This window comes from Telopea speciosissima, chromosome 6 (assembly GCF_018873765.1).
Source record: "Telopea speciosissima isolate NSW1024214 ecotype Mountain lineage chromosome 6, Tspe_v1, whole genome shotgun sequence".
NCBI classification, from domain to species: Eukaryota; Viridiplantae; Streptophyta; class Magnoliopsida; order Proteales; family Proteaceae; genus Telopea; species Telopea speciosissima.
This window is the reverse complement of record NC_057921.1, coordinates 47,078,929-47,212,955: the sequence shown is the minus strand read 5'-3', so window position 1 is coordinate 47,212,955 and position 134,027 is coordinate 47,078,929. Positions and strand designations below refer to the sequence as shown.

Genomic DNA, 134,027 nt, shown 5'->3' with positions numbered 1-134,027 from the left:
CAAAACTAAATCATGTGATTCTTGACTTCCTGGCCTGATCGTAAATGATATATTTGTTGTCAGTCTGCTTTCTAGAGTAGTTAAAGTAGAGTCCTAAAATACTATACAACATATTGCTTCCCTTTTCAATTAATTTATTTCCATATTTTCCTCTAGCTTATGCCATTGAAAGGAACTGTGGTCTTATTTTGTCTATGAGCCTAGAGTATGCTTTCTTTCAATTTGGGAGCAGAATGGAAAATTAGGATTCATTTAGCTGCCCCAATTAATGTGGATAAAGCTTTGTAAGTTGTGTTGTTGTTTGTAGTCTTGTACATCTTTGTTATTAGTTATTATTGTTATTGGACAATGTATCTCTTAATTGGCACCTGGTTATTTTAAACCCTAACTCACAAAACTTAATGCAGTGTTCTGTATTGCAAGTACACAATGCAGTAGTATATCTTGTTTTGTCTCTCCGATTCATTTAGGGCCAGTCCCCACAATTACATCACTTCTAATTCTCAGTCCGTTCCAGCAATCATCGCCTGCTATTTCTACAATCTATTGAATGCATCTCATAATGCTTGCAACTGCTACACAATCTCGCCTCCTACATAATGTGTCCGTCCTGTTTAAACCCAAGCGTTTGACATCCAAAGCTTCTAAGGTCATCTGCTTGAAGGTTTGTCTTGACAGAATTTAGTAGTTGTGAACCCAAAAGGCCCTTTTGCGTGGTATTTGACTTGTGTTTCAGCCAGTTGATTCATATTGAGTGTGAAAAGTTAAGGCTTGTGTTTCTATCCAGTTGGGTTTTCACTATCAGACAAAGGGTCACAGGAAGGGAATATCTAGAGATAGAGGGCTTTTATTTTCTGACCCATTATTCTGTTTTCTGATTTGAAATGCATCCAGTCAGCCTACTCGATTGGGCTTACCTTTTCCTTGTTTCATCATTGCAATCTTTTGACCTCATGATCTGGATGGATCATCACCTCCCTTTTTCTCCTATAATAAGTAGGGAAAAGGTTCTCTAAGCTGACCCCGGAGACTACATTAGTATCCTCTCTCTGGGAATATGGAATGACCTTTTTTCACCTTATATACAAAACTGTTGTGTCGCTCATAGTTCCCATGGCCACAGGTGTGCCTATTGATGTGGAAGCCAATTAACCATCTCCATCGAGTCTGTCTAAAGCTCTACTCTTTGTCTTCCCATTGATAGTGCACTAGTGATTCCTTCCCAGATTCTCCATGCCTCTGGCTTCTTGTGGTGAACTTGTATTACCATAATTTGTAATGCAAGAGAAGAAGTTATTAGCAATAGATACTGTCACCCAATCACTTTCTGGCTGATTAGAGGAATCAATTTTGAGAGAGAGAGTTAGTTTGGGTGGATATTGTCAAAGATGCAACGAAATTCCTAGAGAGCCAAAGCAAGTATGCAGTGATAGAGGCAATGCTGAGTATTAAACAATGTACAGATCTTCAGATTGGAGGTTGGTATAAAACTCAAGAGGTGGGGTGAGATGGGTTCTGGCTGATTAGAGAGAGAGAGAGAGCCAAAGCAAGTATGCAGTGATAGAGGCAATACTGAGTATTAAAGATTGAAAGAGACTATTGGCCTTGAGATATTCAGTACATAATCCAAGAGGGCCACTGGGCTAAATTCAAGTTGCAAGAGACAAAGAGATGTCAATCCAATTCTGTACAGGTATTGCAGAATTGCATTGACCAGCATCCTTGTTAAGGAAGTGGATTTTTGACAGTGTGGGTATACCTCCTTGGAGAATTTTCCACACAAAAAAGCTTGAATTTGGGTTGGATTCACAACTTCCAAATGGTTTTCCACACTTTGCTGGAGGCAACAGCTTTTGTTGTGAGGATTCATGATTTGTTGTACATGGTGAATAGGAAATCGTGGTGGTTGGGGGTGGGGGTGTTGGGTTTGCTAATCAGGATAGAAAGGATGGCCTTTGCAATATTTCAAGGGAAGAGGTTATTGACGAGGGGGTGGTTCCATGATTCCATTACCGATTTTGACGGTGATCTTCAACTTTTCAAATGGTGGGGTGTGGGTTGATAGGGGCTGGTAGTCTAAACTCATCTAAGCCTTCAAGCCAAATTCCAAATGCCAAATGTTGAAGAGTCAAAATTCTAAGATAAAATCTTGTTGCCACTTTAGCTATTAACTCAGAAACTTTACTAATAGCATTAGTATGATTAGTTAGTTCTTGATTGAGGTAAACCTGCGGCAAGTTTGGAACCAGGTTTCTTTCCATATATCAATTGAAGATCCAATACCAACTTTCCAACAAACTAATTTTCTTAGCAAGGAAATAATATGAGAAATATTATTCCACATCCACAGTCCCCTTTTTTTTTTTCATTAGCCAAGATACTCGAAAATGGAAAATAATTAGCTTTAAAACACAGCCGCATAATGAAGAAGGATTATTGAGAAATCTCCATCTTAGCCAAGTCAATAAAGCTTCAATATGAACTGCTTCAATATTAATGAAACCTTTTTACAAGACTTAGTTTTCCATTGCTAAAATTGAGCGTTGATCCTGTGTAAATACAAACATATCTTTTTAGGTAATAGAAAACATTGCATAAGATAAGTAGTTACCGAACTAAGAAAAGCTCTACCCGTCTGTGACAAAAGAGGAACCTCCGAATGTTTTGGGAGACAAATGGTTGACCAAGAGATCAGAGATAGGCTTTTGTTGGTCTCTAATTTCCCTCTCTAGAAAGTTGCATTTATGGAATCAATTTGTTTGTAGATATATTTTGGAAAGGGTAAGCAAGACATAAGATATGTTGGGATGGAATTAAGAACAGATTTGATCAGGATTAAACGGCCAACATTGGAAAGAATATTACATTTCCAATCAGAATGGCGATTCCTAATTCTACAGATGATGTGATTGAGACAATGTTTATTTTTGTTTTTTCCCTCCCTGGGAAAGGAAAGAGCCAAGGTATTTCAAGTTAGAATTGATCTAGAGGGCTTGTTTGATGGCAATTCTAGTAAAATTCAGGGGGGGGGGGGGTTACCACTAAAGAAAATTTACTTTTCGAGGAGTTGAAAGGTCTTTGAAAAGTGAGAGAATAGATTTTTTTATAGTGGTAACATCTTCAAGATTAGTCCTACACAAGAGGACGGTATCATCAACAAATTGAAAATGCATGATTTCTTGGGGCATGTCTTGCTATTTTGATACCCATGAAAAGATTGAGATCCCTATAGAAATTCAAAAGACACGAAAGACATTCCATTGCAGTAATGAATATATAGGGACTGAGGAGCCAACCTTGACGGATGTCACAAGATGATTCGAAACAATTAAATAAAGTTTGATAAAAAAAAAGTACATGCAACGAGTTTGTAAATCATATCACCCTAGTGGTCATCAAAATTGTGGAAATAAAAAATGGCTTGTATAAAGCCCCATTCAAAGCCTAACATAGGGCTTTGGACATGTCCATTTTAAGGTCAAGAAAACCGGTTTTTCTTTTTCTTCTTTCGAAGATAATAGAAGATAATTTAATTAAACCTTTTTACAAGACTTAGTTTTCTCACTGAACCCCATTCACTATGGAGCAAGATTCTTAAGCCCAAATATTTTCCTCACTCCTCCATCTTGCACCCCAGTGTCAAACCTAAGCTTGGTTCTTGGACCTGGAAAAGCATTTGTCATATTTTACCCTGTTTGAGGACCATGTCTCAATGGAGAATCGGTATTGCCTCCAATATTTCCCTTTGGAGGAATAACTGGATTCCGGGTCATGTTCCATCCTACTGGCCTGACCAAACTGTTGCTAGGCCACCTTACCAAATCGTGTCTGATATCCTGTGTGGCAGGACTTGGAACTTATCTCTCATTGGTTCTATCTTCCCTTCTCACTTGGCATCAATAATCCCCACCATTCCTCTCTCTCTTCACTCCCACAATGACTTTCTCTTCTGCCCTTTCTCCAAACATGGAAAGATTACCACCAAATTGGCAGCACGATTCCTCACTAACACATCACTTGAATTACCCAACACTCCACTCAACTCTTTCGCTGCAAAGCTCTGGAAAACCCTTTAGGCTCTCAAAATCCACCCCAAATTTAAATTATTCTGTTGGAAACTTTTTCAGAATGGCATTGGTACTCGCTCAGCCCTGTGCTAATTCTTCCATTTAGATGAATCTTGTGCGCTCTGTGGCACTGCTACTGAGATACCTTGGCATCTTTTTCTTTCTTGCAATATTTCCAAATATATTTGGGTAGCTGGACCCTTGGGGGTCAGAATCGAATTTCTACAAGCTGACTCCATCTTTCACCTTTGTACATCTATCCTTACTTATCCCCCTTGGCAGCACTTTGACTGTAAATATTTCCTCTCCCTGTTTGCAATAACCTGCATGCTACTTCATTTGAAATGAGAGGAATAGATGTTGGATTAATCAAGCTTCCCCAAAACCTTTGTTAGTAATACATAATATTAATAACTGGATTCAGGACCTTCACCTCTTTTCATCAACTATGCCTGATGTCATCCCTAGCCCTTCACCTCCTCACCTCAGTAACTTAGACCTCACCCGTTTACTCTCGCATGACTCACTTACTATTATTTGTGATGGCAGTTTTTGGGCAGAAACTAAAGAAGCAGGTTGGGCTGCCATACTGTTTCGCAATAACTCATTCTTTAGTGCATACTCTAATTTTGGTTCTACAGGAACAGCACAAGAGGCAGAAACTCAAGGTCTGCTACTCGGGCTGCAACATGCAAGGGAATCCCTAGACATACCTATCAACATCTGGACTGATTGCGAGGAACTTAGTCACTGGCTGCAACCTCCAACAACACAATGGCCGTGGGAGATTTTCACCATCCGATGGGATAGTAGACATATTTTGGGAGATTTTCGTGCCTTTTTGCTTTAAAAAAAAGACAGATCTGTTGTGTGCCTAGCACATAAGCTAGCAAATCAAGCAAGATGTACTAAAACTGTTGTCTGTATTTTAGATTTTAACTTAATCTAATTAGTTTCTTTCTATCAAAAAGAAAAAAGACTTAGTTTTCTATCGCCAAAATTAAGCATTGATCCAGTGTAAATACAAACATATCTTTTTAGGTAATAGAAAACATGACATAAGATAAGTAGCTACCAAACTAAGAAAAGCTCTACCAGTCTGTGACAAAAGAAGAACCTCCGAACAAGACAATTTATTTTGCACTCTATTAATAATATTAGTCTAATGCTTACACTTGAATATATTAACTAATAAAAGGGCCCCTAAATACATAGATTCTGATGACATCTCTTTCATACCTAAATTGTCAAATGGCAGCTTCATTAAAGCTCAAGCAAAAAAAAATTTAGAAGGAATTTGACATTACATCCACTTTGGGGCAATGTGGCCTAGGAGAAGAGATGGTGGAGGTGGTCCTTCTTTATGAGACTTGGTAATCATCAGGTCCTTACCAGTGTGCTAGGCTAGCAGTTTCAAGTGATCAGTTATCTCAGTCACCATCCTTTTGTGTGTTTTTTGTTAATTGAATCCGAGTTTGCCATATCAATAAAAGGATTGATGGTTTGAGCTCTGTTACTATGTGTGAGAACCAGGGCTCTCTGGGGTATTTGACGAAGGGGGTTGTCGAAAGTATTAATCTCGACATTCTTTGGTGTTATATTATATCAATATTGAGTTACCACTGTGAAATTAAAAAATGTTGCCGCTCCTCTCAAAAGAAAAGGGGATTCTAAGACGTTGTATCTTCAAATCCTTCTCCGGGTTATTGGTCATTTGTCCCTAATGCCTCTAACATCCAAGCTTTGGTCACCTCAACACACTCTGGTCAGCTCTCCTTTCTCATCTGCCTTGAGAGAACCGTGAAAGGGGGTGTTGCAGGAGGGTTGGGAGAGAGAGAGAGAGAGGTTGAAGGGTGGGGTGGATGAGAGAGGACATGGAGGGAGATGTAGTGGCGGCTAGCCTGGGATGTATTACAAGTGATGCAGTCACGGATTTTAATCCTCTCCAATTCCCTAAATTCTGCAGTGCAACAGTTCGGGGTGGAGATTTCGATAAATGGCAGCTTTGACATCTAGCGGTCCGAGCTCATTGACATTTATTTTCTTTCTTTATTTTTGTTGAGCTTGACACTGTTGGATGTCCGAGCTATCACGTGTCGACATCTCCACCCTGAACTATCGCACTGCACAATTTTAGGGAATTGGAGAGGATTATTTTCTTGCAATGACGGTAAATTGAACGATAGAGATGTAAGCTACCACATCCTACGGCTAAAAATGTACTTGCTTACAAGATTCTACTACAACTAGCAAATGTGTACATCATTTTCCCAATAATTAGTTAGAATCATAATGTTGCTACAATAGCAATGTAACTTCTTTAACCAAAAAAAACATAAATAGCAAAGTAACTTTGTAAATGTCAACCAAGACGAAAGCAATAGTAGATAATGGGATAAGGATGGCTTTTGTAGATTGATTCCCTTCCCCCTTCAACCGACACTCTTTTCTCCTTCCCTTTGGGATTTTAATCCTATCCAATTCCCTAAAACTATGCAGTGCGGCAATTTGGGGTGGAGATTTCGCCACATGGTAGCTCGGACATCCAACAGTCTGAGTTCATTGATTTCCATTTTTTTTTCTCGAGCTCGGCACTGTTGGATGTCCAAGCTGCCACAAGACGACATCTCCACCCCAAACTGTCGCACTGCACAGTTTTAGGGAATTGGAGAGGATTATTTTCCTTCCCTTTTCTCTTGGAAGTGTTGTACATTTGACTAGGATACTTTCATGATGCTTGTGTAACATTTTCTATTATAGTTACCGGTCTGGTATAGGATTTGGAGATTTGTGTAGCGTGGGGTTTGCTCTTTGACTTATTTTTATAGTTTGGGTTTGTATCAAGTTTTATGAAAAACAGAATTGAGTATTGATTGATCTCCAACTCTCCATCAATTCTGATTCAAAGCATCTTGAAATCAAATAGACTCGCTGGAGTTGGTCTAACACGGTCCTGACTCCATACCCATTGAATCATGTACCTTGGTAGATTCTTATCCTATTTCCACATTATGTATCTTTTTGGGAAGAACACAGCTCGGTTGCATGTCCCCTTCACCGTTTGGGGGGGGGGAATGAGGGGATACACAAGGGCATCTATTAGGGGATTTTTCATTTTGTATGGTTGCGGGGTGGTCATTTGGGGGGAGGGGGTGTTGAATCAACTTCCCCCTTTCTTTTTTTTTGGTAATTGGTTTCCAAATTGAAGTAAATAAAAATTAGGAAGAAGAACGTTGCTCAATTGCATGGCCCCTGCACCATCATTGGGCTAATGAGGACACATAGGGTATTGCACCCCCTTATATGTGGGTGGTGGAAACACTCTTTTTTTCATAACATTCCAACAGTTTTTGTTACGGGGAAAAAGAACTTTGTGGTGGAGTGTGCGTTGCACCAGATATAGAGGGGAGCGAAATGACTGCCCCACCCTTTGAAAATCAAAAATGCCATAACCCCCACCCCCCCCCCACACACACACACACACACACACACACACACACACACACACAACGACCATGCTACCTCAAAGGAAACTCTTTCCCTGTATTCCAAATAAGTGGTTTCTTTGTGTACGCCCGTACTGTTACTCCATGGCTCCATGCCAAAAAATGGAATTGATTTTTTTTTTAAAGAAAATGCTAACTGGTTATCTAGCCTTGCATGAACAGCCAATGAAATTACACACGTAGGCATTGATTTGGATGCGATTCAATCATTTTTACTGGAGGATTTTTACTGGAGGCTCATCCGTTCGTGCACAAAAGCGTAGGAGAGGCAAGCGGCAGTAGAGGATCTGGATCATGGATTTGTTTTTGATCTACGGTTACCGCTCCTGTGAAAATATGAATATTCCAATCCAACAATCTATATTCCTGCAATACTCCCTTGGTGGACCCCTTCACGTATACCTTCATCATTCTCCGGCAGAGCGGACTATTTGTTTTCCTCTAAAACCCTTGCAGAAAGGCCCTCTGTGGTTGTAGGCTTTACATGTTCTGATCACTTCGAAGACTCAATTTTTCCGAATTAAAACCAGCCAAGTTCTCATTTTCTTCTTCAATTCCGATCCACTTTTCCATAGAATCCTCGAAAAATCACATTCTTTGGTACCAGATTCGCCTACCATTTTGCAGATTCAATCACTTTTCCATGGATTTCCTGCAACTTTAATCGATTCTCGGAACACCTAGGGCTCCTACGTCTTTAAATTTAAGTCTTCTCTCCATGGGTGGAAAAACCGAATCTTTAAATGGTGTGAATTCGGGATCTGTTCAAACCTCAATGGAGACGGCTCAAATCGGTCTCAAACCCGATCTTTTCAACTTTTCTCTGAAATCTTTGAAACTGAAGACCAAGCAACAAGAGCTCCTGATTCGCGTCAGTGTTCTCGGCCTCATCTATGTCTTGGCGTTCATCACTAGGTTGTTCAGTGTTCTTCGTTATGAGAGTATGATCCATGAGTTTGATCCTTACTTCAATTATCGAACGACGGTTTTCCTTACTGAGAAGGGATTCTATGAGTTCTGGAACTGGTTTGATTCCGAGAGTTGGTATCCGTTAGGTCGGATCATAGGAGGGACGCTTTATCCCGGTCTCATGGTTACAGCTGCTTTTATTTACTGGGTTTTAAGGTTTTTGAGGTTTGCAGTCCATATTCGTGAGGTTTGTGTGTTAACTGCTCCGTTCTTTGCTTCAAACACAACTTTAGTAGCTTATTTCTTTGGGAAGGAGATTTGGGATTCCGGGGCTGGGCTTGTTGCAGCTGCATTGATTGCCATTTGCCCAGGTTACATCTCGAGATCTGTGGCTGGTTCATATGATAATGAAGGAGTTGCAATCTTTGCATTGCTGCTCACGTTTTATCTGTTTGTTAAGGCGGTAAATACAGGGTCCCTTGCTTGGGCTCTAGCTTCTGCTTTTGGGTACTTTTACATGGTTTCTGCATGGGGTGGCTATGTATTCATCATCAATTTAATCCCTCTTTACGTGTTAGTTCTTCTCATCACTGGGAGGTACTCGATGAGGTTGTATGTCGCATATAATTGCATGTATGTGCTTGGAATGCTGCTTGCAATGCAGATTAGGTTTGTTGGGTTTCAGCATGTACAGTCTGGGGAACATATGGCGGCAATGGGCGTGTTTTTCTTAATGCAGGTATTCTCTTTTTCCTATTTGTATTGGTTTTCTTGGACAGTTATACCATGTAGCTGATTGCATATGAAGCTTTCCCATCATGTATTTGGAATTTATTGACTTGTTTGAATTTCTTGATGTGGGATGTAATTTTAGTTGAACTTGCACTGCCAGTTTTGCTGTTACGGTGCAAATAATGCATATTGAATTTACATTTTAGTGATGCTTTATTTGGATTAAATGATTGGGAGCTCCTGTTGAGTTTTAAATGGGGTAATGGACTTTTTCTGCCATCGAGCCTTGATGTTGTGGAGTCTAGTGTGATTAGCTACTACGTGTTATTTTGCTTCTCCTTTATTCACTTTACATATGAGACGTCATATTATCTTTTATATATTTTTAGCTGGTACTGATGTTTTAATTCTTGGATAGTGGAATGTACCCATTATCGTTTTTTATTTTTTTATTTGTTTTGGGATGATTGAAATTCCACTTGTTTTAGCTGTAATACAATTATCTGTTTTAATTTGCTATTTCATGGAAGTTGTAAAGAGCAATCTTAAGGACCTCATTCCAAATTCTAATTCACTCACTGGCAGTGAGTCTGCAAAAAGAAAGCCTTTCTGTAGTCAACACCAACAGATTTGGGTGATTCTTCAAACTTTTGTGGAAATTTTTATGCGGTCAGTCATGTGACTTGGCTATTGGTTCTAGTGAGTGATATAGGAAGTGTGATTAATTGTTTCATATTTTCCTTTCTAGGCATGTCTGGACAGACATTTTTCTTCATGGACATACCTAAATACCTATTTGGCGAACTTAAGAAACACTTCATTTTTGCCATTAGATTAAACCTCCTAAATTAATGAAGTACAGTTTCAAATATGTATTCACATTTAGTATGTCATCTTCTGAGGTGCATTTACATTATATATTTTGGGAATTGTAATTTCCACTCCTTGGATTGGGTTTTCTAGATTTTGTTTCATGCGGGCATTGGTAAAACAGTTGTTTTCACTTTGAAATGAGATTAAAATGAGTTTGAAAAAAAGGTAACTGCAAGTTTATCCAATGGAAACAAAATAGGAAGAATATGTTATTGGAAACTTAGAACAAGGTGTAGAAGTATCATCACTAATTTCTGTGAAACTTCCTGTGATGGGGGTTAGGGATGGAGTTGGATGAAGCTCACCTTAGATCATCAAAAGGAATAGATAAAAAATAAGGGAGTCCTCCACTGCATATATTTAACTTTTAACCTTTGTTACTAAGGCGTTGCCTTAGGCCAGCACCTTGCTCCTCAGGTGAGAGGCACACCCGCTTGCATGGTTGCTATGTATTCCTGTCTTGATGCACTTCTGTACATCTTTTGTACATTTTCTTCTTGTGCAACTCTATGTTTGTTCAATAGTTGCAGCATTTAGGGTTTGATGTTGTTGAGTTGGTGAAGCATGCTCATGCTTTATGCTTTGTCTTCTATGGGGCCTATGGGTCATGGTTCTTTGGCAGGTCTATCCACTTTAGATTGGGTATTGTCGATATAGTCAAATTATCAATGACAAGGCAACTCTTAGCTGTTTATTTTGTCTATTGAGGATTAATGCAAATTTGGGGTCTAGGGTACATCAATTCTTGATGCCTAAAGGGCAGACAAATGTGATACATCGCTCATGTAAGTTTTAACTTGATAGAGGTGCAATTGAGATAGATTATGAGCTTTATATTCCTTCACAGGAGTGTGGGAAAACCAGAAATGTTTTTAAAGCTCATGGAGTTTTCAGAGAAAATTTTAAGAACTTGATGCTGGAAGTCAAGTGAGATTGCATGCCGCAATTGTCCATACTTCAGTGGATCGGAGAGGGTTATTCAAAATTACCTATTTGGTTTGGGTTTTGTTTTTGTTTAATGGTAAAGCTGTTCATTTGGGTAAACAGTTGCTTAGTTTAGTTCACTTTCGAATCAAAGATTCAATTCCTAGAAGTATTAGGAACTAGGAAGACTAGTATTTTTTTTTAAAGACTTGTTGGAAAGCTCTCAGATTGCTTAAATCTGATTTATATAAATAAAGTTATGTTTCGGTCAAACTTTATTTGGTGTGTGCGAATGTTGTTAAAATCACTCTAAATGAATATAAATTTTTTGACATCAAAACAGATGAATATTTTACAGCTTTTTTGGTTTTTAATTAAAAAAAAGCTCTCTTTTTTAGCAAGTTTTGTCTTATTAAGATTTATGGAATTTATAGATTTGAGAAAAACCTCAGCGTTTAAATGTTGAAAATTGCACCCACTGCTGAAAATCCAGTTTTTGTCCTTGAACTGGGGGGTTGACTTTTTATCCTTTTGGAATTTGATTTTTTAACTATTTTTATTGGATTCAAATAGGAGGTATTTGCTTATTTATGAATAATACTTTAAGTAAAAACATTTACTTAAATGATATTTGGCTTAGATAAGTGTTTGTCCTGGTTTCGAGCCCAGTTTTCCAAAAACAGTATACACTAATAACTTGGGTCAAACAGCGAGTACCATTTTGAGTGTTCTTTTTGCGAAACTAATGCATGGTTGTATTCAAAATGCCAAAACTAGGCAGCACAGCAAAAATCAGCGGAAAACCACAATTTCTGGACCTCAAAACCTTGGTTTCAAGTTGGCCTGGGATAAGTACCAGGTTTCGACTGAGATATGGTCGAAATCTGGTATATCTCGGTTTCTGGCTGATCGAAACTGGCCTCGGCACTGACACATATGGTATTCTAGACTCTGGAAAGGATATAAAAATGGAACACTAAGGAATTTGGAGATTGGTCTTGTATCAGACTGTATTTATCTGTCTTGATTGATATGACCCAATATGGTCAATACAGCTAGTTACATTACCATTTTAATGCAGAAGCTGGTGATAGGTACCTGCTAAAGTACCCCAAGAAGTAGAAAAGCCTGCTGCCAGATTCTGACTATTCCTGAAGCTTGCGGTTCTGGATTTTTCCAGATTTTCCAGAATTCCTATTTCCTAGTCTCTCTGGGAATCTTTGTCAGTCTGTTGTGGGGTCTGTTTTGGGTCCTATTTTACTTAATTGTTATTTGTTGTTTTAATCACACTGGATTAGGAACTTATAAGTCCTGTCCTGTTTTGGGTTCTGTTTTCTTTATTGTCATTAAGAAGTAAATCCGCAAGTGGGTATGTTTTTTTATGTTATTTTTTATTTCAGGGGCTTATGTGTAAAGACACATAAGCAGTTGTCAAACTTTAATTATTATATATATACTCTGTTGGCCGGTTAAATTAACTTCTCTTCCTACCAGTCTGCTCTTTTCTTCTTTTCTTCTTCTTCTTCTTCTTCTTCTTCTTGCACTCTTAAGTTGCTTGAATACTGGTTGTCATTGTGATTCTGTTACAATTATTTTAAGTTGTTTGATCAGATTAGCACTCTTTCTTGGCTCGTTGATTGGAAAATTTAAGAGTCAGTTTGGTTTATTTATTTTTCTTTTGTTTTCTTTTTTGAATAGGATTGACTTTACCACTCTCAATTCAATCATGATTCAGGCTTTACTCAATATAATAAATGTATGTAAGGGAATACAGCCTCCTTTTGATTTCAGCAATTAAAGACTTTAGTTTCTTCTGAAAAGTTGCTGCGGCTTCATTGGTGCTGCTGTGGTCAGTAGCAAGGCCTGGTCGATTCCTAATCTAGTTGGCTGTTACTGATAGATATTTAATCAATATTACTTTTTTTGATAGCCTAGGCAGTGGGCAATTCGTTTTTACATCTTGTATGTTCTTTGTATTTTTTCATTCATTTATTACATGTTTGATTTTTATTTATAACACGAAAGGCATTATGGTGGTTTTACTTAAGAGATTGCTTGTAAAAAGTTATATTTACTTAATAATGGGCATCTCATATTGACAATGATTTGATTACAGCCTGTTTGTACATAAGCATTAGAAAAGTAACGAAGATATATTGATATCAGTAATCATCTGCACCCATGGTTCTGTGGACAGAAAAAGCTAGTGTGTTTGTCCAGACATCACGATGTGGTTCAGGGTTCTACAAAGAATCTAGGAGCAACTTGAATGCTGGAACCACACTTAACGGACCAGGATCAGATTTAAAAGAATGAAGAAAATTGAGAAGTTTGACAAAATCCTGAATTTTAATGAGGTTTCAGAAAAATGGATTAATCTCAAACTTACCAAACACTAACCAAGCGGTGTATTTAAAAGTAAATAGTTTGGAAATTTCAGAAGTTAAAAGAGGAATTGGACAGTACAGTGAACAGGGTGTAAGAAAGGCTAAATTGCTACTGTAAAGATGCCAAAATCTGATCCAGATTGACTAATAGGTAAAACTGTAGGGAAGGTATATCACAGATCTATAGGCTCAATCTGAACCAGAGCTTGCACCCCAAAAAAAGAAAATCTGAACCAGAAAATAGTATTTTAATAAGGATACAAATGGTACAATGGGTCTGCTGTGTGAAAAAACCCTAAACAGGGTATAGAATCATCATCATCATCAGCAGCAGCAGCATAGCCTTGTCCCAACTAAATGGGGTCGACACAGAGTACAGAATCAAGTTCTATAATTCAAGGTTTAGAAATCTGGAAAGCAACCTCAGAATTCAATAGATATTGCCAACAGAATCTTAAATATCAAATCTGGGAAGAATCAGAACTAGAATGAGGAAGATATGTTCAAATCAAGCCAACTGAAACTTGAACCAAAACAGGGGATACACCTAGTGTCAGAATAAGAAGAAGAAGAAAGGATCACGCCTGGGAGGAATAATTCAGATCTTACATTAGCCCGGAAGGAGAGAGAAAAACCAGTTGGCCAGGTCTATCATCTTTCAAGCAACAAGGATATAAAATCAATAAAATTTCATTCAATAATTTAACTTGATCGCTTGATGGGGGTATCATAGCGAATTTTTATAGAGTAACTTTTCGGATCCTATAAGGACTCTCAATTGCCAAATCTAGACATACTATTACTTGGACTAACAGACTACTACTCAAAACTCTTCTGAATCTATCAACCGCTAATGGAACCCAAATAAATACATCTTAAATTTACAATTAGAACCCTCAAAATATTTCCTAATGACTAAACTAACCCTGCCCAAACAGATAGCCTCTTTTGGACTTGAATAATGCACCCCTGGATAGGTTCTTTGGCTGGACTGCCAAAGTGGCTCATACATGTCCAGCCAAGCCATTGCTGATGCATCACATCCACTTGGGGGTTTGCTGACATGCATGGAAGTGGGATTTAGCTTCCATTTAACTCATCACTGTTGCTGCTTCCATTTAACTCTTCTCTGTTCTTCAAAGTTCTTTGACCCAATTTGGTAATTCTATCGACATAATTGATCACATTCTTTGGTTATTGAAAAATGGTGGATCATTCAGAGATAGTTAATAGATGGGATGTAAATGTTTCAGTTCTTTTCTATTTAATGTACAATACCTTGTCAGCCAGCCTTGCTTATGGGTTCAAGCATCGTGGGCACTACTGTCCATGCAAAGGCTTCATAAGTTACATACATCCAGCTCAGGTTGTACTGTTATTAACTATAGTCTGGTGTCTTCCTGTAAAGATGAATAGCAGAATGGGTACTGTTTTTGTTGAAAAATTATAGTTGGCAATTTGGCATCTTGATCATCCTTTGATAGCTGAGTCAAGCATTTAATATTGACATGAGATCTAATTAATGATGAAATCTAATCAATGATTTTTTTTTGCAGGTGTTTTACTTCTTAGATTGGGTTAAGCACCTGCTAAGTGATAAGCAATTGTTCCAAGCCTTCTTAAGAATTACTGTGACTTGTGCAGTAGGAGTGGGTTCTCTTGCTCTTGGAGTTGGCATGGCATCTGGGTATATCTCTCCATGGACTGGCCGTTTTTACTCTCTACTTGATCCAACATATGCAAAGGATCACATTCCAATTATTGCATCCGTCTCCGAGCATCAGCCAACAGCGTGGTCATCTTTCATGTTTGACTTCCATATCCTTCTTTTCCTTTTTCCTGCGGGCCTGTACTTCTGTTTCAAGCGCTTGTCCGATGCTACAATATTTGTAGTAATGTATGGCCTCACAAGCATGTATTTTGCTGGTGTAATGGTTCGGCTTATTCTTGTTGCCACACCTGCAGTATGTCTTATCAGTGCTATTGCAGTATCTGCCACAATCAAGAATTTGACTTCTTTGATACGGACAAAGAGTAAGGTTCCGCATGGTGCTTCTGCCAAAGGAACCACTAGTTCGAAGGCTTCTTCTAAGGTGCCGACTTGCATATCTATTACTTGGAGTTATTTCTTCACACATGTCTTTCTTTATTTATGCCGTCTACTTATTCTTAAGTTGTCCTAATGAAAGCTATCTACTGTCAGAACTTCAGTAGTATTGTTCAAGTTCCTTATTATCTCTGTCCACTTAATTTTAATGTTCTTGCTAATATCCTTATGGTTTAAGAGCTTTCATTTTAGAGTGTCTTCCCCCCCCCCCCCCCTCTTTCATTTCTTGGCAGTTGATGCCTTTTGTCTGGGCAATAAGCTTATTTCTTGGTTGCATGCTTGTCAAAGAAACCCTAATAAGTATGCAACTTTTTATAATTTTTCGATACAATATAAAAATTAGACAAATTGTGAGCGATTGAAAATTAAATTTCATGCAAGAACCAAAATTAAACCTATTTTAAAAAATGTATGAATTCCTTGAAATCCAAAAAACCGAAATTTACAATATATATAATTTTCTAAGTTTCCATAATTAAAAAAAATATTAAATTTTTTAAAATTCGGTGCATTTCATCCAAAGCCATACATCTCATCCTCCACACAGTTTTCATTAAAATTTCAACCCATTTTCTTATAATTCCACATATTTCCGCTTCTTTTTTTTTCATTTCCCCTCCCCCCCCAAAAAAAGGAAAAAAATTAAAATACAAAAAAAGAAAAAAAAACTTAAAATTCGAATGGATCATAGATCTCATCTTCCTCATTAACATATAATTAATACAACAACAACAACAACCATAACCTTATCCCAACTAAATTGGGTCGGCTACATGGATCCGAAGAGGCCGTGACAGTAATAGAAATAAGAGAAGTAGAAGGGAGTAAAAAACAGAAAAAAAAAAAAGAAAAAAGGTAAAAAGGAGTCGGCGTGGTCATACTAGGATCGAGCCCTACCACATGTATATCCTTTCTTACTACTTCTTCAATAGTCATTTTAGCCTGCCCCTACCTCTTTTAGCTCCTTCAAACTAAATCTGATCACTCCTCCTTACCGATGCATCCATGGGTCTCCAGTGGACATGATCATAGCACCTCAAGCGGCTCTCACGGAACTTGTCCTGTATTGGTGCAACTCCCAATTTGGTTCTAATACAATCATTCCTTATTTTATCTCTCTTGGTCTTGCCACACATCCTCCTCAACATCCTCATCTCCCCTACACTCATCTTATCTATATTACTCGTCTTAACAGCCAACATTCTACCTCATATATCATCGCTAGTCTTATTATTGCCCTGTAGAATTTTCCCTTAAGCTTAATAGGCATGCGTTTGTCACATAAAACTCTTGATGCACCTCTCCACTTCATCCATCCCACTTTAATTCTATGGGAAACATCATCCTCCATATCACCCTCTTTGTTAATGGTTGACCCCAGGTATCTAAAGTATTCACTTGGTGGTATCTCTTGCTCCTCAAGTGTCACCACTTCATCACCTCTCCTGGTTTGGCTGAAGTTACACATCATATATTCTGTCTTTATTCTGCTTGACTTAAAACCTCTTGATTCCAAGCATGATCTCCATAACTCTAGCTTCGCGTTAATCCCTTCCACTGTTTTGTCTATCAAAACAATATTATCAGCGAAAAGCATACACCGAGGGACCTCATCTTGGATATGCCTGGTTAAATCATCCATAATGAGTGCAAACAGATAAGGGCTTAGAACTGATCCTTGATGTAACCCAATTGTAATTTGGAATTCACTACTTTGGCCCTCTGTAGTTCTGACATTTGTCACCACACCCTCATACATGTCCTTAATTATATCCACATAGTTACTTGAGCTCCTTCTCTTCCCTAGGACATGCCAAATGAGTTCTCTAGGAACTCTATCATAGGCCTTTTCTAGGTCGATGAAGACCATATAGAGGTTCCTTTTGTAAGCTCTAAAAATTTCCATAAGCCTCTTTAGAAGGTAAATAGCTTCTGTTGTGGATCTCCCTGGCATAAAACCAAATTGATTCTCTGATATATTTGTTTCTCTTCTTAAGTGGGCTTCAATGATTTTCTCCCAGAATTTCATGGTATGACTCTTTAGTTTAATGCCTTTATAGTTATTGCAGTTCTGGATATCACTTTTGTTCTTATAAATTAGAACTACAGTACTTCTCCTCCAATCATCTGGCATTTTCTTTGTACTCAAAATCTTGTTAAATAGCTTGGTTAGCCAAGACACCCCCGTACTCCTAAGCTCTTCCATACTTCAATTGGGATCTCATCCGATCCCGGGGTTTTGCCTACCTTCATCTTTTTTAGGGCCTCTTTAACTTCGGCCTCACCAACTTGTTGTAGAAGTCCATGACGTGTGTTGGCTTCAAAACTATTCCTCTCCACTTCCGAATCCATCCCATCAGTCAAGGTATCTCCATTTAGTAGATTGTAAAAATATTCACCTCATCTCTCCAAAATGTTTGCGTTCCGTATTAGTACTCTACCATCCTTGCTCTAATGCATCTAATATGGTCCAAATCTCTGCTCTTCCTTTCTCTTATTTTAGCTATTCGATAGATCGCATTTTTCCTTTCCTTTGTATTAAGTTTTTCATAAAAGTCATCATATTTCTTCGCTCTTGCTTTCCCCACAATCTTCCGAGCTTCTTTTCTGGATGTATAATATCTCATTTTATCCTTTGCCTTGTTAGTCCTTCGCCAGGTCTTAAAACAAACTTTCTTAGTCTTAATGGCTGCTTGGACTTCGTCATCCCACCACCAAGTCTCTCCAAAACTCAGACCTGAACCCTTGGAAACCCCTAGGACTTCCTTAGTAACCTTCTTAATACAATTTATCATCTCAATCCACAGCTCGTTGGTAGCGCTCTCAAAATCCCACCTTCCTTGTAAAGTCACTTTATCGGTAAATGACTCTAGGAGAGCTCCTTGTAGTCGCCCCCATCTTATCTTAGGGCAAACTTGTTCCACCTTCTTACGTTGCCTCGTATCGAGGTACATATCCAAGACCATCAGTCTATGTTGGGTGGTTAAGCTCTCTCCTGGTATAACCTTACAATCCTTACATAATAGTCTGTCAGACCTTCTAGTAAGGAAGAGATCTATTTGGCTTGCATGTTGCCCACTCTTGTAGGTAATTAAAGGTTCATCTTTCTTTTTAAAAGAGGTATTTGCAATGCATAGATCAAACTCTATCGCAAAGTCTAGCACTGAGATCCCCTCTTCATTCCTCTCCCCAACTACATATCCTCTGTGAACCTCATCATAGCCTCTACTATCTCTGCCCACATGTCCTTGTTAAGGTTCCCTCCAATAATAATTTTCTCTCCTTGACCAAAAGCTTGCACTAAACCATCCATGTGTTTCCAGAATTGTAATTTAACACTCTCATCTAATCCTGCCTGGGGCGCGTACGCGCTAACTATATCTATAACCTCGTTGTCTAGCACCAGCTTGATAGATAGGAACCTATCCCCAAATCTTTTAACGTCCACAACTTTGTTCTTGAGGTTTTTGTCCACAACTATGCCCACTCTACCTCTCCCGCTTTTGTTTCCCAAGTACCATAGTTTGAAGTCATCTAGTGCCTTGGCTTTTTGACCCTTCTTCTTCTCATAACATCATCAGCTCCAAACTCTTACCCATCAAAGATCTGATGTTCCAGGATGCAAATCCAATCTTACGCTTACAAACAAGATTAGTATTAAAGGACATGGTAAACGGAAAGGTAAGGGATAATCAAGACAAAATATAAAAATAATCAACACAAAATAATAGGATCCATGCAAGGGATTGGCTGGGTATAGTATAGTGCCAGCTGCCTACCTGACGCACCGATATAGGGTGAATACTATAGAATATATAGATGTAATATAAAAGTGTGTTAAGAGGTTACTTAATAAATTAGAACAAGAAGAGGTAATGCAATACAGAGGTATGATACTGTATTAGAAAATTAAGCAAGTAGAGATAATGCAATGCAAGGGTAATGCAATACAGAGGTAAAATACTGTAATAAAATTTAAGCAAGTAGAGATGATGCACTACAAGCATAGAGTTTTATTTTACTTTGCAAAAAGAAAGGCAAACTCCAAAAAGACCCAACCGCAATAAAACAGAGACTGTATACAAATCAAACTATAAAATAATAAACTTGCTACAATTCCAGAGGGGTTTGACCGTATGAGGGTTGAGAGTGGTGAGAGTTTGTGTAAAATTTTCACAAATTACAGATAGGGACAACTTTTTTTGTCCTCAGGTAAGAGATTTACAAAGGCAAGGTTAGTATTTGTGCAAAAACTGAGAGAGATAGAGAGAATTACCCAAACTGTGTGCTTCTCCAATTGAACTTAAGAAAAAATATGTAATAAAAAATAAAATAAAATTCCACCGACAGCAAGAATAGCAGCACAGTGAGAGCGTGAGCGGGATGGGAGGTGTAATCAATCAGAGCCTTCGTTAGGGCTGGAGAACTTCAACATTCTCGAGGTCGCTAGGTTGTGGAGATAAATTGTGGGTTTGGAGAAGAGGAAATCGAAGATATGGGGTAGTGAAAATCAGAGATAGTAGAAATAGTCGAGAGTAGGGGGAAGAAAGAAATTATCGGGTTATAGAGATCAGCGGGGGTAGAGAGATATAATCGGGGGTGGGTGAATTAATCTGCACAATAACAATGCATATATCACAGAAAAATCAAAATTTCGTAGAAAAAAAACCATTCTTGGTTTTGGGGAAAAATTAGAAAATTATTGCACAAATCCATGCAAAATTACGCATTTGATGCTTGCATATGGGTCATTTTTTGGCCTATGATCTGATCCTTAACAAAAAATAAAAAACCATGATTTCTGCAGAAAAAAAAAATCGATGGATTTGGAAACTTACGTCAAGTTGCTCAATGCCTCTTTAACCCCAGATTTCTCGCAGTTTGATCCCAGTAACTAAGATTTGATCCTTCTATTAGAGTCATTTTTCAACTGTGATTGGTTTTCCAAGCTGAGATCTAAGTAAATATGAGATTCAAAGACTCTTTCTGCTGTCTTGGTTTTTCCTTTCTAACGTTTTTTGTGTGTGTATGTTGAAGTTTTATCGTATCAGCTGTCTTGACTATTGATGCAGCTTTATCACCAAACTGGGCTTCTTTGCTTAGGAATAAGTCTAGGGTTGGGTTATATACATGTTGGGCCTTTGATCCCATAGATTTTCTATGTAATAGGCCACTTTTATGAGCCTAAAATATGGGTAATAAGGTTGCATACGAGATTAGCTGTTTTAGTTCCATACTTAGTTTTATTTTGGTGTTTTTGTTCTTAAATTAAACCGGTTCAATCAGTGGTTCAATTTAAGTGATTTTAATAGTTTTTCTTTTAAGTGTTTAGTTGGGCTGGATTAGGACTCTGTTTTGAGTCTATTTCAGTTTAGGTTAGTAGGTTACCTAATAGGTTAAGGATTGAGTTAGGCCTTTCCTTTTTAGTTTAGGAGTCTATTTTGGAGTCTGTTATATAAGGTTGTAAGGGGTGTAAGTATTGAACATGAATTTTGATATTAATGAAAAACTTTTTGCTGCTCTTCTTCTCCATTGAAGATTTTTGTCTTGTGTTTGATCAAGTCTGATGGGTTCAATGTTTGATCCGATCAACACCTTGCGGTGGGAAGCCCGGGTGGTTCGGATCAACACCTTGCGGGTGGTTCGTTTGAAGGTATCGCTGATTGACACCTTGCGGTGCAAAGCCCAGGTGGTTCTTTTGAAGTTCTCATTCAAGTTCTGGTTTTTATTCAAGATCTACAATCAAACAAGCTGCTGCCTAGAAAATTCTGCAACAACAGTGAGTTTAAATCATCCCAACCCCGACCATTTTTCTTCTAATCCTCTCACGGTCCAAACCATAACCCTAACCCTAACTTTGCTGCCGATTCATTCCAACCTACTTCCATCCATCAAAACTTAACGTAACCTTCACTTGAAGACTCCCCAACATCAACTTGACCTAACCCTACCTTCAAACCCTAGAATTTTGATCTATCCGATTTACTGTTCAGATCAGATCCTAGTTATTTGGCTCCTAGTTTGACTAGTTAAACCCAGGACTACATTAACTGTATTGGGTCGTATTGACCCACCTTGGGTCGTTTTGACCGATACAGGTTGAGATGGGGCAATATGCTGGATTTTTTTTTCCTGTACCGTTTTTGTGGGGTATCACATCGAGTACACATCAGTCTGATATGTCTTGAATCTTGATACTAAATACCATGCACGTGCCTAATCCAAACCATATACTATCTACCCAATGGTCAGAATTACCACATTATCATTCCACAAGAGATAAGATGCAGCTCATCAAAGCTGGCCATTCAAATTTGTCTTACCCTATTAATAAAAAGTAGACAATTGCAAATAGACCTTTAGGATTTTAGATTTCTTCAATTCCTTCTGCTAATCTAGCCCATTAACCCTTGTCAATCGGCTTCATTGGAAAAATTCTTGAGTTCTCTCAAGGAGGATAACTGTGGCTTAACTTCATCCTGTAACATTGGGAAAAAGATTATTCTGTCCTGGCTGTTTGATTTTTCCCTTGCTATGAGCAATCTTCTGATGCTTGTTTGAGTTTTGATATCCTCATGCTTATTTTCATGAATTTTTCCCCTTCACTGTCTTGAACTTCATTTTTTCTCTGAAGCCCACTCAAGCGGCCATGGCCATGCTTAGGTGATACTCATCTTGGCAAGGCTAACCAGGTGAGCAAATAGGCACCCTTAAGATGTCATCTTCGCCAGACAACCACCTAGCCCTAGAGAATTTCTTATGCTCCTGTGGCATTTCATTTATTCTGATGTACGTGTGTCTTACACTATTATTTTCTATTTGTCATGCATAAATGAAAAAGTATGTTAGATGTTCTTTCACAAGATTTTCTTTGTTCATCAAATGTGTGTTCTGTAGACATGTGTTACACCATATCAATTATCAAATATGTTAAAAACTTGAGACGAATCATTAGAACAAGGTTATTGTTTGAGTGATAAGATTGCCATGTATCAATCAACATATCGGGGAAGTGGCTGGGATCACCAGCCAAATTTGGCATGCCAAGCACTTTGGTGTCAGAGATACTTAAGCTTCACCAGGGTGACTACCTATGTAAACTAGGCTTCCAAGGCTTCCAAGGCTTTGACAACAGTGTCAAACATCACTATTTTCCTTCCATCTTTTCTAATCCTGTAACCCTAATTGATTTCACCCCTTTGACATCTATTTATGATGCTCTTTTATTTCAGTCTCGAATTCTTAAGTTAAAATCCTAATTGGTTTAACCCTTGACTTCTATACATGCTCCTTGCTTGTGTTATGTAATTGCTCCCCTCTGTTATAGCCATTACCCAATCCTTTATTTTATTTGGATCTGCTAATCAGAGGATGAGGTTTTCCCCTGCCTTTCTTACATCAGTACTTCGTCCACTTCTGTTATGCTAAGTTTTTTTGGCAAGAAATGAGGAGATCTTAACGGCTAACATACACACTGCCCTGAATCAAATAGGATGCTCCTAAGATATCTTAACTGCTATAAAGTTTTTTTCTGGGGAATGAATAAAAAAATCATTACCAAAGAAAGAGAAGAGGGGAGAGGGGAGAGGAGAGAGATAAACCAAACACCATACAACTTACAAGATCGTCGTCTATAAATATACACATTTGATAGGTGGTCTGAAACTTCCATAGACAAGCCTTTTACTACAATGCCCTATTACATTCTTTGCATGAGTTCAGGTAATGCTTCAACTTCTATGTTAAGGGGAGATGACAAGAGGGACCTTCCTGTTGACTACCTCTGCTTGCTGTTAGGGATAAAGGACCTGCTAAATGTTGATGAGAGGGTGTAGCAAATGATGAGAAAATTAGTTTAGTATTAAAAAATTGCTTAGTTGCTTGGATTCATAGTTAAGTTATTCTTATTTTAGAGAGATTTCTTTTTGTAACCCTCTACCTTAGAAATATACATGTTTGCTGAGAAATATTGCTATATAATTTTCCGTATAATCGCAAGCTGTATTCAAACCCAAAACTTCAAGGTTGCATGCATAACACCATCTGCTTGAATTTTGTTCTGGCATTGTGATTAATTACAAATGGAACTTGTTTACGTTTTTGTCTGGTGTCTTGTCTGATCATCTTGAATTTACAGAAATTATAAATAAATCCTGTCATTCTGTCATTTGTATAGTTCTACTGAAATTTCTGGGATAAGACTGTGTCTCACATTTCTTGAATGAACAGGCTTCACTTGATCAGTCATTGCCTTTCCAAAAAAATGGTGCTATTGCTCTACTTGTAGGAGCGTTTTATTTGCTCAGCAGATATGCAATCCATTGCACCTGGGTCACATCAGAGGCATACTCTTCTCCATCAATTGTCTTGGCTGCAAGAGGTGCCCATGGTGGAAGAGTTATTTTTGATGATTACCGTGAGGCATACTTTTGGCTCCGCCAGAATACTCCTCCAGATGCCAAAGTGATGTCCTGGTGGGATTATGGGTATCAGATCACTGCCATGGGAAACAGAACAGTTATTGTTGACAACAACACATGGAATAATACACACATTGCTACTGTAGGACGGGCAATGTCATCTTATGAAGACGAGGCTTATGAGATAATGAGATCCCTAGACGTGGATTATGTATTAGTAGTATTCGGAGGTGTTACTGGCTACTCTTCAGATGATATTAACAAGTAAGCATTGAAATTATTTTGACAATTGGAATGCAGCTACAGATTTACAGTCAAAGAATACCATTTGCTAACTGATATGATATTCTCAGTGGCTACTTCCACTTTTTGTTATCTCGTTAGTGATTCAGGTGCATCTTTATTATTGTTTTGTTTCTAGCTGCTTCTAGTTGTCAAGGCATCGTGACAACTATGATTTCTAGTTGACTGTGATTTAATCTTTATAGTAAGTATGACTGTATGAGATTCATATTAACAGTAAGTAAGATTGTTTACTAGTTTTAGTAAATCTGTGTTTCTTATTAGTTGTCACATATTGTAATTGGTTTTACTGTCTCGAGTCTGTTTCCTACTAGGAGTTCTATCCTAAATTGTTTTATTTTTACCCCTTTAAGAATTAGGATTTATTCATTTGGTGTTAAGTTTTTTTACCTTAAGTTTAAGTAGGTTTGATCAGTTAAACGGTTTAAGTCTATTTTCAATTGTGAACAGATTAACAAATTGAGTTTGAGTATACCAGGCCATGGGAATTGTAAAACAGTTTACATTTATGAAAATCAATATTTGAAGCCGGTGGGTATATGGTGTGGCCAGGGTTTTTTTATTAGTTCTTGCTGCTGTTTGGCTATTGCTTCGTGCTATTACTGCTAACATTGCTCTGTTAGTGCTTAGTCTGTCTATAGGTTATATTTTAAACTCAGGTGTTTCATACATATATTAACTGTTTTATTTATCTGAGTTGAATTACTAGCTGGTTAGCTTTGTTTGGTGAAACCTCATTGATTCTTTTTTTTAAGTTCTTGACCTTTGGTTTCTGATTCTTTAATTTTCAAGTTTTATTTAATTGTTGTATCACTTTTGTATTTTCATTTTGTTGTTGGCATTGTTTTATTGAATTTCATTAATTCATACTCATTCTTTTGCTGGCCGATTAAATGATCTGTTGAAGGCTTGGCTCCTCTCTTGTGAAAATTATCTCCAACCCAACTACCAATTTGGATCTTCTGCTGCCGGGCAGCCATGCGGCCTCACACAGGCAGGGCGTGGACCCCACCTGGGCAGGGTGCTCTGGCAGTGGGTGGGGTGGTCATTTCGCCCCTGCCTGTGTGAGACTGCACGCCGGCCACACTGCTGCCCGGCAGCAGAGGATCACGATCCCCCTATCACTCCAAGGCTTTGAGAAGATCTCTCTTGCCCTGTCCCCATGGTGTGGAACTCATTTTTTTTTACGCTTCAAATTTGGTTTGGCCTGGGGTTGATTTGTGTAGTTTTGCTTGTAATTATTCACCCGCGCCAGACGATTCGGATGCCCAGGGGGCCCTCTTTGAGAACTGGGTGTTCAACCCCTTCGATGAAGGAATCTCTCCAATCTGCTCCGAAAACGTCTGGGGAGCACCTCCACTGCCAAGGTCCCCCTCTCCCCCCTGCAATTCCAACGAACTGTTCGCAGCTTTTATTGCGCAGGGCCTGAGGGGCGCCTCTTCATCCAAAGCTGTGGCTGACCTGGCCCCAGTGGATAAGGGTCCGTCTTCTCAAACAGAGGACACAGACCGGCAGTTTGACAAGCCGCTGATTTCAGACCTCCAACGGAGGGAGGAGCTGGATTTGCGTCTATCTGCTCATGTGAATGCAGGGAATGCAGGAAAAACTACTTTCGCAAACAAGGAAGCCCTATTCTCTTTTCTCAACCCTATATTTTTCTCTCTAGAATTTACTCATTTTCTAATTTCTGTCTCAAGTCTTAACTCCACCTGGCATTTGAATCTCTTCTTAATATAATTATCTTGTTCGACCTTCTTTTATTGAGGATCTATTTATTTCCTGGCCCTACATCTCATAGAATTAGGGTGTTCCGTTCCTTGTCACAGAAATTAGTATTGATTATTATTTCAACTACGCTATAATTTCTGTATTTCACCTTAATTTTTTAAGAATTTCAAGTATTGTGTTTAAAGTGGTGAAAAATTCTTGGAAGATGACGTAGCCCCTTCTTATTGTTTGTCATTAATCCATTCTCCTCTGTCATTGATGCCTTTTTTGTTTCATCAGATTCTTATGGATGGTGCGGATTGGAGGTGGAGTTTTTCCTGTCATTAAAGAACCTGATTACCTTGTTAATGGCGAGTACCGTGTTGACAAAGGTGCAGCACCCAAGATGCTCAACTGTCTCATGTAAGTTTTTGGCTTAGAAGAATTTTCTCTTTTTAGTAATGAAAGGTGGTCTGCTCCCTTATGTTTTGGTATGGTGAGCATAGTCTTACTTCTTCTCTTGATAATTCTCATTGTTATTCAACCAAAAAAAAGAGAGAGGAAAAAGGTACTTGGTATTCTTTGCAGTTAAGTCCCACTGATTCAGACAATGAATCCTATGATTCAAAGTGAATCAGTGCCCCGGTAATTCAGACCCCTCGCCCCGGCTGACTCGTTTAGAAGAAACCTTTGAACCTGTATCAGTCTTTGAATTGGTCTGATTCAGTTGATTCTTACGATTCTTACAGATTACAATGAAGCCCCTCATTGAGTTGATTCATTTGAGACATGTCAAACTCAGTTGCAGAATGTCTTCTTTTTAGCTTCCTTCACCCTTCTTGAACTCATCTGACCATTCTCTAAGGGATCTGGAAACCCTTTTTGGTTCTTTGGTTTCCTATGAGCAAAACTTAAGGATTCTGGAGTTTTACTTGTTTACAAATCAATGAGAATTTCAAATAGTGTTGGTATAGATGGATTAGCTTCCAAATTGTCAGTACTTGATTTTGAGTTAGTTCTGATGCATTAATTTAGATGGCTAGTAACTTCCTTCTTTATTTTAGATTATTCTGTATTTTCCCTATTTTGGAGAATCCTTATTAATCCTTTCACAATGCGACTCCTAATTAAATTCAATTAGACCTCATTGAGAACTGAGATTCTATTATTAGATTCATTATTAACAACTATGATCATAGTATTACCAGGGGAGCAAAACTATCTATATTAGTAGGGGAAAAGGGGGAAAAAAACTATGTATATAGTGGTAGTGTGACAAAGTCACTGTTTCTCTTTTCAAAATAATCTTTCAATATTTGCAAATACTAGATTTGGTATGTGCTTGGCATATAATTATTCATAGGTTGTTAGAAACAAAAATTCTTTGGGAGGTAAGAAACCTATTTCCCATTGGACGAAAAAATATACGAAATCTTATACCTATAAATAGGCATTACAAACTTAGTACAGACCTGATCTTATTATTAAACATAGTTATCAATGCGGGAAGGCGACCATGGCGTTTTAGAGGGTAAAAAATCAAGGCGACACCACCATGGCGGCAAGGCGTCCAAGGCGACCAAGGAGCCCGCCAAGGCGACGCCTTGATAACTATGTTATTAAACAAGTACAAAATCTCCTAAACCCTACTAATTAATTGGGGTTGAGTTTATCATGCAATCAGGTAAGTAGGTATGAGCACCCTGAATGGGAAAGATAAGCTGTCTTATGAAAAGAAATTTTGAGTTATCTTTTGGCAAAAGGTTTCATGCACGGCTGTGCACCATTCACGGTCAAGCACTGACCTTTGCCATTGGACAAGAAGGGGTTCAAATTGACCAACCCCCCCTCCCCTTTTGACGCATCGTCATCTGACCTGCCCAATGTGGCAGTGCATGAAAACCCTCCCCATATTATATAAAAGAATTTATGCATAAAATAGATTCAACATTAATTATTATATTTCATATCCTAGGATCAACCACATGTAAACTCAATTTGTATTATAGATATATGATGTAAATAGTATCATAATTATAGAGTTTTGCTCGAACTTTAGCACTTATGTTGCAGGTTTGGGGTAATTTGGCCAATTCATAGTAATTGATAATCCCATTTGTAGCATAATAGTTACAGTGACTAGGCAACTCAAGGCATTGGAAGCCACCTAGGCCGTCAATATGTTATATAACAATGGTAATTTTATATAATTATGCTTATATGCAACATAGAAGCCATATCAATGCAATATGATATAATTATGTTTGTAATGACTTACTATGAGAAAACCAACATATAATAAACAATGCATAGGATATAATATAAGCATAATAAACATATATCAACGTAAACTTGTTAAGTGTTAACAAGGCGTGCTATTGCCTTAGACCCAGGACACCTAGGCACCGCCTTGACAACTATGATTTGTAAACATATTAGTGCTCAACGAAAATTTACCTAGAAGACCACAAATTTTGTTTTTCTTTTGAAAGTATATACTTGACAAAGTAGAAGTTTATGGATGATTTGGACATTTCAAAATGAGTGCCCATACCATGAATTCCCTGTTGATACAAGAGATAATGTCTATATGTTTATATTATTATTTTCCATTTCATTCTCAAAGCATTTATTATTTTGGGGAGCTGGCTTCCAGTATGACATACTCGAAACCCATCCCATTAGTTGTCACATCATTATTTATTCAATGGTCACTTTCAAACCATTCTAATGTTCCCTTCTGCATGGAAGTGAGTTCAACTTGTTCTCAACTGAGACCTTTGAAAAATAAAGGGGAAATGCCTATGCATGGCGAACCTTATGTCTGAGATAGGCCATCAAATTTTACAAGTCTGTCAAGGGGGGGTCTCAAATCTATCCAAAGGTCAAGTTGCCAAATCAACAGTCCACATGGCCTAAAGTGGCAGTCATGATGGAAAGGGTTCCTAATATAAGAGTGGTGGAACCTATTTCCCATACCATTTACCTTCATATAATATAAGTTTAGGTGATCTTTGTCATAAGCAGTAAATGACCAGATGCATTTTAAAACCTAATAATGGGGTAGACGAACTTTCATTAGAGGGTACTAAAGTTATAAATCTAAACTTAAAAAAATGGTGAAAAAATAACGACTGAAAGAGTAATTCAGTCACTTGGACATTTGTATTTGAATCTCAAGAGGAGACCACTATCAGATATATTCTCTCAGGGAAAAAAAACCTTTTGCTACAGTTTAATGAAAAAGGTTAAGGTCAAATTACTTTGTATTTGTTCGGGATGACCAAAAATCATTTAAAACAGAATAATGAGGTACATATAATTACTTGCATATGGGAGATGATTTTCTGGTCTTGCAGTCCACATAACCAAGCCATGGTCGGGTGCCTATTTTTGCCACATGGTAGATCGGATTGGGCTGAAATTTTGTGGACAGGTAGACCGCAAGGTCCCTGCTACATGTGTTTGAGCTCTAACAGAGTTGGAAATGTGGTAAAACCGATCATTAAAATTTTAGAAATTTGACATTGGTGCAAGGGACTACCTGGGGGTGCATAGACACACACGGGTAGCTATGGCATTACATGGGAGTAAATGACTGGATTTGCGTCTTAAATTTGACCTATGGTCTATCCAAACCTTCTCCTAGGTATCCAAAGGTCAGATTTTTCATTTGAATAATACGATGATAATAATAATGAGATACATTAAAGTATACTACAGCGATAGAAACGTTAAGGTTGTTCTATTGCAACTGATGATTGCGGGTTTGAACAAGGAAACAGCCTCTTCATAAAAAGTGAGGGTAAGGCAGCATACATATGCCCTTCCCCAGACCCTGCAGTAGCAGGAGCCTCATGCACTGGGTACACCCTTTTATACTTACAGTGATTGATATTCTTCCTTATACAATAAAATATTTGCTTGAAGATGAAGAAAAAAAAGGGAATATAGTAATTTCGTCCAGTTAGACCAATGCCTAAATGACCAATTTATTTGTAGTAGTAGTAGTAGTAGTAGTAGAATCCTCATTGTTTATTTTTTATCTAATATCTATGTTTTTTTTTTTTAATAACTATGATTCATGTATCTAGAGTATTCTTTAATTCTCCTGCCCTATTCTTGAACCATCAAGAACCATGTTCTTTCTAATGCAATCAATCTTTGGTGGTGATTAGGTACAAGCTTTGCTACTATCGATTTGGAGAGCTTATGACAGAGTATGGAAAACCTCCTGGGTAAGTTCTGTCATTTCTGTTTCCTGTACTTTTTTAACCTTTAATATAGGAGTAGGAAATCCTAGAAAGTCAATCATTGGGGCAAAATGAATAAAATAAAGTAGTTTCCCTTTAAGATGAGAAATATACAATACATCATAAAAGCATAGGAGGATAAAGCACAAAAAAATATGGAACAATTTGGATTATAGAAGTCAGGGAAATTGAAGATTAATTTTTAAAGAGCTAAGCTATTTTCCTTGGTTGTACCTTTGGCAAGCTCATCACTCCTGCTAGTGTGATTAGGATCAGTGAACTAGCTGGGCTATCGGGAAGCTATCTACGTTATCTAGATTTACCCATACCCTCGCCAATTCTGTCTCCACCGGCCAAATCGCCTGTCCATGTATGAACATGGATTTGCTCATTGGTACAGGATGGATTTGGGATTTTTTCACCTTCTGCTAAATCTCCCCTTCACCAGAGGGAGGAGGTGGAGGAATCTCTTCTCACACCCTTTCCTTTTGTAGTCCAAGACTCTATCTCTTCTCGCCCTCTTTCCTCTTGTATTCCACTGTTTGACAGCCCTGCCCTCCTTCTCTCTTCCCTCCATCCTATTAAATTACCATTGATGGTTTATGGATCTAGGCCCACAGCTGAAGCTATGGACCCTGTTTAAAAACACTTAATCTGGGTCTCGGGGAGTCTTTTATGGTTTACCAATGTGATATTAGTCCCAAGGTCCACAGCTGAAGCTACTGGTCCTATTTGAAAACCCTTATTCTGGAATCTTCTTTAACTCTCATTAAATAATTCTTATAATACAAAAATAGTTAATAATTGAAGAAAAAAAAACTCATTCTCACGGTCCCATTTTGGAGGCCTCCAAAATAGTCCACCATTTGGAGCCCCGTGTGGATAGTTAAGTTTGGCCAACTGACTATTGGATTAGTTTTACACCTTATTGCTTAGCCACGTGTCAAATTCAGACTCAAATTCAATCAACTACCCTCCCATGTATGTGCATCCTTGTATTTTGTAATTGTTCATATATGTCCATGCACCTTCTCATTATCCCTAGATTGTCAAAGGTTTATTTTGCCGCTTGACAAACTCTAGCAAAACATGACATGTAGGCAGGGGATCCAAGGGTCTACCCTATGTCCCTATCCACAAAATTTGTGTCCCATCTAAATTGCCATGTAAGGGTGTCAATCTGGAACCGTAACCGTATACCGAAACCGAAACCGCCCGTGTAAAACCGTACCAAACCGCACCGTTGCAAAAACGGTACGGTACGGTATGGTCAAACGGTATTGACCACGGTACGGTACGGTAACGGTTTTTACGGTCATACCGTCGGTATGTACCGAAACCATACCGTTTTACCGTAACCGTACCGTTTTTGAAACCGTACCATTTTCGTACCGTATGCATACCGTTTTTGCACCGTATATATACTGTTTTCATATTCATACCGTTTATAAGAATCAAATTTATACCGTTTTTTGTACCGTACATATACCATTTTCATACCGTACCAAAACTGTACCGTATATATACCGTTTTCATACTGTACCGTAGCGGTACGGTTGCGGTATTGAAAATAGGGTTCTTAAACGGTACAGTACGGTACGGTATTGGTATTGGGTACCTATTTTTGGTACCGTACCGTTTTACAAGCCTATTGCCATGTGGCAGATATTTGGGCCATTTTGAAAAGGGTTACAAAATGGGCCATGTTTTGCCCATTTAGAAATTTTAAAACTCGTTATATTCCCAAGCATAGTTGTCAAGGCACTAGGCGATCTAAGGCGTTCAAGGTCCTCCCTAAGAGCTTAGGCGCCTAGGCGGCCTAAATCGCGTTCCAGTATTATTTTTTTTAATATATCAGTTATATGTGTGAAACAATCAAAACACACATTTGGTTTATATGTTCTTGGAATTGGTCAGTTTTAGGTATACCTAGTCTCACATTTGGTTTATACTGTGCTTAGAAAATATGATGTTGTCAATAGGTAATTAACTTGCTCTCGATTTAGGGAAATGTTCTTGTTCTCCAAGAAAATTTATTGATCAAATGATTTTATTTTTACATGAGACTTTTTGTATTAGGTAGAGCACAAAACCAGCTTTCCAACAAATCCAAGATTGCTTAAATTTAATTTATATTGAAGGAGTTATGTTCTGGTCAAACCTTATTTGGTGTGCGTGAATGTTGTTGAAATCGCTCTAAATGAAAATATTTTTTTGATATCAAAACAAATGAATATTTTACCGCACTTTTAGTTTTTAGGAATGTTTTACCATTTTAAGATTTATAGAATTTTTAGATTTGAGAAAAAACCCCAGCATTAGAAAGTTGAAATTTTCACCTACCGCCAAAAATCCAGCTTTTGTTCTTGAACTGGAGGGTTGACTTTTTATCATTTTGGAAATTTATTTTTTTAACTATTCTTATTAGATTCAAATAGGGGGTATTTGCTTATTTATGAATAATATCTTAAGTAAATAAAATAATATTTAGTGTAAATAAGTGCCAGAACTTGGTTCAATACCAATTAAATCAATGCAAGGCACCCTACAATAAGGCGGCAGCCGCCTAGGCACCTAGAAATCCGCCTGGATGCCTAGGCGACTCCTTGACAACTATGTTCCCAAGACCCCGGAATCTCATCTTTTAGAATTTGCCAAGTCCAATAAGTCTAACACCCAGTGTCTTTCTCTGACTCCGGCACCCACACCCACATCCACATCCTGGTAATGTGAGCTTGTCATTTCCTGATCAATGTGGACAGTTGTTGCTTGCCAGCTGACACTCGGTTCATCCCTGGATAATCCATAATGTAGGTGTCTATCTTGCCAATGTATTTGTAAGTGTGAAGCAGCAGGAAATGTTTACAACTTCTCTATTGAGTGTTCAGTGTCTAGTTGGTTATGTTTATTATTCTGGTGTTTTATAACTTAGGTAATCCCTCAATGAGCCAAAGAATCGTTATCAAGTGTAATGCAAAAGTCGACCTCAAACCAGGGAGAAACCAGTGAGAGATCGATTGCAACCAGGATCAACACGATAAGGATCTATTAATGTTGTGCAATAGCAGCAAACCTTGAAGATGATTGGGAATTGAATTTGGTCTTCAAAGGGTATCTTCACAATAGTTTATTGCAGTCATAGAAACAGCACAACAGTGTATATCAAACAGGGAAGGGAGGAGAAGAGAAGATAGAAGAAGAAGGGGGTAGGAGGATGGGCTTTCTCAGCCCTGGGTAATGTAGTCCTAGGTAGGAGTAGTCCCACTAGGAGCCAGGGTAATGGGGTCACACACAAGGGCTGGCCTATTGGATTAGGGTTTACTAATTTAGGGCAAAAACTAGGGTTAGGGTTTCGGGTTTTAGGTTTAAGGATCTAGGCTGAAAACTAGGGTTTAGATGGTCAGATGGGACTCAAATTGGGATCGAGTATAGGAGGGAGAGGGAGGGATGTTTGCTGGAAGTTTGGCACAGATCTGATGGTTGGAAGGTGAATGCTTGGGGATCAGGCTAAAATTCGAAGGAATAGTTGCGGATTTAATGAAGGGGATGGAAGGCTGGCTGTAGTGATCTGATTGGGTCGATGGGAAAGGATGGATTAGGTTAGAGGATGAAGAGGGGAAGGATGTGTGCAGGAAACTAAAATTACTTACTAGTTTGATCTCCTTCAAAGGCGGCAGCAGCAGCAGCAGCTTGAAGAAGCTCGATTGAAGAAGAAGAAGAACCTTCCGGTACTGGACAGACACAAGGAGTCGTGAGAGTCCACTCACCCTAGCACCTTGAGATCCACAAGGCAACACTCACAGAAGGGAGCAATAGCAGCAACAAAGGCAGCAAGCATAAAGGTGAGTTTTTATTAATCAAAATTCGTATTCAATGTTGGCCTCCCTTACAAACTTATATAGAAGACTCAAAAATAGATTTAGACACTAAAAAGGAAAGGCCTAATCCTATCCCTAACCTATTAGGTAACTGAAACTTACTAGGAAACTAGAATACTAAAGGAAATAGACTCAGAACATGGTTGGACTTATAGAGTCCTAATCCAGCCCAACTTACATCACATGACCACTTAACCAAGTCACATGCTCACTTAAATTGAACCAATTTGAACCGATTCAATTAAAAAAACATAAAAATAAACTAAGTATTGTGCTAATCCCGTATGCAACCTATATACCCCTAGTTTAGGCTCTTTAAAGTGGCATATTACATAGAAAACCCTTGGGATCAAAGGCCCAACATATGTATATCCCAACCCTAGACTTATTCCTAATAAAATAAGCCCATTTGGGTGATGAATCTGCATCACTGGGTCTCTCACCCACAGCTATCCCAGCTGTTGAACAGGGGTTTTACTCCCATAATCGAGTGCAAGAATGCCTCAAATCTTCATTCATTAATTCTGTCTCAATCAATTACAATAGCTGCCTCTATATAGACCGAGGCTAGGCTACTAAAATAGAAAGTAAAACTTAGCAAATGTTTAAAAAATAGAAACTGGTGAAAATAATAACTAATGGAAATAGAAACTGAATGAAATTAGAAACTACTAAAGGCTTTATTATAATTCAGCCTTCTGAGCATGCAAAGATAACCTAATTAGAAACTAATATAAATTAGGAACTACCTAATATAAACTGAAAATAGAAACTAATCTATGGCAGCATTAGGATAGAATCTTCCTCCACTGGATAGGCCCACAAGATCTTCTAAAAATCAATCCCAAACAAGGTAAATTTTGGCTTTGACACCGTTCACGTGAATAGTGACGTGAACAGTGTTTTAGTCTTCAATTTGGGTCTTCTAGAAGGATTCCCATCAAGGTAATGTAGGCTGTGATACAAAATTCTAACTCCTCTCTTCTTCATGCTTTGATCTACATCAGAGTAGGGTTTTATGTTCCTTCTGGAAACAAGGATGATAAGGTCCAGAGTGCCATTTCAGTTTGTTTGAGGAATACTAAAAGCCTATCCCTTGTATAGAATTGCATGTTCACACACACATAGTTGTCAAGGCGTCGCCTAGGCGTCCAAGCGGGAATCCAAGGGCTAAGCTATGGTATGCTTAATTAGAGTCACGAAAGGCGTCCGCCTTGACCAACTAGGCGTCGCCAAGGCGGTTAAAGCGACGCCTTGGTGCGCCATGTGGTCAAGTCGGCCGCCTCTCTTGAGAGTGGTTTTTTTTTTTCATGCATTATTCCTTTATGCTGTTTCTTTGCTTTTTATTTGTTGATGTAAAAGTATTTCGTGTAATGCTGCTACATGGGATCATACAAAACTGAAATCCCTAAAAAGCTAAAAGTTAAAAACCTAAAACTTCTCAAAAAGTTAAAAAAAAGTGAAAGTCCTCGACCAGTTTTTTCTCTCTGCGAAACCTGCGCAAACGAAGGCGGCAAAGCTTCATCTTCCTCTATTCCGGCACTATTCCGGCAACTAGACTTAGATGAAGGCGGCAATGAAGGCGGCAAAGCTTCTTCCATCTGCGGCAAGGTAACCTTCTTCCAACTCCATAGTCGTCTTCTTCTTCTTCAACTCTTTTTTTTTTTTTTTTTTATCGTCTGCTGCTGCTTCTCTTTTTCTTTTTTGGCTTGGAATGCTTGGATAGCTGCTTTGCTTCTTCTGCTTCTTATTCTCGGTGTTTTTTTTTTGCTTGAATGCTTGGTTAACTTCTCTTCTTCTTCTCTGTAGTTTGTAGCGCATGCTGCTGCTTCTCTTTTTCTTTTTTGCTTGGATAGCTGCTCTGCTTCTTCTTCACTTTAACGCACTAACCTGCTGCTGCTTCTCTGTTTTTTTTTTTTTGCTTGAATGCTTGGTTAACTGCTCTTGTTCTTCTCTGTAGTTTGTAACGCATGCTGATGCTGCTGCAGCTTCTCTGTTTTTTTTCCTTTGCATAACTGCTGCTTCTTCTTCTCTGTTTTGTTTTATTTTTTTTCTTTGTTTAACTGCAGCTTCTTCTTCTCTGTAGTCTGTAACGCCTCCTGCTGCAGCTGCTTCTCTGTTTTTTTTTTTTTGCTTTGTTGAACTGCTGCTTCTTCTTCTTCTCTGTAGTACTAACACCTGCTGCAACTATGTCTTTTATGAAATGATGATAATAGTTAGTTTTTTATCTAAGACTTAGTGATTATTGATTAGTGATTAACTGATTAATAAATAAGAGAATGCTGATTATTCATTTTTTACTTTGTGTTATTTCTTTTAGATTTTTAATTAATTTATGATGTTTGATTATTCTGAATTTTAATATATCATGTATTATTTTTCATTTTGATGACTTGAGGTGGCTTAAATTTAATTTTTAATGATATAAGGTGCATCATGCCATCATGTATTGAGTGTTTGGGGGGAGGGGAAACTAACACTAGACCGCCTTTACCGCTTAGGCGCCACTTAGGCGGCCGCTTTACCGCTTAAGCGCTTAGACATGCCTGCACCGCCTTGGACTGCCATGCCGCCGTGACAACTATGCACACACACACATCGGGAGTGATGTGATTCCGATGGAAGGAGCTAAAAGAGCTAGGGGCAGGCCTAAAATAACCATAGAAGTGGTGAGGAAGGACATGCATAGTTTAGGTCTTGTTCCAAGTATGATTTCAGATAAAGCCTATTGGAGGGCAATGATCCATGTAGCAGACCCCATTTAGCTAAGACTCTCCTGACAAGCTAGGTTGTACCTCTTTCCTCCTACTATCTTTCATCTCTCACCTTTCATCTCCCATCTTACATTTTTCTATTTATTCTCATCTCTCATTTGTGATTTTTCATATCTCATCTCTCTCCCCATCCCTCTTTCCCCATCTTTTCTTTACCTTTTTTTGTTAGAACTCTGTTTTCTGTACTTTGTTTTGTTTGGATCCATGTAGCTGACCCCATTAAGTTGGGATAAGGTTGAGTTTGTTGTTGTTGTAATATTGGATAGTTGTTTGTTTTTTTTTTTTTTGGGTGAATAAGAATTCATTACCAAAGAGAAAGAGGACTACAACTGTCCCCTAGAAAGGGTGAGAGGAAAAACAAATGCACAAATACACAAGGCGGCCTTCAAGAAGAGGCCCGGAGGGAGGACAGAGGAAGACCCAAGGAGACAACAATATGCTTGTTCTTTGGAGTATCATTACAAGAGATGGACATAGCCGACAGCTTAACTTTAATGTTGAAAGAAATGGAATCCCAATTCTAGCGAAGAGTCCTAGAGTTGGAGGTCCATTTCTTGATATTTCACTCCATCCAAATATGATTAATAGCGGCACAGAAGGCTAACTTCCCTACAGTATCGCAAAAGGAAGATCCCGCAAACGACATGTCCACCCAAATTCACTCCCTTGCCCAAGGAAGAATTTTGCGTCTTCTGGGCCACCACTTATCTAGGATTCCTTTCCATACAGAGGAGGAGAAGGGACACTCAGAAATAGGTGGTTGATATCTTCGACTGCATTCTAGCAGAGGCAGCAAGAGGAGGAGAAAGCCATTTGCCGGTGTAGGATGAAGGACTGCGTTGGAAGGCTGTTAGTGAAGGCCCTCCAGGTTGTGAAACAATGCCTAGGAATGTGATGCTTGAAGCAAAGAAGTTTCCGCCATAGAGATAAGGTACCTCTGGAGCGAATGAAATCCTAAGCCGCCTTTGAGTTGAAAAAACCAGAGGAAGATGGGGACCAGGCTACTCGATCTCCCCTCCTAGAGGGTCTTTTAAGGGTCAAGGCATTCCAAATATTCGTAAGCGTCGAGAAATCTGAGCTTGGAGGGGCCCAATCATCAAGGCTAATGATATCTGCAACCAAACCCTGCTTAGAGAGACCGGAGTTATAGATGGCTCTAGGGGTGACAAGATGAAGAAGAATGCTCGTGGGGTGCCAGTGATCTAGCCAGAGCTTGGTAGATGCCCCATCATCAATATGGGACTATATGGCACAAATAACTCTAGGACGAAGAGCCAAGATCTTGCGCTACACCCAAGAAGCATCTGACGAGAGTAGACCCAATCCACCCAAATACTTTTCTCCTTATTTACAAGCTTCCATATAAACTTTGGGGTTCGAGGTGAATTAACATCTTTGATTCTTCTTAGGCCCAGCCCTCCCTCCTCCTTGGGAAGGCAAACAGAAGCCCAACTAATGGGGTTAAGGAATTTGGATGAGTTGTTTCCTTTCCAGAGGAATGCAGCCATGAGAGACTCAAGAGATTTGATAGTTGTAAGCGGAAGACCAAAAATGCCTAACCAATATATATAGGAGGATTGGATGACTGATTTGATGAGGACCAATCGACCCACATAAGATAGCAGTTTACCTTTCCAAAGTTGGAGCCTCTTATGGATGGCGTCAAGCACTGTGGTGCAATGGTGGGTAGAGAGGCTTGTTTGGATCAAGGGAAGGCCCAGATATTTCACAGGGAGCTGACCCATGGCAAAACCAGATTTCTCCGCCAGAGCTACTTTTTCAATCTCAGAAACCCTAGCTAGGAATAAAAGTGATTTCCTAGGATTGATGCGGAGGCCCGAAAGAGATTCAAACTGCTGGAGACAACTCATAATGGCCTCAACAGAAGACAAAGAAGCCTTGGGGAAAATCATGAGATCATCTACGAAAGCCAAGTGGGAGAGCTTAATAGCCTTGCATTTAGGGATGGGTTGGATGAGCTGCTCATCCATTCTACATTGGAGGTTTCGAGAGAGCACTTCAAGGGCCAAATTGAATATGTAGAGGGAAAGGGGGCACCCATGGCGGATTCTTGTCTTAAAAGAAAAGTAACTAGCTGGGCTGCCATTGACCAAAACCGAGAAACTAGGAATAAAAGTGATTTCCTAGGATTGATGCGGAGGCCCGAAAGAGATTCAAACTGCTGGAGACAACTCATAATGGCCTCAACAGAAGACAAAGAAGCCTTGGGGAAAATCATGAGATCATCTGCGAAAGCCAAGTGGGAGAGCTTAATAGCCTTGCATTTAGGGATGGGTTGGATGAGCTGCTGATCCATTCTACATTGGAGGTTTCGAGAGAGCACTTCAAGGGCCAAATTGAATATGTAGGGGGAAAGGGGGCACCCATGGCGGATTCTTGTCTTAAAAGAAAAGTAACTAGCTGGGCTGCCATTGACCAGAACCGAGAAACAAGGAGAGGATATGCATTGGTGGATCTTGACTGCAAGGTCACAAGCTGAGTTGCCCTTAAACTCCTCCTTCACCCATCTCCACTCTCCTTCAAACAAATGCAAAGGTAGGCAAGGAGACCAACATCTTTTAAGAATACCTTCCAAATATGAAGGGCGAAAGGACAGTTGAAAAAAAGATGATTAGTATCATCCACAGTATTCCAACAGAGGGAACAATTTGGAATACTAATATTTCTGTACCGAAGGAAACCTTGAGTCGGCAAGGTATTGGTCAAAGCAAACCACATAATAAAATTGTGTCTGGGAATATGATGTTTAAACCAAACAATTTTCCACCAAAGAGCAACGTTACCTTTGAACCAAACCAACCCCCAAGCACAAGCTGAAAAGAAATTCTTAGAAGGGGTAGCCGCCAGCCATTAAACCTTGTCCCCACTACCGGAAGGTCTTCTGGAGATCAATTGTAACTGATCCCAAACATAGGCGAGATTAGCAGAAGCAAGAGGCCTCACACTCCAGACTCCATCAGAAATTTTTGAGGACACTAAAGCCATTCTATCTAATCCAGCATCATACTTTATTCTCTCTAACCTCAAGGATAAGAACTCCACTGGGGTGCCAATGATCTAACCAAAGCCTCGTTAAAGAGCCATCACCAATCTTGCACTTGATTACACTCATGGCTTGAGATCTGATTTGAAGCAATTTCCTCCAAGTCCAATTGGCATCTGAGGCACAAGAGACGATCCAAATTGAGTCAGCCTTAAAGTACTTGGGAGTATATACACTTTACGCACAGGCTGTCCTTCTCAACTATGTTCCAAAGAAGGTTCATAAGACCAGCTTTGTTCACTTCCTTCACCCTCCTCAAGCCCAGCCCCCTTTCTTTCTTTGGGAGACAAACTGAAGTCCAGCTAGATGTATGTAAAAACCTATTGTTATTAGTACCTTTCCAGGGAAAAGCACTCATAATAGCCTCAATCTTCTTGCTGGTAGATCCTGGAATCCCAAAAACACTTAGTCCAATATATATAAGATGCCTGCATAACTGACCGAACCAACTCCAACCTCCTAGCATAAGAGAGAAGTCTACTCTTCCACAGTTGAAGCCTCTTCTTGAGCCTATCCAAAATTGGGACACAATGATGGGAGGATGACTAACTTCATCTTGTTGAACAACACCTTGGCAATGAACTTATAAAAGAGATTACCCAAAGAAATATGCCTGAAATCACTAACCTTAGAAGCTCCCTCATGTTTGGGAATGAGGCTGATGAAAGACTGATTAATACTTTCAATTTGGCTAGGATTATTGAAGAAGATGATCCAATGTCATTTAAACAAGCCACCGACAGTCATGATTTCAACTTAGGGCTTAATGCCATGAAAGATGAAATAGAATCAAGTTTTGGGAACTTGTTGAGTTACCAAAAGGAGTTACAATTGTAGGCTGTAAATGGGTTTACAAAACCAAGAGAGATTCCAACGGTAACATAGAGCGATACAAGGCCCAATTAATGGCAAAAGGTTATAGTCAAAAGGAAGACAGAGACTATAAAGAAACATTTTCTCCAGTATCTAGAAAGGATTTGATGCACATTATAATGGCATTGGTGGCTTGTTATGATCTTGAATTGCACCAGATGGATATCAAGACTAAATGGAGATCTTGATGAGGAGGTGTACATGAAACAACCTAAAGGTTTTTCGTCGGATGAAGGAAATCTTGTCTGTAAGCTAAAGATATCTATATACGGATTGAAACAAGCTTCCCGACAATGGTTTGATCATACGATCATTTCATTTGGTTTTGTAGAGAATCATGTAGATCAATGTATTTATATCAAGACTAAGGTAAGTGGTTTCATTATTTTAGTTCTGTATGTAGATGATATTTTCTTAGCAAATAGCTATCTCGCACTGCTACATGAAACTAAGGAATTTCTAACACAAAATTTTGATATGAAGGATATGGGTGAAGCCTTCTATGTCTTAGGCATAGAAAAACACCGGGATAGGTCAAAAAAGACCTTAGGATTATCCCAAAGAGGTTATATCGATAAAATTTTGGATCGGTTCAAGATGAAGGATTCCAAACCAAGTATTGCGCCAATTCTTAAAGGTGACAAACTTAGTTAGGAGCAGTGCCCGATGAACGATTTAGAGCTGAAAGAAATGGAGAACATCCCCTATGCATCTGCAATGGGCAGTCTTATGTATGCTCAGGTGTGTAAAAGACCTGACATTGCTTTTGCAGTGGGAGTTTTAGGTATATTCCAAAAGAATCCTAGAATGTCACATTGGACAGCAACAAAGAAAGTGCTAAGATGCCTTAAAGGCACCAGAGACTACATGCTTACTTGCAGGCATGTTGAGGAATTGGTGCTGAAGGGATACACAGAATCAGATTATGCTGGATGTGAAGATACAAGACAATCTACATCAGGCTTTATTTTTCTACTGGTTGGAGGAGCAGTATCTTGGAGAAGCATAAAACAACCAAAGACTGCTTCATCTACTATGGAAGCTGAAGTGGTGGCATGCTATGAGGCTATCTCTCAAGCATCATGGTTGAGACAATTTATCACAGACATTAAAGTTGTACCCTCCATTGAGAAGCCGATTTGTGTCTACTGTGATAATACGACAGCAGTTAGATTTTCTAGCAACACTTGCTTAGTTAATCGATGCAGACACATCAAGATCAAGTATTTTGTCATTAAGGAAGATGTTCGGGATCACAAGGTTTCGATCGAACATGTAGGTACCAATGATATAATTATTGACTCATTTATCAAAGGGCTTACACCTAAGGTTTTTGTAGATCATGTGAGGAACATGGGCTTATGCAAATCATTGTGTGTTTAAATGTAATTTTAGATATTACAATATATAAAGTTCGATTCCGATTAAAGTATCAATAAAGTTACTGCCAATTTGATTTTCCTATTATTCATTATGGTTGTACACAATTGTTTAAAATAATAGATGCCTATATAGTTATTAGGCAATAAAGTTAGGACTTAAGTAGACCATTGAGTTAATTCAGAATTAATCATGGGATTAATTCTATAAAACTTAAACTTTATTACTAATGAATTAATTTTAGTTTTAATTTTAAAATTAAGCAAGTAATGAATTTATGTAACTAATGAGTTCATGTAACTACTTCCTTAATGTGAGAAGTTCACACTAGGGGTAGAGAAAGAAGGACCGGAATGTCTGTTCCAAGCGGATCTCACCAAATCTGAGAAGTCCTCACTAGAAGCCCACATGTCGAAAATTTTGAATGGCTTAGGCCCAAACTAGTAATATGAAGAAAGTCTACCCAATGTAGGTACTAATGATATAATTATTGACTCATTTACCAAAGGGCTTACACCTAAGGTTTTTGTAGATCATGTGAGGAACATGGGCTTATGCAAATCATTGTGTGTTTAAATGTAATTTTAGATATTACAATATATAAAGTTCGATTCCGATTAAAGTATCAATAAAGTTACTGCCAATTTGATTTTCCTATTATTCATTATGGTTGTACACATTTGTTTAAAATAATAGATGCCTATATAGTTATTAGGCAATAAAGTTTGGACTTAAGTAGACCATTGAGTTAATTCAGAATTAATCATGGGATTAATTCTATAAAACTTAAACTTTATTACTAATGAATTAATTTTAGTTTTAATTTTAAAATTAAGCAAGTAATGAATTTATGTAATTAATGAATTCATGTAACCACTTCCTTAATGTGAGAAGTTCACAATAGGGGTAGAGAAAGAAGGACCGGAATGTCTGTTCCAAGCGAATCTCACCAAATCTGAGAAGTCCTCACTAGAAGCCCACATGTCGAAAAATTTGAATGGCTTAGGCCCAAACTAGTAATATGAAGAAAGTCTACCCAATGCAGGAAAGTGATCCGAAATCCCCGGAGAATCAAAATAAACAGTAGATGGTGCAAAACTAGTGAGCCACCTCAGATTAATGAGAACCCGGTCCAATTTACAAATAACCCTGCTGTCACTACTCCTTTTGATTGACCAATTATACTTTTTCTGTCCATTGAGATCAGCCATATTGATATTATCTAAACAGTCTGAAATATCACCCATAGCTAAGACATCTGCAGGTTCCCCGCCCAATTTCTCATTCTGATAATGAATGACATTAAAATAATCACATATGCACCAAGGAGTATCAACAATATGAAATGAAAGGGAGGTTAGGGAAGACCATAAATCTCTGCGCTCCAGAATATTGTTAGAAGTGTAAACAGCAGTAAGAAAAAACTTATCATATGAAGAGAGAATATATACCAACATGTGAATAAACTGGAGTCTTCTCTGAGATAGGTCAATATTGACAATGGAATTGTCCCACAACACTCAAATCTGACCATTGTCATTTGAATGGTAGTTGTTGATGAGTTTCCAACCCGGCAACAGTGAGGACAAGACAGAATCAGTAGCATGCTTCTTCACCTTTGTTTCAAATGAACACATAACACTGGTTTCTTCTCACGAATGAGTGCTTTAACAGCAGCCTGCTTAGAAGGCTGATTTAATCCTCTTAACATTCCAAACCATGAAGTTGAGACTCAGCATAAGAAATGAAATGAGATGGAAGAGCCAGACTCCCGAAAGAGGAAAAGACATTAGGCTAGAGAGGGGCCAGACCCTAGAGTAAGTCTGGGATGGTATTTGAACCGAGACCCAGACTCCTTTCAACATTTATACTGATATTGATTTTGAATCTTTGTATTAGGCCTCTAGAAAATATCTTGACATCTAATGTGTTTTAGTGAGCTTTTTGCCAGTATCCGAATTGGGTACCTGTGACTAATATCATTGGAACAGTGGTAGTATTATAACATATTCATGTATTCACCTTGGCTGATGGATTTTGCAGGTTTGATCGTGCGAGGGGTGTTGAAATTGGAAACAAGGATGTGAAGCTTCAGTACTTGGAGGAGGCATTCACAACATCCAACTGGATTGTTCGGATTTACAAAGTCAAACCACCCAATAATAGGTGGTGAGATATCTCGCTGTTATTTATCTGATATCTGGCGGCACAAAAGCAACAGTTAATGAGCTTTAATTTTTGGATGTGCTAACTAAATTTATAGTACTGAAACTCACTTGAGCAGAGTAAGATATTTGTTATGCAGAGTAAAATATTTATCATGTTCAAGGATATTCAGAAATTTTCTTAGGGAGCGATATTTATCATGTTCAAGGATATTCAGAAATTTTCTTAGGGAGCGAGATCTTGTAATTCTTATAGCAACAATTGCAATGGTCATTAGCAAATTAACTGTTCTTCAAATTGATTATTAGTGTTATGAATCACATAATGTGACTGACAACCATGCAATTTCTGTATTAACATTAGACAGGTTATCTGTCCCTTCAACATTTGGCTGTGGAGATGATGCCTGTTATTGCATGTAGTTCATATGTAACCTCTATCAGTATTCATTACCGAGCTACAAATCTTGATCAATTCTTTGATAGAACGATGGAGAAATAGTACCAGGAGAACTCTCTCTGTATTCAGCTTGAATTGAATTATCCCTCTTGTTCATCTAAAACAAGTTAATGTGACTATTGCCTTATTTAAGACGCAGTGATAGGGCAACTGCAAAATCCGCATGACCCAGGAGCCGCTGTAAGCTAAGAAATTTCCTCCTACATTTGTTGGGTCAAGGAGCAGGTAATCAACCCGTGTGACCAGACTGGATCTGTTAATCTTCACTTGGGATGTAAACGTATGATGGGCATGCAATGTTTCAAGGAAGTTTTTGGCATGCATCCCAAAGGAATTATACATGTGTACTGTGCTCCAAATAGTATCTAGCACCTTTCCATTTCCTAGATTTTCGAAACCCTAAATTGCTACTGCCTTAACTCTGTTAAGGGTAAAACTTGGCATGTGAGTTGGAGATCTACCAGCAAATCTCACAAATTTTGATAATTTCAACATGGTAGACATGAAGGTCGTGCTTGGCGTGTTGGTCAAGTGCTTACTTGTTGAATGCTTGGTCACATAGTATGATTTCATTTGAAAACTAGGGATCAAAGACAAAAAAAAATAAAAAATTAAAGCAGCCTCAAATTTTACAAAGTCTAGCCTTACAAGCCTTGTTATGAGCTACCCTTACCTACTAAATGCCTGGCTTGTAAATATCGAATAAAATTGGAAAAAGCTACCAGGGCCATGTGTTGTCCTTGTTCCTCGTCGGCCAGGTTACCATATTCTGCAAGTCGGTCCAAACGTCTACAGTGTTGCCCCGAATTTTTATCACCTGCGGGTTCCCCTGCCCGGTACGGTTCTCTAGTGCTTCTAATAAAAGGGGGGGGGTGGATCCCACCCAGGTTGTGTGTTTGGTCAGAGGGTGGAATGGTCATTTCAGCCTCCTCTATGAGAGGAACCGCACAACTGTACCGGTCAGCGAACCTCTCTGCCAACTCCTTGCTGGATTTCCCGTGCCTCTGTTAGATCTGATCCTATAGTGCCATAATCCATAGATGTAGAAATAACCTAATTATTATAGATTGTTACTGCTGCCCGTCCTACTTTTGTTTATGGATCTACCGTCAATGATTATCATTGGATGATCAGTAATTGGAAAAGCAAAGTAGTAAGAAGGTTCCGGTAGTGGTGGATCAATCGAAATAGTGGTGCTTGATGAGTGAGTTTGGAGGCCTAAATCCAGTTCCCAATTTGAAATGCTTTGTAGCAGGCAGAGTGGATTGGGTTTTTAATGACGAAACAAGGCATATTTCCTAGCAATCGTCCAAAGAAAATAAGATGCAACATTAATTTGGTGAAGGTGGATAAGGCAGAGCGCGAGGTATGTTCAAGCAACTTTGGTGGATTGGTTCGATGAACGAGAGTCTGAGTGAACTGGTTAGTCTACATGGTAGGCCACTACAGAATTGCTCTTGCGTATGGAGAAATTTTTAAAGTATAGAGATAAGGTGGAACCGTTTGTGCAATTTCTTTTTGGCCATGGTCTCAAAACTTGCCTTTGGCTTGGCCCTTGGCACACCTTCAGAGTTTTTATTAACAGATGTAATGATCATATTAGATATGTTGCAGGTTTGATAGGATGGCTCGTGTTGATTCTCTCCTCATATATAGTGATTGGTACCTGTGGTCACCTTCAGGTGTGGGCTGCCTTTCCAGCTAGAATGAGATTGAGTATGTGAGATTCTCAAGGATTCTCTCTTAAAAGTCTGCTTGGGATTCATTTGCCAGACGGCTCTCAAGGTGGTATGAGCTAAAGCAATATGGTTCAGAGTTGTTAAGAGTGATTATCCAATATGGATGAATTCACTTGATTCTCTATTCCAAATACAAGATATACATACATAAAGAATGGACAAAATCTAATCCTAATTACAAAGAAAGATAAAGAATAATTATGGAATACAAGATAATACAGAATACTAGGGAATAATGGTGATGGCGGATTGCATGGAGTGAAGGTGATGGATTGCATGGAGATCGCATGAGCGAATATGGTAAGATTCCCCCTCAAGTTGGAGCGTGGAGATTACAAACGCCCAACTTGGAAAGCAAGTGCTGGAAGTGCTCATGTCCAAGGGCCTTTGTAAACAGATCAGCAAGCTGGTGCTTGGAAGCGATTTTACTAGGAGCAATGAGGCCTTGCTACTGGCGTTCTCGAACAAGGTGACAATCGATCTCTATGTGTTTTGTTCTTTCGTGAAAAGCTGGGTTAGCGGCAATATGCAGGGCTGCCTGATTGTCACAATATAACGGAACTGGAGTATTGTATGGGAGGCCAATATCGCTTAGTAAATAGGTTAACCATATGAGTTCGCAAGTGGCGACAGCCATTGCGCGATACTCAGTCTCTGCGGAAGAGCGAGAAATAGTCTGTTGCTTCTTTGTCTTCCATGAAACTAAACTGGACCCTAGCAAGACACAATATCCAGTGGTGGAGCGTCTGGTCATAGGACAACTGGCCTAGTCAGAATCACAATATACCCTGAGATCCAGGGCGCCATCAGAGGGGTAATGTATGCCTTGGCCTGGAGTGCTCTTGAGATACCATAACAGCCGGTGTGCAGCATCAAGATGTGGCTGTCTCGGTTGGTGCATGAACTGGCTTAAAATGTTAACACTGTGAATAATGTCTGGGCGAGTGACTGTGAGATAGATCAAACGCCTAACCAAACGGCGATAGCGAGTTGGATCAACAAGTATTTCACCATCATCACTATATAATTTCAAATTTTGTTCCATAGGTGTATCTGCTGGGCAGGCACCAGTGTAGCCGGAGTTGTCCAAATATCAAGAACATACTTGTGCTGACAGAGGTACAAGTCTTCTTTAGAGCAGGCAACCTCAATCCCTATAAATTACTTCAGCTGGCCAAGGTCTTTAATATGGAACTGGCTGTGAAGCATGTCCAGTACTTCTTGGATTAAACATGCATCAGAGCCAATGATGACAACATCATCAACATAGAGGAGAACAAAAACTGTCGCCTTGCCTTTATGTAGAATAAATAACGAGTGATCCGCAGTTGAGTGCCGAAAACCATAGGCACATAAAGCCGTCGAAAATTTAGAGTACCACTGGCGGGAGGCCTACTTCAAACCATATAAAAATTTGTTGAGGCGGCAAACGAGAGTCTCCCCCTTACGACGATAACCAGGGGGTGGAGACATATACACTTCTTCATCCAAGTCGCCATGTAAAAAGGCGTTATTAACATCCATTTGGTGAAGAGGCCATCCCTTTACAGTAGCAATGGCAAAAATGACCTGAACAATAACCAACTTTGCTACCGGGGCATAGGTGTCATGGTAGTCGACCCCCTCTATCTGAGTATATCCTTTGGCGACAAGGCGTGCCTTGTAATGCTCAATGCTGCCATCAGACCAACGTTTAATTTTGAATACCCATTTGGAACCAATGGGTTTCTTTCCAAGTGGGAGTGGCATCAGGGACCAGGTATCATTTTGATTTAAAGCCTACAATTCAGCCTGCATAGCATCCCTCCATTCCCTGTGGCGCATAGCCTCGGTAAATGTGGCAGGTTCTTTATCAAGAGTGAGAGAGGTGAGAAAAGCTTTGTAAGAGGAATTAAATTTATCATAACAAAGAAAATTTTGTAAAGGATGGGAAGGAGAGGTACCCGAAGAAGACGCCTGCATGGGGCTGTAGAAGCAATGGTAATCCTGCAGATATCGGGGTGGGTGACGTTCACGTGGAGGGTGAACGTGTGGTGGTGGGGGAAGGGGTGGGAGAAGCACTATCAGGGTTGGGTGTTTCGGGTAGGGGTTGGGTTGGGGTAGTAGGTGGTGGGGTAACGGGTGTAGGTGGGTCGTCATTGGGAAGCGGTTCATCGATTGGGGATGGGGGGAGGGGTAAGACAGGGGACCCAAGGGGAATTTGGGTGGGCAATATTGCATATGGAAAGATGTGTTCATGGAACACGATATCCCGGGTGACATAAATTTTCTTGGGTTGGAGGTCCAGTACATGGTAACCCTTCTGACCATTGGGGTAACCAATAAAAACTCCAGGGGAGGCTCTGTGATCGAATTTGTGTTGGACAGCATGATTTCTTCCAAAACAAAGGCAACCAAAGACTTTTAAGTGAGTTAAATTGGGTGCTTTGTTATGGAGGATTTCATATGGAGAACGTCCCTGTAAAATTTTGGTGGGAAGGTGATTAATCAAATACGCAGCAGTTAATAAACATTCCCCCCAAAATTCAATGGGAATACCAGATTGGAACCGAAGAGCATGGGCAACATTTAAAAGGTGTCTGTGCTTGCGTTCAACAACGCCATTTTGTTGGGGTGTGGCAACGCAACTGGATTGTTGAAGCATCCCCAGTGATTGCAAGTACTGAGAGGTGGGTTGATTAAAGAACTCAGTTGCATTTTCAAACCGAATACATTTGATGGTGACATTGAATTGATTACGAACCATAGCAAAAAAATGGGGTAATAAATGATTAACTTCAGATTTAGATGTCATAAGAAATGTCCAAGTGCTTCTAGAAAAATCATCCACAATTGTCAGAAAATAACGGGCACCAGATAAAGAAGTGGTATGGTATGGGTCCCAAACATCAGAGTGAACTAAATCAAAACCAGAATTAGTGCTAATGGAACTATTAGAAAATGGAAGGCGAGATTGTTTAGCTAATGGACACACAGTGCATGTGCATTTATTGGAAATGGAAATTTCAGGAAAAGAGCGATGCAAAGTAGAAATAGTGGAAGGACACGGGTGACCCAACCTCCAATGCCATATGTCAAAATGATTGCCCAGGACAGCCGCCGAAAAGGGTGGAGATGGGTCAAGAAGGTAGAGACCACCATGCCTACTCCCCGTCGCAATAGTCTTCTTCGAATGTGGGTCCTAAAAAAAACAAGAATCAACAGTGAATGTCACGACAAGGTGAGAAGACGAAGTGATTTTACTGACAGATAACAAATTATATTTAAAGGACGGAACTAGTAGGACACGATCAATAATAAATCCTGGAAATAAAGTGATGGAACCAACGTGTGTTATATGAGCAAAAGAACCATTCGGAAGGGTGATGGGTAAAGACGATGTACAAGGAACCATGGAATGAAATAAAGATGCATCAAAAGTGATGTGCTCGGTAGCACCAGTATCTAAAATCCAAGTGGAGGGGGGGTGTGATAAATTACCTGCCATATGAACCATAGGTTTATTACCAGTGGGAATGAGTGATAAGAGGTGTTGAATCTGATCGGCAGTCAGGGAGGGCGTGCCGGCAGGCGTAGATGGTGGATCTGTGGCAGCCGTGGCAGCAAGATGAGGGTCAGGGGTGCGAGAAGAAGTGGTAGTATCGGTGCTCTTCGGATCGCGACGAGCAGTCACCAATCCTTTTTAAAACAACGGCTTTCCGAGTGGCCATCCTTGTCACAATAAGTGCAATGGTATTGAGGCTTGGATGGCTGATTGGGTTTGCGAATGGGAGCAGCAGTAATGGTGCAGCCAGCAGCCATGGCAGCCTGGTCTGGTAGAGATGAGCGCCCAAGAGAGATGGAACGTTGTCGTTCCTCTTGAAGGAGAAGGGCATATGCTTTGTTGATGGTGGGCAGCGGGTCCATAAGCAAGATTTGGCTGCGCACAGCCGTATATGAGTCGTTCAAGCCTTGAAGAAAATCCATGAGCAAGTCAGTCTCCAAAAATTCATGAATAGGTTTGAATGCACCACATGAGCAAGGGGGCAGCGCTCTGTAGGAAAGAAGCTCATCACGGTAGCCTTTGATTGTAGTGTAATAAGCCGATATAGAATCGGTTCCTTGCAGATGAGTCGACAGAGCACGTCGGATTTCAAAAATTCATGGGGCGTTCTTCGGGGAGAAACGCTCACGAAGGTCATGCCAAGCATCCATCGCCGAATCAATCCATAATATACTATGGGCAATAGCAGGGATCGTAGAGTGGATGATCTAAGAACGAACCATGCTATTACACCGAATCCAGTGAGGCAAATTAGGAGAGGTAGCATCCGGCTTTGCCAAGGAGCCATCGATGAAAGATAGCTTATGTTTCGCTTCAAGAGCCATGAGCATCAAACGAAGCCATGTAGGGTAATTATCTCCATCAAGGAGAGGCTGAACCAAAGCCGATCCAGGTTGATCGGAGGAATGAAGAAAATAAGGGGAGGTAATCGGAATAAGAGAAGTGGAGGAAGTCGCCGACATAGCAGCATCGGTGAGCGCTGCCGCAGTGGAAGATTCTCTGGTCATGATGGAGAAGAAGAAGAATAATGAAAAAAATCAAGGATCGTGGGTTTTGGTTGATACCATGTTAAGAGTGATTATCCAATATGGATGAATTCACTTGATTCTCTATTCCAAATACAAGATTTTACATAAAGAATGGACTAAATCTAATCCTAATTACAAGGAAAGATAAAGCATAATTATGGAATACAAGATAATATAGAATAATGGGGAATAATGGTGATGGCGGATTGCATGGAGTGAAGGTGGCGGATTGTATGGAGATCGCATGAGCGAATATGGTAAGACTCCCCCTCAAGTTGGAGCGTGGAGATTACGAACGCCCAACTTGGAAAGCAAGTGCTGGAAGTGCTCATGTCCAAGGGCCTTTGTAAGCAGATCAGCAAGTTGGTGCCTTGAAGCGATTTTACTAGGAGCAATGAGGCCTTGCTGCTGGCGTTCTCGAACAAGGTGACAATCGATCTCTATGTGTTTTGTTCATTCGTGAAAATTTGGGTTAGCAGCTATATGCAGGGCTACCTGATTGTCACAATATAACGGAACTGGGGTATTGTATGGGACGCCAATATCACGTAGTAAATAGGTTAACCATATGAGTTCGCAAGTGGCAACGGCCATTGCGCGATACTCAGCCTCTGCGGAAGAGCGAGAAATAGTCTATTGCTTCTTTGTCTTCCATGAAACCAAACTGGACCCTAGCAAGACACAATATCCAGTGGTGGAGTGTCTGGTCATAGGACAACTGGCCCAGTCGGAATCACAATATACCCTGAGATCCAGGGCGCCATAAGAGGGGTAATGTATGCCTTGGCCTGGCGTGCTCTTGAGATACCGTAACAGCCGGTGTGCAGCATCAAGATGTGGCTGTCTCGGTTGGTGCATGAACTGGCTTAAAATGTGAACACTGTGACTAATGTCTGGGCGAGTGACTGTGAGATAGATCAAACGCCCAACCAGAAGGCGATAGCGAGTTGGATCGACAAGTATTTCACCATCATCACTGGATAATTTCAAATTTTGTTCCATAGGTGTATCTGTCGGGCGGGCACCAGTGTAGCCGAAGTCGTCCAAAATATCAAGAACATACTTGTGCTGACAGAGGTACAAGCCTTCTTTAGAGCAGGCAACTTCAATCCCTAGAAAGTACTTCAGCTGGCCAAGGTCTTTAATATGGAACTGGCTGTGAAGCATGTCCTGTACTTCTTGGATTAAACATGCATCAGAGCCAGTGATGACAACATCATCAACATAGAGGAGAACAAAAACTATCGTCCAAAGGAAATAAGATGCAACATTAATTTGGCGAAGGTGGGATAAGGCAGAATGCGAGGTATGTTCAAGCAACTTTGGTGGATTGGTTCGATGAACGAGAGTCTGGGTGAAATGGTTAGTCCACAAGGTAGGCCACTACAGAATTGCTCTTGGGTATGGAGAAATTTTTAAAGTATAGAGATAAGGTGGAACTGTATGTGCAGTTTCTTTTTGGCCATGGTCTCAAAACTCGCCTTTGGCTTGACCCTTAGCACGCTTTCAAAGTTTTTCTTAACAGATATAATGATCATATTAGATATGTTGCAGGTTTGATAGGATGGCTCTTGTTGATTCTCTCCCCAATTATAGTGATTGGTATTTGTGGTTACCTTCAGGTGTGGGCTGCCTTTCCAGCTAGAAGGAGATTGAGTATGTGAGATTCTCAAGGATTCTCTCTTAAAAGTCTATTTGGGATTCATTTGCCAGAAGGCTCCCAAGGTGGTATGGGCTAAAGCAATATGGTTCAGAGTGGGCAAGGTGCTTCTTTTTTTACTCGGTGGACCAATCTCTCACCGGAGATGGTTCAACTACAAACCGGTCTTTCTGGGTCATCAAGGGTAGTTTCAACGCCATTTTCAATTGGTGGGACAAGATCAACGTCTGTGATTGGCTCTGCTCCCTGATTTGGATCTGCTGTTGGAACCAAGTGAATCGCTTTTTTGGTTTAAATGCTGCTAGCCCCAATGCTGCTCGCTTTTCCCTCGGCAGTCCTTTATAGCTTGGAGGAGTATTGTTGATGCGCTTCCAACAGCTGATCGCCTTTACAAAATGAGGATCCAGGTAGCTCCCTTCTGTTGCTTCTGTTGAGCAAGTTTGGAATCTCGAAATCACCTCTTCTTTGAGTGTTCATTTACTTGTCACATATGGAGAGATATTCATAGTCTTTGCCCCCCTTCGCATCGCTTAATCTCCAATATTGTTTCAAAAACTTTATGGGTGGCAAAAGAATTTGAGGGGGATATCATTGGCTCTAATGGGCAATCACCCTTAAGGGGAAGGAGAGGCTACAATTTGTTCTTGGTTAGGAGTTGGGGTGTTCAAGTTACTTGGAGTCAATTGGGTTGATTGTTGTCCTCGGGTTTCCCGGTGTCTCTGTTTTTTTAGCTTTGCTTGTCCTCTTATGTTAGAAACCCCCCTTTTTTCTTTTCTTGGGTTGGGGCTTTTGTAACCAAAATCGTGGTTTGGGTTTAGTCTTTTGATTCATTTAGAGTGGACCTATGGTCCGGTTTTGTAAATTCCCTATTCCTCTTCTTTTTCCCTTTTAAAAAAGTTGATATTAACTATCAAAAAAGAATGTGATGGGTACTAAGCTCAAAATATGATGTTGATCATGTTTAGTGATTGAAGTACTATGTAGTAAGTTATGGAATGTATCAAAGAGGTTGTTCTCCCTAATATCTTTATTACGAAGGCCTAAAATCCCTACAACCCAAAATCTTCTGGCAAAACCACAAGAAAGGAAGATGTGCCAATTTGCTTTGACTTTGTTATTGCATAGAGGGCACCAATCTATATTAAGGAATTTCCTTAATTTAAAATTATTTGCAAGACCTCCATTTAAAACTTCCCAAATGAACAACTTAAATTTTGGGTCAATATTGAGCTTCCATATGGATTACCACACATTAGATTCTTTGGTTGAACAAATAGTGATCTGCAGTTTTAGTGTTGAGGATACCTGATTTGAGAATGGTGTTATCAACTGATCTGGAACTGGGTTCCTCGTCAAGGGTATTGCTAAAATTGCATCTGCAACATTTTTAGGGCGTCTTTGATGACTAAAGAAAGCATGGGATGTACATGAAATGATTGGAAAACACGAAACCCTTGGATTATTGGAATCCAAGGATCTTTCCAAATGTTGATATTATGTCCTTCGCCAACTTTCCAACAAATCATTTGTAAAAAATTAGGAAATATACTCCTTAAGTTGTTCTAAGTCTAATAGTCTTAATAGTCTTTCTTAAGACTACTGTACACGTTAAGAATGTTAACATTATTTAAGTATTTGGCCTTTAGAATTTTGACCCATAAATGATTGGGTTCTGTGAGTAGCCTCCAGCATAATTTTAGCAAGAATGATCCATTATGAGTAAGACTTTGTCTAAATCCCAATCCCCTAAGAGCTTTTGGCTTATAGGATAATAATGATTATGGACTGAGGGCTAACTTTTTTCTTTGGTCTACATGACATCTCCAGAAACTAGCATAGATTGAATCAAATTGTTTGTAAATAGATTGTGGGAAGAGGAAGTAGGGCATGTGATATATGGGTATAGAACATAAATATACTTTAGTAAAATAGTCCTTCGAGCTTGCAAAAGGAGGTTGACATTGTTAAATTGTTAAACAGAACTTGGTGTCCATGCCATGACAGGGGGCAAAAGCATATTGTCCAGCATGTTAGTATTTTCTCATGTGATATACTCCTCTCATTCTTTTCTTTTATAACCCTAGACACTTGATCTTTGGTATTGAAATTTAGGGAAGTAGTTTTATGTTTGGGAGTGTGGCCTATGCCAACACTCCCATGTGTCTATCTATCTCTATCCTCCTCAAAACAAGGGGACATAGGTGTCTTTTCATAGGGGGGGAGAGAGAGATTCATGGGAATGCTGGCGTAGGTCACACTCCCGAACAAAATTCTTTTTCCCTGAAATTTATTTGTCAAAAGTTTGACTCAAACGGGAGGAGATGCGGCACCATTTTCCTCTTTATTCTCAAGTTGTTCATTCCCTAAATTGACCTGGGTTCTTAACCTATTTTGCTCTTTTACCACCTATTTATAATCGTAATTCTTGTTTTTTCCCTTTTCTTATCGTTCTTTTTTGCATAAAGCCAAAAAGTGGAAACCCTAACTTTCATCGAATCGTTATCCCCTCCAATTTGCTGTCCCCCTCCAATTCCTCACATGGGGGCGGAAATGACCACCCTACCTCCTACCCAAAAACACTGTCCAAGATGGGATCCACTCCCCCCTATTAGAGGAATTGGAGGTGATAATTATTCAACTCTCATCTCCTCCGATTCTCCTAGTCTCTAGAGCCTCATGTGATGTCAACGAGATAACTCATGGTGGGTCATCTTTGAAGCTCACTCTCGAGGCAAATCTGGGCAGATTCAGCAAATTTGTATTCAAAGTGTAAATATGTTCAATGTTGTGTTGCAGACCTGTCATCATTGGAATCCTATTAGATGAAGTTTTATATACTCTTTTTCAGTTGTTTTTCTTCAATTATAGCGATGGTTGAGCAATTTTTTCCCCTGGTTATCAACCAATTGTTTAGCTACCAATCATGGTTTTAGGTTTGTATACCAATTAGTGTCATCACGGTCTTGGCTCAATTGTGCATGATCGATAAGGCTCAATCGAGACCGGTCAAAACCAACCGTTTGATATCCCTATACACACCTATATTTCCCACGTGATAGATTGAATAGACCTGAAATTTCATGGACAAGTAGACCCTAAGGTCCCTTGATCATATGTTAAGTTTCAGTCCGAATAAATTTATCAAGTGGCAAAACAAGCATTGAAAAATTAGGAGAAATCTAGTAGTAGTTAGAGTACAAATAAGCGTGCATGGATATCCACACAATTACATGTTAATACATAGGAGGGTATTTGATTGAATAGACTGGAAAAAATTTGACATATGATCGACTAATTAGACCATGTCCTTTCTATCCAATGGTCAGAATGGGCACATCACCTTTTCATGTGGCACAAATAAGTGCAAGACCTGTAATTCTTCTTATACCACTAGACTAGGGAATTTTTGCCCAAAAGAAAGAAGGGATGGAAATGTGAGAAAATCTCAAAAAATGAGAAACTTAGTTTGGCCCAGTTCAAATCTTACCTAAAAATCAACTTTTCATGATGAGAGAGCTACATGCAAATGAGCTTATTACATCCACAGTATATTACACATGTCATTCAATGTCCTCTATTTTTATGGCAAAAGAAAAATAGTGTGGTTACCCCCACCACCACCTCCTCCGCCGCCAACCAAGATCATAGTCTGTGCATTCATCTCTTTAGAAATCTTCTGTTGAACCGAGCTAGATTTCTCTTTATTGCATTGATTTTAAGTTTTTTTGTTAAAAAATAGAGATTCACTTTGCAACCTCTCTGCAATCCATGTCAATCTCCATGGCAACTTTTTAGGGTTTGACGAGGCATGGGCTTGCTCTAGCTGCTGTTGATGCAACTGTTGCTGCCACTGAGATAATAACTTTATGAGCTTCTCAACGCTCTGTAACCCCGCAGATGCAGCTTCTTCCATTGCATTCTCCTTTGTTCTTATTGCAGCAAAGGCATCGCTCCTGTAACCCATCAGCTCCACCGCCATATTAGCAGAAAATCATGTCACCGTCAAAATACTTGATTTCGAGAGATATGGCATTGATCTGGTAAATCAACTATTCGATCTCCTTCTCAAGGAACCCGTTCTGATCTTGATAAAATCTCCTTAAGCTGTATATATGTTGTCAACAAATATCAATCCTCGGCCCCTTCTCTTGAGCTGAAACAGAGCAACCCTTGCTTCTTTGTAACATTAAATCTGATTATTCTTTCACCAAAAATTTGTCTTATCCTGGGACATAATGTAATATTTGTTTTCTGATGTATGACTTGGGTCTCTATCTGTAGAGTAATATCTCTCGGGAGGCACAAACTATGATCTGGAATCTATTTATCAAGCTTGATTCTTTCTTCTTCTCCTCCTCCTCCTCTTCCTCCTCCCTTTCTCAGGGTAACCAAACAGTTCTATAGACGGATTCAGAAGGATTCCATCTAACAGACTCAGGGTAACCAAACAGTTCTATAGACGGATTCAGAAGGATTCCATCTGACAGACTCAGGGTAACCAAACAGTTTTGTTCTCAACTACGAATCCACACGAACCAGATTCATATGAATCAGATCCAAAATCAAAATCTGACTCCTTAGAAACGTTCAACCAAACACGCCCTTATAGTCCCTACTGAAGTCCCCTGGTTTCTAAATCCTAAACGCATCTTGAAATACCATAATCCATATAGGCCACAAGAAATAGAGTTAAGAATATAACAGAGGCCCAACCTTGACAATCCCTCATATGAGGAATTGTCAAATACCTATGATGAACTATATTTGGAATTTCAAAAAATGTGTGTTAGATATAAAGGTCTAAAAAAGAGATTCCAAACTATAGCTTAGAAAAAGGTTCTCTCAAAGAGGCTAATGAGACCTTTAGTAAACAAGTGGATGAGTTGAAATCATCCCTTGAAAAGCTCTCTAATGGTAATGTATTGAATGAGAAAAAAAAAAACCAACCAAGACCATTAAAAAGGTTTCTTCCAATATATTTTCTTCTAAAATGATAATGCAAAGCATGTTTTGAAACATGAGAATGAATACCACGAATATTACAACATCAAACTTTCATAGTGATAAAAAATAATAAGCATGGCTAAACAACACAGCTAGTCACCACACAAATGGAACAGGAAAAAATCATCAATAGACAACCAACACTCAGGAAAACATAAAAATATAACAAGATCAGCTCACCAAATAATCAGAGTAATGAAAAACAAAGCTAAATTCACATAGCAATGCATGATGATTCCACGAGAGCAATTGGTGTGAGACAGCTAAGACAATATAAAATACTAAAAAAACGTAATGAACTGAGAAATGATAAAAGGAAGAAGTTACTTGAGATGTAGAAGCCGGAGTTCCCTTTTCCTTCAAGCCATGACCATCATCTTCACAACTTTGATAGTTTTCTTCTGAAGAGAAGAGTGACGGAACTCTGTCTCAGTCACCATCTCACACATCATGGCTCACATCCTCTCAGACATAGTTGCCGGGTCTCTAAACTGGGATAATAAATCCATAGAAAATTGCTAAAGGCTTCCATTTCTACTGCATCAGAATTCAACTCTTTATACATACGTTTCCTTTTATTTTGGTCCAGGGTATCCTCGATTGGGTTGGAAACTGACTTGAGAAGAGCCAGGAGAGACAGGGCTCTTGGGAGAGATAGACATAGGGTTCGCAAAGGAGCCCTCTGGATGATTCTTGTTGGTATAATGGCCAGCGGTACACTCAAGGGGATGGGGAGACACTAATACATGAGAGAGAGATGCAGCTTCTTCTTTTTTTTGGTGAATGAGAATTTTATTCCAAAGACCGGGAAACACTCCTTGAATCCGAACTTGAAACTTTAGAAAACAAGGGATCGGAATTGGGCCAAACCATCCTTCCCGAAACGGATAGGGCCCTCCTGGCAAGGCAGTCTGCTATAGAATTAGCAGCCCTTGGAATATAAGAAAAAATACAATCATCAAAGTAAGAGGAGATATGCCTAATGTCCTCTACAATAGGCAAAATACTAAGATCAAGGGGCTTCAACAGATCCAAAAGGTAAGAGATAACACCAAGGTTATCGCATTCAACCGTAATTGAGAGAGATCCTTCTGAAATAGCTTCCACCAGCCCTTACCTAATCGCCAATGCCTCCCCAACCTGAATATCGCTAAAGGGGATGGGATTGGAGACCGCAAAACAGCTCCTCCTTAGATGGTCTCTAATCACGAAACCGATGCCACTGCGCCTCGACCCCGGGTCGAAAGATGCATCACAATTTAGCTTGAAAGCACCCGGTGGAGGAGGGGACTAAGAAACATGCGAGGGCGTATGGGCAGGGGCATGAGAAAGCCGATAAGAGCATGAAGCTTCCAAAAACTCAGCACTCGCCTTCTGAGCAGCCCGAATAACCTCCTCTCCAGTCCAAGCTTTGCTACCAAATAGGAGATCATTCCTAGAGGTCCAAATATACCACAACACAAAGCAGCAAAGGGTCGTTACCTCCTTGTAAAGGGACTTGTCACGCTCCGCAAGGGAATGCCAAGCCCAAATAAACTGATAAATGCTCAAAGGATTACCCCCACAATCTGTCAGGGAATGCAAGTTACACCCGAACTAAACAGCCCTTGCGAACGTGCATTGGAGGAGAATATGGTCCACCGTTTCCTCGTGATCTCCACATCTGCGACACCTAGTGTCAACTGGAATCTAGCATTGATATAACGCAGCAGCCGAAGCCAAACCCCCTGCACAAGCCCTCCAAAGAAAGGCTTTAATCTTAGGAAGGGTATTACTCGACCAAATCACTTTCCACACCGACTTCGGCACCATGTCCCAAGAATGAATCTTCGCAGATTAGGGTTTGGAGAGTTCTTTTTCCTCCCTTTGATTATAGAGGAGGTGGTAAGCACTCTTGACTGAAAACTACCCATTCTTCGCTGCTCCCCACTTCAAGCAATCACTTCTAGGGAAGAGGCTCAACTGGATTTTTATAATGGCTTCCTTATCACTGGGATGAAAAATTTTGGAAAGAATATCATCCCTCCACTTCTTACTAGAGTGGTCGATCAACTCAGCTACCAAACTCGGAGGATTAGCTTCAATAGGGGGGTATTGCAGTCGAAAATTGGGTAAGGAAGGTACCCAGTTATCAGTCCAAATTTGTATATTCTCCCCACCCCCTATTCTCCATAGAAGCCCAGCTTTAAGAACCTTTCGGCCCTCCAAAAGACTCCTCTAAGCCCATGACGGATGTGCTCCCAATCGCACCGAAAGGAAGTCTCCTTTGGGAAAGTAAATCGCCTTCATAAACCTCCCCCACATTGAGTCAAGCTCATTCCAAAGTCTCCAGGCCATTCTGGAAAGAAGCACCTTATTCTGAAGCTCTGGATCTCGAAAACCAAGACCACTATTATCTTTAGATCTGCATAACCTATGCCAGGCAATCCAGTGAATCTTCTGCTTATCAGAACCATCCCCCCAAAAGAAACTCGTGGCCTCCTTGCGAATCTGAGAGTGATGAGAAGCCGGTAACTTAAAGTGGGAGTTGGCATAGTTTCCCATTGAGAGGGCAACGGACTTGAGCATGATCTCCTTCCCTGCATGTGATAATAACCAATTCTTCCAACCTGAGAACCGCTGCCCCACCTTATCTGCAAGTTCTTGGAAGAGAGCTGCCTCAGACACCCCAAAGTCAGTAGGTAACCCCAGGTACTTCGATGGCCCTTTTATGTAAGAAACCTTGAGGATGAGAGAAAACCACCTTCTAAAGCGCATAGCCATGTTCAGGCTAAAGGACACTGAGGACTTCTTGAAATTAATGGCTTGACCACTCGCCCTGCAGTAAAGGTCCACACAATCTTTCAAGCTGCACACTTCCTCAAGCTTCAATTCAAAGAACAAGCAGCAATCATCTGTGAAGAGAAGATGTGTCATCGGCTCAGATCTGTTCTTGACCCTGATCCCATTAATCAGGCCCTGTTGCTCAACATGGGCTATAACTGCACTTAAAGCCTGTGAACAGAGAATGAAGAGGGCTGGGGATAGAGGATCTCTTTGGCGGATCCCCCTAAAGGGGACCACCTTCCCCTTGATCGCACCATTAATAACAAGGCTGTAAGAGACTGTCTTAAGGCAAGAGAGAACCAAATTCACCCATTTTTCACTGAACCCCAGTTTGAGGAGGACCGATTGCAGGAAGTCCCATTCTACCTTGTCGTATGCTTTCTTCATGTCCAACTTTAGAGCCAAGAACTTCTACTTTCCCTTCTTCTTTCGATTAATGTAGCTGAACAGTTCATGGGCCATAAGAATGTTGTCAGAGATAGACCAGCTTGGAATAAAAACAGACTGGTTTGGGGCCACAAGCTTGTCTAGAACACCTTCAACCTGGTAGCCATTATATTTATGATGACCTTAATCACCACAGGACACAAGCTAATTGGTCTATATTGATCTGCACTAGAAGGGTTAGAAACCTTGGGGATCAAGCAGAGAAGAGTTTCATTACAGTCTTACGGGAGCACACCATCATTGAAAAAATCACAAACAAAAGAGTGTACTTCCGGGTGGGTAAATCCCCAATATTTCTGGAAGAAGGCTGGGGGAAGCCCATCCGGCCCGGGTGCCTTTAAGGGTGCCATAGCAAATAGGGCATCTTTGGTCTCCTCTAAAGAGGGGGGGTCACACAGAAGAGAGTTCATAGCCGCATCTACCTGAGGGTGAATGGTGGAGAGGACCTGATCAAGAGCCAACGAGTCCAACCCATCAGATTTGAAGATGTCTCTGTAATAATCTGTCATCAGCTCATAGATCTTTCCTTCATCATGAGTCCAGAACCCATCAACATCTTTAAGCTTCAAGATCCTGTTGTGGCTACGACGCTAAATGGTGGTCATGTGAAAGAATCTGGTGTTGCGATCACCTTGTTGCAGCCAACTAATGCGAGATTTTTTACGCGAAAGCTCCTCCTCTCTCTCCAACTCCTCATTTAGGAGAGTCGTAAGCTTCTCCTCCTGAACATGGAAGTCCTCAGTGATCGGCCCCTCTTGCAACTTGGAAAGAGCCACCTGCAAGTCTTTGATCTTAGTTTGAATATGCCCGAACACCTCTCGGTTCCACTGTTTGAAGACAGGCTGAATGCTGTTCATCTTGTGATACACATGGGGGAGGGAGGTACTGGAAACCAGAACGGTCCAAGCTGCATTTGCTGTCCTTTCGCAGTCAGGGTGGCGAAACCAAGCTTACTCAAAACGGAAAAGGCACTTCCCTTTAAAACAACCACCAACTGAGGCAATAAGGAGAGGAGCGTGATCAGAGGTCACTGTTGTCTTGACAAAAACCGCTGCATCAGGGTGTGAGGCTCTCCAAGCATCATTCGCCAAAGCCCTATCCAACTTGATTCTTATATTAGCTTCGCCCTTCCTCTTATTGCTCCAAGTAAAACAAGGACCATGTGAGCCAATATCCTCCAAAGCATAAGCCATGGTCATGTTTCTAAACCCCTCAGTGTCTCTTTGCCCAGTATGATTACCACCTTCTTTTTCATGCCACGCCAAGAAAGAATTAAAATCGTCGTAGCATAACCAATCCGTCTGCCTTCCACTGCCAATCTGAGAAAGATAATCCCACACCTCCTGTCTTTTACTTTTAATTGGTGCCCCATATACAGAAGTCATATAAAAAATAGAACCATCATCTTTGCTAACTTTGGAATCAATTACATGATTATTTGAGAAAATAATATCAATTGAAACACTGTGAGTCCATAGAAGTGCCAGCCCCCCCGATGCCCCCCGTGCATCCACAGCAAAAAAAGAGTGCATACCCAATTTCTTGCACAATCGATTAATCTTGTCCTTCCTAGTCTTTGTTTCAATTAGAAAAATAATCTCCGATTTTTCCACATGGGAGAGGTGAACCAAATACCGAATTGTCGTAGCCCTCCCTAACCCGCGACAATTCCAACTTAAAATTTTCATTGATTCCCGCGGTGCTGGTCCACCCCAGCATCTGCGGGTTCCAAGCATAAAAAATGGTCCACCATATTATCCTCAGTATGGGCAACCTCATCAGAGCCTTCCCCTCCCCCGGGGGCTTCCAACTTGGGCCTCTTCTGTTTTTCATGACCCGAGCTATTAGAACCATCTGACTGATTTTGATCCAGACCAAAATCTCCCTACTACTCCTGAACCTCTGCTATGTCCATCGGTGCAATATGGGTGGGGTGGGTCGGGTGTGGTGGAGGTAAAAAAGAAAGGGTGGTTCGGGTTGATAGTTGATCTGTAGTAACTGAGGTGTGTATGTTAGGTTCCTGATACGGTGGGACTGGGTTACCAAGTTGGGAGGGCTGATTGAGTGATATGGTGGAGAGATGTGGGATTAGATTGGATAGGATGGTTGCCACATCAGGGTGCTTGAAAATCGGGTTGTTGGCAATAATTTGGTCTAGATTGGTGGGTGGGTGACTAATATGGTAATTATTCAAATTTGGTAACGTTGGAGAAGGTAAGGAAGGAACATTGTATGGCTGGCGCACCTTGTCAGAAGTGGAAGGTGAATAAACATCCAAGGATTGCTCTTGCATTTTCGGACCTTCCATAGTAGTAGGCATGGCCTAAGCTCCACCAGAATCTCTCACCGCCGAGGACTTTGAACCAGCCACTGGAGCATCCTGAGTCTGGGTAATAAGTTGGGAAGGCATGCCTTCCAACAGCCTAGGATCTGGAGTCGTAGCTCTCAACGATGGTCCATATCGGGGTGCAGGGAAGGAGGGACAGTTTGATGCCTTGGGGCATCCATGCTCCAAGCAATGCTTATATTCAGCATCGAAAAGAGATACACACCTCTTTATCTCATGATCGAATAAGCCGTAGAAGTAACAAAAACTGGGAAGTCTTTCATATTTAATCAACACTTTGGTTCTGCTCCCAGACCTTCGCTTCACTGTGATGGACAGACGTAACGGTTTCACGATGCTAATAAGGATCCTTGCTCTGACGTACATGACCCTTACTCCAAACTGAGTCCCTTGTACCAAAATCACCTGCTTGGGTTGTCCAATCTTTGCCGCTAACTGGGAAGCCACCTCCAAATTAAAGAGCTCCAAGGGCACTTCATGAATTTGAGAGTGGAACTAGGGTTTGTCGAAGCATAATATGATTGTGAAGATATGGGTGAATAAAAGTGAAATCCATAAAGATTAGGTAAAACCATTTCATTCACAACCAGCCCCGTTGGTTGACTCAATGGGTTGGGTAAGTAACCAATGAACCAGTTATCAGGACCATGCAACTGGTTGACCCAAGGAGTTGACCCGCGCTCAATATCTTCAAGTAGGGCTGCAACAGGGTCGGGTTGGGTCGGGCTTTTTAAAACCCTAGCCCAACCCTGAGTCCCCTTAGCTCGGCCCAAACCCGCCCAGACCCTAACGGGCCAAGCCCAGCCCAAGCCCGCCCTGATTGGCCCTGATTGGGCCGGGCTTGGCCTATTGACCTTGACCCTAACCCTGACCCTGGCCTTGACCCTGGCCCTAGCCCTGACCCTGACCCTGACCCTGACCCTGCCATGATAGACTATATGCTTTCATTGTATAGAGTGAAAACAGACTATATCTATAAGCCATGACCACGCATGCTTTCACGCAAGCAGGTAGCACTCTCTCATTTTATGATATAAAGTTATAAATTTTTCATTATCAAATAACAAAATGCATTACCCGTTAACTGGTATAAAAAAACAAATTTAATGAAAGTAAACCAAACTCCAACTGCTAATACTTTTATAACTATAACTATAACAATCAAATAATGAATTAATTAATTTAGTTTTTGCTTTGCATTGTGATGTTGCTTTGCATTTGTACTTAAGACGTCAAATTTTTTCTTGTGTCCCCCTCTGACCTCTAATACCTCTCAATCACTCACTCTGTCAGCCTTTTATTTGTTCAATGAATTTACACATTAATCCTTCCCAATCTTGATTATAGATTATATTATATATATATATATATATAATGTCCTTAAAAGTCTAATTTATGAACCCTTGTTAGTTGTTATTTGTTACATTAATAATTTCTTATATAATATAATATCATATTATCATTATACATAATCAGGTTCAAAATCAAGGTCTAGATCAGGGTCATCATCAGGGCAAAGATCAGGGCCAAGATCAAGGTCAAAATCAGGGTCAAGATCAAGGCCAAGATCAGGGCCAAAATCAGGGTCAAAATCAGGGTCAAGATCAGCAAGGCCAAGTTCAGGGTCAAAATCAGGGCCAAAATCAGGGCCAAACTCAGGGCCAAAAATCAGGGCCAAAATCAAGGTCGGGCTAAGCCTGAGGCCTCAACTCGGACCCGACCCGACCCTGACTCAGGGCCAAGCAATTCTGACCCTAACCCGTCCTCAGAGCTAGAAATCTTTAGCCCAGGCCCTATTCGGGCTCAGGACGGGTTCGGGCCTACAGGGCCAAACTTGCACCCCTATCTTCAAGCATAGAGGAACAATTAAACTGAATATCACCCAACAACTAAGAAAATTCAAAGGGCAAGTGTCCTAAAAATTGACGAGCAGAACTATTACCTGGGCCATCTGCCCCATCATTCACCCTATTAACCATGTCCGCTTCAGTAGCTATAGGTATCTGAGCAACAAGAGTGCCCATAACCTCGGTTGAATTGGGGAACTCAACAAATGAGGGCAAATGAGCTTCCATATGGAACTCAGACAGAAAGCCTTCTCAACTAATAACAACAATGTTCACATCAAACTCACGGGCAACAGAGTCCTCTGCTTATTTAGGATCAGAAACAAAGATAGGCTCACATAACTGCACAAGAAACCATAGCAAAAGATTCCATAATCTTGAAAGATGAAGGATCAGTATTAGCATTACACTCTAAATTCTCATTTTAAACATCATCCCCTTGTTCTGGATTTAAGTCAAGAACACACTGAAGAGGCCGATCCCCAGAAGACAGAGGAAGATCTAAACAATCCCCCGAATCAAAAGAAATAGAGCCTCAAGAAAAACATTTAGAGGTTCAATAAAAAATCTTACCACAAATCTCACAAATGTTGTGTAACTCATACTTTATATTAACCAAAAATCCAGCACCTTGTTGATTTCAAATTTTTGTAGTTCTTGAAATAGGACTCCTTTTGAGATGCATAATCTTCAATCTGGTCGAGTAGGGAGAAAGCTCCCAAACACTCCAATCTGTCACAACAGGAAAAGGCTGGTCCACATGCTCTGCTACAGTGCTACATGCCATATGGCCAATTCAGGGGAATAAAAGTCAGGGATATTCAAAATATGAATCCAAACCAACATTTATGTGATGGTGGATATCAGGTGAAATTGGGAGAAGATGCAATAGGTAGTTGTTAAACCACCACGGAGCTGCATTCAGCACTGAATCACGCGCTTCTGCAGTCAAGAAGTTAATGGTAAAAGAACCAACATCAGTTAGAAACACTTTTGTAGCACCCAGTTTCCATGAAGAACTTAAATATTCTTCAAGCAAATGCAGAGGGGGTTTTGGCCACCCCACTTTGAACCCATGGAGCTCAAAACATTTTCCTTTAACTGGCTCAAAATCAGAAACCATAGGCAGAGCTGAAAAGTTCGAACACGTAGACACCAGCAAATCCCCTTGAAATTGCCACTGTTCATGGCCTTGAGCCGTAGTGACCCCCACCAACACAGCTCTCAGCCGGTTGGGACTTGGGAGAAGAGTGAGAGTGCTTACCTGATTGTGCTTTGCGAGACCCTGGATTAGGGTTCCATCTCCTCCCTCTATAATGCGATTTACGATGTCGAGGATGATCATGCTGCACTCTATGACATGCAGAAGCAGTAGCCAACCAAGAACCATCCGCAGAAGGTGCCATCAACACTGGGGAAGAAGAATTTTGAAACCCTGGTGGAGACCGAGATGGAATGGTGACTCATATTGTGATGGGGAGCAGGAACAACAGCTAAGACCTTTACGAACCCCCACCGTAAAAACCCCCTTACCAGACATGAACACACCACCACAAAACAGAAACCCCCAAGAGAAAAGCAAGCCAGAGGCAAGATGACCCCCAAGAAAGCCAACATTTGAAGGTTAGGGAACCCCGAAGATGGAAAATGCAATAAACAGGAAAAAAACAAAGAGCGAGTAGCAGTGAATCAAAGAGGACGGAGAATTAGAAGAAAAATGCAGAGTACAGAGCGAGAAAGAGACAGTGAAGAACAAAGAAAATTACACCCAAATCCATATCTCGAGACTTCAAGACTCAAAAAGAGAAATGATGGGAAAATCGAGGCAAAAAGGAAGGCAAAGGAACCAAGACACTCGTCCTAGGCACTATTCGAGTCACACCTAAAGCAATGGTTACAGGCCTTTTATATCCTCAATTGCAGTGAACTTGCCACAGAAGAAAGATGGTTGCACAGAGAATGCGAAAATCGTATGTTGATTCCACCTATTAGGATTGAAATAGATCTCTAATACTTTTCTGTAGGCAAGAGCAAGCTGGTCGTCATATTTCTTTCCCATGAAACAAATATTTGGCAGCAGAATTTTATCAAAAGCTATCTGCATGACTTGCAATAGGCAGCTCATTGATGGATGATGGATCAGCAACTCTGAAAATTGTATCCATACTGATTCAAGCATTTACACCATACAAACATTTTCATGAACTAACTTCTTACTATACAAAAAGGTAACATTCGATCAAAACCATTTTCCCAGGGCCTAAACCAAGTTTCTTCTCTTCTTTTTATTGCTCTGAAAAAATAGTCTTCTGTAATCACTTCCTGCCATCAATGATTCCACCTATCAATAGCACGAACAGGCTCAAAAAATAATTTCTCTCTCAATGATGAGCTACAAACCTCACACAAATTCTTTGCTTTCTTCTTTTTCTTTTTTTCTTCCTTCCACTTGAGTACACAGTTTTGCAAAACTATTTCCTATTATCAATAGTTCCCCCTTACAATCGCATGAACTACACCAAACATTTCTGTTCGAATTTCATATATTTTTCCATGGGAAGCTACAAGCCTACCTTTCAAGTCCAGGACCCAAGGGCCAAACCCAATCTCTTTGTATCCCCTTTTTTCTTGTTTGTTGAGTATAATAAATAGTAGGGAGAGGGTTCTCTAAGCAAGTGGCATAGAGAAGCCCACCTATTAAGTGCGGTAAAATGGAATCCTAGATTGGAGGGCAGCCAAGCCATTTCACATGAGGAAGAAAGAGATAGACACAAATTATAATGTACCCTACACCAGCGGCTCAGAGAACCTTTTACCTAAATAGTATTCTAAAATCATTTCCTGTCATGAGTAGTTCCTCCACCACTCAACCACATTGATAGTCTAAATCATTTCTGTTCAAACTTCAAATCTCTCCTTGAGAAGCTGCAAGCCTATTGTTATACTTAAGTATAGACTCTAGAATTAGTCCAATTCAACATCTGGAAGTCCATCAAACCCAGTATTGACCAAATTTCTTTAATTTCAGGATGCAAATTGTCCCCAACATAGAACTCATGTACCTTCCCCTCGAGTTCGATCAAACTCCATCCAGGACGACTCCCAACCCCTATCTCCTTCATCTTCTTCCTGACTTTCATAACATCTTCCCATTTGTTAGCTGCTGCATATAAATTTGATAGTAGTGCATAAGCTCCCCCATGACAAGGGTCCAACTCAAGAACTTTTTTTGCAACCAATTCACCAAGTTCAACTATGCCATGGGTTTTGCAGGCACTTAGTAAAGCTCCCCAAATAGTAACATCTGCCTTCATTGGAGAACTCCTAACAAAATCGTGGGCTTCTTCTAAATGTCCAGTTTTCCCCATTAAATATACCATACATGACATGTGTTCAGATCGAGGAGCAATCCCATAGACTTGGGTCATCAAATTGAAGTACTTCTTTCCTTCTTCCACCCATCCAGCATGAGCACAACCAGATAAAATCCCAACAAATGTAACACTATCTGGTTTTATGCCGGCATTTACCATCTTGGAGAAAATTTCAACACAGCCTAAAGCTTTCCCATGAATTGCAAGTCCTGACATCATCACATTATAAGAGATTGCATTTTTCTTTGAGATCATATCAAACAGTATGGATGAAATGTCTACACACCCACATTTTGCATACATATCCACAAGTGCAGTGCCAAGTACAACATCAGCTTGGACCTTCTGATGATCCAAACTAGAGTGAATTTCTCTCCCTAGCTCTAGAGCCCCTAGATGGGCACAGGCAGCAATAGCACCTGTGATGGAAGCATCATTCGGGCGTACCCCTTTAGCCTGCATCTCACGGAACACCATCAATGCATCCCTGAAAGCACCATTTTTCACATACCCATTAAGCAAAGCACTCCAGGATATCTCATTCTTTTCGGGCATCAGTTCAAATAACCTCCTTGCTTCCTCCATGTTGCCAGACCTCCCATATCCAAAAACCATGGAATTCCAAGACACCACATTCTTCTGTGCCATGTTATCAAAATGTTTACGTGCATCAGTAATGCTCCCGCACTTAGAATACATATCTATCAACGCATTGATCATAAAAGAATTAAACTCAACTCCTGAATCTCGAACCAAACATTCTAACCTCCTACAAAGATTTAGATCCCCCAATTGAGCAGAAGCTGTAAACGCTGCAACGACTATGACTTCATCAAGCTCCAATCTCTCTTCCTCCATTTGAAAGAAAAGCTGTATAGCTTCTTTAGCCCGACCACCACGAACATAACTGTTGATCACAGTTGTCCAAGAGATCAAATCTTTCTGTGGCAACTCGTCAAACACCCTTCTTGCAAAATCAACATACCCACAAACAGAGTAACCATGTATAAGAGAGTTAAGAACAAAAACATCTGAACAGAATCCAAGCACCAGAACCTGACCCTGAAGACCCAATAAAACCTCTACGTTTCCCACATCAGCACACGTCTTGGAAACAAATGACAAGGTGATTCCATTGGGTTTGGCACCTCTCTGCAACATTTCTTTATACAAAGAAATACAGATACTTGGGTTTCTTGTTCTTGAATGAGCTTTAAGCATGGCGTTCCAAGTGAACGTGTTGGGCATCTGCATTTGATAGAACACATGGCGAAAGTAGTGGAGATTGGTTGAATTCAAATGGATAATAGTTTCTAAGAGTTTGGTTGATGCTACATAGTCTTCCCATAGCCCAATTCTGTAAATCTGAGCGTGAATCTGCTTTAGTTCGGCCATGCTTTTGCAAGATTCGAGTAGAGGAAGACATGGGTTCTTGAGAATTAATTTGCTGGCTATTGATTTGCTCATCGATCATGAGAATTCAAGAATCATGGCCACAAGGTCAAATTTTGCAGATTATTGTTTAGCTACTGAAATCAGAAGCTTAAGAGCTTGGGGTTCCTAATCATCAAGGTTTTCTGGATGATACCTGAGTTTTCTTGTTTTATTGAAACTTGAGACAGGAGCAAACGCGAATCCGAGATGAGAGGAATGGGCGTATCCCAGTTGTATTTCTCCCTTCCCCCTTCTGATTTTATAAACAAAGTAGGACCGAGTTTTCCTAAACCATAGAGTATCTATTTCAAGGTATTAAAACTCGGGTCTTGGTACCAATTCGGCCCTTGGGAAAATCAAGTCGAGTTGAAATCTAACTGAGTTGGTGTATTTATTTTTTTTCGATTCAAAACCTCAACTCGGTGGGTTTTAGACCTTGTTTGGGTCTAAAACTTGGTTTTCCACCTATTTTAGACCATTTAAACACAATGGCACTATTAGATTTTGTAAAAACAAAGTCCAAACATGAGTTTCAATTCGGACCATAGGTTGGTAGGCAATGATGTACTAAAATACCTTACTCTACATATAATTTAGTAATAGAAAACAAGCAAAACATTCAATTAATAGCTAAACAATTTAAATAAGAATCAGAAATGTCAAAGTGATACATCAAACTGTTTAACATGTTTAACAGTGTTACAACTATTATCACATAAAATGACTTTGAATCAAGTATTCAGTCTCCGCTAGTGTCACATAGTCTTCCCATGACATAGTGTTGCTGTAATGTTGCATATAGTGCTCCACAGCAAGCATATAAGAGTTCTATCGAGTTAGGTAAGTAAATACATAGTAGATGGGTCATTTCCATGGGTCAACCCGAGATCCGAGATCTCGCCGAGATATGTCTAGTTCTGTCGAGTTAGGTAAGTAAATACATAGTAGAAGGGTTATTTCCATGGGTCAACCCGAGATCAATGAAATAAAGTACAAAAATCAAACCAAACAAAAAGTTTCCTTGTCTCGTAAGGCTCTAGTTTCCCATTAGGGTTTTACTTTATCCTTTGTTAGGATTTTGATTTCCTTGCTTTTTGAGCGACGTTTTCCTCCTAAGAGGGAGATCTTACAAGTTGCGCGGACAATAATGCTTGATCTTCCTCTTCGGCGACGTTATAGCTCTTTCTTATGCTCATGGTTCTATTCAACTTCTCTTCAAAATTCTGTTTTTGTGTTTAATTTTTGAGGTTGTGGTTTCTGGTTTTGTTTCTTGGCTTTGTTTTTCTTTGTCCTTAAAGCTTGGTATGGTGACTCGGCTTTGTTTTGGTTTCATTTTCTCTAAGGTGTCGCTTGTCTAGTTCTACGAATCTCTTTATTTGGTGGACTATTGGTTTTTCTTTAATTTTTTTTTTTCCAATGCATTGCTCTAAAGAGTCTCCCCTAGGTCCTTAGAAAGAAATCGAATCAGCCCATAAAGACACCTCACCGGTAAGCAAAATAGCTATAATGATACTGCCCACCACTAATGCCATTGCTTTCGCCGATTTGAGCTCGCACGCGGAGATATCTCCAATTGAGCTTTGAACACCAATCAGCTCCTGCGACGGGCTTACAGACATTTTTTTTTGTCTGGTTCTTTGAATCACTTCGATCTATTTCCCTATGCTTGTGATATATTGTGTTTCGTAGGTTTCTCTTTTTGCAGTTCAATTGTGGCTTCTTTATTTTAGTGACTCTCTTATAGTTTTGTTTTTCTACATTTATTTCTTGATGCATTTTATGGTTCTAGATCTGTGCTTCTAGAACTTGGTTCAATCTTAGATGGTGGGGTTCTTATATTGTATAGTTACTTCAGGGTTTGGTTGAGTTTTCTTTTCGATCTGTTTCATTTCAGTGGGGTTAGGGCTTATTTTGTTCTTGCTTACTTTTAATATAACACTGTTTTTTGTAGTCTTTCAGTTTTAGTGTTTCAGATCTGCAATGGAACTTGAGTTTGAAGATACTCTGCGATGATTAGAGGGCCCCTGACAATGGGAATCTGGACAAGGGTTTGGATCTGGTCATCTCTGATGTTAACATGGAAAACTTGGGTACCCAATGGGAGTTTGTTTTGGTTGGGCGGTTATTTACGACGAAGCGATTCTTGGTTATCACTATGTCTAGGATTCTTTGTCGCCTAGAATCTCCAACAATAGTTAAAGGTTAAATCTTTGGGGGAAAATAATTTCCTTCTACAATTATATTCTCATCATGAAATTAGCATGGCTATGCAACAGGGGTCGTGGTCAATTAAAATTGCTTGTTAAGGCTGCAACTCTGGTCGGCATCGATCCAACCCACTCTCTAAGGTTCGATTCTCATTCTCTTTAGGTTTATGTGTACAAGTTGCCTTTGTTCATCCTCTCAAAGGTGGTGATGATGAATCTTATTGGTAAAATTGGATCTTTCTGGGAGGTCCGACTTCTTAAGTCAATTAGGGGTTTTAACAAGGCCTTGGCTATTCATGTCTCTCTAAGTTGTTGTGCTCCTCTTCGTCCGAGAATGTGCCTTTTGTGACTTGGCTGCAAACCCATCTGGTTAGAATTTTGTTATTGTAAATTGCCCATATTTTGTTATTCTATAGAATTATCGGCCATAATTCCTGAGTCTGTCCAATTAAGAGGATGTTACCTGGGGGTTCTACATCGCCAGTAGGCTGTAGCCATAAATCTTTCATCAGAACTATGACATATTTGTTGGGAGGGTTCCTAAGGCAACTAGCTCTGCCTAGGTGGATCAGTTGTCCAGCTAACATCGAACATCCAATTGCGGTTGGCAACAAAAGCAATTATTTGTCATTTGGAATCTTGTTATCTGACGAGTGTTGGGGATAATGATCGGAGTAGTAGTCGATCGACCTACCATGATGAACTTATTTTCTGGCTTCTTCATCTGAGAACTACCTTTGATGTCAATCTTCCCCTGATGTGGTGGACCTTTTGCATATTATATGTTTTGGGCGTGCTCGATGGTTGTCGCTATTACAAGGCGACCTATAACTTTCCACAAAGCAGAGGCCCGACTCTTTGGGTTTTGCGATGGATTTATCTTTGGTCCATGATGATGGAAATTCTATTGGGTGGACCGTAACGAGGCCCCATCTCTCGTCCAGGCTTGTGGGCCTTTAAGAGTCCACAATCAATACGATTTGTGGCCCTTCTAGCCCATTAGAGGTTACTACCTTAAACATGGGCCACTCAATCCTAGACTCTACTTGAGCCCATTTGTTAATTAGACCGACAACTGTAATTGACCCACTCTCGTGCAGTTGCTAACCCTAATTCATATAGGCCTGGTTCTTTTGTTATGGGCCAGCCCAAGCTATATCTTGATTGCTTGGGGAAAATTGTTAGTTCAAGACTAGAGTTCCTTTAGGCCACTTAAAGTTGGGACTGGACTCTGTACGAGTGTCTATTTCTTTGAGCCTAGTAAGTAGTGTAGAAAGGGGACCTGCAGATTGTAAATAAAACCAGTTAGAAGTCAAGTCATTATCTAAAAGGGCCCATTTTTCATCATCTCTAGAACTAGTTCAGGCCTAAAATTTCTTGGACCCAGGCTCTTTATGTGATTGAAGTTTTCCTACTAAGGACTTGTTGGTGGTTTCACCTTTGGGCCAGTTTGCTCAAGTGTTTTCGGTTAGCCATGGTGCCTAAACTAGGAACCCTATTCATTGCGAGAGTTTGAACCATGAGGTTTCTGGTATAGCCCATGACTCTTTGGCGATCTCTAAGGCTTCAAGAAACATTATAGTACTTGGTGACGTGCCTTATACGATCTTAGACTTTTCTTCTTCTATGGTGAGTAAGGAATTGCCCTCCCCTCCATACTATCTAGTGCTTAATGGACCTCAGAAGATACCATCTAGGAACGTGCCTAGTCCTTTTGCTCACGAATTTAAGTGACTACGTATTTCCTCAAGTCTTGTATTATGAGAAATCCCTGTTAACAGAGCTACTTTGTTTGAGTGTCACTCTCCGCGGCAACATACTAAGACATTTGCTCGTAGACGACATCTTAATTTTGTTGAAGGGTCTGTTTCTTCATCCTATGTTCTTCACTTTCTTGGGTATGGGTGGCTGCCCAATCTCAGCCCCCATGGGGCATGAACCTCCTATGCTGGAACTTTAAGGGTACGGTCAGCCCTTGACATTTCAGTATTTGAGCAGGTTTTACTTGAGTGTTTAACTGACCCTGGTATTCCTCGTTGAAATAAAGTAGTGGGAGAAGTATATGCGTAAGGTTCAATAGAGGTTGGTTGGTCTTTAGTCCTTTTTTTTTTTAACCCTCAGGGTCTTTCTGGTGGCTTTGCTTTACTTTGGGATAACAATGTGTCACTAACATTTCTTTATGTGTATTGCAGAATAATTGATTTAGCTATTCATGTCCCTTTTTTAGTTACACATCTTCGACTTACTGCTGTAGATGGAGATCCGAAGGCTTAGCTCAATCCTTAACTATGGAAAAAATTAGTTTGACTAAGTAATACTCTCTCTGAGGTTTGGGTGTGCCCAGGGTATTTTAATGAAATTACATCTATGGATGATAAGTTTGGAAGGCGACAAAAGAATCAATCCTTTTTTATAGGTTTTTCATATGCTATTAGTGGTTATAGTCTAATGGAATTACCTTTTGCAGTCCCAAAATTCTCTTGGTCAAATAAGTGCAAGGGTGATGAGCTAGTGATGGCTAGCATTGATAAAGTTTTCAGCAATGGGGAGTTCCTTCGGTTGTAGGGTCTCTGGGGTTCATCGGCATTCAAATCATACACCTACCTCTATGTGAAGCCAAAGAGTATATTTTATTTTGAATCTAAATATATGGGGCATCTTGAATTAGGCCAAGTTATTTCTAAAGCTTGGAATCAAATTTTTTGGTTCTACCTCTCATCATTATTTTTAATCAAAACATTGTGGTTACAAAGCAAGACAATGGAACTCACAAACTTTTAAGAATGGATAAAAAGGAATGGCTTGGCTAACAGAGGAATTTGATAATCAAAAGCATCCACAATGGGAGTTAGTCCAACAATAAGAGATTAAGGTTTGGGCCAGCTTGAAGAAGTGATACATTAGGAGGAGCAGTACTAGGTATGACGTTCCATTGATTGAAAGAGGGAGATAAAAACACTATTTTTTTCCATACAACTATTGTTTGGTAAGGATATTTCAATTTTATTTTTCGACTGTGGGATCTGGATTATGTTTGAGTGTCTATTGATTCAGGTATGCCGAAAATTGTGCTTGATTATTTTAAAGTTTTTTTACTCTTCTTTTAATCATACCACGTATCTTCGTTTTTAGAATGTGTTGGATGCTAGAGTCACTACTGAGCAAAATCACAATATATGTTTACCTTTTATATTATATGAGATAAGAATTGCTGCTTTTCAAATGGGACCCTTTAAAGCCCTTGAAATTCATGGGCTCTGTGCTAAATTTTTTCATTTACATTAGAACACTATTGGGGTGAACGTGGTACATGTTGTGCAATGGTTTTTTCAATTGATCATGTGTTGTATAGTTTTAACAGGATAATTATTGGTCTTATACCTAAATACAAGAATTCTTGTGAGATGAATCACTTTGGACCAATAAGTATTAGTTTGGCTTTATATAAAATAATTACCAAATGCTTAGTTAATAGACTTAAACCCATTCCGAACTCTTTGCTAAGCCCATTTCAAAGTGTTTTAATACCCTCTCGTGCCATGTTTTATAATATATATGTTGCACATGAAACTTTCTATCAAATAAAGCTTTTAAAGTGTAAGGGATGATTGATGGCTTTAAAAGTGGACTTATGCAAGGCATATAATAAGATAGAGTGGGTTTTTCTTGGGCATATACTTTTTAAGTTTGGTTTTCACCCAGTTGTGTTAATTGGGTAATGCAATGTGTGTCCACTGTGTCTTATCGTATAAAATTGAATGGTTCTTTCAATCCCATTTTTCACATAGAGGTCTTAGGCAAGGGTGCCCTCTTAGTCCTTATTCATAATTTTTCAAAAGGCTTTCTCCTCTATTTAGTAAAGGTTAAACTCTGTAATGTAATTAAGGATATTAAAAAAATCGGTCTAAGCCCACAATTTTTCATATTTTATTTGCTGACAATTGCTTAATTTTCTCTAAAGCTAGGAAGCAAGAAAGTCAATCTAGGGATTATTGCGTAGTTTCGGGTCAAATGCTTAATTTGTTTAAATCAAGTATTTGGTTCAGTCCCTATACTTTTCTTACTATTGAATTTATAATTGTATCTAATCTAGGAAAATACGTAGGCTTACAAATTAGTTTTGGTAGATCAAATAAGGCTTTATTCTATCATATTGTAAAGAAATTTCAATCCAAGCTCTTTGGTCAGAAGGAGAGTTTTTTATCTGCTGCATGAAAGGAAATTTTGATTAAATCTATGGCATCAATATTATATTATGTCTATGTTTCCTCCTCCTTCAACTTTGTGCAATGACTTTGGTAGGATGGTTAGGCTTTTTTTTGTAGAAATATATACATGGGAAGAGGGTAGCTTGGGTTAAATGGGAACAACTTTGCATAAAGTAAGCGAGCTGGGGGGGGGGGGGGCTTGGCTTTAGGGACTTGGAGTGTTTCAATTTTCTACGTTGATCAGATAATGTTAGCGTTTGTTGCATAATTCAGACACACTTTAGGTTTGGGTTATCAAGGGGAAATATTTTCCCAATCGTTCATTTGTTGAGGTTTGGCTAAAGCACAACAACCATTCCAAGTTACGCCACGAGCATCTTCAAGTTCCCAAAATCTACCCTCCAACAAATCTCAAGTGCAACCTCAATGGTAGGGATAGAAAAATGGAGACAAGAGGATGCATTGGATTAATTGGCAAAAGCTAACTACAAGCAAGGATGATGGTAAGATTGGTTTCAATGACCTTGAAACTCAAAATATTGGCTAGTTGGCCAAGTTGAGGTACAAACAAATTACAAACGAGAACTCCCTTTGGAACTAAGTTATGAAGGGTCTCTACTTTCCTAACTCAGTTTTTTACCCAAACAACCATTGATAGTTAAACCTTCATGGGTGTGGAGAGGCTTAATCTATAGTTGTGACTTTTTCTCCATGGGAGTCTCTTAGTCCATCGACAACAGTCGAAATGTCAATACTTGGGGAGATAAATGGGTAGCGGGCATTCCTAATGGGTAAATCCAAACCTCCCAGCCCAGAATTGCTCTTTGATAAAGTCTTTGAGCTCATTAATAGTGGGAACCGGTTTTGGACCATTGACATCATCAATCAAGTTTTTCTTCCTTATGAAGATGATCAAATTTTATAAATACCTCTACAATTGCAAACTAGAGATGATAGACTTATTTAAGCTCCCAACAAACATGACCTATTTACTATTAAATCAACATATCATCTTCTAAAATCTTTTGATGGCAGATCCTCGCGAGAAGCATATACTAGTAATAACCAAAGACCCATCTAGTTTTGGAGAAGACTTTAGAAGATCAATGCCCCTCCAAAGATTTCTCATTTCTTTGGCACTGCTGTCACGATACCATCGCATGTAGAAGCAACTGACATTGAAAAATGCAATGTTGAACTTGACTGTTCAAGATGTCAAAAAGAAGAGGAGACAACCATACATGTTTTTTCCAACTGCTTATCCACAAGATCAATATGGTTTGCCAATCCTCTTTCATTGTGTTATGATGTTATGGTTCAAACTTGGTTCAACAAATGGCATGAAGTATGGTGCATTGATTAAACAAAAGAAGAGTTTGGTAAGATTGATTCCATATTGTAGCCTTCATTAGTTGGGAGCTCTGGAAGTCGAGGAATGTATATATTTTCAAAGGCACCAAAGACAATCCTCAACATGTAGTGGAGCATGCTCGTACACACCTCTAAGAGTTTAACGAAGCTTCATCAGACTCATCACTATAGTGTGGTAGATTGCCTAACCCTTGCGTAACAAGTCCAACCAAGTGCAAAGGCCTCCAGGTGGTCTGGTGGTGTCTACAAGTTCAATACTAAAGTTGCCTTAAATTCCACATCAAAACAAAGTTCAATTGCAGTCATCATTAATGATGACTTGGGTATTCTTATTGTCGATTATGTCTCTCATGAAAATTCATGCAAAGTCACATTGTTGGAGGCAAAAGCAATAAGAAAAAGTACTCTGCTTGCCCTTAAAGTTGGGAATAATTGTTTAGAGATTGAATTTGATTCCTTGGAGGTGAGTAAGGCCATTAATGGGGATATCCCAACAATTGAAACTGTTGCCACAAAAACTGGATCTGCCTCAACATGGCTTGACTACAAAGGTAATGCACAAGACACGAGAGAGGACCGGAGGTGCCTCCGGGGGGCAGGGGGGACTCTCCAATGCCTAAGTCAGTTTCTTTAGCAACAACAATATGAATTGGAAGTGCAAGAGTGCTAGGAATTAGGCAACGGTGAATTCGCTCCATACCTTGAGTATGGCGGTCGTGAGAGTCTAGTTAAGGTAGGTGTTCCTAAAAGGAAGTTCAATATCCATGGGAGAATGGAAGGCGAATCTCCAAGGAGAGTCCCAATGGGGAAAGTTTCCTCAAATTGTCCGGCTACCAGATTAGTCTCCTGGTTGGTAAGTGTTTTGAATGGAAAGTCCTTAATATGGAGAGTCCGGATTTGTTATGGATCCTTTGCGTAATTGGAGGGAACTTTCGACCTTGTAGGGAAATTTGGTATCTTTCGCCCGGGCCACGTGTCAGGTGAGTATTGCTGGGTAATATTTATGCGTATCATAAATCATTCCTATATTTGAGGACATCATATTAATAGTTTCCACCTTCTCTCTTGTTTCTTTAAGGCATGTTTTGTCGAACAATAAACAATGTAGTTCATTTTGTGGCTAAGTTTGGGTTTTGGAACTCTTTTGCTTCATGTTTTTCTTCTGGCCCACAATGGCTTGAACACACTGTATCTCTTGATTTCCACTCCATTAATGAAATTTTGTTTACTATTTAAAAAGAAAAAGAAAAGAAAAAAAGCTTATCGTCCATTCCAAATTAGACACTTGTATCTAGAGAGGCTGACCTGAAAGATAGAAGCAATATTCGGTGCATGCTCGTACACACCTCCAAGAGTTTGAGGAAGCTTCATCAGACTCATCACTACGATGTGGTAGATTGCCTAACATTGTACAATAAGTTCAACCAAGTGCAAAGCATCCATGTGGTGTCTACAAAGCTCAATACTGAAGTTGCCTTAAACTCAAGATTGAAACGAAGCTCAATAGCAGTCATCATCAAAGATGACCAGGGTATTCATATTGCCGGTTTTGTCTCTCCTGAAAATCCATGCGAAGTCACATTGTCGGAGGCAAAAGGGATACGAGAAAGTACGTTACTTACCCTTAAAATTGGGATTGATCATCTACCGGTCGAATCTGATTCCTTGGAGGTGATAAGGGCATTAATGAGGACATTCCAACAGTTGAAACTATTCTTATTATTGAGGACATCTTACTCTTAGATTCCACCTTCTCTCTTGTTTCTTTTAGGCATGTTTGTCGAAAAACAAACAATGTAGCTCATTCTGTGGCTAAGTTTGGGTTTGAAAACTTTTTCGCTTCATGTTTTTCATTAAGCCAAGAGTGGCTTGAATGCATTGTATCTTTTAATATTTATTCTATTTAATGAAATCCTAGTTTATTTAAAAAAGAAATTATCGACCATTCCAAACTAGACACTTGTAGTTAAAGAAGCCGACCAGAAAAACAAACTAGCAATATTCCCCCAATGTACACTATTATGTGGAGAATTTTTTTCCTATACAGTTACTGCACGGTGCTGTATTGCATCGTGCGGCGGCTGCAGAGGCCATGTGCACCATGTGGGGCCCGCTATGCCACATGACCTCTGCTACGCCGCACGATGTAGTACTGCACCGTGTAGTTACAGGAGAGAATAACGATTCATTATGTGGAACACTCTTAAGATCATCCCATGCATTTGTAGTTTATTTTCTTCAATTGATTTAAAAAATTTAAAAAAATTGAATGAGCTTGCAGACCCGACCCAAACCCATCCAACCCAGGGTTAAATTGAGGCACACCCACCCACCACCTTGGGTTAGAAGTTGGAGGTAGCCTTTAAAATCATATTTTTTTACACAAGTAATACTCTCTCTCTCTCATAGCAAACTAAATTCTCCTTTACACAAATCATTCTCTCACACCACCGTTTCTCTCTCTTTCTGTGCTCCTCGCTGGCCTCCTCACAAACACATCGCTCTCGCTCTTGCTCCCAATCCGCACCTTTCAAATGCCATACCTTTCATCTTCTTCTTCTCATTTGACCTTAACCGGCACTTCGCTACAGTCTCTATAACGCAACCTCGCTCGCGGGGCTACTCCCGCGTTCTGACGTGAAGAGTTTCATCGGATGCGAAGGATTGGTTGATTCTATTGGGGTTTATTAGGGTTTTCTTGTTTGGCTGATAAGAGCTTAAAGACGACGACGTTGGATTTAGGGTTTTCTCCGCCGCCATGGCTCCCGGGCGTAAGCGTGGAGCGAACAAAGCCAAGGCTAAGAGTCAGTTGAGCTTAGGTGATCTCGTTCTTGCCAAGGTTAAAGGCTTCCCTGCCTGGCCTGCCAAGGTGTGTTCTTTGATCTTCCTCTATTACCAAAAGGATTATTTTACTGTCGAGAGTTGTTGATGAGAACATTAGGGTTTCTTAGCGGCTGAATGGGGAAATGCGAGTAATTATGATTAGGGAAGTGGGTCTTTGGATCCATTAAGTAATTATTATTTAGTTTGTAGATTGAATGCACTAAAACGTTTTGAAACCTTTCTCTGTTTGGTTGTGGTGGCATTGGATAATTCAAGTATAGTTATTTGTTTCTAATATTTTGGTTTTGCTGGTTTGCGGGTTTTGCAGATTAGCCGCCCTGAGGATTGGGAACGAATGCCTGATCCTAGGAAATACTTTGTCCAGTTTTTTGGAACTGAAGAAATGTAAGTATCTGGTTGTACTCTTTTTATGTGCTTGTTTGTATGCTACAAATATATAAAATGCCTGGCTTTATGATTTCTAACATCAAATTTCCACTGTTTAATTTGGTCATGGTGCAACGGTAAGGTTGCTCCATTGTGAGTTTGTGACCAAGTGTTCACGGGTTCGAATCTGGAAACAGCCTCTCTGCAACAACAGGGGTAAGGCTGCATATATTATGACACTCCTCAGACCCCGCAGTGGTGGGAACCTCGTGCACTGGGTACTTTTTTTTTTTATTTTATAAATCTGGTCATGGCTTTGAGTGTTTTATTATTAAGATCTCAAATTCATTCTTATGAGAAACATTAGTTACAAATAGACGATTAACGTGGACATCAACTTTTTTGAATAAGGTTAGTTATTTGGGTAGAAGAACATATCATTCTTTGTGTGCCATGGACCTGAGCTGAATCCTCTGTGTTTTAGCAAGACATTTGATGTATAAATTTTAAGAAGAATGCTGGAAGTTTTTAGAATCGAGTCCAGAAGGAAGATGAGACGGCCCTTATGTGATCGATGTCATTTGGGTTTCTCCATCATTTCACACAAAATCAAATGTTGGATTGGTTTACTTCCTTAGTTGACAGATTCCTGGACAGAAATAGGTCTTCTAAAGAATATTCTTTGATAGGAATATACTTAAGGATTGATAAATTTCTTAATAATGAAAAGATGATCCCTTGACAGGACGAGATCTGAAGCATTAATAATTTTGCAAAACTGCAATTAAGACTAACCTTAATAGCAGTTAATTAAGTCAATAAATATAATTCCCGCCACAGTTGCATTTAGAAACAAATGCTCCTACTTTGACGCAATGAACTTTTAATAACTACGTATATCAAACAGATTTCCTAAGCCCACTGAAACTTGTCCTTTCGCATCCAAAACAAACTGAAACCGACCAATTCTGATACCCTATACTATTGACGTATAAATTTTCAAAAAGTTATAAATGAACCACTTCTCACTTTTGACAGATCTTTTACTTCCTTGAATAATCAAACGTGTAGAATGTGTTTGAACTGAATTATTTAGGACCAGATTTTAGAAGGCAACTTATTCTGCATGAGGCTTTTTAATGTAAAGTTGGGTCACGAATGACCTAACCCCAGGTAGGATCTCACTTATAATCAATTCGGATTAATATTGCAGCACTTACACCAATTGATGGAAGATTTCAGTAGCAGAAAATAAACAATTGAATGTACTCAGACTTGCAGTGGATCAAGCACACAGATTGATTGGAAAATAAAAGAAAATAGAAGGTAGAAGAAGTGGGATAGGGATGGGTCTCTCACCCACAGCCTCTCACCGTACCTGTCTCTCACAGCCATTAATTGCTTTAACCAAGCTCATTCTTTTCTCCAACTCAACCGTAGGCTGTATTCAGCCTTGTTCTTTATTTAAATAGTAACTGATTACAACCAAAGTCTTCTAGAAAGAAAATAAAATTCTAATAGGAATCTAATTAACTAGCAAATGAAGCATCCTAAAAGTAGAAACTACCCATTACATAAAACAACCCTATAAAAAAACTTCTCTAGTCTAATATAGGACCATGAAAGCTGGAAGAATCTTCCATATTCCCCTCCATGCAATTAGTAATTGACCTTCAACTTGATCTTCACTTAGCTGGCCATCGGGTCCACACGAACTGCCCTCTTATAATAAATGTCTCAATAAGTGATAATTCCCCAAAACAGCTCCTATACAACTCCCATATCGTAAGCCATATCTCCTCCATATTGGGCCCACAAGGCTGATTTTAAGGAGCTCTAATTTCTCCATACGTGGGACATAAAGATCATGGTTTAAAGTATCGACCGATACGGTACATACCGATGCATCTCTCTCTCTCTCTCTTTTTAAATGGACTGCCTCGAATTGTATCGAAATGTATCGGCCGATATGATACGATACGACTAATACGTATCGATACATCTAGGAAAGGGTTATGTGGATGGTTTAGTACGTATCGATACGTATCGGTCGATATGACTCGATACATTACCGATACATTACCGATACGTATCGATACATACTGATATTCCATAAAAAAGCCATTTTCACTCACAGACTCTATACAACTCCGAATCTAACGAAAAAATGAAGGAAAACTCTCAACCAAGAGTCTAAAATCTTGCATTTAATCTAGGTTTTTCTCACTTTTAGACTAAAAAACGAATCAAGGAGTGATACAACATCATCCTTTGCATCATCCAATACTCTTCATGGCTATAGACGATTACAACATGTAAGAAACCTCATCTTTTATAACAATTTCAATTTAATGCACTTTAGTGTTTATGCATGACACTTGTTATATGTTGCTTATTTTTATTGTTTTTTGTTCCAAAAGTGTATTTCCATGTGTATCTTGACCATTTTTATGCGTATATATATTGTTTGATACGTATTTCTGATACTATACGATACGATACGTTTCTTAAACTCATCCGACCGATACGATACCCGATACCGATACTTTAAACCTTGATAAAGATGGCAGTTTTAGTTTCCTAAAATATAGAAAACTTATAGCTGGAGATAAAATTCCTAGATCAAACCAAATTAGGTCGGAGGAAATCTGCATCAACTCACCTCTGCTTGAAAAAAACTCATCCATGAGTTTTTGTGTTGACGCCTATTCAAATTTGCATGATAAATCTTCAATTGTAAATAGAATGCAGCAATTGTCGATTTTGTCTATGATGTAGTTGCTTTAGTTTGGTTGGACAAACATGAACCACCTTGGAAGCCCAAACCGAGGATTAGAACCAGTTTTCTGGTCTGGCAAGGGCTTGTAGTTTACAAAGGATGCAATCTTTTACTTTATTTTATTTTATTTGAATGGGTAGATTAGGATTTCTTTTGGTAGTTTCTGTATTTGATATATTGTGTAGATTGTTTAGTTTCCATTGTAGTTGGGTTTCTATTTTTATGTATGGGTGTTTCTTCTTTAAATTGATGTAATACGGTAGAAGAGATTGGACTGAAATTGAATAGATTTGAGAGTGACTGAAGTTTAGATGTCATTTGAGTTGTGCGTGTGAGGCTGGTTCTCTCCTCTTTTTTCTCCATTCTCTCCTTCTCCTTCCTTCTTCTTTCTAGTTTCTCTTTTCCTTCTGTCCTTTTCTGCCCTACGGTATCTCGGTACCTCATTACCTCCATACACTGGTATCGATCTGTCACTGCCCTCTTTCTTTCTTCCTGTTACTTTGGATGGAACCATGGAAGTTCCCTGTCCTAGACGACTCAACCTTCAAGCCCTTGGTCGTTGAAACCCTCCCAGTTGGTGGCTGCCTCCCTGAGATTTGTTCATGACCTGCAACTTCTGCTTGGAGAGATTTCAGAGCTTTAGTACTTTACTAAAGCTTGCTGTTTGACGTCATCGAGGCTTGGATTCAATTTTGCTGGAGAATATGAACATACTCTCAATTCCTCTTGTGATTTCAAGCTGTGGTTGAGTAGGTAGATCGACCACAAGGAGTAACGTTACTGTAGCTTTGCTGCCTATTGTGAACTAAGGTAGAAGAGGAATCGTGAGTTGTTATTCTTCTTATTTATTTGTTTTCCAAATATGCCCCTTCCCTTGTTGCTAATTCTTATTTCATCCTTATTTTATCCCAAGGTCAGCATTACCACTATCCTTTAATTCTTAATACACCTCATGTCCTCCCTGCTTTGTTTACCTGATTTTTCCCTAAAGATTCGATGTAATTTACCAAATTGCCACCAACCCCTTTGTAAGAATTAAGTTATTCAGTGTTTTGCCATTTGACCTTGGATTTGAATGTTTCCTTGCTTGGGTGGGTCCACATGTAACCCAATAAGGGTTATTCTAACCTGGTATTGCACCAGTCTGTAGCACCTTCTTAGCTCTGATATCGAATAATGTAAGGCTGGGTCACGAATGACCTAACCCCAGGTAGGTTCTCACTTATAATCAATTCGGATTAATATTGCAGCACTTACACCAATCGATGGAAGATTTCAGTAGCAGAAAATACACAATTGAATGTACTCAAGACTTGCAGTGGATCAAGCACACAGATTGATTGGAAAATAAAAGAGAATAGAAGGTAGAAGAAGATGGATAGATAGAAGAAGGGGGATAGGGATGGGTCTCTCACCCACAGCCTCTCACCGTACCTGTCTCTCACAGCCATTAATTGCTTTAACCAAGCTCATTCTTTTCTCCAACTCAACAGTAGACTGTATTCAGCCTTGTTCTTTATTTAAATAGTAATTGATTACAACCAAAGTTTTCTAGAAATAAAATAAATCCTAATAGCAATCTAATTAACTAGCAAATAAAGAATCCTAAAAATAGAAACTTCCCATTACATAAAACAACCCTATAAAATTGAAACTTCTCTAGTCTAATAAAACCCCCACGCATGGCATAGCTGAAACCTAAAATATAAGACCATGCAAGCTGGAAGAATTTTCCATATTCCCCTCCACACAATTAGTAATTGTTCGTCAACTTGATCTTCACACAGCTGGCCATGAACAGTTCCTATAAACTTCCATATCGTAAGTCATATCTGCTTCATATTGGGCCCACAAGGCTGAGTTTAAGGAGTCTAATTCCTCCATACGTGGGACATAAAAATCTTAGCTTCAGTTCCCTAAAATATAGGGAACTTATAGTTGGAGACAAAATTCCCAGATTAAACCAAATTCGATCGCATGAAATCTGCATCACTTTTACTGCTTTCAATTCCCAAATTTCAACTCTTAGTCTGCTCGTTTGTGCTTTTGTCTCAACAAATCATACTTGGTCTGTATCAATTACTCTCCCATTTAGGTGGTCTCTCCAGCTGATGTAAGCAGAGGGAATGACCTATACTCTATAATTTCAGATTTAGCCAGGACTGAGCTTGTGCTCCCTACGACCTAATGAGCTTCTGCCGGTTGCTTGAATCTTATGGCTGAACATATAGGATTTCAATTTGAATATGGTTTAGTTCCCTTTAGTGGACCTCCAATCAACTGGTTTAGTTACCAATTGATCTGCTTTAGACTTTAGAGTGAAAAATAAGGAATTAGGGATATGCTTTTTTGGGGGTAACAATCCTAGATTATATGACCATAATGTGGGGGTGTAGTTAAGATTAGTACTGAAAGCTAAGTGTTTGTGTTAGATTAGGATACTTATTAGCTAGATAGAGTTTTGGTTTGATTCTATTAAGTCAAGTCAATGTGAGAGTAATTCTAGATCTGACATCTGACATCTGATCATTGATCTCTAGCTTATTTTCTCAGTTTCTTGCTTTAGCTTGTAAACTAAGCGGTTTGCATCTATTAGCTGTGATCATGATAGATCAGAATTTTTTTTTTGGTAAATAAGTATATTACCGAACCCCAGGAGAGGGGGCAGGGAAGAGAGAACCAATATACAAGAGGGGGAAAAGAGAGAAAAAGAAAAGGGGAAGGGAGAGAAAGGGGGTGGGGGAGGCGACCAACCAGCCTACGCAGAGGAGGAAGACCGCAAAAGTGCAATATCAAGGCCCCAAAAAGTCAAAATATGCCTGTTCCTAGGGGTGTCCATGGAGTGCCTCTGGCGGATACAGCTGAGCTTGGATGACACATCGAAGGAGATGGCTTTCCAAATCACATCAAAATTTCTAGAGTTGGAAGTCCATCTCCTGAGGTTCCTTTCCATCCAGATGTGGTGAATAGCAGCGCTAAAAACTAGCTTCCCAATAGTGTCACAAATGGAATTCCTAGGAAAAGTCTTGAGCAACCAGAGCCATTCACGGTCAAAGCTCCGGGTCCTTCTACTACGTGGCCAGATAGAGGACATGGCCTTATTCCAAATGGTGGAGGTGAAGGGGCAGTCAAAGAAGAGGTGAGGGATGTCTTCATGGCCAATCCAACAAAGGTTACAAGAGGGGGGGGGGGGCGGGGATAGTGCGGTGAATAAGGAAGGCTTGGGTAGGCAGGCAAAGTCTGAGGGCTCTCCAAACAGGCTATGGCGGGGGATGTGGCCTTTGAACCAGACTAAGTTGTGCCAGGGGACAGAAGGGCTAGGGTCTCTGGAGAGGTTCCAAGCTGAAGAGGAGGTGAAGATACCATTGGGGGAGGGAAGCCAGATAACCTTATCCGCACAAGGGGAGGGGGTTGGCTGCAATGGGGGGAGGGTATGATAGATCAGATTACCCTCTACAGTCGATCGGATTTGTGGTCTAATCTGATCATTGGTTTAAATTATTAAATTTCTTTTATTTTTCATCTATCCTGTCGTGAAATTGATTCTATTGACTTCCATAGTGATCCTGGTTGTAATTCTTTCTTCTGTATTCCTTTCTAGACCCTTGAATGGCATTATAAATTTCAAGCTCTTGGTCAGAATACTCTGTAATTCTGGTCCTATATTAGTTCCATTGGTTCAACTGAGTCTTTCTATGCTTTGCAAGGTTTTTGAACAAAGTGATAGTGTATTGTGGTTTGGTTTAGTTATTTAATCAAACAAAAACAATAAGGTTAGTTGAGATTGTTTCGAAAACTGAATCAGGACAGAGATTTAAATCCAGTTATCGGCCGTTTAATTAACAATTTCAGATATGAAATTCAGTGCATATTTGGATAAGCTTAGTTGGGATAAGGTTATGGTTGTTGTTTGGATAAGCTTTTGGGGATGCTTCTAGAAGCATAGTTCAAGATTTTGGCAAAACTTTGAAATATTTTGGTTTCGACAGATGTCGAAACAAAACCTTGAATCATACACAAAGATACAGCTTTTTGTTTCAGCAAAATTTTGACAAAATATATTGTTTCGATTCCTAATAATTTTCATTTCGTTCACTTCAGTGGTTTTAACGGAAAGGATTGTGCAAATCTGTTTTTTGTGATTTTGGCTAAATCTCCCATACAAGCGTGGGACAAGTAGTTGGGCAACAGTACACATTGAAAGCGAATATTTCCTGCATTTTGGGGAGATTTATGCAAGATTCAAAGTTGAATATATTACTTTTCCCTTTTTTTTTTTGCAAAAAATAGGGTAAATACTTGGTGGTTGGCCTTCAATTTTGTATGGTGCAAACCATAACCCAATCTGACTTGGCGGTTGAATTTAATTTTTGTTTTTATATATTTTTTAAAATTATCTGGAAAATTAATTTTCTTGCAACATATTTTTGAAAAAAACAGGGTTAATACATTTTGTGAAAAAATCTAAGGCTTCCACTAAACAAGTTCCCAAAATGCATTCTAACAGCACGAAAACACGTTAAAACTGCGCTAAACATGGAATCAAAACACCATAAAGAAGAACTTCATTATTAGTATCCCCTATGCAATTCTATATTATCCTAAAAAGAGTCAATTTAATTACTATTTTTGTCTATCTATATCTATCCACCGACCCATGTAGGCATATACATATATATGGTGTTAATACAGTCTTGGGGATGTTGAGATACTCACTCCACTTCGTGTTTGATGAGCCATGAATTGACAGAACTTAGTGCCATGCATCTTTAAGGCTTGAGAAATGGTTGGAGGAGGCATACTTTGATTAATTATTAATTATTAATTATTGATGGTGGCTAAGGTCCCTTTTGGCTTTTTTGGAGCATTGGGAGGAGGAGGAACTGCTCCAAATCCTCAAACAGTTTTCCCATCACCCTTAGTGCACATGTTGTGGAAAAGTAATTCAAAACTCTACCCTATGTCTATCATTCGAGTCCATAACAACAACAACAACAACAAACTCAGCCTTATCCCAACTGGGTGAATAGATATTCAAAGAAAAGACAAGAAAACCCCCTAGGGGGAAACAATGAAAGAATACAAGGAGGCAGCACCTCTTAAGATGAGGGGGGGAGAGGCCCTAGGAGACAACAAGATGCCTGTTCCTTGGGGGGAGGGAGTACAACAAGGAGGAAACTTAGAAACTTTGCTTAAAACTTCAAAGGAGATGGAATCCCAAATCTGTCGGAAAGATCTAGAGTTGGAGGTCCATCTCCGAAGGTTGCGCTCCCTCCAAATGTGAGAGATTACTGCATTAAAGGCAAGTTTCCCAATAACATTGCAAACCATATTCCCTGCAAAGGCCAAGACAATTGAAAGCCACTCTCGAAGAAACGGAAGAATCCTTCTACTTCTAGGCCAGCACTTGGTGAGGATGCCAGACCAAATAGAGGAGGAGAAGGGGCATGTAAAGAAGAGGTGGTCAATATCTTCTGTAGCATTCCAACAAAGGCAACAAGAGGGGGGAACTGAGATCTGCCGGTGAAGAAGAAACGTCTGCGTTGGAAGGTAGTTAGAGACATGGTTCAAAATCTCGCGATATTTCGCCGAAATATCGCTTAATTTCGTATATCTCGAGCTTACCGAGATGCGAAATCAGGTCGAAATGAAAAATACCATATTTCGTCGATATCTCGTGAGATATCGTGAGATATCGACGATATCTCGTGAGATATCGACAATATCTCGATATCTCGTGAGATATCGACGAAATATGGTATTTTGGCTTAAAGTGTCACGTGAAGGGGGCTTTAATACAATATTTCGCAAATTTCGGTCCATATTTCGACCGAGAGCTGCATTTGCTAAGGAATTTCAGTCTTTTGCCTATTCTTCCACTCTTCCAAGCTCTCATCCAACACTCTAGCCATTGTTCAAGCACATTGTTGTCGGATTTTCGCGGTAAACTCATCGGAGGGTCATCTAAGCTCATCATCCAAGCTTTTTTCCACTATTTAAGGTAAATTCTATTCCTCTAAAACTATTTTTTGAAAAGACTATGTACAAATTTTGTTGGATGGTGATGATATTAATATATGTTAGACAGGAGGCCGATCTATAGCCTCACAGATTTCGAAATTTTTTCCATATGTATTTTTTTTTTTTGGTTTTAAAAATTCATTTTCCTACAATTAAAACAGGAAATAATTAGGGGTAATATGACTTAGATGGTAATGAATTAAATATATGTTAGACACCAATGGCGATCTACGGCTTCACGGTGTCGGATTTATTTTTCTGCTCTTAAATAATTATTTTAATTTTCGCACATACCACTCCATTGGCATCGGATTATGGTGCATCACAACCTTACGATGGATATAGATATGGATCATCATCATATGGCGCTTTAGTGGGGTAGGGGACTATGACTACACCCCGTCCCGGGGACATCTTGGATCATCTTTTGTAAATAACATCTTTGCATACCCTAGCGGACCTAACTACCAACCTCACCGACCATACATGCGCCAATGCCATCGCCTTTTGCGCGCGCGCCAACATCATATCACATGGATCATCTTCTTCACGGTTTGGATCGATTGGTAACCCTAGTTTATATCCTAGGATAGGTTACCTACGATATGTTGATGATTCCATTTACGTGACACTTGTGGATGACTACACTCGTTTCTTCTCCGATTCTATACCGTGGTCCACATATGTCCTTGAAACAGAGGCAATGGACGTCGACTCCGGCGAGGCATGAGTGGGATTGATCCGGGGAGGCACAGCAACTACTATTAGCGATTTAGCACTTGTAATTTGTAACTTAAGTTGTGATTTCATTGATCTATGAACTTGTGAGTTGTGACTTGCGATTTGCGAGTCTTGTGACTTACTAACTTTGACACTTAGTGTATTGCCTTTAAGGCTTTAAGCGAGTTATTGAATATTATGGAGTTTATGAGAATCATGGCACTCATTAATGTGTATTGGCTTTAACTTGATATGTGATGAAGTTAAATACTATTATTAAATATTATGCCTAATCTATGTGTATTTAACTATTTATACATTAGGTCGTGACGTATGTCAATCAAGGCGAAGCCCAAAACACCAATTTGAATTCACATTTTTACAATTTTATGGTTTAAATGTGTTTATTAAGCTTAAATAAGGTGTCCATGAAGTTTCGGCCTAGATATGGCCAAAACCCCCGAGATGGACCCAGAAATATTGCAGAAAAATGCAATATTTCGGTCATATTCAGATATCTCGGATATTTCGCTATCTCGTAGGCGAGATACCGATATATCGCGAGATATAGTACTATGGTTAGAGAAGGCTCTCAGAGCAAAAACTATGGCGAGGATGCGGCCCTTGAACCAAACAAGTCTATGCCAAGAGGCAGCCGGACGTCTAGATTGGATAATGTCCCAGGCCGATTTGGAGGAGAAGAGACCCAAAGGGGAGCGAGCCCAAGAAACAATATCTCCAGATCCAATGATTTGGCTAGGGAAGGGAGGGAGAGCATTCCAAAGATCTTCAAGTTGAGTGGAAGATCGAACTGCCGAATTGAAAAAATTGGGTACACTCTAAGGATGCTAGTAATCAAGCCAGAGCCTCGTGGAGGCGCCATCAACAATCTTAGAGATAATGCTTCCATAGGCTGAATGTCTAAGGTTGGGGATGTTTCTCCATACCCAAGAGGCATCTGGAGAAGTGGCAATCCACCCAAATGCTTTTGTCTCAACAAATCATACTTTCTCCATTCCAAAGTATCCCAGAATATAACCAATCCACCCAAATGCTTTTCATCTTTGCAGCAATCTTCCAAATCAGCTTGATAATGCTTGTCGAGTGACCTCATTAATTCTTCTCAAACCAAGACCTCCCTCCTTTAAAGGAAGATAAACTGATGCCCATCTAATAGGGTGGAGGACTCTAGAAGAATCCGATCCTTTCCAAAGAAAGGAGTACATGAGAGATTCAAGCTCTTTGATAGAAGACTGAGGCAACTTAATGGGGTCAGCTACATGGATCCAAATAAAACAAAGTAGGGAAAACTGAGGTTTAAACAAAAAAATGGAATGAAGAGATGAGAAGAAGAGGGATGGGACATGAGATGAGAAATGAAAAATGGAAAATGACAGATGAAAGATGGAAAATAAAAAGAAAAATGAAAAATGAAAGATGAAAGTAAGAGGATACTTGGTACATGACCTAGACAATGGATGTCCTTCCTCACAACTTCTCCTATGGTCATTTAGGCCTGCCCTTAGCTCTTTTAGCTCCTTCAGTTGGGATCATATCACTCCTTACTTGGGCGTCCTTAGGCCTCTGTTGAATATGACCATACCACCTCAAACGACTCTCTCGGAGCTTGTCATCAATCGGGGGAACTCCTAAGTCAGCTATAATACGTTTATTCCTTACCTCATCCTTCCTAGTTTTTCCGCACATCCATCTTAACATCCTCATCTCTACTACACATAGCTTCTCAATATGATTAGAGAAATACATCGGTCACACAGTACTCCAGATGCACATCTCCACCTCATCCATCCCACTTTAATTCTCTGTGAAACATCATCCTCTATGTCACCTTCTTTATTTATGATTGACCCCAAATATCTAAAATAGTCAATTTGCGGTATCTCTCTTTCCTCAATTCGTCCCATGTCAGTTTCCATCGTAGTATGACTAAAATTACACATCATATGCTCCGTCTTCGTTCTACTAATCTTAAAGCTTCTTGTTTCCAAGGTTGATCTCCCTAGCTCTAACTTGGCGTTAATCCCTGCTTTTGTCTCATCCATGATCCACCAAAACGATATCATCGGCAAAGAGCATACACCACGGGACCTTGTCTTGAATTCTCTTGGTTAGGTCGTCCATAATAAGCGCAAATAGATAAGGACTTAAGGCTGATCCTTGGTGTAACCCAATTGTAATTGGGAATTCCTTGTCCATGATAAACGCAAATAGATAAGGACTTAAGGCTGATCCTTGGTGTAACCCAATTGTAATTGGGAATTCCTTGCCCTGACCTCCCACAGGTTTACTTGACACCCCTCTCTTTATTAGAACATATTGGATTAAATCTCTAGGGACTTTGTCATAGGCTTTTTCCAGGTCAATAAAGACCATGTGGAGATACTTCTTGCTATCTCTCTATCTTTCTATTAGCCTCCTCAAAAAGTAGATAGCTTTTGTCGTGGATCTACCTGACATAAAGCCAAATTGGTTCACCGAGGTATGTGTCTCTCTTCTTGAACAAGCTTCAATAACCTTCTCCCAAAGTTTCAGTGTGACTCATTAGCTTTATGCTTCTATACTTATTGCAGCTTTGGATATCACCTTTATTTTTGTAGTTCGGGATAACAATGCGTCTCCTTCATTTTTCTGGCATCTTCCTTGTGTTTATAATCCTGTTAAATAGATTGAGTAACCAATATACCCCACAACCTCCTATGGGTTTCCATACTTCTATTGGATTCTCATTTGGGCTTGGTGTCTTGCCTGCTTTCATTTTTCTTAAGGCTTGTTTAACTTCTGCCACACTAATCTTTCGTACATATCTATGACGTGTGGTGTCATATTGAATAATGTAATCGTCCGGGTTAGTTCTACTCAACCTATGTGATATGTCCATTTAGTATGTCACAAATATACTCATCCCATGTCTTCACAATGTCCTCATCCCTTATCTACACTCTTCCATCATCACCCTTGATACACCTCACCTAGATCAAAATCTCTACTCATCCCATCTCTTAACAATGTCTACACCCCTTACCAACACTCTTCCATCATCACCCTTAACACCACATCCAATCCGCTAGTGAATAACTGTGAAGTAGTGATGTCAGTTGAGCTAATTTTTTTAAAACCCAAAATTGCTCTTTTGATGTAGTGAAGTACATATTCTTCCCTTCAATCTTATAACCCAAAACACCCTTTTCTTCTTCCTCCCCACTTGAAAAACCCTTCCCAGATGAAGAACAACCGACTTTCTACCTTACCTCCGCTGCAATCATACACTCCGACGCAATTGACGAAGAAAGACTTCACCTCGGCGACCATCGTTATCAGTTCGGCGAACACTTGACAAAGAAAGGCTTCACCCTGGGAAATTCCATCTCTTCTAGGACCTCGTTACCAGACATTCAAACCTGCTACTTGGAAGTCTCCAAATCTTCAGATTTGTCTTCGTTACCCTCAGACCAGTCACTGCTAACTCTGCTGTTACATGAACATGGTAAACCCATCTCCATTTTTTCTCGGTCTTGTCGCTTCTCCATTGCAAATGCGTTGCACCCATTAGATGAATCCCACCTCAAGATATCCTCACCGAGACCCTCATCTTGTTCCCTTTTATTTGTGACCTTTGATTCCTCTTGCAGAGGTTTATCCTCTTGAATATTGATCCAAAGAACCCAAAATCTTACCATTGGCTTGGTTTTCAGAGAAAGATGGTTGCTTCCGAATCTGGAGAGCAGGGTCTCTTGGTACAGACCTTTTCAGCTGGTAACGTCTCTCTTCAATGTAGTTCTGCAGAACAAAAGGTTCTTGATCTTCGCGTAATAGCTCATGTAGATGTTTATGGGCCATGTTCTAATCTACGAAAACAAGAAACAAGGGAATGAAATAAGTTGCAAAGCTTCAAATAATGATGTTCGCCGGGGTGAAGCCTTGCAGAACTCTTAAGTTGGGTTGGGTTATATAGTGGCAAAGGGTAAGATAGACATTTAAGTTTCAGCAGAAGCTTCAAATAATGATGATCGCCGGGGTGAGTTGGGTTGGGTTATATAGTGGCAAAGGGTATGATAGACATTTTAGTTTCAGATTTAACACCGTTAGACTAAAAGGGATGGTGTTAAGTTTGAAACAAGAGGGGAGGTTCTTAATATTTCGATAAAACTCAGGGGAGGTGCTGTTAATTTGCCCAACAATTAAACATACTAGTAAAAAGAAAAGAGCACAACAACATCGACAAAAACTGAGGAATATCCCACCTAAATGGGGTTGGCTACATGGATTGTTGCCCTCCAATCATCTTTTTCGAGGCATTACTTGAGACAAAGCCCAAACTATTTATGCCTTTCCTCGCTACTTCTCCTAGGGTCATTTTAGGAATGTCCCTAGCTCTTTTTTATCCTTCAATTTGAATCAAATTACTCCTCCGTATTGGTGCATACCAAGGCGTCCGTTGAACATTACCATGCCACCACAAACGACTCTTGTACATAGTTTGTCAAGGCTTCGCCTAGGCGACAACTAGGTGTCCATGCGGCTTTGCCTGGACTGGTGACTTGGTGTCTTATGGGCGTTGCCTTAATTTTTTGCCTCCGTCGTAGCTTCTCATGCATAGGGGCTACTTTGAACTTAGCTCTAATATGGTCATTCAGTAATTTATCCTTCCTAGTCTTGCCACACATCCATCTCGACATTCTCATCTCCGCCATACTTACTTTATCTACGTGCTGCTTTTTAACTGCCCAACATTCCAAATCATACATCATAGCCGGTTGTATTGCAGTCGCATAGAATTATCCTTTTGAGTTTTAAAGGGATAAACTGACCACACAGTACGCCGGTTACACCTCTGCACGTCATCCATCCTATTTTAATTCTTTGGGAAACATCATCCTCTATATCGCCTTCTTTATTTACGATAGAGCCCATCTATCTAAGGTAATCTTGAGGTAACTCTTTATCATCAATATTGATCAACTCATTAACCGTCATAGTGTGGCTAAAGTTGTACACCATGTACTCCGTCTTTGTTCTACTTGTCTTAAGGCCTTTTGATTTGAAGGTAGATCTCAATAACTTCAACTTGGCGTTAATCCCTGTTTTGTCTCATCCACCAACACAATATCATCAGTAAAAGCATACACCAAGGAATCTCATCTTGTATGTCTCTAGTTAAATTATCCATGATAAGCATGAACAAATAAGGGCTTAAGGTTATCCTTGATATAGCCCAAGCGTAACTAGGAACTTACTACCTTGACCCCCCACAAATCTTACGCTAGTCACCACACCATCGCACATATCTTTAATTATGTCCATGTATTTACATGGCACCCTTTTCTTCTTTAGAATGTGCCAGATTAGCTCTTTAGGGACTCTATCATAGGCTTTTTATAGGTCAATAAAGACCATATGAAGATCCTTCTTGCCTTCTCTATACCTTTCCATGAGTGTCCTAAGTAAGAATATAGCTTCCATCGTGGATCTACTTGGCATTAAGCCAAATTGGTTCTCCAAAATAGTAGTGTACTTTCTCAGATGGGTATCAATAAGACAGTAACCCTCTCCCATAACTTCATCGTATGGCTTATTAGCTTTTATGCCTCTATAGTTATTGCAGCTCTGAATAACTATCATACTTATGTAGCTCTTAATCATACATCTTAACCACTTCATTTTCATTATTATTTTTGCTAAAGTAGCACTACTTATATTTTGTTTTTGTCCTACTTATTTTACATCCTTTTGACTCCAATGCTATCCTTCATTGTTTTAATGTGACATGAATCCCTTACTTTGTTTCTACAACCAAAACTATGTAGTCAGCAAACAACCTACACCATGGTTTATTAGTGACAAACTAATTATTTAAGCTTTGCTATACCTATGATTTACTTAAAAACCAATCCATAAATTCCTGGAAATAGTTTTACTCATTTATGTGGAATCCGGCCAGTGAAGAAATTTAGTTGTGGTCTTAGGCCTGATTTGGTATTATTTCTATTTCAATTTCATGGAGTCATAAATTGAAATTTGGGTGTTTGGTATGATTTTTTTACCTTATTTATGTGAAATTGAAATCAAAATCATCTGAAATTGTGAAATAGGTTGAGAGCTGTCAATTTTTAAATTGAGATTGCTTTCTACCAATTTCACGCCACTCTGATGAGCACTTGATGAACAATGGTTAGAAACATGGGTATAGTTGTCATTTTACCTTTAATAATACCCTATTGCTATGCGAGAGTAGTTTTGGCTGTGAAACGCAGTGGAGGCAGAAGGTTTGCCCCTTGCTCTTCAATCCTCTCTCTCTCTCTGGTTATTGCCACTGGTGGTATGGAAGAACCTCTAGTAGTGGCTTCTTTCTGCTTGCTATTGATAACCAGAGTCTACAATCAGTTTTAATATTCTATTAATTATCGTTGTCTTTGCATGAAGCTGAACTAGAAATTGACATTTGTAGTAGAGCATTGCTTCTTTGCTTTGTTTCTTTGACATCCTTCGTGAATTTTCTCAGCCTTGATTTCAGATACTCGTTACTCTGTTTCCTTCCTTTTTTTTGGATGTTGAAGGTCCAAAGTCCCTTGAGGCTGCAACATGCAGCCCCACTGCCTGCTTCCACAGTCCCAACTACCTACCCCTTGTTCTTCATCTTCTGTGGCAAGGGCTGCTAGCCCCCTGCGCGCAGGCAGACAGCTCGACTGGGCGGCGCTCTCCGACGGGTCCTCTTGGTCCTGCAATGGAAAAAAGAAAGAAAAAGAAAACAGATGTAACAGGGAACATCTTCTGTTCCGTGTTTGTTTTGGAGAGAGGAAGGTGATGGGTGAAGGGTGTTTTTCTTCCCCCATCTCATTATATCATATAAATGGATTTCTAGTTATATGAAATATTTCAGATTGATGCAACCAAAACAATTTCAATTTATTGACAAAAAATATATTTGTCGACTATTTCATGAAATCAATCTGAAATTGAAATTGAGATCATACCAAATCTGGCTTTATTTTTGTTGTTTTCACTTTTCACATTAGATGTAAGGGCAACTGTGTAACAAACTTCCAATCATAGTTGTCAAAGCGCCAGGTGACCCAAGGCATTGGGGGGGGGGGTCAAAGACTAAGGCAACACCAACAAGGCACCTAGGCAACCAAGGTGCCCATCTAAAAAAAAGGAGCCTGGATGCCTAGGTGACGCCTTGACAACAAGTATGCTTCCAATCCTTATTGCCTGTTCATAAGTTCAGTCATGTCCGAGGAAAGTTCTATTTTTAAAAATCACGTGTCAATCGAAAATCATACCAAATCTGGCTTTACTTTGGCTGTTTTCACTTTTGACGTCAGATGTGAGGGCAACTGTGTTACAAATTTCCAATCATAGTTGTCAAAGCGTTAGGCGACCCATGGCATTGGAGGGTTGGGGGGTGGGGGTTCAAAAACTAAGGCTACACCGACAAGGTGCCTATCCAAAAAAGGCACCTGGACGCTTAGGCGATGCCTTGACAACTATGCTTCCAATCCTTATTGTCTGTTCATAAGTTCAGTCATGTCTAAGGGAAGTTCTATTTTTAAAAGTCGCCTGTGTCATTGTTTAGTTATAGTGGTGGTGATGTGAAGGGAACACTCCCAAAACCCCAATTGTATTAGGTTTTGGAAGCCTAATTAAACGAGGAAGATACAAGAAACCAGAAAGAAAGCTGCAAATTCTGGAATTTCAGAATATGAGAGTTTGAGAAATATTAAAGAAAGTGTCCCAAAACAAACTGGAATCTTAGCAGGCTTCAATAATTTGTTCTGCAGACCTAGCAGGGGGTGTGGCTAAGAGATTGATTTCACCTAAGATAAGGTGATGCAACAGCTTTTGCAAGATCTGAAGGTCAACTGCACAGTGTCCCTGTGATTTTTTAGATTTAAGGATGTAGGGATTGTAACGAACTAAAGAATATGAATGGCCACGTAATGATTTGATTGATTATGAATTTATTGGTTATACTCTTGCAGCACAAAAATAGATTCAATTATGAATTTATTGGCTTAACTCTACATTTGATTAGAAGCATATAAACTGAATTAGATAATAGAATAAAATAAGTAACCTGAATGATGTGAGAAACACCAAATTTCTGTATGCAGATGTTGAACAGTTAGAGCTTGAATAGAGGGGGAGAAGAAGAAGAACAGATATCAGGTTTGACCATCAAACTGGAGAAGAGAACCATTCTCACCATAATCCATAAAGCCATTTGTTCATAGCAAACATAAATTGTTTACACTGACATATGTAGCATACGTCAAGGTCTAATTGGGCCAAATTTAGATTTGAAATAAATTGCAATTTCAGAAGGTAATATAGTGGCTGATATTAGTTCTTTGACTTCAATAAAATTCTAATTGGACTCAAAACGGAACCAACTATAGTGGAGTGGGATTCAAAACTTCTAAACTAGAGACACATTCAATTACTTTTCTGACTAAGATTACATTTGACTCTTAAAAAAAGAAAGGAAAAAAAAAAGAAATTAAAAGGGCCAAAAGAAATGGGTCCTTGAATGGGAGGAACTTGCTTATTGAGTCACACAAAGCAGAACTTTAGGTAGTTTTTCTTCTTTCTTTTTCTCTCCCCCCTCCCCCCTGCTACACTATTGTTCTTATTAATTTGGATCTAATTTTAGTTTTTCTTCATCTTCTTTATTAAGTTGAACCCTAATTCTGGTTCCCTTGAGCTTGTTTGCTTTTTATTATTTTAATGCTTCGAAGCTCTAGTTTTTAGTTCTTCCTTACTGGCTATATCTTCTTCCTTTCAATGATCCTAGATTCTTTAGGTGACATGATTATCACTAAATTCCGACCCCTTTCTCATGTTAGGCAATACAAAACCCTCATTGCAGGTTATTGTTCACAACCTATTCCATCTGGCATTTGACTGGAATCTGGATTTCTTGGGGTAAAACTACTAAGTTTCCATTTTTGTAATGAAATCCTAGATTTTTGCTCATTGATTGAGAGCATAACAGGAATTTATTTCCTATTTGTGGTGGATCTGCTGTCTTGGACTGGTGTCATCATTTATCTTCCTTTTTGTTGAATTTTTAATTTACCTTACTTTGGTGGTACGAGGTCTGAAGAATTTATGTTTGCGTTTCATAAGGTGTTTAAGAGATTTGAAGGATAGCTTTTTCACACATTCCTGATGCATATGTAGGACATGTTAAAAAAGTGGGATGCCATAATTTCATTAACCTGTTTGTTAGGCTTTCTTCCACTGCATCTTATTGTCTGTTCCCTTAGCAATTTTTTCCCCATCTTCTTGGAAGAACGGTTACTACTTTTGGCTTCGTAATCGGCACCTTTCTTCTTTGTGTGCAGTGCTTTTGTTGCCCCTGCTGATATTCAGGTATTTACGAGTGAAGCAAGGAATAAATTATCTGCTAGGTGTCAAGGTAAGACTGTCAGAGATTTTGCTCGTGCAGTGAAGGAGATCTGTGAGGCTTTTGAAGAATTACAGCAGAAGAACTTAGGTGCTTGTAAAGATGATACTGATAAGACAGTCCTTGGCTCCTCACTTCCAATGGATGGTGTAGGTGCTGAAGTCAATGGTCAGAGTCAGACTAAGACACTTGAACAGAAGGAAAGTACAAGTAACGAGGCCTCTGGTGATGCAGGGTATGGACTGGAACATTGTTCAAGTAGACAGTGTGAGACTGACGAGTTGGATATTAAGCCTCGTGTCTCATGTAATACAGAGCAGAAATCATCTCCAGTTTTATCCGTTAAGAAGAGGAATAAGTTATCCAATAATGGCACACATTTGCCTAAGAAAGAGGTAACTTCTGTATCCAAGCAGGATGGTCCTTCTCCACTTAAAGAAATCCCCGGTGACAAGGATAGAGATAGCGATGATATTCACCCTGATGCTGAAGGAAGTTCTCCTTGTGGTCCTGTTGATGGTGAAAGTGATGGTTCCCCACCTTTAGCTTTGTCTGTTTCTCGGAAACACTCTGGTGGAGGACAGAATGCAAAAAAGATGGTTATAATATCAAAGAGGAAGCGGGAGGCTGCAGTTGAAGTAGGAAAAAAGACAACTTCAAGGCTATCAAAGCATGATGACTTTAATTCAGAAGGCACTGTTGGTCTTCATGACACTGGAGCACATATACAAGGTGGAGGACAAAATGAAATTGCTCCATGCGATAACATTAAGGATTTGCATGAAGATGAGTTGAGATCAGATTTAGATGTCAACAATGAAAATAAGGTAAAAAATACGGTAAAAGCTAAAAAGCAAATGAGAGCAGATCCACTTGAACCATGCAATTTTGGCAAGGATGCTATAGACAATACCAAGGAGCAGGGCAAGGATGAGCAATTATTTTCTGGAGATCATAGGAAGAAGAGAACCCAACTTGGACATAAAATTAATAAGTTGGCAACAAATGAAGATTCACATCCTGCCAAAAGACCAAAGCGATTAGGCGTTGGTGAGGATTCCACCAAGAAATCTGTCACTAAAAACATAAGGAATGATCCTCCGAGTCCGGGTGGTGTTGACAATAAAAGTAATAAACCTATGGAGAATAAAAAGTTATCTTCTCGTGTTAAGGCTGAAAGCTGCGTGGCATCTAGAACTGAAACAGTTAGTGTTGGAATCAACTTACCAAGTAATGAAGCTGTTTTGCCACTGACGAAGCGCCGTCTTCGGGCGTTGGAGGCAATGTCTGATTGTGCCACAGAGGCTGCTGGGGGTAAAATACAAAAGAGTTGTGACATCCATAAGAATAATGTTTCAAGCTCAGATTGTGATGGGTCTCCTTGTACCCAATTACAGTCAAAACGGAGAGCCGTTTGTCGGTTTGATGTTCATAATGACCAAGAAGAGCGCAAAACTCCTGTTCATGGGGAACCAACCGGTTTGTCGAAGGATGTGCCTTCACAGTTGTCAGGTTCGTCTCGGAACACACATCATGAAAATCTCAATCATGCTCAGCCGAATGTTAGAGATGGCATGGATGAACATTTGGATTCTGCTGGACCAGGTGAGAGCCCTTCAAAGGATGGAATATCCTCTGTCAGACTTCCTCATAACCCTCTATCACCCAAATTAAAGCAAAATGAAGAGAAAAGACCGAGAAAACCAATGGCAGCTCAGGCTTCTCATAGCCCTGGTAAATTGGAATCACAGAAATCATCTGCCAAGGAGGGTAAGCCAACCTTGCTCTCTTCTAAGGATGGGTTGGTTACTGCTGGGAAGCAAGTGGAGCAGAAAACCAAGCTCCAGACTAAAGCATCCAGCACCACTTCTAGAAAGCCTCAGGTTGGGTCTGCGAAAGGTGCAGGTCTGGGTTCTGATGGCGTAAGCCATTCTTCTAATCAAGGAACAATCCAGAAAAGCAGGCCAGCCTTAACTGCAGAAAAGGCAAAGATGAATTTAAAGACTAATTCACAGATGAATGATTTTGCTATTCTGGAGTGCTCTAACCTGAATGATTCTCAGCTTGGGGAACGGTAGGCATCACCTATGCTGGCTATTTCCATGATACTGCTTGTTGCTATTTGTACTTTCTCATGGTTATTTTATTTTTTTGTTTTTTCCAGGTCCAATGTCATTGGTGATGATAGTGCTGCGACTTCATTGACAGATTCCAAGTTTGCAGATTCTGCCATGTCTATGAGACATCTTATTGCTGTTGCGCAAGCGAAAAGAAAACTTGCGTATTCACAATCTCTTTCTCATGATAATTCTATCTCAACATTTATTTCCACCACTACAGGGGTTCAGGAAAGAAGCCCGAGTCCTGCTTCTGCACTTCAGCACTTACTGTCTGGAACTAGCCATGCTATGCAGCAGGATGCAAAGGGATTTTATGCTCGCTCATCCCTGGCATCTCCATCTCCTCATGCTCGTCAAGTTGCATTGCAAAATCAACTAGAGCATGAAGATCCTGAAGAGGGAAGGGTTAGTTCAGGACAGAGGGCACCTGGAGGGTCACTAAGTGGTGGTACAGAGGCTGTTGTTGCACGAGATGCTTTTGAAGGAATGATAGAGACATTGTCAAGGACAAAGGAAAGTATTGGACGTGCAACCCGTCTAGCAATTGATTGTGCAAAGTATGGAATCGCCAATGAGGTTGGTGGTACTGAGGAGTATATTTTTCGTATGATTTTTTTTAACCTTATCGAATGCTTGTTTCTCGTTTTTATGTATACTGCATTTGTATATGGTAGTAGCTGTCTAAGAAATATTTGAAAGTTCTCTCCTGGGGGCTTATTAAATCCGTTTGGGAGTGTTCACTAAAATGGTTATACAATTCTTACCCAATTATCATCACACACAATCATAGCAGGTTAAAGCATCTGATAAAACATACTTCAGCTTATTGAAGTCCACTTTTCTGAGAATGGGCAGTGGCTTCTTTATGTTTGATTGAGTCTTCATCTTGAGAGACTTTGATTAACTGAATAGATAATTTTTTGGTGTATGTTGATTACCCTTATATTGTGGAGAGCATTGCGTATGAATTAAAATTTTTTTCTTAGGTATGCTTTTATTTTGCTTTGATGAATGCTTTTCTCCTTTGCATAGTTTCGACAAACTCTTAACAAAAATTTTCAAGTCTGGAAGGTAGTTTTAAATACATTTATGTTTCTCTGTTGGAATAAATGTGTTACTGGGTGGATTTTCACCCAACCCATTACAGCTGATGGATCATTGAAGATGTGCGGTCAGGTTGACAAGTGTTAGCTGCTGTGATGGCTCTTTGGCTTATTTGTTCCATTCAGTATGTCTACACCTGCATATAATATAAAGTTTGGAGATTGAACTTTTGTTTTGTCATTCTACACTATGTAGTTAAACATGTATGTTTCAGACTTTATGCATGATTAAAGAAACCAAAAAAAAAAAAAAAGGCTAACAGCCTGTATAATACGATTTTTTTGGAGCTATGGTACCTTATTGCCTGTCTGTTTTGTATGCTTTGAAGTTAGTGAATTTCATTTCTTTAACTTCTTCAAATAACAGATTCTTTATCTAGTCTTACTTCATCCATTTGCCTTCCAAGCAGTTGGTTTTATGCTGCAGTACTCTGATTTCTTCTATTTCCATTTTTATTCATATTCATGAACTGTTATAGTAGTAGTGAACTATCCTAATTTTTTTTGTTTCCCTTGCTTTGATAAACATAGAATCCATTGCTGTCTAATTCTGTGATTGAGCTCTCTTGGAAGAAAAATTTGTTGGAAAGTTAGTTCCAGATATCAAACCTATTTTCAAGAGGGAAGCAGTGGGTGTAAAATTTTTATTTTTTTTGCTCAATTACACAATTTGATTAATAGAGAAAGAAAAAGAGAGTACAAGAGAAGGGTTGACCGCAAAGGATGGTCACAACAGAAAGCAAAAGAAAACCAAAATAAGCAACCCCTCAACTATAGTTAGAGAACTTTGGGTTACAAAGGGAAATCATTTTCTGAACAGAAACACTTCTCTCAATGGCCAGGTTATGTAATCTTGAACATATTTCCCGAGGAGTTGGTTCAACCATCTATCCTATGAAGTCTTATTCCCCATTTCCTACAGGAAATTTCAGCCTTTCTGAAAAACTTCCCGTAATTTTTGAAATATTCTTCCATAAACCTGTCCTATAGGGAGTCCTAACTTCTCACGTATTCTACCCAACAAGATCCACCCTTACTATGAAACAATTAGCATTCTCCACTGGAAAGTATGTTCTCGCCACTTACAATTTTTTCTACATGCCTACTTCGTCAGGGTTCCTTTCTGAATCATCCCACCGAGCAACATCTACTGTATATTTTCAGTGAAACCATTTTCTTGAGAGAAAGTGTCTCTTCTCCTAATTGCCAATGCCACTTGCTAAGGTTGTAATAATGAAAGATTAGAGATGAAATCAATGCTTGTTTTAGTCATCAGTAGGAAGCTCAATATGCTGAAGTTGTTCTGAGTAGGTGAAGTATGCTTGTTTGGTGAGTAAATTCTTAAATCCTTCACTGCATGCAGGTTGTGGAACTTCTTATCCAAAAGTTGGAGAGTGAGCCAAGTTGCCATCGCAAAGTGGACCTGTTCTTTCTCGTGGACTCTATCACACAATGTTCTCATAGTCAAAAAGGTAGGATCTGGGAAGGAGTATATCCGTGGCATTAATAATGCAGATACGGTTTTCTAATGCCTTCAGTATTTGGTATTATAACAAGTACAAGATACATTGGTTGTGTACTATTACTGGAACAAAATTTCTAGTCAATAAGATAGTGATCTAAATTGATCTTTTTTGTAATCTACAAGTGATTAGTTCTAATAATCTTCTTTACCCGACCAGAGCAAAATTCAAATTATTTTTTTTCCTTTTGTAAGAATACCTTCTTCCTGACTTAATTATCAGATTTTTTTTATTCATGTGGAAGGTATCTCTTAAGTTATCTAATGCTACTGTTGCTTTTAATTCTCTTTGTTTTAGTCCTTTGGATTATTTTCCTTTTCATAATTTTCTTTGTTGCTGTATTTATCCAAACATGTTTTGATTGATTTGCACCTGTTGAGGGAAGGAAGAGATTTTGATGCAGATAAGTCACCTATAGGCTTATTTTATGTGGAAATAAGCCTTGGGTTGGGTTATGTACACAGTTGTCACGTCGTCATGGCGATCCAAATCGGTGGAGGGGTGTCTAATCGATATATCGACATGTCGCCCGCCATGGCGACCATGTTTTATTTTTTGTTTTCCCTATTTTTAAGGTCATTTAGTATGCTATAATATATACCCTAGAACATAAAAAATCAACATGAAAGTGTATCTACTATGGTTTAATTCATGAAAGTGTAATTGTCACACCCCAGCCAGGTTTATAAGGGCCAAGTGTGACTGAATGTCTCTGACATTCAACCAATCCACCAGGATCGAAAGTGCAGTACCCTATTTACAATCATTATCACAATACAAAATTTAAACGCAGCGGAAGCAATTTAAATATTAAAGAATAAGGCAGTAATAAAGGAATCTAGTGATAAGCTGTCATATGTATATAAGAGTGAAGTTGAGTTACAAGTCAATCCCACACAGTAACTCAAAACCAAAAGATATATCTACATTAAACTCTGTATACAAAAGTGTTATAACAAAAAGGGAGGAGATAGCCTAGTCTGTCAGGCAGCTCAAGAGAAAGCGCAGTCGTCACACGAGCACGAGACATCATGCTCCACCAAAAGAGGAATATCAACTCCATGAGCTGAAGGAGTGTCCTGAGCAGAAGAAATTCCCACAGAAACACCAGCAACAACAACAGTAGTATCATCTGAAACATAGGGATATCCATGGGGGTGAGTTCCATTGAGCCCAGCAAGGAAAAACATGCAAGCACATACAGATAGTCCATGATGAATGACCTAAAATAAATATGCTCCTAACATGAATACTAGGTCTCATGAGGTATAAGTACTACTGTAATAGAATGCTAGCCTCGGTTCCGGAAACACATAACCAGACGTCGGTCACCCGAGCGAAACCATTCTACTACGGTGGAGACCCGATAGCTCAGGCATCATACATCTGATGCTAACGGACCCCCAGTGACTAACCCTACTGTTTGTTCCCATGCCTGTAATGTTCTTCGGAAATGGGACAGTGAATGGCATTCCGGAATCATCCCTTCGGACCTACCACGGGTTATTCAATAAGAGTAATAATAAGTTGACCAGTACATCATCATCATTCATACAGTTCCAAGTACAGTATCAAGTGCAATGCAACATGCCAATGCATCCTAATTCACATGCATCTAATGCAAAGAAGTAAGAGCTGACAAACTACATGATCTGAGTTGTATTGATGATGCATGGTATGGCATACCTAACAAATAACAATTAAGTCCACAAACACACTAAATTAAGTTCAATTTCCCTTACCTAAGATAGCAGACTAGTCTAGCCTGATAAAATTCCAAAACTCCAGATAAACCACACAAAGACAGGATTATACAGCCCTAAATAGACACAACATCACAAATTAGACATAGGAAGAGTCCTAGGTCAAATCCAAGCATTAGGGTTCAAAATAGGGTTAAAATCATGGACCGGGTTCAGAGCCAAAACCCTACGGTCGACCGGTTGCAGGCCTGCAACTCCATCCGGTCCAAAAGTCAGAATTGGGGTTTTTCTCTGTAGTTCATGGATCTTGACATGCAAGCTCCCAATTTCATGGTTTAGACCTAATTTAAGGTGGGTCAATAGATTTTGGGTAGTTCAATTCAAATTCACAATCAATTTGGGGATTTTGGTTAATTTTACCTAATTTACCATCCTAGGGTTAAATAGATTGTATGATTCAACTGTGAATTGAAATATAACATGTAATATTCAGGTTACTTCTCTACCTGAATCATAATTGGTCTAAATTCAAGGATAAAATTGAGGATTTGGTCAATTTCTAAGCTAATCTATGATTTAAAGGCTGAATTGGGTTTAAGACCCAATTAGGGATAAGAGAATTGAGAGGAAGAAGAAGAGTACAGCATGGTATATCATTGTTTACCTGATACAGCAGAAGAGATTGGAGATAGCAGTCTTGATTGTGAGCTCCAAGGTCCAATTAATGGCAGTTTCCTAGCTAAGCCTCAATCCCAAGTTCAAGTCTCCAAGGTAAGTCCTCCTTTCCCTTCTTCTTCTCTGTTCTCCTTTCTTCCTCTTCTTTCTCCAAGGTTCTAGGCTGAATCGATTTCTCTTAACTTTTGAAAATGAATGAATGAATGAATGGTAAACTAAGTGTTGTTTATATAATAGAATTCCACTAAGGCATGTTTGCCTAATTAATCAAAATCAGATTTCTAAAACAGTTTCTTAATACTAATTCTAATTAGAATTAATTAGTTAATTAGCTATATTTAAACCATATGGTGATGTCATTTGACATCAGGGGGAATCCAGCTGGGGTAAACTACAGGAATCTGGATTCCTCACTGTAGACATGGGTCCCACAGGTGGAAAATACCATACTACCCCTATATACTAATTAATCAAATAAATTATATATAAACTTACAGGAATAGTTATAACTTACAATTGGATTAGGAAATGGAGAGAATTTGCATACGCTCGAGCTAGCTGATCTGACACAAGTAACTCCGGTGCAAGGTACCGGCAGGATTCTCAGACTCAAGAATAGCAATCTGTGATATCTCCCTGGAATCCTCCATAGGTGAGTCGAGGAGTTGATCTGCATCCTCTACTGATGCAGCCCACAACATCGAAGCAACCATAGACAGTAGACACTGAATTGGAACCTGAAATCACACAAGTTCCAAAGTTCAAATTTACAGTGGATTTCACAGTAATATCCATTAGTGTATATGAAAATATGAAATCATGGATTAGCCTATCAAAAAAAATATAACAGCCGTGTGTATTTGGCTGTCTCATGAAAAAATTACCAATACCCCCCCCCTCTCTGTCTCTCTGTGTGTGGCTGTGTGCAAGGGAAGAAGAAAGAAAGGGGAAAAAAAAACCCTCTCTGTGACTGTGTACAAGCCTGCAAGGCAAGAAGAAGAATAAAGAAAAAAAAACCCCTCTGTATGTAAGTGAATATTACCTATAAAAAAAAAAAGAAAAGAGGAGTCCCCGGAGGTGAAGAAGACGAAGAAGTGAGAAGCAGAAAGGAGTAGTGAGAAGAAGAACTGAAAAAGCAATTGAGCAGAAGAAGAACTGAAGAGGAACTGAAGAAGAAGAAGAAGAAGTGAACTGAACTGAACTGAACTGAACTGAAGAAGAAGAAGAAGAAGAAGAAGAGGAACCGAAGGAGTAAGAAACCCTCTCTCTGCCTCTCGCTGGAGTCGCTGCGTGTGTGTGACTGTGTGCGCGTGAGTGAGTGAGAAGAACTGAAGAAGAAGAAGAAGAACTGAAGGACAGAGTTGCCGGAGGACTGGGAGGAGAAGAAGAAGAACCACCAAATAAAAAAAAAAAAAAACAATTACTTACCTGCTTGAAGAGGTTGCCGGAGCTGGGAGCACTCGCCGGAGCTAAGGAAGGAGGCCGACAGCCGTTCCAAGAAGTGGAGAAGAGCCGCGTCTCTCTCTGTCTCACGACTCTCTCCTCTGTCTCTCTTTTCGATGTCTATTCTCTCAATGGAGTTAGGGAATAGTCAGTGTATTGTTTAATGTTTTTTAATTTTTTTTATGTTAATGTGTATTGCATGTGTAACTTTTAAAGTTGCACCTCCAATACACATTGAGGAAAAAGCATTATTTTCTAAATGGTTAAAAAAAAACTAATTATTAAAAACTTAAGTTTTATACACTGAAACAAGGATATCGCCCGATATGGCCATATATCGTGGTATGGCGTCGATGTCGACGCCATGGGGGCCATATCGGTCGATATTCTTACATAACCCATATCGTTGGTCGATATGTCCCCAACTCCAGCGATATGATGCCATGGCAGCGCCATGGTGACGCCATGACAACTATGGTTATGTAGGTGTTGGGCCTTTGATCCCATGGGTTTTCTTCGTAATTGCCCACTTTAATGGGTCTAAAATATGGGTAGAAAGTGGGAAAATGGGATTTATTTCATTAGTTTAGTAGGACTCCTGTTTTAGGTCAGTTTATGTTACCTTATTAGTTAAGGATTAGATTAGGCCTTTTCTTTTTAGTGTTTGAGTCTGTTTTTGAGTCTTCTATATAAGTTTGTAACGGGCTACAACCTTGTACACGAATCTGATTAATGAGCTTGAGGGGGGAGGGGGGGGGGAAGCATAGCTTTGTGCTTGCTCTGTGAGAGAGTATGGTCAGATGCCATTGGTGAGAGACCAAAATACACTGGGAGGCTGTGGATGAGTGAGAGAGTATGGTGAGATGCCATTGGTGAGAGACCAAAATACAGTGGGAGGCTGTGGATGAGAGACCCGAGTCTGAGAGAGACTATCCTATCTTCTTCTTCCTTCTTTAGTTTCTTGTTTGTTTATTTTATTATTCTGAAATTTCCTGCAAATCTAAGAATCGATTGCAGTATTTACTGTCGCTGGACCTGAAGTTTGCGATCCTCTTGTGGACTGGTTTACATTACATTACCTTTTTATATTTTCTGTAGTTAGGTTTTTACACAATTGATACACCAGACAGTACAGCTTTGTCGGTAACTTGATGTCCTTGTGATACAAGTAAACAGATATGGTAGTGGTTCAGTGTTTGTTTTGCTATTTATTCAGGAATTGCGGGAGCATCATACATTCCCACAGTACAAGCAGCACTGCCTCGTCTTTTAGGTGCTGCTGCTCCACCTGGATCTGCCGCTCGTGAAAATCGTCGTCAATGTCTTAAGGTAATCATGACATTCCTTTGATATTGAAAGAAAATATTTTTCTTGTTCGTGTGCTGATTAAAGAAAGTTTTAGGTTATTGTACATCTAACTATGAGGGATCACCTGAACTGGAAATTAGGTACTTAACAAAATCTCCTTTTCAGGTTCTGCGGTTATGGCTTGAACGGAAAATTTTACCTGAATCACTTCTTCGGCGTTACATGGATGATATCGGAGTTTCAAATGATGATATGACTGCTGGATTTTTTCTTAGACGTCCATCTCGATCTGAGCGTGCTATTGATGATCCAATTAGAGAAATGGAAGGAATGCTTGTTGATGAGTATGGGAGGTATTTGTCTATTTGATACTGTTCTTTTCTTTTTGCCTCTTTTTTTTTTTTTTTTTAAAAAAGTTACAAAATTTTGTTTTCAAATCTTTAGCACGGGAATTAAGAATGAATATCATTATGAAAAGGATAAAATATGCATAAACCTTCTTGTTTTTGGATACTGAGACAAAAATTTATATTAGAAAGCTGTTAGTTATAACTACTTTGGGTAATGTCGTGTTGCCCTATTTCACTCTGAATGAGTACTTGATGTTGAGGTTTTTTCTAGTGTGCTTTATGATTAAATGTTATAATCTCAATGACCCTTTCTTTGTAACTGAATCCATGCATAGTATTGTTCTATTAGGCCTTCTCTAGTGTTTTTTCATGGTTTAAATGTTATACTCTCCATGTCGTGAGAGAGAGAGAGAGAGAGAGAGAGAGAGAGAGAGAGAGCTCTTGTGATCCTTCTTCTATCCCTTCAGTCAATATTTTACTTCTGTATGCACTTCTAAATATATGGCACCGTGTGTTTATGTCTTCCAGTTTTTACTTGCTCTTGCTGCGTGAGGATGAGGGTTGTACTGTGCCTGTCTGATGGCTTGTTTTTTGTCATACATTTTTGTTTCAGCAATGCAACATTTCAGTTGCCTGCCTTTTTACCTTCTAATGTATTCGAGGATGAAGATGATATTCCTAACAACTTATGCAAGGATGCTGGTGACAAATCACCAGTAGAAGCCACTCATGCTGTAGAAGATCCGGAAACATGTGCAGTTACTCCTAGTGACAGGCGTCACCACATTTTAGAGGACGTGGATGGTGAGCTTGAAATGGAAGATGTTACTGGATCTCCCAGGGATGGGAGACTCATGAATGGGAATGATTCCTTTGAATTGGGTTCACAGCGACACAGTTCGGATAAGATTTCAGAATCGGTTTCTCATAATATCCCTGAGTTACCCCCTTTGCCTCCGGGTTCTCCACCATTGCCTTTAGAATCTCCACCTCCGCCTCCACCCTTACCTCCTTCACCTCCTCCTCCTCCTCCTCCTCCCCCACCTTTATCTCCATCACCGCCTCCACCACCACCACCTCCACTGCCATCGCAACCACCACCTCCATCACAGCCACCTCCACCATCACAACTACCGCCACTGTCTCTGCTGCCTTCAGGTCCTCCACTATCATTACCACCACCACCACCACCACCACCACCACCACCACCACCACCACTGCCACCGCTACCTTTATTGCCTTCCCAACCACCAATGCTACCCCAACAATCCATGCCACCACAGTCAGTGCCCCCTCAACAACCACCCCAGCCATCACTTCCATCGTCTTCAACACAGTTGATATATCAGCAACCTGTACCTCAAGATTATTGCAGGACCCAAAGTGTAAGTCTCTTTGGTTAATGTTTCATGTTTCTTACTTTTCTTATTGTTGATGAATAGATAGTACTTCCGTTTTCAGGGATATAGAGGTTTTGACTTCTAGTTTTGAATGCAGGGAAGCCAACTTCTACAAATTGCAGGAAGTGCTCCTCATCCTAGCCATGGTAATGCTGGAATACGGAATGAAATGTTTCCACAGCAGTTACCTTGTATCGTGCCGACAGGAGTTTGCAATACGCGTGAACCATCTGGATTTAATTCCTCCAGACCATTTGAATTTGGACATAATGACATGCATTTAAACCCCCAAGCTCAGCCCACCCAGCAGTTTCAACCAGCTAATGGACCTTTTGCCCAGAGGCCTTACCATCCTGCTCCCCCTGCAGCTCCCCCTGCACAAACCTCATCCAACCATCTACATTATACAAAGCCTGTTCATCAACGTATACAGCAAGCATACTCCCATCCTTACTCCACCCCATCCCTTCCCAATGGGCAGAGGCAATATGTTCCTGATGAACAACGGAGAATGCCTTCAAACGAATTCAATCCAGATAATCATCATGGCGTGTGGGTGGGTGGAGGGAGAGCTTCAAATTCCGGGCCACCCTTTGCTCAGGAAGGTATGTGATACTTTCTGGATATTTATGTTCCTTGGAAACATGCAACCATGATTTTTTATGAGAAAAAAGAAAAGGAGAAAAATAAAGTCTGCCCAACTTTATTGTAGAGGAGTACTCTTTGTTTGCTTGCTATTTTCTTAGTTTTTACATATGTGATGTTCATTTTATTAATCGAAAAAATGAACAAATATTAGCTTTGTTTGATAAGGCAGCTACATTTTATCAAATACAACGCATAGATCACATAGTGGCTTTGGGCCCATCCATTTAGTTGGATCCTTGAAGAAGTATTTTTGATTTTTTTTTTTGTTTGTTGTTGTTGACGGTCTATGGAAGTGTTGCCACTTGTCATTTCTCCTATTAAAAAGATGTGAAAATTGGTACCTTCAGGAATTGTAGCATTGGTTTGGACTTTGGTTCCTTCTTCGCGACAAATAATTGATGTGCAAGTACCTTTAAAACTCATGGTCTATAAATGTTTATGAGCAATGCAGTGGAACGAATATGTTAATGTCCATTCTCAGTAATGTAGTCCCAGATAGACAAAGGGTCTACTAGGAGCCAAGTAAACCAGGACCTGCTGGCCGATTGGGCAGATGTGATGATTTAGGTCAAATTCTAGGGTTAGGGTTAGGGTAAAGGTGTTGGATTTTATTTGGTAAAGCTAGGCAGGTTTTTAGTAGTCTAATGAGCTAGGTTTGGAGTTGTTTGAGTGAGATTTTAAATTTTAGAAAATTAGGGTTTTGGGTTTTGGGTTTTGGGAAAGAAGAGTGTGATGAGTTTTAGGGTTTAGAGCAGGAATATCGGATAGGGCTTAAGGTCGAGTGCTATGGGCAGCGTAGGGGTGGTTCGGTTGTAATATGGAAGAATTTGAGTGGTTGGATTGGTCTAGGTGAGTTTTTAGGGTTTTAGGTTTTAAGGAGGGATGAGGGGAATTAGGGTTGCAATGATGGGAGTGGTCTGAAACTAAGGTCGAGTGGAGGGAGAGGTCTAATGGAGCTGTGGATGAAATTTGGATGGAGGAATAAGGCTGGACAGGATGTAGAATGAACTAGGGTTTTGAGGATCGATTGGGGATAGGTAGGTTTAGGTTGAAGGATTAGAAGAAGAAGGTTAATTGCAGAAAACTGTAAAATACTTCCTTGTAATTGAATATCTTCAATGGCAGCAGCTTGAAGAATATAGGGTCTCCCAATCTACAAGATGCAAGGAGTCAACTGGAGATCCACCAGTCCTTTCACATTGATATTACTCACAAGGCACAATCTCAAAGGAGCAAGGCAGCAGCAACAATGGCAGCAAGCAAACATAAGTTTAATTTTCAAATCTGAATTGTGGGGGAGCCTCCCACGATTTTATTAATATATAATATGGCCATAGGCCTAAAACGTATTCACCCTAGGAATTTGAATCCTAGGCTGAATCCTAATTACAACCTAAAAAGCTCTCCCTCTAAAATTCGTGGAGGGATGAAATTAAAACACTTAAAAAAAAAGATTCCCTAACTACCACTAGAAAAACTAAGTATGGAAATAACTAAAGCTGAAATAAACTAAGTATAAAAATATAATGAGGCTCCAAATACTATGCCCTAATCTGAGGGCTGCTTTTTCTTGCTGATGCTTGGATCTGCATCAAGCTTGAAGAACGACCCAAGATTTTGATTTAAATATCTGAATCCATTCGTTTCATGGCCTTTTGTCCCCTTTTTTTTGTTTGGGGGGGGGGGTGGGGGAGTAAGTTTGGAGAAACAATATCCTGTGGGGATTAAGGATGGTTAAGAGAAACAAAAGTGGTTGAATGGACCCAAAGATCCTAAACCTAATGAGGCTTGGGATGCTTTCTACCTGTTTAGGGTTTTGGAGGAGGGATTGGCTGTTGTTTTGTGACTGGTAGCATTATGAGGGAATGGACTGGGGTGTGAAAAATTGGATATTGATGAGATTTAGGGTCTCACAGATTAGATTATGGAGCTGAATAAATTGTGTCAGGGCTTAGTTCGTGGCAGTACTTGAAACAAGGGTGCATGGGGGATAATATGACGTGGAGGCAAGAGATGGTCAAGTTCTCGTTATATATAGTGGATTGGCTGGCAGGTTTGGAAGTATCTTGATTGACGCAAGTTTTCTTTGTGATAAGATACTTATGCCAACAGGTTGGACAGAAAAAAGTTCATCAAGTGGCCCAGAACGATGAATAACTTATTAAATGTAGAAAGCGATTTCTGAGAATGAACCAAAAAATAGGGCGTAGCCAGTGCACGATGCTCCCGCCACTGCGGGGTCTGGGGAGGGTCATAATGTACGCAGCCTTACCCCTGCTTTTGCCAAGAGGCTGTTTCCAGACTCTAACCTGTGACCACTTGGTCGCAATGGAGCAACCTTTACCATTGCACCAAGGCCCACCCTCTATTTTCTGAGCATGTACAAGATGGATCTTAATCCAGGAAGTAAATCAAAGGCCTGGAATTTGAGAAAACAACAACCAAGATATCTTGTTATATGTGAATTTGATAAAACAACCACCAAGGTCTTGTGGTATGTGAACATTATCAAGATTGCTGCAAGATGGAGTGACCCAAATAGCAGTGGCAGCATGATGGGCTGCTAGCCACCAAGATCTTGTGATATGTGATTGCTGCAAGATGGAGTGACCCAAATAGCGGTGGCAGCATGATGGGCTGCTAGCCACCAAGATCTTGTGATATGTGATTGCTGCAAGATGGAGGAGTGACCCAAATAGCAGTGGCAGCATGATGGGCTGCTAGATTTGTGGAGGATGTGGCTCACCTATTGTAGTTGCCTTGTGGGGGTTCACATTTTTATTTTATTCTTACTGGATGGGATTGGTGATCAGGTCTCTCACCAATTGCATCTCACCATATTCTCTCACAGAGCAAAGCACAAAGTTATGCTTTTTCTTTCAATCTCATGAATTAAATTCGTGTGCAAGGCTGTAGCCCCTTTCAAACTTATATAGAAGATTCAAAACAGACTCAAACACTAAAAAGGAAAGGCCTAATCCAATCCTTAACTAATAAAGCAACATAATCTGACTAGGAAACTGAAATAATGAATGAAACGGACTCAAAATAGGACTCTAACTAAACTAATGAAGTAAATCCCGTTTTCCTACTTTCTACCCATATTTTAGGCCCATTATAAAGAAAACCCATGGGATCAAATCATCAAAGGTCCAACACCTACATAACCCAACCCAATGCTTATTTCCACTAAAATGAGCCCTTTGACTCATCTTCCTCAGGGGATCTCTGGCCTTGGGGTTAACATATTTGCATCTCTGAATTCCAGTGTGGACAAGTACAACTCACTGGATCAATAATTGGTTTTCTGTCTTAAATCCTTGCTTTAAATTTGTTTGTCACCGAACTTTATTGCCCATTGGAATTTTGAATAACCTTTCTAATGTGGAGAAAGAGGAGGTGAAGTGGGTTTCTATGGGCTCTTTAATTTCCTAAACTCGAGCTAAGACCACTTGGATAAGGTGTTCATAGGTTTGATTCCATACAGGCAAGAGTTTTCATGAATGATATTAGTCTGAGGATCTTTTATTCCCTTTGGGCAGTTCTCATATAAAATTGTAAGATTTTCTATTATAGGTAAACAATTGATTATTCTTTGCTGTGGCATTGATGGATATAATATTTATATTTCAAACATGTTCATCTTTTCTTGCCAATAGCAAGATGTGCCTGTCAGAATTCTCTCCTGCCAATAAGGGCTTTGGTGAACCTTAAGTACCATGTGGATGTTCAGAATACACCTTTAACCAGTTGACAACTTAACTGCTTTGTTGTAGAGTGGTCTGGTTTAAAACAGGGGACCTTAGATTCCTTAAACTGTTTATTGTGGCAGGCTTGCTGGATTTGATATATGTAGATGCTGTGTGAGCAATGCTTACAAAAGATATATCATTATTTAAGTTTAACTGTTACTGGAGTTATCCAAAATACTTACATTAAAGCTTATCATGACAGGCTATTTTCGTCCACATGTTGAAATGCCTGCAAGTAATATGGGTTTCCAGCATCCTGTTCACAATCCTCTGCCATCAGGACCTCCAATACCAGGTGATCTTGACTTTTGAGTGGGAAAGAATGCATCGCTATGTCCAGAAAATTGTTTCTAGTGCTTGAAAACCTAGTATGATCTATGAACAATTTGGTGTTTGTAGTTCGTCCAGGTAATGGTGTTGCACAGATGCCCAGTAGACCAGACATGGCTGCTGTCAATTGTTGGAGGCCAGGTTAAGGGTCATCCTGCAGTCTAATTACTTGGAATCTTGGTAAGTAATTTTCCTTTTGTAAGTTTTAGCTAATGAGTTAACTTGAAGATTAGATGTTTTGTTAACAAAGTAAATAATTAATGAGAAGAAGCCTTGCATCTCTTAAAGAAGACTCCTTGCCCATGTGGTGCACAAATGGCATATATTATCATTGGTCCAAAGGCATACAGCATTAAGTGTTGCACCATCTCTTTGATGGCAGGCCCAAAAGATATGGTAATATGAATATCCTTGCTGACAGTCAAATGGACTTCTGTCACTGACCTTCTCTCTCTCTCTCTCTCTTATATATATATATACCTCCCTCCCTCTGTGTGGGTGTTGTATAGAAAGATGTTTCTTTCTCAATTATCCTTTCTTTTAGCTCTGTACAAATGTTTGAGACTCAATTTGGCATAAAAGCCTAGACCCCACTGAAGGAGTGTTGTTATACCTGGATAGATTGGATCCATGGAAAGAAATGAGGCGCTTGCCTCAGAAGATTAGTGCCAATTCTTCTGATAAATGAAGTTTATTTGCAGTATGTTTTGGTTTTCCTCAACGTAATGAATTAATTAGTCCTTTGTTCTGTCAATCTGTTCAGTGAACCCGGTGATGCCTCACTGGAAAGGAAATTTGCACTTTGTGCTGCTTCAAAGGAAGAGCTATGCTCCCAGATGGCTTCTTTGATTTCCCAGCAACCAGACTCCACTGCGGACAGCGGAATGGTGTTGAGATCTGGCTGAGATTCTTTGCAAGACTGTGTATATTGTAACTTTTTTCCTGACAACTTCATGCTGCAGACAGTTGCTGCGAAATGTAAGCCCATGTTTTTGACTCATTGAGCAAAACCCGTTCTTCTGTAATTATACTGTTCATACAATATAAAGAAATTTATTTAAAGATAAATGAGTTTTGGTGACTATGATGGTTTCTTCCTAGTGTATATCTTCTGAGGAGGGCTTTCTCTTATGGTTCTTTGTTTCAACCACCATAAGTGCTCATTGCTCAAACCTTTAAGAGTTTAAGATATGTATGCCCTTTTTTTTTGGGTTGGGTCCCAGATCATGTGATTGGAGAGCAAACAAATCAAGGAGGTAAGGCCACATTTTAAGGGCCATGTTGCATTTGAAGAATTCATGATCTGCCTATTCCTCCCGATGTAAACAATCAAATCTGTTGCTAATTGCCATCTCTTATGTTGTAAATGATCAAAATGTCAGCAAGTTGTTAAGAGCTGATACTGATGAGGACATCACAGCAGGATTTAGGACATATCAGAGGAGACACTGACGTACACAGCAACATATCATCTCATTATGGTTAGATGTCCCTTTTTAACTTGTGTGGATGCATATTTCTATTTGCTTATGTGTAGCTTGTTTTATTTTGTTGTATTTTATTTTATTTAGTGTCATAACTGTTATATACTAATGTTGTAAGAGTTATTGTTGGAGAGGTAGTTATTGCTGGAAACGTAGTTGTTAGGGAGTTATTTCCTTCTTTTTTTTTTTTTTTTGAGTTTTAAAAGACTATTTTGACATGGAAGACAGTGAATGATAATTGAACTTGTGAGATTTTCTTCATTCTCTGCAGCATGAATGATTCCTTGCAAACCTTAGAGTAAATTAAAGTTGGTGTGAAGCCAAAACCCCTTTCTGTTCTCTAACTCTTCTCTCTTAGGTTACCACCCTCTTCCTCTCCCCTATTCCTTTTCCACCAGTCCCAATTTTCTCACTTTTGCCTTAAATTATAACCTCAAACACAGTGGAGATTCATCAATTAACAAGGAGGCAGTAAGGATGCATTCTTGGAGTTTGGTAGTGACAAAGCACTTGATCACAACATTCCAACTCACGGGGCAGCAAAGGAAGGTACTGCCTATCATGCATCTTTTATTAAATTTCCATGAATCCTAAAATGGATTTTCTGCACTTGGATTTTTGAAACTTCATCATTTATGGTTGCTGTTAAATATGATTTTCTGCATGTATGTATGTGAGTTTTGTGTTAGTGGACCTTTCTTTCATTCAATCCTTAGACTTGAATTAGAATTCCCAAACCTGTCCTGCACCAGATACCCGTGCCAAAGTTGCCAACATTGGGGGAGTGTTTGTCTTGAGACCGAATAGATAACCTTTTAATGCATGGAACTCTTGTCCATTTTGGTTTCTATCATAGTATCATGGATTGCATTGTAGTAGGTTTATCTTTTTTGACCTGGTTTCGAGGATGGGGACTTCTGTGGTCTGGGTGAAGGAAAAAGTTGGATCCAATCATTGGAAGTGTCTGCCAGCAATGAATATCAATCAGATAGCATAATTGTCTGATAGAAGAGTAGAACCGAGAATCTTCCATAGCTAGTCTGAATCTCCTTAATTAGTTTAAGGGTTAAGGAATATTGACACATTAGTGATTTGTAGTAGTACATTTTTTTTTTTGGGGGGGGGGGGGGGAGAACCTGGACAATGGAACAGAGAAAAGCGAAGAATGGATTCTATATTTAACAGAGTCGGAATGTAAAGCCATGGTGGCAACAGTGGTAAAAGTTGCTTGTTTGAGGTATTTTCTGAATGATCTTGGCACCAAGAAAATTCCCATGTGACTAAGAAGTATTGTATTATGGTAACAAGAGTGACATGGCCATCAGCAAATTGTATGTTTCATTCTAGAAGCAAGCGCAGAGGGCGGACCTTGGCGCTCTGGTAAGGTTGCTCCATAGTGAACTAGTGATCGCGGGTTCGAGTTGGGAAACAGCCTCTCTGCGAAGTGGGGGTAAGTCTGCGTACATTATGACCCTCCCTAGACCCCACAGTGGCGGGAGCCTCGTGCACACAAACTTACTCCAACTTGAGGGGGAGTGTTAAGATATGTTCATGTACTGTAGGGGTATTTTTGTCAACCCTACAATACTGTGTTTAGTTGGTTTAGTTCACAATAGGGGGAGTGTCCGTATCGTACTGTGAGTTAAGTCACAGAGTTGCTTTATTTCCTTGTAATTAGACTTCCTCTCTTAGTAGGTTTTCTACTAAGAGTCTATCAGTTAATATTATAAATATTGGGGGTGACCATGATAGAGGTTTTAGGAACCTATCTTGCTCTACAGTTCTTCCCCCATTCTTCCATCATTCTCTCCTCTCTCTTCTACTTTGCAGGCATGAATCTAAACCTTGGTTGAAACCTGCAGTTTCGACAGAGATATCTCAGTTTCACAGCTGACCGAGACGAGTTGAGGTGGGAGTTTAAAAAGTACCAAGTTTCGACTGGTCTCGATCAGTTTTGACCCTGTTTCGACCATATTTTGGTAATTTCGCAAGTTTCAACCTGAACACCTATATAAATTCACTTATCCTCATCGAAACTTGAGGAAACCTGGCACGAAACCAGGATAGACACCTATTTATGCCAAATATCGTTTAAGTAAATGATTACTTAAGATATTATTCATAATTAAGCAAATACCCTCTATTTGAATCCAATAAAAGTAGTTTAAAAAATGAAATTATAAAAGGATGAAAAGTCAACCCCCCACTACAAGAACAAAAACAGGATTTTCAGCGGCAGATGCAATTTTCAGATTTTAAATGTTGTGGTTTTTTCTCAAATCTAAAAATTCCATTAATCTTAATATGATAAAACATTGCTAAAAGCCAAAAGAGCGGTAATTATTCATTTGTTTTGATGTCTATAAATTTATTTCCTTGTAGAGCGATTTTAAACAGCATTCACGTACACCAAATTATGTTTGACCGGAACATAACTCCTTCAATATAAATCAGATTTAAGCAATCTTGGATTAGTTGGAAAGCTTTCAAACAAATCCAAGATTGCTTAAATCTGATTTATATTGAAGGAGTTATGTTTCAGTCAAACCTTATTTGATATCATACCCAAGAATAATATACACTATCAAACTCGGGTCAAAACCACAAGTATTATTATTGAATGTTATCTATGTGAAACTAATGCAGGGATTGGGTTCAAAATGTCAAAAATAGGCAGCACAACAAGAATCAGGGCAAAAAAACAACTTATGGGCCTCGAAACCGAGGTTCAAGTTAGGCTAGAGAAAGTACCAGGTTTCGACCGAGATATGGTCGAAACTGAGACAATATCAGTTTTTGGCTGCTCGAAACCGAGATTTAGAACCTTGTTCGCAGGTACTGGTTTCAGGTCCTGGTTTTGCTGCAGTTTCTATTGTTAGGAGTCTTCAGAGTTCTAGTTCAAGAAGTCCTTTCTTGTTCTCCTTTGTGAATCTAAATTGAGATGCAACCCCCTATGATTTAGTGGTAGTTGAAGGCTATGGATTGTAGCTGTAGACAACGATATCCCTTGTGTTGCTAAATTATTCTCTCTCTTTCTCATGATAAAATCTTATTTGCTCCAATTGATCTCCTTTCTTATTCTCTACTCTCTTCCTTAAATTTATGTTTTCTAGTTTGCAATCTCTCTCAGGTTAATAATAAGTCTTCTCTTTGTGACTCCCTCTTTTATACCATAGGCGATACACTGTTTTCTCTCTTCTTTTACTTTGATTTTCATATTACTACTGATTTAGATATCAGATTAATCTGAAATTCTCCCATACAAGTTCCTGCTATCATTCTTTATTGACACTGATCATTAGTTAGATTGACATCTTCACATATACTAATTTATATTTCTCCTTAGCAATCCTATTGCCCTCTGTGTTAGACTATGGAGAAATCTCTGGGGTTCAGCTTGTTCAGTTAGTTGCTAAGGGAAATTGTTAAGTTTTATAGGCTTTTCCGAATCATTTTTTTAAGATAAATCAGATTTCGCTTTTGTAGCCTTAAATGTGATGTCAGAATTCCAGGAATCTGGTTTTATTTTCTGCTGCCTTAATATTTCAATTAATCAGTGCCAGTAACTCTGTTAGACTATGGATGTCAAAAGAATGGGAGATAGGATTATATCCATCAAAATGGTGTTGTAGAAACATGTTGTCGACATAGTTTGCTCCTATGCACCCCAAGTAGGATTTGATGAGAGTAATAAGTGTCAATTTTGGGATCATATGGATGATTTGATGCAAGGTTTTGGTTTGGACGAATCGATTATTATAGGAGGTTACCTGAACGGACATGTTGGGAGAGAATCCATAGAGGCTACAGAGCATGGTACAAGATCTCGCCGAGATCTTGATAATATCTCGATATCATCAGGACTTGAGACGAGACCACTGGCGATACATAAAATCAACCAAAACTCGACCAAGATCTCGGCACATAACTCGGTCTCGGTTCAACTTAGTCGAACCAGACCTAACTTAAGTGATATAAAATACTCCTTTCTGCGAGATTTCCACCATAAAATCGAAATCTCGCCTCCTCTCGCCAGTCTCGGTCTGTTTAGGGAAAACCCAACTTTGGTGGATTTTTTTCGGCAAATCTCACCTCCAAGTGAAGATTAAAGCCTGTAGATTCAACATTCAAGCTTCAACATCAAGAGAGGGAGTTGGTTTGCATCTCAAAGACACTGTTAGGTAACTATTCATCTTAAAAACAAAATTTTTCATAGAAACATGATCAATAATTGTTTGCTGATTATGTACTTATTATATGTGATTCAATGTCCACCGATCTATGGATTGACGGAGGCGGAATTATTTTTCTGTTTTTAAATTATTTATTTATTTTTCTATAAAATAAAATGATTTTCTTGCTAAAAAAATTTAAAAAAATGTTTATACTCATTGTTTGGAACTCAATTAAATATATGTTGGACACCGTTGGCCGATCTACTGCCTCACATGGTGGTTTTGATGATCCGGCCCGACACTCGTTTCAATACTAGGCTTGTCTCAAATGGTAGGACTTGTTACATACTTACACTTCTATTTGTTTAATCTATGTCTCTTTCCAAGTTTCTAGCAATTATTAACAAACCGTGGAACCATCACCATGTATGATTACAGAATATGAATATGATGCCTAATGCTTAAATGGTTTATGATTTGATTTTTTTAAATCGTAATGCTTATTGAAGTTGTTTTACACCTCTATTTTAATTGTATGAGTTATAAATATTGTGTGGAATAGTCTAGGGTAGACTTCACATACGCCGTAGACTACCAACCTAGGGTCTGAAGTCAAGTATCATCTTGGGTTTGAATTTGTAAAAAACTAAAAATTAATGTTTCCATTGTGTTTAGAAGGTCTAAAATAGGGTGGATGTCAAGTTTCAAGACCTATCTTGGCCATATGTCCACCGAAATCCACCACCGAGTTGAGATGGGAAAAAATACACCATCTCGTCGAGATCTCAGTAGAACTCGGTTTCGTGGCCTGGCGAAACCAGGGGCAAAACCAAGTTCTAAAACTATGCTACGGAGTTGAGGAGAGGAAGGGGACCTCAATTTTAGACGTTGTGGTAGCTTATGATTTATTCATTATGCACACTTTCTTTTTAAAAAAAAGGAGCATTTAGTTATCTACAAAAGTTGTCAACATTTCAACCAAATAGATTTCTTCCTTACCAGATGTGCAGACAGAGGGTTGTGTAAGGACTACAAGGTTACTCCTGGGGAGAGTAACAACCCAACATAAACTGGTGGTCCTAGATATGTGCCTTAGTACGCAGAAGTGTAGGTGGAAGGAGCCTTTGGAACCTAAGATAAGGTGGTGGAGATTAAAAGGAGAGTCCCAAGGTAGATTTGCGGATAATGTGGTCAAATAGGGGAAGTAGGATTTTGAGGGAGACTCGAATGAGATGTGGAACGAGATGATGACTTATATTAAGAGGATAGCTAAAGAAACCCTAGGGGAAACGAAGGGTAGTCATCAGGCTCTGAGGGAGACTTGGTGGTGAGATGATGAGGTCTAGGCAGCCATTAAGATTAAGAAAGCTGGTTTTAAGATATGGCAAAGGACTAAAAGAGATAGAAGATAAAAAGAAGTATTATACCTACCAGAAACGAAGCTAAGAAGGCTATGGGAATAGCTAGGGCGAAGAGACACGGGGTCTTCTATATGAACCTTAAACACAAAATAAACACAAAAGAAGGGGAAAGATCTATATATAAGACAGCTAAAATGAGAGATAGGAGGATTAGGGATTTTGTCCAGGTGAGATGTATCAAAAGTGATGATGGAAGAGTGTTGGTAAGAGATGATGACATCAAGAAAAGGTGGGATGAGCATATTTGTGAGCTACGAAACAGAGCTAGTTCAAACAGGATTGACCCGAATGATTGCGTTATCCACCAAGATACCTTACGTCATAGATATGTACGAAAGGTCGGAGAGACGCAAGTTAAAGAATCTTTAAGAAAGATGAAAGTAGGCAAGACACCAGACTCAGATGAGGTACTAGTGGAGGTGTTGAAGAGCTTAGGAGTATGTGGAGTATCTTGGTTAACTAAGCTGTTTAATAAGATTATGATGTCAAGGAAAATGCCAGATGAATGGAGGAGAAGCATAGTAGTTCCAATCTACAAGAATAAAGGTGACATTTAGAGCTGCAATAACTATAGAAGCATAAATGAATCATACTATGAAATTATCGGAGAAGGTTATTGAAGCCCGTCTGAGAAGTGAGACTCACATCTTGGAGAACTAGTTTGGTTTCATGTAGGTAGATCCACGACAGAGGCTATTTACTTACTGCGGAGACTCATGGAAAGATATAGAGTCCTTAAGAAGGATCTCCACTTGGTATTTATTGACCTAGAAAAGGCATATGATGGAGTCCCAAGAGATTTAATCCCGCATGTCCTAGTTAAGGGAGGGGTGTCGAGTACTAATGTAGTTCTAGATTGGTAGGAGACCAACTAGAAGTCAGTAAACCAGGATCTGATATGAACAGTAAATCGGCTAGGCTAAAATAGGTGTTTTGGTGAAATTAGGGTTAGGGTTAGGGTTAGGGTTTGATGTGTGGATTATGTCAGGTTGAGGTAGGGGAGTCTATTAGTGGAGGTCCTGTTAAGTTCTAATGGGTCTAGCACTAGAATCGGCAGCAGGTTTTAGGGTTAGGTTTCTGGGTTTTTTGAAAAGGGAATGTTGGTGGAATCTAGGGTTTAGGAGGGGAAACTTGGACGGGTTTGGACCGAGTGTTCTAATGGCTGGTTTGGTCTGTAGAGGTTTTAGGTATTGGAAAACTCAAAAACAAAAAAGGGGAAATTTGGGGTTGCGGCTGTTGAAGGTTTAGAGAGGAATTGTTGGGATGGGGGACACTTCTAACTCACTCTTGTTGGAGAGAAATTCTGGCAGCAGCTTGGTGGAAGTTGAAAACTTGAAATAAAATCAGAACTTTAACATAGAGAGCTTGAATGAACCACCCGGGCTTCACACCGCAAGGTGTCAATTGGATTAAACACCAATCCCACCAACGAACCACCCGGCTTCCGACCTCAAGGTGTCAATCGGATCAAACACCGATCCCACCAGCCTTGGTCAAACACAAAACAAATATCTTCAATGGAGAAGAAGAGCAGCAAAAGCTTTTCATTAATATCAAAATTCGTGTTCCATGCTTGCCCACCCTTATTTAAAGACTCAAATTACAACCTTATTTAAAGACTCAAAACGAATAAAAGAAATAGACTAAAACATGGCTGGACTTATGGAGTCCTAATCCAGCCCAACTTAAGTTGTCACATGACCACTTACCAAGTTACATGATCACTTAAGTGATCACATGACGACTAATTACATAAAAATAAAACTAAGAAAGGAATCCCGTATGCAACCTAATTACCCATATTTTAGGCCCATAAAAGGGGGCTATTACATAGAAAACCCATGGGATCAAAGGCCCAACATGTATATAACCCAACCCTAGACTTATTCCTAAGCAAACAAGCCCTAGTTGGTGATGAATCTGCATCTAGTACATATGTGGATATAATTTGATGCGATCTAAAAATGTAGGTTAAGGATCTCAGATGCAAGTAGGCCCAATGATCAAATCTGTAATCAAATCTGAGATAAGGGAAGCAACTGCATTGTCAAGGAAAGAAATAAGGTTGATGGAAGGGGAGGGAAGAGAGATGAGATCGATCTTCTTGGGAGAAAGAAGAAAGAAGAAAAGAGAAGAGAAGAGAAGAGAAGAAATCAGAATATCTAGGTTAAGGATATCAGATGCAAGTAGGCCTAATAATCAAATCTGAGATAAATGAAGCAACTGCGTTGTCAAGGAAAGAAATAAAATTGATGGAAGGAGAGGGAAGAGAGAAGAGATCGATCTTCTTGGGAGAAAGAAGAAGAGAACAGAAGAGGAGAGAAGAAATCAGATTTGGGAAACCAATCCCGTATGCATTGATCGACAGCACCCAAACTCTTTAAAAAAACTCATTCTTTACTCAAATAATCTCTTATTGATGGGGGGATGTTTTACTTATATATAGACCTTCAAAAATTCCTAATTTGACTCATAAAAGGACTCCTAATCACTCTAATTGTCACACCCAAGCCCGGTTAATAAGGGTTAAGTGTGATTGGATGTTTCTGACATCCACTCAATCCCAAGGATCGCAAGTGCAGTACCCCATTTACAAACATATATCACAAATACAGTAATCAGACGCAGTAGAAACCATTTAAAGAATAGAGATAACATCAATAATAAGAGAAGTCTAACTGATATTTCATTTATATAAAGGATTTAACTTGTGTTACAGCTATACAGTTCTCAAAAGTAACACAAGACAAGCTATACAAGAACTAAGCTATATCTATACAAAAGTGTTACAAAGACAAAAAGAGTGAGGGAAGAAGCCTAGACTGCCAGGCCTGATTCAGGAGAAAGCACAATCATCACATGTGCATGAGGCCTCGTGCACCACAAACAGCGGAGTCAAACACCAATCCAGTCGGACGTCCGGCTGGCGGTAACTGGGCTTATAAAACCCACTCGGGTCCCACCCAAAACACATCCAACTTCATTTCTTTCTCTTCCCTAGCCCTTTCTAACTCCTCCTAAGACTATTCTAGGATTCTCTAACACATTTGAAGGGTTCAATCTCAAGATCTACTCTTCCTAATCACATGTAAGTCTTCTAAACTCATAAATTTTTCATTTTCTTCTTTTTTTCAAAAACCTAACTAAGGTTCCACTTTCTTCTTAGGTTTTTTTATGTAATGTATGTTCTATTATTCCCTTTATATATGTTTCTTTTGTTTCTTTGCTTTGTTTATGTATTTTTTTGTTCATCTTCCTCTCTTCTTCTTAAGTTCTAATCTTGCCCTATGCTTTGCATTCTTGTCTTTTTTACCATATGTACATGCTAAGCCCTTGTAAAATGTTCCAAAGATATTATTGGGGGTTCATTTTAAGTCTAATGCTGTACTAATGTACTTTGATTTTCATTTCATTACCTTCTGTCCTCCTTATACCACCCTATCTTATTGTTTTTCTCACATGTGTTTGTATCTATTTCTATTTATTTTGGAATCTAAATAGATTTTGTCTTCCTAATGCATTCCTATATAATTAGTTTACATAGACTTATTGATAAAGATACTACCTTAGTACCTATTAGGTTTAACATTCTTTCCTCAAATTTTTGTTGCTGTCCTGGTTTTCACTTAACTAATTTTCTCCCTTAAAATTTGCAGCATTTGATCACAAATGGCTGCAGCCCAAGGCCGTGGAGGGAGAGGGAGAGGGAGAGGTGGATGGGGAAGAGGTGCAGCTGCACCCGCCGCTGTATTCAATCCTAGATTCTTCCGAAACATGGAAGAAGAAGAAAGATACGGCATTTTGTTTATGGATAGGAAGGTGGAGGAAGAGCGTGATGTGATTCTAGCTGATCTTACCCCTTTCAAGGTCCAAGAGAGGTTTGAGAATTTAGGATGGTTGCCTATGCTTCAGCCGGAGAGGTATTGTTACCCACGCTTGGTTCGGCTCTTTTTGAGCAGCCTCACCTAGCGGCATGAAGGGGGAGAATTCATCATAAACTCCTATGTGAAGGATATGCCAATTACCTTCAACACTTCCTATCTGGCTGAAATATTGGGAATTTCCAATGAGGGAGAATGGAGGTACTGTACTCCAAGCACAGATGCCTCAGAGTTCCTTGCTGACACTGAGCAGGAGTGGTTGTACTCAGTACTTATCGATGGGAAGTTTTATGACCGGGTGTAGTCAGAGTTAGACCTCCTTCCTTTAGCTCGAGTACTGTCGAGGATCTGTGGGCATAATGTTGTCCCTAATTCAGGCCACCGCACAAAGCTCTCAACCATGCAGATCCTTACCACCTACTGTCTCTACACCGGTTATCAGATCTGTCTGCCCTAAGCTATTATGCGTACCATGGCACATTTGCATGACCACGCAGGGCGTGGGAACTTACTCTTCTGAAGACTGCTCACGAAGATCTTTCCCAGATTTGGGGTTAACCTGAGGAATGAGGAACCTTCTACCAAGAAGATTGTGAACATCAACCGGGTCACTTTGGTGAAGATGAGCATTGAGCTTCCATGTTTCTCACTTGAGCTAGGTCATCCTAACTGCACTGACATGGGGCAGGCCATTGATGCAGAGGAAGCTGAAGAGGGAGAGCATGTAGGGGTGAACAGAGATTTACCCATACCTCCTCAGCCTGCAGCATCTTTTGGACATGCTGGTGCTTCTTCATCTGCTGTCCCACCTATTCCAACAAATGGTATGCCTTGGGGACAGCTCTTTAGCCAGTTCGAAGGCCTAGAGAAGTCTATGGCGCAAGGGTTTGAGGGCATGAGGAGGGACTTCACTCAGGTTAGCGGCTGTGTGAAAGCCGTGGAGACTGAGTTGGGTCAGTGGAGATCCTTCTTCTCTGGGAAGGGATCACCCCCACTACCACAGTAGCAGTGATGACTTCTCCTTAGTTTAGTCTTAACTTTTGGTTGTTTGTTTGTAAGATCTTGTACTTTCTTGAAGTTTGTAAGAAAGGTTGTAACTCATTTAGCACTTGGTGCTGAAAATTTTGTAATTAACAACTTGCTTATATATATATATATAAAGCTTTTATCTTTTATTTCACTTTTCTTTGTGTTTCACAATCAGACTTTTATCTTAGATAGTAGCTTTTAGTTGAAATTTTTATTTCACCCTAAACTGGACTCACCTTCAGATCAATGAGTCCAAGAGCTGCTGTACTGTGTATTTGATTGCAAATAGGAGTAGAGCACGATTGCTTTGATACTACTTAAATGTCACACCCCGGCCCAGTTAATAAGGGCCAAGTGTGACTGGATGTCTCTGACATCCACTCAATCGCAAGGGCAGTACTCCATTTACAAACATATATCACAAATACAGTAATCAGACGCAGCGGAAACAATTTAAATAATAGAGATAACATCACTAATAAGAGAAGTCTAAGTGATATTTCATTTATATAAAGGATTTAACTTGTGTTACAGACTTACAGCTATACAGTTCTCAAAAGTAACACAAGACAAGCTATACAAGAACTAAGCTATATCTGTACAAAAGTGTTATAAAGACAAAAAGAGTGGGGGAAGAAGCCTAGACCACCAGGCCAGATTCAGGAGAAAGCACAATCATCACATGTGCACGAGGCCTCGTGCACCACAAACAGCGGAGCCTCAACTCCAGTACCAATAGGAAGATCTAGAGCGGAAGTAGCTCCCAGAGAAATACCAGTAGCAACAGAAGTAGTATCATCTGAAAAATAAGGTTAACCACAGGGGTGAGCTCCACTAAGCCCAGCAAGGGAAACACACAAGCATATGCATATAGTCCATGATGAATGATCTAAACTACGTATGTTTCTAACAGCAACACTAAGTCACATGAGGTATAAGTGCTACTGTGGTAGGTATGATATCCTCGGTCCCGGAAACACATAACCAGACGTCAGTCATCCGAGCTATATCATTCTACCACAGTGGGACCCGCCAGCTCAGGTATTACACATCTGACCCCAACGAACCCCCAAATGCTAACCCTGTTGTTTGTTCTCATTCCTGTAGTACTCTTCGGATATGGGACAATGAATGGCATCCCGGAATCATCCATTCAAACCTACCACGGGTTATCGAACACCTCTCCCCTGTTGGTAAGGGCCGTAGCACTGGGTTCATGTCAATCCTAACCATATGCATTCTATTATGATGGCATATGAATCAAATAAAGATAGTAAAGCATTTCTGTCCGACAACATCAACATCAATAGTAATTTCAAGAACGAATAATAAATGCAAATGTAATGAAGATGCAACCTAACATCATGCATCATCTAATGCAAAGAAGATAAAGCTATAAAACTATATGTACAGTATTTTAGTATGATGTATGACATGGCAACCATTAACAAACATAAATTAAGTAAACAAACACACTGAAATTAAGGTCAAATTCCCTTACCTAAGGTTGGATGAGTATCCAAACCAATCTAGCTTCCAGACCCACAATGACAACCTTACAAGTTGACTAGACAGTCCTAAATAGACATACAACAATCATAAATTTCGTAAGAGTCAAACCCTAGGTCAATACCCTAAACAACCCAAACAAAACAAACACAGCACGGGGGAGCCGGATGGAATCTGGTACAGGGGTCAGACGTCCGCCTGGTACCTGCAACTCCATCCACCTCATAAGCTAGAAAAGGGGGTTTTGTTGTTTAGCCTAGGATCTTAACATGCACAGCCATAAAATAAAAAATTGGCTAAGGGGAAAGGAAGAATACAGCATTTGGGTCATTACAATCCATTTGCATGTTGTAATTGAGGTCTTTACAACCATTTACCTAATTTCCTATGCTAAGGCTGATATGGGTCAAGAAGTCATCAAGGAGATGAGGAGGAAAGAAACCTAATAATTACAGCAGGGATTAATGGCCTACCTGGTTATGAGGTAGATGAGATGGTGCCAGTCCAAGTATGTTGGCCTTCCCAAGCTTCCTCCAATTCCAAATGGTGAAGTCCCCAAGTTCTAGCCGCCGCCTCCTTTCTTCTCTTCTTCTTTTCTTTTCTTCGTATTCTCCTCTTTCTCTCTTGGCAGAGTCGGTTCTTGGTTTAGGAGAGAAAGAAATGAAATGATGGGCTAAGTCTTTCTTATATAGGAAGGCTACACTGAGGCTTGTTTGGTTGGGCATTAATAAAATCAGATTTGAGAATGGATTCTCAAAACAGATTCTTAAGGTGTTAAGTCAAGAATGACTTTAATTTATGTCATGGGAAAAGAATCCTATGCCAATAATGAGAGCCCGGCTGTAATGGTACGTGGGCAGCTCACTCCACACTGGGATGTGGGTCCCACAAGAGGAAATTACTATTCTGCCCCTAATATATTAATTAAGCAATTATATTATATATACACACATAAGAATAGGTTATTACTTACAATCCAGGCTAGGAAATGGAGAGTTTTTGCATGTGTGCATCCAAACATGTCTGACACATGTAGCTCAGATGCAGGCAGCCGGCAGAATCTTCGGACTCAAGAATGGCTAGTTGTGTTGGCTCCCCAGAATCCTCCATAGGTGAGTTGATGGATTGGTCCGAATCCACCACAGATGCAGCCCACAACATTGAGGCAAACATGGATACTGAACCAGAACCTGAAATCACACAAGTTCCAAAGTTTAAATTTATAGTGGATTTCACACTAATATACTCAATGAAGTAAATACTCAAATAGAATTCTATTTAGCTATTAGGTATCATAATCTAACTCAAACACTGTATTTAACTACTAATCCCGTGCACTGACATTATCCCCACTTTATGGGCTTATATATTAAGCCCATTACATCAATAAACCCAAAAATAAAAAGCCTAAGGTCTATAGAACCCAACCATGGGAGTCTTTTGATGCCCAATTGACGTAATTGGACAATCTTTATTGCATCATAATTGAGGACATGTATTAGGGCGTGGTAATGAGTGTGAGATCTGTGGGAGGTCAAGACAAGGAATTCCCAATTACGATTGGGTTAATAAAGAGCATTCTAGATGGGGTCCCTTGGTGCATACTCTTCGCCGATGATATCATTTTAGTGGATGAGACAAAAGTGTGGATTAATGCTAAGTTGGAGCTATGGAGATCACCCTTGGAAACAAGAGGTTTTAAGATTAGTAGATCGAAGACGGGGTTTATGATGTGTAACTTTAGTCACACTATGATGGATAATGAGGTGGTGAGAATTGAGGATCGAGAGATATCGCTAAGTGACTACTTTAGATATTTGAGGTCAACCATAAATAAAGAAGGTGACAAAGGATGATGTTTCACATAGAATTAATGTGGGATGGATGAAGTGGAGAAGTGCGTCCGAAGTGTTGTGTGACCAGCATATTCCCTTAAAGCTTAATGGAAAATTCTGTAGGACTGTTGTGCTACCGGCTATGATGTATGGGGTGGGATGTTGGGCAGTTAAGAAGTGTCATGTTGAGAAGCTATGTGTAACATAGATGAGGATGTTAAGATGGATGTGCAGCATAACTAGGAAAGATAAAATTAGGAATGTGCATATTAGCGCTGATCTAGGAGTTGCCCGATCAATGACAAGTTCCGAGAAAGTCGTTTAAGGTTAAAGGTGGTATGGCCATGTCCAACAGAGGCCTGAGGATGCCCCAGTAAGGAGGAGTGATCTGATTCCGATTGAAGGAGCTAAAAGACCTAAATTGACCATAGGAGAAGTTGTGAGAAATGACATGCTTAGCCTTGGGCTTGTCCTAAGTATGACCTTTGATAGAGCAGAGTGGAGGGTAGCTACCTTTGATAGAGCAGAGTGGAGGGTAAGCCAGTAGGTAGTGTGCCCAATAGAGCAACAAAGCCACAACGACAACAGCAAACTCAGCCTTATCCAAACATAATGGGGTCAGCTACATGGATCCGAGCAAAAACAAAATAAGAAAAAAAGGGGGGGGGAGTCAAATGATAATAGAATATAAGAAAATAAAAGAAAGAAACACAGCCCAGCAAAACAGATGGATTTTATTTCTAATTCTTCTCTTGAGCCAACCCGGGGGAGAAACCTAGAGGACAAGTTGAAGCCAGTAGGATCTCAATTGAGGTAGTTGGGGAAGACCTAAAGGCTTGTGATTTAATGGAAATTCTTGCACTATGTTGTGTGACTGTGGAACAGGATTTGTGCCGCTGATCATAAGTTATTTGTAGGACACTCTTTTGAGTTGTGGTTTTGTATATGACGGGGACAAAATATCAAACACCAATTTTGTTTTTAAATATTGGAAGAAAGATCTCTCTGAATGTTTTATCAATATTCAATATGACAGACAATAACAAGTGGTCTTTTCCTTAATAAGTATTACTTTATCGTTGTCCATGAATTAACAGAATGGTCCTACCGATCACAGTTGTTTAAGGGGTCGGATGAAAATTGATCAATGGAGGTTAGGTCATCGTCTTCTACTACTATATGTATCAGTTTCTTCATAGAAGAACTATAGTTGTTGTGTTTAGGAAATAAGTTCACTAGGTGAATCACCTGGTGGAAAATTTAAGTGCTCGAGCAATTTCTGTGTGGAAGCTTATTTAACAAGCCGAAGGTCCACTTGTTGGCAGCATCACCTTGTATCAAATTATCAATGCACTAAATTTCAGTCCCAATCCACTTTGCAATATGGAAAGCCTTCACTGGTTTAGTCATATCATTACTTGACCTGGCTGAAATTAGGATTTTCCTGCCAAAGAAATTGAGGTCTTCTATTTAGAGAATATCTTGTCCTACTGCTATTGCTGTGTTTTTTTATGTTACAAAGAAAAATAGATGGTAGTTCGTAACTGATACATAGTGAGCTTTTCATTATCTTTTGGTTTGCTATATTTGGTATGTTGGAGAATTGAATTTTTCTCTTCTTAATGTGTGATATCAAATGTGAAAGCACTTCATCTTAACTTGGAATATCAAATGTGAAAGCACGTCGTCTTTTATGCATGCTATTTGTGAGTTTTGTGATTTCAAGGACTTATCCAAGTTATATGTAAATATGTTTGGGTCATGATTCATGTAACAGTGGTTTGTGACATGCCTTGTGCCCCAAAACTGTACCATTGGCAGATGTGGTGGATCCGTGTGATGAACCCCATGCCCATCTTATTGGTCAAATTTCAGCTTAATAACAAGTAGGGGAAGTGTCTTAAAATTGGGTTCATAGCGACAATAAAATTACAGAAATGCCACTAGATTCATGTATAGTGAAATGCCATTCTTGTAATTTATGAAACTTTTTAAACTCCTTCCCATGCTAATTTAGGATGAAATTTTACAGATGAGATGGGCATGGGGTCATCTGTCACATGAACCAACTTGTGCTCATTTTTCTGCCTTGTGGCAAAAAAATGTGACCACATTGTATGAGGCATATTATGAAGCTCTGTGACAGTAAGATTCCCCCCACCCCCTTTTATTCTTTTTGGTGTGGGGGGAGGGGATTTGAGTTGGTTAATGGAGGCTGATGGCAAAACAGATCCATAAAGAGGGGTATGGTATGCGCAGATTGAAAAATCGAAGCCTGTCCAGAGCCTCCTTGTAAGTAGCCATTCTTCTAGGTTTGTGCAGATTTTTCCTGGAAAGAAGAGGCAACTGCGTGGGACCCAAAT

At 39.6% G+C, this 134,027-nt stretch overlaps 4 protein-coding genes across 9 annotated transcripts; 2 read left to right on the top strand and 2 right to left on the bottom strand.

Moving 5' to 3' along the window:
- The first annotated feature begins 8,085 nt into the window (after window positions 1-8,085).
- LOC122664672 (dolichyl-diphosphooligosaccharide--protein glycosyltransferase subunit STT3B) lies at window positions 8,086-44,453 on the top strand. Its single transcript, XM_043860606.1, has 6 exons — window positions 8,086-9,221; window positions 14,955-15,491; window positions 23,735-24,189; window positions 26,236-26,358; window positions 30,114-30,173; window positions 44,201-44,453. Exons 1-6 carry the CDS (start codon window positions 8,292-8,294, stop codon window positions 44,328-44,330), a joined length of 2,235 nt encoding a protein of 744 aa, XP_043716541.1. The 5' UTR covers window positions 8,086-8,291; the 3' UTR covers window positions 44,331-44,453.
- A 15,521-nt stretch (window positions 44,454-59,974) lies between these two features.
- On the bottom strand, window positions 59,975-60,970 carry LOC122665846. The gene has a single exon (XM_043861980.1). It carries the CDS (start codon window positions 60,968-60,970, stop codon window positions 59,975-59,977), a length of 996 nt encoding a protein of 331 aa, XP_043717915.1.
- A 7,199-nt stretch (window positions 60,971-68,169) lies between these two features.
- Window positions 68,170-69,993, bottom strand: LOC122665845 (pentatricopeptide repeat-containing protein At2g22410, mitochondrial-like). Its single transcript, XM_043861978.1, has one exon. The coding sequence runs from the start codon at window positions 69,991-69,993 to the stop codon at window positions 68,170-68,172; it is 1,824 nt and encodes a 607-aa protein (XP_043717913.1).
- Window positions 69,994-80,256: 10,263 nt separating this feature from the next.
- LOC122664173 (ENHANCER OF AG-4 protein 2) lies at window positions 80,257-117,414 on the top strand. Of its 6 annotated transcripts, none has more exons than XM_043859883.1 (13): window positions 80,257-80,687; window positions 80,970-81,046; window positions 99,914-102,049; window positions 102,140-102,671; window positions 104,562-104,670; window positions 109,759-109,871; window positions 110,016-110,203; window positions 110,814-111,374; window positions 111,408-111,585; window positions 111,698-112,205; window positions 116,203-116,295; window positions 116,400-116,510; window positions 117,094-117,414. In XM_043859883.1, exons 1-12 carry the CDS (start codon window positions 80,577-80,579, stop codon window positions 116,474-116,476), a joined length of 4,683 nt encoding a protein of 1,560 aa, XP_043715818.1. In that variant the 5' UTR covers window positions 80,257-80,576; the 3' UTR covers window positions 116,477-116,510; window positions 117,094-117,414. The 6 variants fall into 6 exon arrangements, with proteins under 6 accessions (XP_043715818.1, XP_043715815.1, XP_043715816.1 ...); XM_043859885.1 differs by adding an exon at window positions 98,681-98,735 and having other exon boundaries at window positions 80,627-80,687; window positions 110,814-111,585; XM_043859880.1 differs by having other exon boundaries at window positions 110,814-111,585.
- The last annotated feature ends 16,613 nt before the right edge of the window (window positions 117,415-134,027 follow it).

Bases quoted from the DNA above. Each gene is read 5' to 3' on its own strand.
- LOC122664173 (XM_043859880.1), top strand. From the start codon at position 80,577: ATGGCTCCCGGGCGTAAGCGTGGAGCGAACAAAGCCAAGGCTAAGAGT. The intron at 102,050-102,139 runs GTAGGCATCACC...TGTTTTTTCCAG, and splicing joins GATTCTCAGCTTGGGGAACG to GTCCAATGTCATTGGTGATG. The intron at 111,586-111,697 runs GTAAGTCTCTTT...TTTTGAATGCAG, and splicing joins ATTATTGCAGGACCCAAAGT to GGAAGCCAACTTCTACAAAT.
- LOC122664672 (XM_043860606.1), top strand. From the start codon at position 8,292: ATGGGTGGAAAAACCGAATCTTTAAATGGTGTGAATTCGGGATCTGTT. The intron at 26,359-30,113 runs GTAAGTTTTTGG...GGTGGTGATTAG, and splicing joins AAGATGCTCAACTGTCTCAT to GTACAAGCTTTGCTACTATC. The intron at 30,174-44,200 runs GTAAGTTCTGTC...TGGATTTTGCAG, and splicing joins GAGTATGGAAAACCTCCTGG to GTTTGATCGTGCGAGGGGTG.
- LOC122665846 (XM_043861980.1), bottom strand. From the start codon at position 60,970: ATGAAGAAAGCATACGACAAGGTAGAATGGGACTTCCTGCAATCGGTC.
- LOC122665845 (XM_043861978.1), bottom strand. From the start codon at position 69,993: ATGGCCGAACTAAAGCAGATTCACGCTCAGATTTACAGAATTGGGCTA.